Source organism: Callospermophilus lateralis, unplaced genomic scaffold, assembly GCF_048772815.1.
Source record: "Callospermophilus lateralis isolate mCalLat2 unplaced genomic scaffold, mCalLat2.hap1 Scaffold_82, whole genome shotgun sequence".
NCBI classification, from domain to species: Eukaryota; Metazoa; Chordata; class Mammalia; order Rodentia; family Sciuridae; genus Callospermophilus; species Callospermophilus lateralis.
This window is the reverse complement of record NW_027516260.1, coordinates 6,640,426-6,784,604: the sequence shown is the minus strand read 5'-3', so window position 1 is coordinate 6,784,604 and position 144,179 is coordinate 6,640,426. Positions and strand designations below refer to the sequence as shown.

The window sequence follows — 144,179 nt, the reverse complement described above, 5'->3', positions numbered from 1 at the left end:
ATTTAATCCAGGGGTGCTCTGCCACCAAACTATGTCCCCAATCTTTTTTTGTTTGTTTTGAGGCAGGATCTCACTAAGTTGTTCAGGCTGGACTTGTGATCCTCCTGTCTCTCAGCCTCCCAAGTTGCTGGGGTAACAGGCATGGTTCCGACACCCCAGATAGAAATGTGGATGACTTGTGATCATTTAGTTATTAACAGGGAATTCTAGCCAGCTCTTTGTGTCCCTGGGCTGGGGCTACAGCTTGGTGAAAGGGGCTTGTGTGCCATGCATAGAACTCTGGGTTCAATCCCAGAACCCTTCCCACATGCAAATTTAAGGACAGTCTTTCCCAGCTTGTTAGCCAGCTTTCCATTACTGTGAAAGAACACCTGGAAAAAATCAATTTAGAGGAGAAAAGTTTCTTGGGACTGATTGGTTCAGAGGTCTCAGTCTGGGATCACTGGGGCCTGTTACTTTGGCAAAGTAGAACATCACAGAGGGAGGGTGGTGGAGCCCTCAGCTCATGGCAGGAAGCAGGGAGGACCGGGCGGGGTCAAGGTGTAACTCCCAAGGACTTGTGCTCTCAAGTAGATCCCACTTCCTATTTCACCACCTCTCAATAGTCCACTGAACTATGGGTCCATCAATGGATTAATCCACTGATGAGGTCAGAGCCCTCTTGATCTGATCCCTTTCCCAAACCCCACCCAGGACTTTGCTACATGGCGACCAAACCTTCAACACATGAGCCTTTGGAGCACCCTCCAGATCCAAAACATAGCACCTGGTGACTTTCAGAGTGTGAAGTTTCACATAAATCAAGTATAAAACTTGGAAGGATCTAATAGAATTTAAGATGAAAGGCTCTTTCGAGTTTAACGTCAACTTTTAAGTTATCAGTTATTTTATTATAAAAGACTTGATGGGCCCCTTCAGCACTGTGAGGTGTCCTACTTTGAACGGGATTAGAATATTTATCAACCTTTATCAACACCTTAGTCGAAACCACAGAAGATGTCAAGACATCTAGAAGACCTAGGCTGGGCACCAGTACCTCAAACAAAAACTTCACCAAAGCACCCATGGTTGAGGCCCAGCATGGGTTGGACAGTCAAAGGCAGAGGCAACGTGGGTTTCTCTTTTGTGCAGTGCAGACTCAGCGTAGGCTGGCCACGCCACCAGGATCAACACTCGGAGGACACTCAGCAGCTCCAGGAACTGGGGCCAGGACTGCCACTAGGAAAATTCTGCACTGTCCCCTTTTCTTGGAACATAGATTACGAGTGTACTAATCCAAGGTAATCAGGTGAGGAGAGAGTGAAATTGAGTGAGGGACCAAGTTACAAAGTGGCTCACCACAGTCTTGATCTTCTAGATCCCTCACGGCTGGCCCCTGGCCTCTGGGTAGATGTTTTCTCATTTTCTCTTCTTCCCACTTGTACTTTGTCAGGGTGAGGGAATGGTTGATACCTCATGTTATGAGATCTCCAAGACAACACTTGGGGTGGAGCAGAGAGAGTCAAGAGCCAGAACCTAAAGGCGCCTGTCATCTCATGGGTCCTGTGCAGTCATCTCCCGAGTGTGCCGACCTGGGCTGGAGAGTCTGGGTGATTTGCACATGGTGACCCAGCTGGTGGCAGCAGAGTGGGGCCCCCAGGGTTGTTTTCACCCAGAGTGATGCTTAGTCACGTCTCCCTGTGCCTGGACTTGTGTGCATCCATGTGGCACAACTCCAAGTGCACCCAGAAGAGCAATGTCCCTCCCCTTGAAGAACACGAGTTACAACAGGGATTCCGGTTCTTCTTCCTGGGGTTCTTTTGTATTTTTAATACACTTGATGTAGCATATGCTAGGAGTCTGTGATACATTTTCAAATGTAAACTGTTGAATTATCTCAAGTACATGTATTGATTTGTGTTCAGAACAAATGTCATTTCTGTCCCTGTAAGTCTGCGAGGCTTGGGTGGGAGTTTAAGAGTTTGGTGCCCAGTATGTGGGTCCCTCTATTCAGAAATCTGTTGTGTGTGAAGTTAACAAAGGTTTAGGGGAAAACCCCTTACTGAAAGTTTGGTCAAGGTCCTAGGGTGCGTATGTGCCTTTGCCAAGCATTGGGGCTCTGTCGTGTGTCTCGAGTCCCTAGCCCCTCCCTGGCCTCCTTCAGCTGACCAGGCCAAAGGAAGAGAATTTCTTCTTGGCTACTGGGGATTTTAGTATGGCAAAATACTTTTTAATAATTTAAAGAGGTTACTGTAAAATGCATACAATCTAAAACCTGCAGTCATAACCATTTTTAACTGTATAAAATGCATTCAAGTCGCTGGGTTGCCGTCCCCCTCTGTCTCCCCATTTCTCTTCCTCTTATGAAACTGAAGCTCCACATGGTCAAATATTTCATACATAACATAAGTCTCTAAGGTGAGGATAGTAAAATTCTTATGGTAGAAGGTGTAATTGTGACTTATCTGTGGTTTATAGTCTCCATTTTTCAACATTTCAGCACCTTCAAGTACTGGAGATATGGTGCTTTATTGTAAATATTCTCATTTAATATTCAAAACTCATGTGAGGTAGGCACTGATATTCCCATTTGGTAAATAAAGAAATTGCAGTAGTAATAGAAGAAAGGTAGTGAAGGCGCCAGGGCCCCTGCTTAGTGCTGCCGAGTTTCAGTCATGTGTCCCTTATTCTGCATTTCAAAAGACTATGATGAATGTGTACTGGGTTGGTCTGTCTGTCTAATCCATTTTGTGGGCATGGGTATGTGTCAGGAGGGAGAATTTCTAGAGTTTTCTTGTAAATCATGGGTCTTGCCCTATCAATAGAGTCTTGCTCATTGCGGTAGCATCTCGTGGGATTGGGGATTATTGTGTTTTCCCGGAACACTTAGTGGATGCAGCAGATGTCTATTCAAATATTACTTTAAAAAATGCCTGGGATTGTATTTAAATTGCTTCAATTATTCACTAATTAAATTGCAGATCCTTTCTCCTAGGGATTTTGCACTCGGCTGAGCTTCTTTATTGTTTGTGTTGGACAATGATACAAAGAATCTTTGGCACTGTAGCATCCTGAAAAATCCTGTGAAATGGGATAAATAAGTCCACAGTAATCCCAAAACGCACTTAATTTTAATACTACCATTTTTTCCCTTTTTTTTTCATGCAAGACCAAACTTGGACAGATATTGGGCTTTTGTTTGTTTTCATTTCTGTATTTGATTCTGGCCAATGTGTTCTGTGGAAGGGATCAGCTCTTTGCTCTGCTTGGGTTTTACCATGAACAGCATAATGGAATTCAGGCATTTAAAACCACATGTGTCTCTCTCATGTGGCTGCCCCAACTGGAGCCTTTAATGGGTCCTTCCAAGAGGCTGGACCCTGTGGTGCCCCAGGAGGACTTCACCTAGAGTTCTTATCATTGCTGATAAGGACTTTACCAAACTTTTCTCCCACGTGCTATTTTCATTTACAGAGAGAGGGGAGGAGAAAACAAAACTGGGGAAAAGGAAAGAAGCCAGAAATTCAGTGTTTCTGCAGACCAAAGGCTTGTCACAATGGACTCTGGGTATTTTTAAACAGGGATGCTTGCTTGCTCTTAGGATGTAAATTATTTGTATCCCCCCAACTTGAGCTAATATTCACCCTTGTCCACAGTCATGAAGAAGTTTCTCAGAATAAGTAAATTCCTAACTCTTGAGAGCATGGCTTTGGGGCACCAGCCATCTGTGCTCAGCCTCTCCCGGGCCCCCTGGTGAGGAAGGAGTTCTCCCCACTTTGCAGACTGAATGGAAAGAGTGGTTGGGGAGGATAGGAGAGCTGCTCAGCTATCAGGTGTATCTTAAGTGGTAGGTCTAGGATTACATCCTTTCTGTGATATGAGTGCTCAGAATTTTCGAACAGCAATATTCCATTTTTTCAGGATTATTCCTGATATGGAAAATCTTTGGCCCAGGGGACTAATGTGGGAGGAGCCCAAGCGCATGGGTGTTAGAGATAGTCTCAGAGGAAATGGAAACACTGAGCTCCTGCCCCAGAATGCTAACATTGGCAGAACCCAAGGAAGAGGCCAGAGGAGGAGTAGCATCCTGGGTGGGAAGCTGAATGTGTTTGCAAATCAAGTGCCTCTGAGTGACCCTGTTGTGAGGAAGAGTTGTCAGGAAGTTGGATCATGGGAGGAAGCGTTAGGCAGGTTTGAAGCCACCAGGAGACTCCCACATGAAGCTGTGGAGGAGGTGTGGAGTGGGACGAGGTGAAGGTTGCTGGGCCCAGGGGAGAAGACGCGTAGCATGGACACTGTAGCCACAGAGCCTAACCAGAGACTCCCCTCGGCCTGCCTCTGTCTGGGTGCCAGCAGAGAAGGATGTCACTCACCTGATGGCGAAAGCAAACACACCGCCAGGGGTGGCATCAGGTAGATTGCAGCACAAGTCACATGTGGGCTCTGCACATGCAAATCCCTGTGGTGACAGCCCCGAACCACAGAAAGGACATAGGTCGAGGCCCATTTTAGTCTTATGTGTCCAGTGCAGCCAAGTCAGCCTCCTCCCACCCAGGAGTCCAAGTGCTTCTCTACCGGACTTCCCTTTGCTGGGAGGCACAGATTCTCTCTTTAATCTTGGACAGAGGGTGGCTTCCTTCCTCCTGTGGTTGCCCCGTGTGGGTTTTAGCAGCTGGTGGGGAGGGAGCCCCTGGGGTTCTCTGTAGCCCTGGGGTGATGCTAAGGTTTTCAGTGACCTTCTGTAAGATGGTGACGAAACTCGAGCCTGGAAGGTGATTTCTAGGTCAGTAGGAATAAAACCTTGCTGCTTATTTGTAAAGGTCGAGTCACAGTGGCCTAGTTTTTTTTTTCCTTCTTCGTGATCCAAGCTTTACAGGCAATAATTATCTGGAGGCCTTTTCTCTTTTTTCTTGCTGCTGCTTCTGCTGGAGTCTTTGGGTTCTGACTCTGGCCTGGTGGGTAATGTGCATCTTGTGGTCATACTTAAGTTAAAAACATTTGCCTCGTTTGACTGGACAAATGAAAATGGTGTCACATTGATATAGCAAGGGGTTTCCCTCACTGGAATTAGTGGAGGGTTTCATTTGGAGGTATGAGAGAGGCTGAGGGGCCCTCTTGAGGATTTCTTGAAAGCATAGAGTCTTGCCTCAAGGGAAAAAAATCCATATAATTACATACACACAAGATTTTTTTCCCTGTAATTCCAAATTATAAATCCCTTGTTTGAAATATCATTGGTCAGTTTGGATTATGGCTGTTCATGTGGTCCCCAAGAGGTGGACATTTGAAGTCCTGTGACTTCATGGATGGTGTCTTGACTTCTGTGTGAGCTGCAGGAGCCATCGCTGGCCTAACGGAGGGAGACACATTGAGTTTGAGAGAATGCATTGTGGGGACGTTGGATTGGTAAAAAAATGAAGCTAAATAAATGATAAAAGACAACAAAAGGCTGTTGTGTTTGACTGTTTTTTTTTTTTAATTTGGAAACTACACACAACCTGAAAACGTGCATTCAATGCAATGAAGACAAATAAAAGTAAATATTCACAGCTATGTTAGACCTTGAGAATGAGAGGGGTGGCCCTGGATGCCGCAGCCACCTCCTGGTGATGTGTGTTCAGGGAACTCCTCAATGTGAGCAAATAATGGGCTCAGGGTGCAGGAGGCCAGTCTTGCTCAGTGGCTCCCACAAGCAGGTGACTTTGGGGCCTGAGCTGCAACTGGAAATTATCATGTGGCCCATGGCATCTGGGCGCTGGGCCTCCCAGCCAGAGAGGAAGCCCGAGGAGTCCCAAGGCCCCGGGGCTCCTCCTGCAGGCAGAGGCACCTCAGCCCTCCACTGCCCTGGTCACCACCTGAGCCACAGCCAGGCTGTCCTGTACAGGAGCACATGCCCCTCTCATCATGCCAGCAATATGTAGAGAGAACCGTGGCCTCAGCCTCTTAGGTCTCCATGATCTGCGTCTTCCACTCACGTGACATCCATAAGTAATGGCGTGGGCGGGCTTCATTCTTTCTCTGCACTGAAGACAATGATGTCAAGGCCGGGGGTCTTCTCCAGAATGAGCTGGAAGTCCTCTTACTATAGACATGCTGTGGCTTAACTATGGCAACCCAATGTTATGTGCTGGGAACTCAATCCCCAAATTCATATGCACTGGGAGGTAATCGGAAATAGATGACATCATGAGAGTGAAGTCCTCATGAGGGCATCGGTGGCTTTATTAAGTGAGGAAACGAGACTGACTCTTGGGCTCTGCCTTGCTATGCGGTGCCCCTCACCACACTCTGGTGGCCAGCACATGCCAGCAGCATGTCCCTGAACTCCTGCCTCTAGAACCACAAGCTAAATGAACCTCCACTCCTTACAGATACCCAGCCTGTGGTATTCAGTTACTGCACACCAAGACTCGAGGCCAGCCATGCAGGGTGCTGGTATTCAGCAAATACTCACTGAGCAAATGTTAAAAAGGCCAGAGAGCCAGAGTTACTTAAAATCTCTAAACTGCCTCTTTTGGATTATTTCCAACTCCAGAGCAAGTTGGAGCAACAGCTCAAGGTTAGGTTGCCAGAGTCTGAATCATTTGCTTATCATTATAACAACTGGTTTTGTAACTTACCCTCAGACTAGATAGCAAGTTAATTATAGTACTTGGGTCTTTGGTTTTCTGTTTTGATTTTTAATGCTCTATAGAATAAAGATAAGAAGAGTTTTAGTCTCATTTGGATCATTTCTATGTCTGGCCTTCATTGGGTACAGCGATGGTTATTCATTAAATAACCATTCATTGATTACCATGTTGTGGGGATGATTTTGTGCACTGAGGAAATATGGGTATGATATGTGCTTGTAAGAGCTCTCAGCCTGGTGGGAGGTGGATACAAGAGCAGTAGTTGGAACCTCTAATGTGTTGAGGAGCCTGAGACTTCAAAAAAAGGCAGGTCAAGGGAGGGACTAATGTATTCTGCTTGGAGGTGGGGAAGGCCCTAAGGTCCAGACAGAGGGTGCTGGGCACCAGACAGGGTGAGGAATGAGACTGGAGAGGTGGCATTCCAAGCAGAGGGAGGAGCCTGTAGGAAGCAGAGAAAGGCTGGGAGCCTTCTGAGCACAAGGCCCTGATCCTTGCCCAGGGCACAGGGGCCAGGGAGCAGGCGGAGGTGAGGGTGGAGAGCTGCGGGGACACGATCATTGGATTCTCTCTCCTGGTGTTGCGTGCACTTGAAGGGGTAAAAGCAAGTTTTGACTCCTGCTTGTTTTATAGTAAATATCTAAACCCAGATCTCAGGTCTTGCTGAGGCAGGAGCCTGGGGTAAATGATAAACAGAGACTATAATTGGCCAGAGGAACTATTTCATCACCCTTATTCTTCAAGTTATCAAGGAAGCTTAAACATGCAAAATTCACTGTAGGGCAGGGGTGACTTCAGATGAGCACAGAATCGCCACAGTGCAACGTGGCAAGATCTTCTTGGATTGATTTGAGAGAAATGGGAGAAGTTGGTTTCTCTCATTTTACTGTTTTGGCCTGAGAATCTGTAGAACTAATGGTGCCGTCAGAGCTGTCCTCTCTGAATTGGCTTTGTGTGGGCTATTGTCTGGAGTAGTGGCTGGTAATATAAATAACAGAGGAGCAACAGCAGAAATGATCCAAACACCGGATCTAGGCCACTGTGCACTTGGTGAGGGAGGTCTAGTCAGGACCCAGCACTCACTTGACCTGCAGGACTGGATTTCCATCCTGTTCAGCATCCAGCAAGGGGATTTAATTCGAAAAATTACACTCTTTAATGTACATTGGATTTGTCACCCTGGTTATTCCTTTATGTGATAATAAATATTTATTGAGCACCTATGTGTTGCTCTTATAGGTTAAATTTTTGGAAGCCTTTTTTAAAAAAATTTTTTCTCTGAAGTGACCCTTTTCCAGCTCATTAAAAACAAAAACAGAAATAAACAAACAAACAAACAAACAAAAAACCCACTTCTGTGGAGACTTTAGGGACTGTTTAAGTGAAAACTTTATAATTAATTAGATTTTTGAAATAATTCAATAGATATTTATTTTGAACAATTGATGAGGGGCCAGACACCAGCATGAGGCATTTCAGGCTAACACTTACAGATGGGCCCTGGTCTTCATGAAGACTCCGTTCTAGGAGAACATAAAAAATTAATAATGGCTTTGGAGTGTAACTTGATGAGTGCTTGGAAGGTATAAGTTCAGGGCACCCTGGGGGAGAGAGTGTGTGTGGGGGTTATCTAACCCAGACTTAGAGGGAGAACTGGGAGAAAGTGGCATCTCAGCAGAGACTTGAGGAGTTAGGGAAAGTCCAAAGAAGAGGTGAGGGGACTAGCCCAGGGTGGCTGTCACCCGTGTCACAGGGTGTGTGTGTGTGTGTGTGTGTGTGTGTGTTAGAAGCAGCTAGCCTGGCTGTGGTGTGGGGCTTGGGCAGAAGCGGGAAGTTGGCTGGAATGCTGTGTAGATCCTGGTCCTACTGTAGTGCCATTCAGGTGTTCAGAGCTGATCCTGATGCACAGGGTGTGGTGGTGCACACCTGTGGTCCCAGTGATTAGGGAGGCTGAGACAGGAGGATTGCGTTTGAGTCCAGCCTTGGCAACATAGTGAGACCTTGTCTTAAAAATAACAAGGGCCTGGCATTGTAGTTGAGTGCTAAAGCATTCCTGGGTTCAGTCCTGTGTGTGTGTGTGTGTGTGTGTGTGTGTGTGTAGATATTTATAAATCCTGATGCTTCCCAGAAGGATCAGTGTCCCCACGATGGGAAGAAGGAAGCAGGAAGACTGGTGAGGAGGTTTCTGTCCTACCTGTGTGGGAGATGGCACTATCCCCATCAGGGGACTGGCCACGGGGGGCTGACTAGAGCTGGGGGTCTGGGGAGTGGTAAGAAGGAGATTCCAATCCTTGCGCTGACAGATGCAGTACTTCTTTATGGCGTCAGACATTGTTTGATCTAAGAAACCTGGAAATCCCTGCTAGCCCCTCATTATACAGGAGCACTGGAGAGGGAGGAGGAATCGATTGGTAAGGTGAATGCGCTCCTGGTTTGATTCTTCTGTCTTCTGACTTTCAAGGCCCCTTCCTGTGGCTCATTAACTGGAAGGAGACCTTGATCCTATAATCTTTTCATTTTCAGAGAATGAGGGAGATGTTGGGCTTTCTTGGAGCAGGTGGCTTTCAGCCTTTGGACAGAAGAACTTGAGGGTCCACCCTGAGCTGATCAGTGTTGTCGGATAGCCACCAGATGCCACCTAAGAGTCTTAGGTGCAGGCCACCAGCACTTAGATTTTTACGCCTGTCATTTAGAGCCAAGTAATCTCCAGTGGTCCCCAACTGCTAGGATCTCAAGCCCCTATCCTCTTGGGTTTCCAATTTTTTAAAATCAAAAACAAAATCTCTTATAGAAAAATTCATTTGATTTGTTGCTGAATTCCTAAATTTTTTTCATGTCATCTAGATCATTAGTGGAAAAAATGCAGTCCAAGATACCACAGGGCTTGGGCCTTTTAATTTTAATGTTTTAAATATAAAATAACAAAATTGTCTGCACTTCATTAAAAAGAATGTAGAGGAATTTTAATTTGATTATCATTCCCAGTTTTCCCAGGCTTTCATAGGCCAGGACTTTGTTTGAACAGCTGTACTCTGGTAAATCTCAGTAACAAATGAATCAGGAGTGATTTTGTGTAGCAAGTCAGATGAAAGGGACTTCCTTAGAAAGAAAGAAAAACTAGCAACACTTTTAGACATTTAACCACAAGTTTTCTAAAAATAGAGCAATAGCTCCAAGAATTCTTTTCTAACAATCTTATAATATGCTGTCATTAATAATAAAAATATATCTTGTATCTCTTGATATTTTTATACAGAGAAAAAAATTGCAATAAAAGTCAATAGGGAAAGGAAAACTGCTAAAAATTAGGAAGCATAAAAAATGGAAACAGAGCAGGGTGGTCAATTTCCTGTCCTTTGTAGGTGAGTTACCCATGTGCTCAGGGGGGTAGGGAGGGGCTTGAGGTGTCTGCCATCAATCACAAAAGATCAGATCAACCCTGGGAAAAGAGATTCTCAGGAGCTGAGGGGAAGAAGGGCTGTTAGCGCTCACCATCTCACCTGGATAAGTTGGCAAGTGTACAGTGAAGCTGAACTCAGTTCAGGGAAGCATTGATTCACCCAACTGAATAAACAACAACTGCATTGGCTAATCTAATTAATCAAACTCTACTTCTGTTTTCCAAAGGAGATTCACAGGCAGTAAAGTAAATTAAATGAACATTTCTCCCCCCCACCCCCACTTACTAAAAATGAGCTTTATTTCCTTGGGTAAATCAGTCATTTAAATTTCCAAGGTTGTCCTCCAGTAGTGGGCTGGCTGGAAGCAATTGTATGGATGTAAAATTGTGTGTAGATTGCATACGAGTTCTGAACATCATGTCTTGTCTCTACCACTGAAACCAATATGAATAAAATAGATAGTTAACAAGTTATTCTTAGAAATAGTGGCTTGTAGGTATCCATGTGCAGATCAGGGAACCTATGTTCGAATGAATTTCTTATGGATCCAAACTATGTTTACGGAAAGAAATAATGACTTTGGGCAAACATCCTGGAAAATTAAGGATACTTAAAGTTTGGAAGTGATTGTAATTGTGGAAATGTAGATGCAGGAGTAGTAAGATTCCAGTTTGGTAGTCTGCAGAGCTGGTACTCAATGTTGGGTTTTCCCTAATGCTAGATCACTAGAATGAGATTCAGTTTCAGATGGCACCTCTATGACATATAAGAAGAATTTCACGTACACACCTTCACAGAAATACCACGTCTGAGGAGCAGTGAAGGTCAGAGTAAACGGGGATGACATCCAATCAGAAGATCACAAAGCGGAGATTGACAGGCTTCCTATGAGTAAGGAAAAAAACAGGGAACGTCCTGGGTGGCATGCTCCGGGAATCGGGGCTGTTCCCCCAGGGCTGCCGCCTCTTTAGAAGCATGGTAAGGTCGTGGTCAGAGGCAGCCTGCTAACAGGCCCTGAGAGCTCACCAGTTCTCAGTTCTGCTGGGTTCCTGTGCTCTTCACTGTGTCACCAAAGGGCACACTTCCTAGGGAGGATCCTCAGAGAGGCTCTTTCCAGCAGATTCTTGGTGCTTTTCCTGGAGACCCAGGGTCTCCAGGGTCCCCAGGATTTCCTCTCCTCACTTCTCTTTTGTGGGGCTTCCTGCCACTCTTTTGGCCTTGATCACCTTTGAATATTATGCTCAAGATTCATTTAATCTTCATTCAAATGGAAAGGAAGATCTGGGCCTGGTCACATTGCATCCTGAATGATCCTGGATGGTGGGCAGCGGTTTGGTGGATGAAGTGGTTCTTGGAGTGGCTCCTCTTTCCTGAGGACAAGCCTGACTGCCGCTGTCATTTCTCCATGGTTACCTCTGGTTCACTTCCAAGCCAGGGCCAGCGTGTAGACTGGCTCTGTGTCCTAGGCCTGTCTCTGCCATCTGGTCGATGCTGCATTCCTGGTGGGCTGGCTGGGAGTGTTTGTGATCATGGCTTGTCCTCGGTGGGCTGTGGAACCTCCTGTTGTCACGACTGCTCCTTGGTGAGGGCGGTGGGTTTCCAGGTAGATGGGGAGGGGCTGAACTTAGGCAAATCTTTATAGTTTCCTTCTGAGCCCTGAGTCCTCAATTGACTCAGTTGGGCATGGTAGGGCAGCCATCTCAAGTGGAGGAAAGAAAAGCAGTTTCTTTTTGATATATTATCTCTTCATTTTATTTTTTTTTTTTTGTGGCGCTGGGGGTTCAACCCAGGGCCAGTTGAATGCAGCGCGAGCACTCTCCCAGCTGAGCCATATCCCCAGCCCTCTTTTTGATATTTTAAACCCACTACTTCTAGACTGTTCTGTGATCAAATATGCTCAAGACCGAAAGAAAGCTTTTGACCAAGTTTATCACGGATGCCATCGCACAGTCAGCCACACTGGTTTCTAGGACTTCATTTTGTGATGTATTGAATTATCCTTAATATTCCTTAATATTCAGGTTCAGGAGTTATTTCAGGAGATGCAGGTGAAGACAGCAGATGTCCCCTCTAGCCATGTGGTGGCAGAGCATGCCCTGAGTCATTCTTAAGAGCTTACCACTCGGCCCGTGACATCCTCCGCGGCCTCCCTCTCTGCTGCCAAGTGGTTAGCATGAGTGAGCAGTGCAGGGGAGTCCCGAGCACAGTGTCCAGGCCCGTGTCATGTGATGCCTTACATTACACCCTCTGTGCTCTTTTCTGGTGACTTGTGTGTCATATGTGTGTTCTGTCAGCTATCGGCTGCCCTTCGATCCTGTGGATCTAGATGGTGTGAGGTCTGCAGATTCCTGGGTATTTTATGGATTTGGGCAACCTGCTGTAAGTTTATTTTCCTAAGATTATGGATCAAGGAAGGGCAGCCCAAAGGTGTCCACGCAGGTTTCCTCAGTGCAGATCTGCTGTTTCCACCCATAGATCATTACAGCCAGAGGGCTACTGGGGGAGTCCAAGGGCCTGCTGTGCTCCTCTGTGGAACCACTGAGACCTGCTGGGAATGTCAGGACTGTCTTTACATGTTTGAAAGCCTACCCTGCAATGAAGTATTGGTCCTGCTCTGAAACTTCTTAGGTAAGACTTCAAGTGTGTTGCTTACATCTACTTTTATTTTGGCTTAATAAGGCGATTTCTTTTCATGCCACGCAGGACCGGTCGTGGAGCATGTCCAGCCCTGCCTTCTGTGCTGGCCTCTGCCCACTGGTTTGGCTGATTTTATCAGCTTCTTCTCCATCTGTGCCTCTTGCCATGCTAACTCTGGTTGGTTGTTTCTACCACAGGGCCTTTTCCTAGAATACCATCCCATTTCCCCAAAGCTTTGCTTGGTTGCATCTTATGCGTCTTGGAGGACTCTTCTAAAGAGAATGAGTGTCATGAAATGAGTGTTGGCCCTGCGGTCCCTGGTTGCAAGCAGCAGAAACAGACTGATTAAGCCAAGATGGAGTCTGTTGAGAGGCCATCGAGAAGGTCATGGTCTCTCTGAGAACCACAGCTGTGGTAGGAAACTGCCACCTCCCATGGTACCCTGGTGAGCGATGGTGGCTGTGGTTTGTGCTGCTGCCAGGAAATCCTCTTTCTTGAGACTGCTCCAGCCCCAGCACCATTCTGCTCTGGGAATGCAGCCTTGCGGCCACCATTGGGCCCCCAAACTGGACATCTAAGCTGCGTCCTTCCAGGAGAGTCAGATCCATACTGTGTCCTTCTGTAAACTGCCCTTGTGCTGGTGAAGGTTGTGCCAGGCTACCCTGATCGGGGATGCCACCATCACCCTTGGGGCAAGGCGGCCTGCAGAAGTATTTTCTAAGTTCTATGCTGAGAAAAGAGATCCATTCACTGAGATTTACCCACCTCCATCAAGATGTTCAGAGAGTGCTGGTCAGCAGGGGACACGGCCCACCTCGCCTGCCCTGAGCCACCTCACATGGTGCCCTGAGGATGAATTAAGGCAGTTTATGGTACACTGCTCAGTACATGGTCCAGAGATGTAGGTGTGAACTAATATTATTCTTCTTTGATTCGAGTCTTTGGCCAAAGCATAAAATACAATGCTCAACAGGTTGGCCCGTCTCCAACTCCCTCAGCCTGCTTTTATAATATGAAGGCTATTCTGCTCACTCCTGAAAGGAAAGTGACCACAACACTCAGAGCAACCAAAAGATATTTATTGCAGCAGTGCAACAAAGAGAAAAGAAAGAAGGAGAGAGAGAGAGAGAGAGAGAGAGAGAGAGAGAGAGAGAGAGAGAGAGAAAGGAGAGAAGAGATGAACAGGGAGAGAGCAAGAGCAAGAGAGAGACAGAGAGCGCGTGCAAGAAAGATAAAGAGCAAGAGAGAGAGAGCGAGAGAGGGAGCAAGAGAGAGAGAACAAGAGAGAGAGCAAGAGAGAGGCGGGCCTGTCAGGAGGGAGTTTTTATAGCCCAAATCTAATGGGGCCTCTGGGTCTGCAAGCTGCCTTGTTGGCCCAGGGGGGTTGAGTGCTCAGCCTTGAGCGAGACTTGACACAAACAGGTGATAAAGAACCAGATAGAGGGGGTTTTGAGTGTGTGGGCTATCTTGTAGCCAACATCTGTTCAGCCTGCCCTGAAGACAAGACAGTTCAGCCTGCTCTGCACCCAACAACTCCCCACGGAGGCATTATGACAACTCAGAAGGAACAGGCAGAGAAAGCGCTCAGATACCTGCTACCCTCATGAATTTCTATCATCCCCACATTTTTATTCTGTAATAGAAACTCCCAAAATGATGCCAAGAAATCATAGGTTTAAAAATCTGAGTGGGATTTCGGCTCCTTCTGGTTGGTTTCTGAGTTTCAAGGCTTTGTCCTAATCTGCGTTTCACTCTGGCCCCATGAATACAGCCCTCTTGTTCAGGAGCAGACAATGGGCTCATTCAGCTCTTGGAGTCCTCTGCGTGGTTGCTCTGCCGTGGCCAGTGGCGGCTTTCCCAGAAGTGTTGTTATCTTGGGGAAAAACATTAGAGGTGACAATTGAATTTGAGCGGGAGGACAATGTGGTGTGGAAGGTGCTGGTATCGATGTGTAAGACACACAGTGCAAGTCACTCACCCACTCCATGACTGAGGTCCACCCTCAGTGCCAGCCTTCCTCCATGGAAGGGGAGAGGTCAACCTCTCTGTATTATCAGAGGAGCAATGGTCGTGTGAGGCCTTTTTCCTTTTGACAAATGTTTCCCTGTATAATGGATCTGAATTTTAAGTGATGCTTAACTTGCATGCTTCTTGTTCAATCCCCCTGCCCCCCACCCTGGTTTTTTGGTAAATATCAAATTAAAATGACACATTGCTAGTGAAAGTAAAGCATGACCCAGCACTGTAGTTTGAGCTATAATTCTCTGACTTCCATCTCTACCATTTGAAACCGTGTCTTATTCAAGAATGTGGAGAATTCTACTGCATGCGTTTGCAGATGCTTTATTGCTTAACAGATACTTCAGACCAGATTCCACCGACCTGTATTTCCAAAAGGCTCGTGTTGAGTTTGAAGGAATTTCCCCTCAATACCCTCTGATGCTTCTTCAGCATCTTTTCAACCTTTTAAAATTTCCTGTGTACACACGTGGGCACCCACATTTCCTCATTTACACTTAACCTAGATAGGGTGATTATTTCAGGATGTTGGTTGTCTCGAGTCTACATTGTGGCTTGCTGAGGGCTGAGTCTAGAAGCAGAGTAGATTAAAATGAGCCTGTAGTAAACAGAGCTTATTTGGGGTAAACAGAGCACCATAGGAAGTAGTGTCATTTGGTGATTCAAAATTTAAGTTGATTATCTGAAATGTTTAAGTCTGTGTATGACCTGTAGACGTTTTTCCAACTGCAAAAATTCCAGTTTCGACTTCCCCAATACACAGCCACACCCTGCACCTCTTAAACAGGAGCTGTGTGTTGTGGGAGGGGCTGAGGGATGCTGAGGGGCACACGGAGAAGTCAGGGCTGGAGCTGTTGCTTTAATTGGCCATGTTGCAAGGAACTGGAAGCTTCGCCTTGGTCCTCAAGGGAGTTCTAGGTGACTCGGGGGGGGGGGTGCCTCGTGATGGCCTTTAATTTTATTGACTCACTAAATTCATAGATTACTCTCAACCATTTGATATTGACAAACCATAAAATTCTTATGGAACCTGCTTGGTAGTGTCTTATAAAGAATTATCTTATTAATAAGCTCAGCATCATTTGGAATTCAAGTTTAATTAAAATGGAAAAGTAAATGGTGATGTAAAGATTTTTCCTCATTTACATTTTACATCCTTGTATTAATGTGTCTTAGCCTCTTTTCTATATTCAAAGACGGGTTTTATTTTAAACCCGTTTTTTTGCGAGGTGAATGTTTACAGAATCTGTTGTAATGTGTCCACTGCTATTAGCTTTTGCTTGAAATAATATATTTTTTTTAACTGGAGAGATTGAGAGGGAATTCTTAGGCAGATTCTGAGGGAGGCCAAAGTGAGAAATCTATGTTATGAAGGGACTTCAGATTTTAGGATCCTGTTTAAAGATAATGATTGTTTATGGATGCTTTAAAGACTTCTCATAAGGGTTGCCTGATAACAGATTAGTTATCAGAGGGGGGTTTGAAAGGCCCTTTGAAATCGCCTGGGTGACAATCCTACCTCATGGTACTAGACAGCTCCTTTGAGGGTGGCTTTTCCTATTGGAAAACCAGAAGAGGTTTTTCTTTTATTAAACGGAAAGCAATATGTACACAGAGAGCTAATCAAATTCAATAGAAGAAATACACGGGTTATATTTGTGATGGAATCCAAGTTTTCATCTTTCAGCCTTTGTGGGTTTCAGGGTTTTTCTGAAGTAAGATTTGTAAGATGCAGAGTGGCACTCTGCCGCTCCTACAGAGTTACCAAGTGCACCCAGTTGGACCTCAATTTGGGGGCCTTCTTCTCTTCTCTCTTTGCTCTCCGATACTCCGGTGCAAAGCTTAATGTCGCCATGCTTGGTCGTTAAGAGAACTTTGGATTGAAATAGATGTTGTAGGGCATGTGTCATTCCTGCAAAACCTTTGTTATACACAGTCAACCCTAAAAGAACACGGCAAAAGCAGGGGATTGTTCGGGGTCAAGGCTGGAAACTCAGAGGCAGATATTGCTGTCTGGGTGAGCAGGAGTTTACGGCTGCCCTCTCCAGTCCAAGCCCCCTGGGCTCACACAGGAGATTCACGCTCAGTTGCTTTACAAAAGCTATTCAGGCAGGCACTTCTTTTTCCCCCCAACTAGCTTTTAAGTGTTCCTGGGGCCCTTGGGCCTATTCACAGAGGCCTCTTAGATTATGAATGCATAAGCCTTAATGATTTTGGAGTTCTGAAGGAGGATGTACTAACCAGTGCATCATCAAAACACAATTCTGCTAATAGAATGCACAAATACATTTTAGGGTATCACAGATTCACCCACTTCTAGTAGTGAGGAGAAGTTTTGCAACACTTGAGAAGCACTTATTTTGTCCTAGCATGGATAGGGTGGTTGGTATTGATTTTAAATTTGCATTCAAATAGTGGAAGCAACTGTGTGGTGCATGTAACTTCTGAGAACAGCAGAAATGATTTTAGTTCTTAATGGTTTGACAAAATATACAAGACATTTGATAAATATGCAAGTTGGTCATTTCAAGCCTTAGAGAGCTTCAGTTCTCAGATTCAGCAGTTGTGTGGATCATGCAGTTTGTTTCCCTTTTCCATTACAGTCTGTCTTTTAAAATAAGAAATTGTTATTGTGATTGTTGTAAGCACACCGAGTCTCTTAATATAGTTTAAATACTTGAGTTGTTTCCTGCCGCAGTCCGGCTTCTGCGCCCTAGGGGGCCCCTCTCATCCCTCTGCAGAAAGCTGAGCTGCCAGTGCACAGTGCAAAAGGCCGCACGTGGCCTTGGGAGCAGCTCTGCCCAGGGGCTCTGGGGAGCTGGGGTGTACATGCCTGGCTCCTCCGACCCTGCAGTGCCATAGCTTCTCCCGCGATGCCACTCCAGCCACCACACGGGGTTGCCTAATAGTGCATCCCTGATGGCTGCCTCCCCCTCCCCTTCCGGCGTTCCTGGTCACTATTAGCTTAGGGCCTGTCTGCTTGGGAGTGGAGATAAACCAAGTCAGGCTGTTAACAGTTTGAACCATTTCAAAGGCTGCTCCGGTGGACAGTCGTAGATCCTGGTGCTGCGGGTGAGTGTATCTCTGGGGTACAGGCTAGGTGGAAGGCCTGGGTTGTGGAACACGCACACATTCAACTTTATTCGACAATACTGGCTTGTTTTCCAAAGTGCTTGGATCAAATGTTCATGCACAGTGAATAAATATTCCCATTATTTAATATCCTTGCTAATTTACCTTCGGTGTTGTGGCAAGCATAGAGTTTCTCAGAGATCTCATCTGTACTCCTGGGTAATTAATGAGATTGAGTATCTTTACATATTTTATTTGATATACTTGTTTTTCTTCTGTGAAACACATTTGCACTTTCATTATTTCCTCTGTACTTTGTTTTTTGTACAAACTCTTTATTCTAGTCTTAGTATTTTATATGCTCTGTAGATATTTCTTTCCTCCAACACACCATGGATCGAACCCAGGGGTTCTTAGCCACTGAGCCACATCCCCAGCCCTTTTTATTTTAAATTTAGAGACAGGGTCTCACTAAGTTGCTTGGGGCCTCACTAGTTGATGAGGCTGACTTGAACTTGCAGTCCTCCTGCCTCAGCCTCCTGAGCCACTGACATTGCAGGCATGTGCCACCATATCTGGCCCCAACAAACACTTTAGAAGAACAAGCATTAGTGCTGGGGATGTGGCTCAAGTGGTAGCACACTCACCTGGCATGCGTGCCGCCCGGGTTCAATCCTCAGCACCACGTACTGTAAGGGTAAAATTTCTAAGCTGTTTCTAAGCCGCAAAGCCTGAGTTAAAGTGTAAAATCCCCGGTATTGTAAAGTTTCTAAGCTACAAGGCCTGAGTTAAAAAGTAAAAGACCAGGTATTGTTAAGTTGCTCTGCTATCCCCCAAAACCTGAAATTCCTGTAGCTGTTAGGACAATACCCGAACTGTCCAGTAAATATTCTCACTGACTCCCTGGTTGTCTAATAACCTTGGACCCTGTGTAGCTTGTCACAAAGGTATTCAGGCCCCAAAACCAATCAGTTTGAATGTGTACCCCGCTTAGGAGTGGCCAATCACCCCCGCCCAATCTGTTCCCGCCAATGAATGTACTAATCAAGTCTAAGAATTGTTGTTCAATTTTCCCACACCCCATGATGACTTGTTCTGATGTATGCAAAGCCCCTGCCCTCCCCAAAAAGTGTACTTAAGCATTACTTGACCTCTGCTCTGGGCTCTGGGCTGCTCTCCCTTCTTGAGTGAGCCTGGAGCCTCAGCGTGCTGAATTGGATCCTCAGTAAATCCCCTTCTGCCAATTGCATGAGTCAGTCTCTTGGTGGACTCTTCCTCCAACGTTCGCCGGACCCTTACAGTACAAACAAAAATGTTGTATCCACCGAAAACTAAAAAAAAAAAAAAAAAAAAAAAAAAAAAAATGTTAAAATTCTTTCTCTCTCTTTCTTAAAAAAAAGAACAAGCATTATTATTATTTTTTTTTTGAGATGGGGGTATAGTATATTGCCCAGGTTGGTGTTAAGCTCCCAGGCTCAAGGGATCCTCCTCTCTCACCCTCTTGAGTGGCTGGGACTACAGTGCAGGCCATGGTGCCCAGCTTCATGACAAACATTAATTTAAAATAGGTGAGTTCAAATAGGAGCATTCATAGTTTCATGATAAAGTCTGACATTCCCTGTAGGTTTGTCTTGTTTGCCATTTTAACTGGAATGCTTAGGTCATTTGCGTTTCCTGCAGCTTTTCGTATGGTTGGGTTTAAAGTCTGCCATCTCATTGTTTATTTTCTCCTCCTTCCCTCCCATCCCCTGTCTCCTCCTCCTCCTGATGCATTTAATACTATGTACACAGAAGCAAAAATCCAGTGCATTAATCCAGTTTGTCGTGTTTTTATCACGTAGACAGTGGAGGATTCCTTCCTGGGCTGGAATCGCCAGATGTGCCGTGGATAACTGGAATACAGGGTTCCTGACAATATGAGTGTGGGCATGACTTCTATGGTGGTGAGTCTGGGAGGGTGGGTTTGAAATACAGAGCCACTTTCAGCTTGTGACCCTGTTTGCGAATAAGGTGGTTCTTGAAAAGCCACATAACCAGCCTAGCATGTTTCAAAGTCCCAAACCTTTTCATGTGATACCTTCCTTTGAAGATGAGGTGAGAGGAGTGATGGCAGTCTTTTCATCCATCAGTCCATCAGAACTTCTGTGGATGCAGCTCAGGCCTGCGATACCCCTGTTGTCACCCAGGGTGCCCCATGTGCGAGGCCCAGGCCCTGCTCACTCAGTTTCAGCAAACAGGGAGAGGCTCTGCTCAACTCCCCTGGATTAATTTCTCTACATGTTCAGCAAACTTCACTTTGGTTTTTTGAAAATGTAATTGAAATTACACAAGAAAAGCTTTATCAGTTGACCTAAGTCTTGCTTTCAGAGCTCAGTGTAGAAAGAGTTTTCCTGGTGTTTATAGGATGAGATGGTGTGAGGTCATTAGAATGCTGTTTGCTTTTCTTGAGCTGTTTCTGTGGCAGTTAATGTACTACTGGCTGAGCTTTGTTTGGGGTGTGCAATACCGTAAGTGTGCACTTCCTGGTCTGTGCCTCTTGAGCCCTATGTTATTCCAGATGTAGATAGTGTAGTGTAGAATAGTTCTTGTGCCTTTAATGAAAGAATTTTAATATGTGAGACCCCCAAAATGGGTGTTAGACACCATCCATAGCTGCCTCAGCATGATGGAACTCAGTGCAATCTCACCAGCTCGGCCAGCCTGCTAGGTCACATAAAATGGAGAGCCACTCACAGAGTAGCAGGATCATCTGCATGATAAGGTCGGGCTGTTTGAGAACAATGCCTGTTTCCTTGGGGGTTGGGGAGACTGAGATGGTGGAAAAGAGTCAAGGACCATAAATCCAAGTTTACAGGGTCATAGCCAATCTCATTGTGTGTTGAAGGTCAAGTCTCAGTTCTGTCTTTATGCAACCCCCTGCCAGAGACTTCACTTAAGAAAGACCAAATGCTTAGAAATTGTTAGAATGGTAAATTTTACACCATCTGTATTTTGCTACAATACAAAATCATTTGCGAATAAAAGAGGTGGCTGTGGGTTTGCACTGTTTTTTCTAATTCTTTGGGGAAAGGGCAGGTAGGAACTGAGGGCCACGCAGGGTTCAGTGAACTGTGTAGCATTATCACAGCCCTGTGCTGGGGGGAGGGTTATCCCCAGTCCCTACACAAGAAAAGTCAAATTAAGAGAGGTCGGGCATGCGCTACACACACACACGCACACACACACACACACACACACACACACAGAGCAATTCACAGTGAGAACTGAAGCCCACGTCTCTGCTTTTGCAAGTCAGTCCTCACCTCTCCACCCTAACAGAGCTAATTGCCTCAGATGTTTATTCAACCCAGTTGAAGTAGACCAAGAATTTAGTACCTGAGACTTGGCACATAGTTTTGCAGGGGAAGTGAGAGTAAGAGGATTTCATCTGTCATGGAATATTTCACTCATTCATTAGACTTTTAATAGGAATCGGTGTGCCAGGCCTTGTTCTAGATACGGGTGATCCCCAGCCCTGAACAATACAGATGCAGTGTCTGCCCCCTGGGAATGACCAATTATGAAATTGCTGTGTAAACTCACTTCATCCGTATGCAAGCATTTATTGGAAATAAAATGGAACTTTTAACCATTTCTGTTACTTACTGCTACCACCAGCTTTCACAGGAGCAAAATAGATAAATCCAGGAAAAGGTCTTTCTTTGCAAATCTGTAAACATGCAGATAATGAAAATAAAATGCAGTGGAATCTCATTATTCTAATAGTTGTATAAAGTCCCTGTGAACACGGAGTTAGTGAAACTGCTCCTCAGGGAATCCAGGCTTGGATTTCTCTGAAACTCTAGCTGCAAGTTTGTTTTTGGTACTGGGAGTGAACCCAGAGGCACTTATTTTTCTTTTAAATTTTGAGACAAGGTCTCATAAAGTTGCTTAGGAGGCTGGCCTCAAACTTTTGATCCTCCTGCCTCAGTCTCCCAGATCTTGGGGATTACAGGTGTGCATCACCACCACACTCATCTTGGCCGCAAGAATTTTGTCTACTGATCAACATAAAACCTAGTTTTATGTATATTTTTTTAAAATAAGGTTTACATTTAATATTTTAATATACATTTAAGATACATATGTTTTATTTAATATACATCATGAATTCATTAACATTGAATTTGTGGCCAGTGGCACTGTAACTAAGGCCTAAAAATTTATCTAACACAGGTATTTCTCTGTAAGGAATACCCATGTTCCTGCACTCAGGGACATTAGACAGCTTCAGCACTACATGTGAGCCATTTAAAGAGTGAAATCACCAACAAAAAGCACCAAAATGTAAAATAGCACTAAAAAAAAAAAAAATTCACTAGGCGGACCACAGGAAGGACAGTGTCAGAGCTGAAATAAGGCCAGGCTGTCTCCTGTTCCATCTCTGCTGGGAATGTGTAGGGGGGAACTCAAAAATGTCATCGCTCTGAGTGTGTGTGAAGTTTTGCAAGAGCACTGTGCATGTAGATTGGGGTTAGAGATTAGTCCTAGGCAGGTGCATCTGCAGTACAAAATCTGTGTATGATGGAGACTGCACTAAGCAACAGCAACAATTTCAGTAAAAAGTGGAATTACCAAGAAAAATATTGAATACTGTTCTGCAGGGTGGAGGTGGGTGCTGGGAAGGTGCCAGGTGGGTGCTGGGAAGGTGCCCGGTGGGTGCTGCTGATTGGGTGAGGCAGGGTGTCTGGGAAGAGGCCTCCTTGGAGCCCGGCTCTGAATCACAAGGCATCTGTCCTGTGAGCTCCAGGGGCAGGGCGTCTGAAGTGGGAACCCACAGGGAAAAGGCCCCGAGGCAGGTCACGTGGATGCCTGGGATGGGGAGGGGGTGCAGGCTGGTCACTGGGGCCTCATAGGCAGGGCAAGGGCTTATTCTAAGTGAGCTGGGGACATGGATGACCACAATGTGAGTGTGGCCTGTGGCTGGCTTTGGGAACAGGAAGTCCGGTTTTCTTCACTTCTGCCCTTGCACAAGGGTCCCCCGCAGCCCCCCACCATTGCCCTTCCTTGTTTTCCCAGCAAATCCCCCGGGGTCCTTCCCTAGGTGAAGCTCTGCACACTGACCACTGCCTAGCAGGTCGTCCCCACGTGTGGACGCTGCCTGGCTTGTGTTGGTGGTGCCTCTTGGTGTACGTGTCTGTCAGTGTCACGCCATGAAACCCGTTTCCTCGCCATCCTCGCTGGGTGGAAGGTGGCTTATGACTCCTCTCAGTGTCCTGGATATAGTGGCCCCATGATGGGTGGGGGACACGAAGCTTCTCCTTGCTGGAAGGATCTTATCAGCCTGGGACCCGCATTGAAGGAGGATGGACTGTGAGCAGATGCCATTGGTCTGGGGACACCTGCAGGCTGGGGAGGGCAGAGAAGGCTCCGCCTGCATGTTTTCTAATGAGGAGTAGCAGGACAGTCTGAGCACCCCTTATCTGAAATGCCTGGCCTATCTATAAGAAGATATCTTGGGGGTGGAAGACAAGTCTCAATGTGAAATTCATTTGTTTCGTGAACACTTACCCACACAGCCTTCGGGTCATTTCTACGGTATTGACAGTGCACCTGAGGTCAGCTGTGGACCTTCCCACTTGTGACTTCATGTCCGTGTTTAAATTCACATGTTGGAGCATTTTGGCTTCTGTATTTTTGAATTGGGATGGCTCAACCTGCACCTGCCAGAAGATAAAGGACGCAGCCAGAGGAGCTTTTACAGTCCTTGGTGACTCTTAGTGTCTACGGTTTCATGGAGCTGTGTCGGCAGCTCGAACCCTGCAGGATGGGGCAAGGTGAACAGAAAGGCAGTGGACTTGACCACCTGGTGGCCCGTCGGTCACCCAGCACTGCTGCTGTATGCCAGCCATGCCTCATTAACCAGAAGTTTGCTTCCCTCCCTTCTATTTCTTTTAATTCTGGTCAAGGCCAAGGGTTGGGCATGGGCTTCATTCCACCTCCTGCTTTGGTTAAGAAACAGACTGCAGAAGAGTTTTTTTTATTTCATAGAACACCATTTTTGTGTTGTATTTGTTAAATGTCCTTCAGCCAGTTGGGTGGAGGTGGGAAAGTTAAATGTGCCTTTTCCAATATCCTCTGGATTTTTAATGAGCTGCGATGTATCTTGTCACTTTTTCTGCCCATAGCTATTGTTTCGAGTCACTGTGTTCTAGAATTCTTTTCTTTTCTGCAGAAAAGTGATTTATTTCTTTTACTTTTCAAGATGGCTTCCGTTTGTCTGAATTCATGATCCAGATTTAGTATAATACAGGGTTTATGAGACACCTTTTCTTTTTTAAATTGAAAAGCCATGGAATCAATATATCCAGTGATATAGCTGTGACACATTTCTCTGAGAATGAACATGTTACCACAAAGACTGGGCTTCTTTCCTTTGAGGGAAGTTTTCAAATGTATCAGTATTTTAAAAATTGTCTTTGTGTTATCCAAATGTGTGGGAAAATGATTTTTTTAAGGAGAAAAAAACGTGTTCTAAATCAATCTTAGCCAATTTTTTTAATAGTAAATTTCATATTATGAGTCTTTTTATTTTTTAACAAGCTGAATGTTTTTACTAAATACTGTAAAAACACAATCATAAGCTACTGTGTCAAGAAATAGGAGTTCTAAGAACAGTGAATTGTTTCATAGCTCTGTGAGAGCAGTAAGTCTGCATGCTAACAGTCCTTTAAACATAATGAAGGACAGAAGTGGAGATTTTAACTCTTTGATTGCCAGCTTTTGACACCATACAACTGTAGTTGAATTTAGTGGGATCAGATAATTGACTAATTTTGCAAAATATCTTTAAAAATATGAGACAATAGCTGACTCTAGTTAAACTTCTCCTTTTATACAAACACTATAGTTCAGTTGTGGCAAGCACCTTGATGGATTTGTACCCTGGTTTTTCAACCCTGGACAGTAGAGTCCAGACCTCCTGAAACAGCAGAGCCAGTTGAAGAGCCGGTGTCTGAGGATAGCTCTGCTCTACCGGACGTTTGAAAAAACCATGGGTGTGGGGTGGTGGCAGCTCCAGACCATGGACTAGATGGGAAACTGTGGCCCTGTCCTCACCCAGCTATCCTCCACATGCCACCCATCACAAAGTCATAGCACAAAGTCATGTCATTTTGAGGACCAGGGGAGCATCTCAGAATATGCAGGATACTAAGAGTAATTGCGTCACTCCATGACAAGTTCAGATCCATACATAATCTGTTAGAGAGCTTCTGCTGTCAACTTGATGATTTTATGAACACGTTGTGTCTTTACCCACAAAAGACCATAGACCTTTGTTGCTATGGCAGAAGACGGGCAAACCCTATCGTTCTTTTTTTTTTTTTTTTTAAATGGTGCTGGGGATTGGACTTAGGCCTCGTGCATGCTAAGAAGGTCCTCTTCCAGTATGTTACACCCCTTGTCCCTGTTTCTTTTTTTAAATAAAATGCAATGTCTGGGTTGGGATCTGGGTGATGTGTGACTTTACAGAAAACACATAAAAAAGGTCACATCTGGCCTTGAGGGTTTCAATTTGAGAATCTAAGGGAGGCTGCTTAAAAGATTGTGTGGAGTGAAATGGATCCTTATCTTTGCGATGTGCCACCCATGGTCACGGCAGGAGTGTGTCTCTCACACATGCACATGGACACCCTCTGTGTATGGCGCTGTGCAGGCCAGGATGGAGCCATTGACCTTCTTCTTGAGATGCAGATGAGGTTTCCTCATATCATCCTTTCATAGATTTCTGGAAGGCTCAAGCCTGCTTCCTCCCAACCCATGTCAAGAGGTCATTGACTGTCTAGCAGTCTTCTGGACACCTGTTGCCTTGCCTCCGTCTCCCACGAAACCTGTCACCTCCTGCCCGCTGGGCCTTCTTCGTTATCTTCTGCTCTGTTTAAACATAAACCTTAGCCTCCTTCTCATGGTTTTTACAGAATAAAATCAAATCACACAAGAATGGGTTTTGCAGAGGTTTGGCCAGAGTGAGGGCCTTAGGACCACAGTGACCCCGCTGATTGACAGATGCAGGCTGAACGTCCCTGTGTCTTGGTCTTAAGGCTGTCTTTTCTCCTAGACTTGGCTTTGCTAATTTCCTGGGTTTTCCCTCTGTCCTCTTTATCTCTCCCTCTTGCCCCTTTGTTCTCAAATTTCCACACCATTTTGCAGAGAGGTTCAGCCACAGAGTTTGTTGGCTTTCTCTCCTGCCTCCCCTTGCCCTCAAGTGGCTCATAAAGATATTTTCCTAAATAATGTCAGCTCTCTCCCCAAAAGCAACTCTGAGATCAGCTATAATGATACTTATTTTCCCCACAATAAATAAACTGGACGTGCAGAATACTCTCTAGTTTTAAGCCTATTAGCTCTCCTTCTCTCTCTCGGAGTGTATCTGTTGGTTGATTTTTTTTTTTGGTTTTATATTAAAGCAGGCTTTGATGACTTTGACCATCCGTGCATGGGAGAGGAGGGTATTGGTGCTCACTGACCCAGCTGCAAAGTGGGAGAGTCGTTCTGGCTACTTCTCATGCTTTTCCACATTATGGCACACATCAAATGTTTGTAAGAGACACTTGCAAGGGTGAATGGATAAGGTTGCTAGTGGCCAAAGATGGCTGGCCCAGGGATTCCCTCCAGCTCTGGCCACTCTGACTCTATCCAGCCAGTGCAGGACCAAGGGGGTAAATATGGAAGTGCACCTGGAACCATTGAATAGCCACCTGTTGGGATGCTTTGGATTACAGTAGCCCCGTGCAAGCCAAGGTAAACCAAAGCAGCTCCCCATCTGCTGGGCCCTATTATTTCCAACTGTGGAACTCTACAATTCACAAAGCCAAAGCCCTGTTTTATAATATTAAAATTACTAGATTTTATTTGATCGTGATAGTTCTAAAAGACCATATTATGACTGCAGCCTCTGAGTGCACTTGGGTGTTGCTATTTTAACCCTGCACTCATGGCTTATTTTAATGAGCTGGATAATTCAAGGGGGTTTTGGAACATCTGCGGGAAAAGTCACCTGAGCACGTGGATGGTTAATGCCCAAGCTCACTTTCAATGGTGTGGTGTGCAGTCATTTGTATGTTTCATTCACTTGTCCATTCTAGAAGTTTGGGCTGAGTTTCTGGTATATGGTAAGGAGAAAAAAATAAAAAGTAAGTCATAGTTGTCCTTCTGGGAACCTAAAACTCAAACCTGGTCTCAAACCTGGCCTCAAACGGGGAGACACTTTCTGGATATTTGAAGCACTGATGTTAGGGATGACAAAGTTCATGGTTGATTGTTGAAGTAATAGCTTATAGCAGCGGTTCCTCACACAGGTGCTCAGGGTGAGGGGGCACAATTAGCTAGTGAAGCATGACTTGAGCCCATCTTCCAAAGATGTGTAGGACTTGGAATAGCTAGAAGTACCCCAGGTGTGGCTTCTGGCAGAGCATGGTTTAGTATGAGAAAGAGCTTGTTTGAGGATTGATTATCTTCCTGTGGGAAACAGGAGGACAAAGACTTTTTTCCTAGGTAAAATTTTATTTTTAATTTTGGAAGTGCTGGGGATTAAAACCCAGGGTGCTCTAACTCTGAGCTCTATTCCAAACCCTTTTTATTTTATTTTGAGAAGGGCCTTGCTAAGTTGCTAAGGCTGACCTACACTTGCAATCCTCCTGCCTCAGCCTTCTTAGTCACTTGGATTATGAGCGTGCGCCACTGCACCCAGCAAAATTATATATATTTTTAGTAAAAAGAGAATAGGGAAGAGATGATCAACCAATGCTGGCATAATTCTAGTATAAAGCATTCCAGCATAATTTACTCACTAAATATTGGCAAAGGGTTGCATTTTAGCTGTTCAGATGGGTGGTTATTGTTCTAATAATGAAGAGCAAGTGTCTCTAAATTGTTATCTACTGAGAGAACAAAAATAAGAGCAAATATGCATTTTTAAGTTCCTGTAAATATTTTATTTGTTCACAGCCAGTACCTCTATTGAAAGGAAACTCTTTAGCTACTTCTGGGATGTTTTATCTTGTTAGATGTGCTGCAAGTTCTGATTGGTGACACCAGAACTAAGTCGTCCCTTCCATCCTAATCCCAACCTGGAGCAACTGGTGCACAGGTTATTTGTTTTCTTTTGTTCTCAGAATTACTTTCAGGTCTGCCCTAGAAATGACCTGAAACTGAGTTTTGGATTCCCCTGGGCTCAGGGGCCCAGACTCTTTTAAATCCCTAGAAAGAAATGCCTAAATTCGGGTTGGTTCTTTCTTGAATATGCTAGTCAGAATAAATTCATGAGTTTTGAAAATTATTTTACTTGGGAAAATTGTTCAAGAGTTACATTGTGTACATGGCAGTGAGGGTGGGTAGGGAACAAAAAAGGAAAATCTCTTATATTTTTATGTTTTTAATCAGTAGGAAAGTTAAAAATGGGGGAGAATCTTTTACCAATTTAAAGGAAAGGGACTCATACCCATTAAGCAGGTCGAACTTGCTTCAGAAGGGTTGCAGTGTGTTTTGTAGCCATAAATCATTTCTTGTACTATTGGCCAGTTCCAAAAATCCAAATCAGTCACACAAAAGCCAGTTATTCAGTTTATTATCCATTGTTCACCACATTGGCTACTCATTCATTATTCACTCAATCTGGTTGCTCTTTCGGTGGTCCACGCCTGCTAACTGACTGGGTAGGGCAGCTTGAGAGGGCGAGGCTCTAGTATGGAAAGGAGGCATTTCCATGAACAAATGGGTCCATATTTTTTAGTTCTTCTGTTAGCTGCTTGGGTTTGCTTGGCAGATAAGTGTGTGGTGTGATGCTCCCTTCACTTCTTTCTGTTGTCACTGGCAATAGATTGTTGTCTGTGTCCTTCTGTTAGAACTTCCTTTCTCGATTGTATAGACACTGACTTATTCAACCACACTGGTGACCGAGTACTGAGTAACCTGTCTTCCTGCTGTGTGCCGGATCCCACATGTCCATGATCTGTGATCATCTGGCTCCTCCTCATTCTTAGACATTGTATTTGGTGGAATGCTGTGGATGTTTCATCATGTGTTTAAGGAGTTTCCTTTAAAAAGTGCAGCAAGACTGAGCCAGGCACAGTGGTACACGCCTGAAATCCCAGTGGCCTGGGGAGCTGAGGCAGTTTGAGGCCAGCCTCAGCAACTTTGCAAACCCTGTCTCAAAAAAAAAAAAAAAAAGAGCTAAGAGCTGAGGATGTGGCTCAGTGTTAAAGTGCCCCAGGTTCAATCCCCAGGACCAAATAAATAAATGAATGAATAAATAAAGCAGCAAAACTGATCAGTTCTTATAACTGAATTAAACTTAGAGAAGGCATTTAGTGTTTGATTTATTTGAATAATTCCACAATCTCACGAAGGGGTCTCAGGTTTGCAAATGCGGTAATACGGGACATTTTTTACATTGAACATCTGAAGCGAGCATCACATAAAGCTGTGACCAGAGAGGCTGTACAGTGGCTGTATGAAGGCTGAGGCAGCTTGGGCTTGCGGTCATCCTTATGGGTACCCCATGGAGGAAACTGGCATCCGTTGCCTCTGTCCTGTGTGCCTTCAGCACCGAGTGTGCTCCATGGTCAAGGACCACTTCCCTGCTGCTTGCATTCCAGAGCACCCTGCAGGTGTGGTGGTGTCCAGGGACCAGAGGAAGCTACCCACCTGGGCATCTTTTATTTAGGAAATATCATGGTGAGTAGACTGGAGCCACTCTTCCTTGCTTCCAAGACCTCAGCCCTGGTTTTCTTCCAGAAACCAATGACCTTGACCTCTAGGTCTGCCTACTTATAGTCAAGTGTGGATTAATGATGTGATGGGCTGTGTGAAACACATCCTTGGGCAATTCTGTCACGTGAACCTCATGGAGTGCAGTTATGTAAAGTCAGGTCTGTCCTGGATTGGAAGCTGTAGTGTGGTGCATGATTGTAGAAAGGTTTGATTCTTAAAAATAATATTGATCTGGATGAGAAATTTCAAACTTATCTGTTCAAATTTACATAAGCATCATTATGTAAAATAACTGGAAGATGAATTTTTGTGCAATGAGAATAATATATATATATATATATATATATATATATATATATATATATATATATATTTATTTTGGTCTCTAAGATGAGTGAGAACTGTTGTAACAAAATAGATTTATTAGAAAATCAAATTGCCAAGAAGAAAATGTAGTGTGTATTATCCAGTTAGGAGTTTATGAAAAGTCAGTCCCTTTTGTAATCTAAGAAATAAAGCCTCCTCCAGACGCAGACTTCCTCTTAGCTCGGGAATTACGCAGTGGGAGAGGATGCTTTTTGTTCAAGGTTTACAGCGGAGCCTGCTCCTTTGCTCTGAGTCCACCTGGCTGGGATTTGTGTGACAGCATTGGTGGGCACTATGTGACCTTGTAGGGTGTGACTCCTATTCCTTTCAAAGGGAAGGAAAGTGGGTCAGTGGGAAGATAAAAGTTTAATTTCTCTGAAGTAGAGGAACTTGAGAAAACTATAAAGTACCTACCTGAACTTGGATGTTTCCCCTGGATTTGTAGCTAAGTAATTTAAAACAGAAGGGCTTATTTTGAAGTATAGAATATCAGCACTAAGATAAATTTGTAAAATAGGAAGCCTCCTGAAGAGAATGGAGAATTTTACACCATGCCCCCAGGCAATCGTCAGCCCAAACAATCTGTGGAAAGAGAGGAAAGTGGAGCTAGCTCGGATCCAGTCGGAGAGGAGAAAATTTGAGAATTATGTACACTTGGTACGATTCTCTGTGGACCGCATGGTAGACTAAGGCAGTGTGGCTGAAAGCACTTCCACGACTGTCTTAGTGCACTTATCTCCACCTGCAGGAAGCCCAGAACTCCCTGTCACAGTGAGGCTTCCCCCTGATTTTGGCCTGGTTCCCACAATGTCCTGTTGTCTTTCTGAGCCAGATTCATTTCCTGGGGAAGACACAGCTCATTGAAGACTTGGTTAATTCAAGAGAGAAATGGCAGAAATATTGCACCTCATCAAATGTTTTTGTTTTAGACTCATTTCTTCCCATTATGGTTTTGTGGGAGGCATATGCAGCAATACCATTTTGACTTCTCTTTCCTGCATTCCTTACAAAGAAAAAGGCCACCTTCAATTTATTGTCTTTGTCTAGTTAATTCTGGTGTGCTTAAGAATTCCGTCATTTGTTCAATGATAATCTATGATGCACCTTCTAAGTGCCCAGCACATTATTATGGATTAATCTGACATCGTTTTCAATCCTTTCCAATCATTTATTTGATTTACTTATATTTATTTATTTATTTATTTATTTTCAGTCCTGAGAATCAAACCCAGGGCCTCCGGCATGCTAGGCAAAAGCTCCATCCCCAACCTCATTTGTTTTTTAAAGATGCTTATTAATAGAATTTTAGGGTGGAGTTTTTCCTTTACCAGTTGCTTGTTTATTTTAAGGGGAGTTATATAGTTTCCTTGTCCCCATGCCACCCACCCTTAACACTGTTAAAGGCGCTGCTATGGAATTTAAATGGATGGCCCTCCTGGTTCTGGCCAAACCCTAGCCCAGTGGCTCTCTGATAATATTGGCTTCTAATGAACAGAATAAATCTACGTGAAAGTGCTTGTTTCAGGGAGAGAAACAGAGTCGGAATTTATTTTTCAGGAGATCTGCTTGGAGAATGTGCTCCAGGCCTGCTGTGTCCCTATGTGGGGGCCTCCCCAGAATCATCCCTCTTTCCTGTTTGATTTTCCCAAAGGTAGGAAGGGTGGACTTGGGTAGACTTGGAATGTTTTGTGATAATGAAAAAAATAATTCACAAAATTATTATTATCATTTACCTGCTGCATGTGATCACCTGTCTGACTCCAGCCACTTTGCACCGATAGACCAGGCAGAGTCTTGCTCTTGGTTAGGGTAAATTGAGGCAGCCCTGAAGTCCTGGGCCTGCCCTTTGCTACAAGGCATTGTCTGCATGAAAATGAGTTCATATTAAGCAGCTCAGCTTTTGAATGTTAATGGAGGAGCCCATCTTGACTTCCAGCAGTAGTGTACGTCACTGCAGTTTGTGCGATGCACCCTGTCCTAATATTTCCTCCTCCTGGCTTCTCCCCTCCCAGTGATCGCCTTTTCTGCCTGTGTCCAACTTCCTCCTCTCTGCTCATATTTCATTCTTCCAGGATCTGTAGAGTGTCCAAGTTCTCACAGCTCACTTAGAAATGTACTGAGTCCAGAGGGGCCCGTGCTGACTTTTCCTTAGTCAAATGAATTTCAAATTTACAGACTCTCACCGGGAGAGGAGGGAGAGGGGGAGAAAGAGGAAGGGCCCACCTCCAGCAGAGGAAGGGGCTGCTGCTTTTTCTGCAGGAGGTTGTCACCTTCAGGCTCTCTGTCACTGTCTGGAGGTGAACTCTGAGCTGAGTGGTGCAGAGATAAATCAGCTTGAATCCGGCTCAGTGAGACAGGAGTTTGGCCAGCACTCTGTGACAGCTTGTGGCCAAGGGAAAATACATAAATTCACCGAATTCCCAGGCATTTCAGCCCTAGAAGAGCAGGATTGGGGCATCCAAGAGTCTTGACCTTCCCTTGAGGCTGAATCACAGCTAGTGCTTGTTTTCACCAACACAGTTTGAGTCTCATACTTGGAAATAATGCTGAAATTAAAAACAACAACAACAACAACAAAAAAAAAAAAACCTCTCCACTCTTACCATATTCTGATGGGAAATTTGTGGAAGGCTAAATTCTAATCTGAAAGCAAACAATGCTTTAAATAAATCTGTGCAGCGTCATTTAATAGTGTTTATAACTCGAGTATCCAGGGTCTGGTCCTAATAACCCACAGGGGAAGGCGTCCCGAGGCCTCCCTTCCAATCTGGCTCTGACTCAGAGTTTATCTGTACTAAGTTTTCCGTCTAAAAGTCGGTGGCATTGTTTACACTCGGTGTGAATAAACACAGCCATAAACTTCCCCTTCAGGTGAGGCTTGCGTCTTAATCTGGATGGTGGCCTGTCCCCCAAGGGGTCACAGAATTCCATTTTGCAGTGTCTTCTAGAGGCCCTACTGTGTGTTCAGTCTCACTGTGTTCTTTTAAGGAGAATGATAATAATAAAGAAAACATAGGCCCAGACAGAGTTGTAGCCCTTTATGGGAAGTGAGTCAGGTACACATAAATTAAGACACTCATTGAAGAAAATCTTATACATCTATGGTAGAATGTCATGATGTCACATGTCAAATTCAGCTCAAGCCAATATATGTGCTTTGTGGTCAAGAAGAAGAAAAATAAACCTGGGCTTTAGTTGTTATGGGAAGGATTGATGGAATAAATTGGACCTAGATGGTCCTTGCAGAATGTGTTCCCTCTTGGGTTGCAGGTTTGAAGAGGGGAACCAAGAAAATTTGCAGGGAGCTTCTCATTCAGGGATTTGCATGACTATAGGGGTGCTAGATCCATCCCGGCCACCCTAGGCTGGATCCTGGGTATGGAGTCCCCAAGTTGGGCAGCTCCGCCTCAAACTCTGATCTGTTTCTCCAATAGGATATACAAATTTCATTATTTTTTTTCTTTGTGTGCATGACATGAATAATAATTAGATAGCACTCAGATTTTATTTGGAAGGTGAGGGGTCTAAAAGCAGGGTCCCCAAGAGAAGTCATTGAGAGGTCTTGGTGTGTGAGCTTCCAGAAGAGAGGATTAAGGACAAATGCGATAGATGTTTTTAAACCTTGAAAAGACATTTTTTTAAATTTTTTTTTAGTTGCCAATGGGTTTTTTTACTTTATTTTTTAATCTATATGTTGTGCTAAGGATGGAACCCAGGGCCTCACACATGCCAGGCAAGCAGGCGCTCTCCCACTGAGCCACAACCCCAGTCCAACTTTTTTTTAAATAGAAAAGAATTATTGTAGACCAACCTGAGACACAGAATTGAGCCTGTTGAGTCACCATGTAGGAATTCAGATCAAATAGAGCTTTCTGACCATTAAACTGCTCAACAGCTCTGCTTTTCAGAGGAGTGAGTCCTGCTTCCCCGGAGGCACTCAAGAGAAGACGGACGTCTGGAGGGCCAGCTGGGGTGGCAGGGTCAGACCGAGGAGGCACATAGGTTCTTTTCCACTTGAGGCATCTTGGTCACTGAGTCTGTGTCCAGGGAATCCAGGCAAGCAGAAATTAGCGACTTCTAGGAGGAGGAAGTTATGTGTGAACAAACTTGGCACGGGAGCTGTGAGCTGGAGGTGTGTGTTTCAGGACTGTGAGCGGGGTGGGGAAGAGCACGAGGTGTGACAGAGACCTGGAATGTTCTGTGGGACAGTAGGGACCATCCTGCTTCCCGTCCTGGAGAAGGGCCCTGGAAGCCAGTGCTTGAGGAAGCTGCACTTTCTGTATTTTGCCAGAAGATGCAGGAGGGGGAGATTCCAGGCCCTTGAGGACCTTTGTTCTTCTGGGAAACAGAAGGAAAGAGCAAAGCCAGAATTGAAGGGAAGAATCACTCTGGGTTTCCTCCATATCGGCCCTGAGATAGAATCCTCCCAATCATTAATGCACGGGTCGGTTCAATTAGCAGACCAGAATCAAGAATTTACACCTGGGTCTTTCACTTCAGCTGACCAGTGGTCTGAGAAGAGTCATTGGCATTCCTTATATGCTAATTCTCCTGCAGGATTAGTCCCCTTTGGGAAAATGTTTACAAAACAGTCTGACTGCCCACCGCCCCACGCAGGCTGCCTTGTGATCACACCACACTATAATTATTCTTATTCTTGAGGTTAGTGTTCTCCATTGTGAGGTGCATGCAGTTTAGTGTTTCCTACCTTAAGGATATTTTTTGTCTTACAGCAGGATTCTGAAAGTGGCTTTCTTTCTTGGGAGATGTTCTTTGAAAGATTGGCAAACCATTCAAGAATTTGTTTTAATATCACTCCACCAAGGGAAGGTGAAAAATAAATAATATTCAGGATTATCATTCCTATTTCCTAGCCTGATCTAATATCTGAAATATATTGAAAACACTTTGGCCTCTTCTATTTATAAAGGACCATAATGGTTTTAGATTGGTGCCGTCCTGAGGTACTGGTTTTTCTTTTTTTTTTTCCTATGGAATTCTCTGAACAGGGCTTTCCTGAAAAGAATACATTAAGACTGTCAGAATGATTCTTTTCAGCAGATTAAGCCTTGCAGATGTCCTTTGTTGAGAGGGAAAATGCATTATTCTGAAAGTCCTTCTGATCTTCAGGAAGACTGAAGATTTCAAATGCTCTTCCACCATTTGAACTTCCCTACAAGAAAATCCCAGATATCTTTATTTTTTTGGGTTATAATAATTCAGGCCTTATTGTATTTCAAAATGTGAAAAGATGTGTCTTAAGGAAAAATTAACTTTTTATGTATTCTTGAAAGATGACTCCCCCCCCCGCCGCTACTCTTGAAAAGCAAAAATCAGAGCGGCCCATTTCTGTTTTTCAGTGAGCTCTCTTTTGTACCTGGACAGTCCCTTGGATGAAGTGATGTGCACGTAGGGCAAAACTGTCCTGGATTATCATCGCTTACTGTGTGTCAGTGACATGGTTCGGGTATTCGGGGAGCTCTGGTCGGCAGTGTCCTAAATGGGACCCCACTATCTCAGGGACAAAAGCAGCTTCCATGCATTACAGGAGGAAGAGGGGGACATTCCTCAGAAGGGGCTGCTTTCACACGTTTGGAGATCCCTGCCTTGCCCACTGGCTGACGGTGCCTGAGAGGACTCTTTGATTTATAGGAGCTTATAACATATGCTGCACTTTGTCCCCAAAGCCACAGACCTGCTGTTAACAGGGCATGCACCCTGAGTTTTTCTGGTGGTCAAATTTATAAAAACCAAACACTAATCTCTTTTAGGAGGCTTCTCAAAGACGGAGTCTGTTAACTCTGTTCGGACAATGTCTAGCGGAGGGCCACATGTTGACAAGCCTCATAAATGTCTTTGTTGCTGTTGGTGAATGAAGGATGGTTACTGGAAGAGCCTGGGGAGCTGCGGGTTTGTTTTCATGATAGGTAGGAGGAGAGCTCACAGATGGGGAGGGGAAAGATAGGCGGGTGGGTCAGGGACGAGTTTTGGCAGATGCTACTGTTACTCATTATGAAAAAGAGAAAAAAAATAGCTCCAATTCTTTGCAGTGGTGTCCTAGCCCTCTGCTGGGAGACGCATTCATGACTGGAGGTGTTCAGGACTTCACTGTGAAGAGGGCGCGTTCTTGGTGGCTGGGCATTCTGAGCCTGGCTGTCGCCCCCCCATCTGTTCAGTCCCTCCCCTTCCTCTCCCTCCCCACTCCTTCCCCCCCCTCTTCCTTCCTTCCTCAATACTATTCAGTGCCGGCTTCTCTTCCAGGCTGGACAGAACTCATTCTTTTCCTTCCTGTAGCTGGAAGCCGTTCAGGGCAGGTGGAAAATCATCCCATTTCCATTAGGAACCAAGTTGATTCTTGAGTGGACAGGCTACAGAAAGTAGTTTCTAATGTGCATTTTTCATATTTTAAGTAGTATCAGATACTGAGAACATCTTGTCTAAAGAAGGAGGAGTTTTATTAATGTAGTTTTTACTGTATTAAAACATATATATATATATATATATATATATATATATATATATATATATATATATATAATTTTTTTTTTGGTTGGGAAGATGTCTCAATTTGGGCAGGAAAATATGGAGCATGGATTCCAGAATGCATCAGTGATATTGTTAGATAATCCTTGAAGTTGCAAGAAAAGTGAAGTACCTCTCTCACATGGTTCTTTGCAACTGAACTAAAACTCTATTCTGCACAAATGTACCTTTGAAAACTTAATTAAGGACTGAGAGGTCTTTTGTTGCTGGTCAGTGGTTAACCTGATTCTGGTTTTTGTAGAAAAAAGATGGCTTCCAATTGAAGAAAGAAAAGACAGACTTTGTTATGGTTTTAGAAAAGATTTTGCTTGCAAAAATCATTAGATTTTAATGTCCTTATTGCTATAGTTTGAATATGTTCCCCCAAAGTTCATGTGTGGGAAATGAATCCCCAAATTGATATATTTTTGGTATTTGGAGGTGAAGTCTGGTGGAGGTAATTGAGATGGGAAGTCACGAGGTGTGGCCCCCCACCATGCCATTAGGGGCTTTTTAAGGAGCGGAGGAGACCCAAGCTGGCATACTTGCTACCTCGCCATGTGCTGCCCTCTGCCACGGGATGCAGCATGAGGCCCTCATCAGACGCTTAGAGACACCAACACTGTGCTCCTGGAGCCTCCAGAACCATGAGCCAAATAAACCTCCCTTCTTTAAAACTTACCCAGTCTGTGGTATTCAGTCATAGCAACAGAAAACAGACTGAGGCACTTGTTTTAAAAATGCTGTTCTTTGTCATGTGCTTCCCAGAGCTGTGGTGAGTGGGCACTCTCTGTGTGGAGCAGCATGTACACTGTCCAGCGCATCTTCTTGTAATGTGAAGCCTCTTGCCTGAACTCTGTCCGTCTCCAATGCAGTGCTTCTTAGGGCAGTTTTTAACTCTGTCCCACACACTGGGTGGCATTGGGGCCCTCAGAGTCACAGGTGGAGACTGTCACCTGCAGCTGCCCTCCCTGGTGAGGCGACCTCCTTCAGTTCCAGGCCCACTTTTTCCCAGCGTTGGCTTGTGCCCTTGGCCTCTGAAGTTGTCCAGTGACCATCATCAACATGTCCCCCCTTGAACCTGGCTTTTCTTTCTGACTAATGTGACTCCATACTCCCTCTGGACAGCTGGGCCTGCAGGACCATCCAGGGAACCCCCTTCCTTTCCCTCCGGGTCTGATCCTGAGTTCCCGCAGGCATCAGAGGCGAGGCTAGGCTCTGCTCTGCTGTCACTTTAAGTACAGTTCAGAGGGCCGTCTTATCCCTGGGTTCCACATTCACGGACTCCACAATCACACATGGAAAATATTAATAAGAGTTGCAAATGTATTGAAGAGTACAGACATTTCTCTTATCATTACCCTTGAAACAATACAATATAGCTGTTAAAACTCTTGATATAACATCTGCATTGTATCAAGTATTTTAAGTCTCTAGAGCTGATTTAAGTATACAGCAGGGTGTGTGTAGATGCTCAGATAGGATGTCAATATAAGGAACCCGGAACAATCCCCTGAAGATCCCAGGGACACCTGTGTGGCTGCTCTGGGGAAGAGAAGCCATTGTCTTTAGAAACCTGGTATAGAGGGTCTGCAGGAAGAGGCCGCTGACCCGGGCAGTGTTCTCTGCTATTCATCTAATAGTGGATCATTCACTACCTAGTTTGTGTTGTGTGTAGTTCTAGGTGCCAGGAACACAGAGGTGATGGGAACAGTCACTGCCCTAAAGAAGCCTATGTTTGGCCAGAGAGACTGGCAATAATGATAATAATAAAAATACCATTTGTTATCAGGTAATAATATATGCTATGAAGAAATACAGCAGCTGAGCATGGAGATCGAACTGTTACTGGAGTGCTGTTTCAGATGGGGTGGCCGAGGTGACTTCCAAAGGGACATTTAAGCTGCCATCCTATTCAGAAAGATCCTGTGCAGGCAAGGCCCCCTCACTTGCCCTCTGATGGTCATGGAGTATCGTGACACAGGTGAAAAGTTTGTAACCTGGGGGGCAGTGCAGTGGTCCTCCAATCACATGGGACATGTTCCAAGACCCCAGAGAATCCTGAACTCCATAACCCTGTATTTTTCCTGGACATCCGTATCCATCGCAAAATTTGACTTGTAAGTTAGCCACAGTGCAGGACTAACAGTAACAAATTCTAATAAATCAGAACATTTATGAGAATGGACTGTAATGAAAGTTACGTGAAAGGGGTGTCTCTTGAAATGGGAAAGACAGATGCTGATGTGTTCAGGCTGCAGAGGATAAGATCTTGATTTTTTGAATTTGTTAAACTTTGAATTGTGGCCTAATATATGGTGTATACAAGAGAATGTCCCATACACTGATGAAAAGAATGCATATCCTGCAACTTTTGGATTAATATTCTGTAAATGTCTGTTAAATCCACTTGATCTATAGTATTGCTCACCTCTGAAGTTTATTTGTTTATTATTTCTTGGATGAACTGTATTTGAAATCCCTCACTATTACTGTATTGGAACCTATCTCTCCCTGTTAGTCTAACAATGTTTGCTTTGTAAAACTGGGTGCTCCAACATTAGATACAAATAGACATGTAATCATTATAGCTTCTTGTTGAATTAATCCCTTGGTAAACATATTGTTATTGCGAAATTGCAATAAATCACTCAGTAAGTCTTGGAGCAGAAGACAGAAACTTTATTCACCAGTTGGCAGTCGGGATCCTTCAACTTGCAGGCCAAGGGTTAGGCTGCAAGTCTACACCCTTCAACTCTCTCCCAGGGTTTGAGTACACCTATTATAGTTCAAAACCATATTAATCATAAGTGGCTGTTGCTATGATTCACTACATTCATAAAGAAATATCATGAGATCTAAAATCATAAGCAGAAGGGGGAGTGGGTCAAAATGTCCCTAGCTGAGTACAAGTTAAAGAATAGTTACATCTAGACAATCAGGATACATGGTCAAGAAAAATAGGAACCAAAGAGAGAACAATTTTACATTGTATAAGATTGCCATTTTGTGTTGCCAAACATGCTATGCTAAGCAACTATTGTTGGGTACAGAGGTGGGGCTTTCCCATGGGAGAAGCATTTTTTACATGACATGGAGTCTCAGGGTAAAATGGAGTCTATTTGGTCATTGCCCATCTAGCCTGGCCCATAACAATATAGTGACCTTCCTGTGTCTTCTTAAAGTTCTTGTATTAAAGTTTAGATATAAGAATAGCTACTCCTGCTTGCTTTAGGTTTCCATTTACTTCTAGTATAATTTTTCACCCTTTACCTTTCAGTCTGTTTGAGGATGTGTATCTTTACTAGTCAAGTAAGTTTATTGTACTCAGCCTATTGTTGGATTATCTTCTCTTTTTCGTTTTCATTTTTTTTCATCCAACCAACAAGTCTGTATCTTTTAATTGGAGAATATAGTCTGTTTACATTCAAGGTTAATGGTTGATAGGTGAGGGCATTTTGCTGAATTTTTTTCCTAATTGTTTCAAATATTCTTTATTCTTTTCTTTTTCTCTTGTTCATTTTGTGATTTAATACTGATAATGTTTCATTATTTTCTATTTCTCTTTTTTATGCCCATTCTTCTAGTGGCATTTATACTTCCACAGGTTTTCACGATGGCACTTATCTTTCTTTCACTTCTGGATGTGGGATTCCTTTTAAGGCTGGTCTGGTGATTACACATCCCCTTGGTTTTTGCTTAGCTTGAAAATATTTTATTTCTTCTTCATTTCTGGAGGATTTCTTTGATGGTATAGTATTCTTTATAAAAATTTTTATTAGTGATCTGTATTTATACATACTATTGGGGTTTATTTTTACATAATTAGACAAACATGAAATATAATTTGCTCCAATTAGGTCCCCAGAATTTCCCCTTCCCTTCTCCTCTTCTCTCCCCCTGTTCCCTTTCCTCTATCTATTGGCCTTTCTTCTATTTCTATATAGTGCATTATAGATATACCTAAAGGTGAAATTCACTGTTGTATAATCATATACTACATAAGATAGTAGGTTTATTCCACACACTTCCTCTCTTTTTCTCCTCCACTTCCATCCCCTTCCTCTACTTCATTGATCTCTTTTCTATTTTCATGGAATTTCTCCCTCCCCATTAGAATGCTTATTTGGCAATTATTTCATTTCAGGACTTGTAGTACCTCATTTCCATCCCTTTGGGCCTATAGGTTTTCTGTTATTAGGCAATAGGTACTGCTCCTAAACAAACCTTGGCAAGTTTCTTTTGCATATTTTTAAATTCTTGTTTTGTCTTTTACTCTTAACAGTTTGACTATAATATGTTGTGGTAAACATCTTTTCTAGTCATGTCTACTTGGCATTCCATATGACTCCTGTACATAGATACATCCATGTTTTCACAAGATTAGGGAAATGTGTGGGGTATACGCTATATGGATACTCATACGATGGAACTAGTGGTCTTTATTGGTCAATGGGGGTTTCCTCAGGTACTTTTGATGTTGGCTCTATTACACGTAAGTCTCTGGCACAGGATGCACCAGTGGTGGTTCAGGGCTTGAAACACTTTTTCTCTGATGAAACAGAGGTACTGACCCAATGCTTCCAAGGGAGAGTGGTGGCAGGAACTACAGAAACCCTTCTGTGGCATTCACCTAACAGCAAGGACTGGTCAGACAAGCTACTGGGTTGGTTGGCTGTGAGAGAGAGGCAGGTCTGGTATCCATACGAATTGTGACTTTTCTCTCAACTACTACTGAGGGTGTGCCTACTCAGGAGCAGGACCTTGGCTCCCCTACCCTTGTGTGCCAATGAGTGGGTCAATAGCCAGGACTTTTCTTCTATAAATTCCTTCAGCTAAAGGTGCTGGCCTGGGATTGACTGGGAGAGGAACAGGGCCAGAGCTGGGCAAAGTTCCTCTCCAGGACTCTTTTGCCCTTTCATCCAGAGGTAGAGAGACACCGGTGCTGAGATGTTGCTGGAGGCTCCCTCTGACACTCCCACAGTCAGGTCAGCATCAGAACTACAGTGTTCTTTCCACACCTGTCAGTAGCAGGCCCCATGCATGGCACAGGAAGAGGGGGTGGTGGGAACCACATGGACAATTGCCTCCAATTCTGGCCCTGATGCAAATCTGCACATGTCCTTGGTTCAAGAGAGCAAGCTCCCCAATCTCCTGATTCCCAACACCCATCCCCTATAGTGCAGAACACCTAGCAGGCTTAGGTAACAGTCACCTTGTTGGCCACGTTGGATTACAAAAGAAGCTACTTCCTTTTAAACCAGTGAAATGAAATGTCTATAGTTTCAGAGATAGGAATATGCAATAATTTCTTATCCCTACCAAACTACTGAGTTTAGCAGTCCAAACTCAGATAATAGCTCAATTGTCAAAATGGTTCCTCCCTGTAGAACACTGGGGGTTGGCTGGAGATGATGAAATCCTTTTCCAAAGTAGGCTACTATAAAGATTTCAGGTTACTTTTTCTTTCTTTCTTTCTTTCTTTCTTTCTTTCTTTCTTTCTTTCTTTCTTTCTTTCTTTCTTTCTGTGGAGGGCTTGAACCCAGAGGCATTTAACCATTGAACCACATCCCCAGCCCTTTTTATTTTTTATTTTGAGACAGGGTCTCACTAAGTTGTTTAGGGTTCTGCTAAGTTGCTGAGGCTGGCCTAGAACCTGCAATCCTCCAGCCTCAGCCTCCTGAGCCACTGGGATAACCATCATGCCCAGCAGATTTCAGGTTACCTGTTAAGTGGGTTACAAGCCCATGAGGATTGTGAGACTTTCCACTGGAAAGTCTATCAGCTAGGATTGCTGATAGTTTGCTGGGACTCTCTCATTCACCCTTATTCCTCCAAAGGAGAGACTTACCCTACTACCACTGTGGAGCCAGGGTAGCAGATGTTGGAATATTTCTATGCTATTGTCTCAAGTGTCTGAATCTTAGAAGATTCCAGTCTTTCTCTGGCTGATTTCCAGTGCTTTTCATAGTTATTCACTGCAAGATGCAGTTATGCACCTATTCCTCTGGTCCTCTATAGAGGAGGTAAGCATGGCAGCTCCATTTAACCATCTTAAACTCCCCCTTCTATTTCCCTTGTATTTGATAATTGTATATGCCCAGTAATTTTATTTTATTTATTTATTTATTTTACGATGCTGGGGATGGAACACAGGGCTCTACCTATTTGAGGCAAGTGCTCTACCACTGAGCTATGACATACCTCCCTATACCCTGTAAGTTAATTCACTTCTTCTAGCTTTCCTAATTTATTGGCATATAATTGTTCATAATAATTTCTTATGACCCTTTGTATTTCTTTGCTATCAATTAAAATGTCCTCTATTTTCATCTCTGATTTTATTTCCTTAAGAATTCTCTTTTTCCTTAAGAGTTCTCTTTTTCCTAAGGACTCAACAATAAAACAAAACTACAGGCCAATATTCCTGATAAACACAGATGCAAAATCCTGAAAAAATATTGGTAAATCAAATTCAACAGCACATTAAAAAGGTCATTCACGGGGCTGGGGCTGGGGCTTAGTGGTAGAGTGCTCACCTAGCATGTGCGAGGTGCTGAGTTTGATCTTCGGCACCACATAAAAATAGATAAATAAGATAAAGATATTTTTTTAAAAAGTCATTCACTTTTATCAATTGGAATTCACTCCCAGTTGCAAGATTGGTTCAATGTACATATTTCAATAAGTGTGTTATATCACATTAACAAAATCAAGCACAGAAACCATATTATCATTTCAACAGACAGAAAAATCATTTGATAAAATTCAGCACCCCTTTATAATAAAAATGTTCAACATACTAGGAATATAAATATTATACCTTAACACAATAAAGGCTGTATGTTACAAATCCATAGCTAATACATACTGAAGATGGAAAATTTGAAAGTTTTCCCTCCAAGATCTGGAAGGAGACGAGGATGCTGATGTTCATCACTTTTATTTAACATGGTACCAGAAGTCCGGGCCATAGTAATCAGACAAGAGAAATAAATAAAGCTCATTCAACTGGAAAGGAGCAAGGCAAACAGTCCTTGTTTGCAGATGACATGACCTGGTATATAGAAAATCTTAAGACTCTACTAAAAAAACACTGGAACCAATATTTTAAAAAAGCAATGAAGTTTCAAGATATAAGATCAACACACAAAGACTGCTATTATTTCTATATACTAATAGCTATCTGAAAAAATATATCAAGAGAATAATCCCATTTATAATGCCTACAAAAATAAAACACCTAGGAATAAATTTAGCCAAAGTGGTAAAGTAAAATAATATAAATACCCAAAACAAATAATAAAAACCACCAAAACTCGATGAAATAAAGAAAAAAACACATGTTTGTGAATTGAAAAAATTAGTATTGTTAAAATGCCCACATTATCCAAAACAATCCACAGATTCAATGTAAGCCCTATCAAAAATGTCAGTGCAATTCGTCACAGAATCAGAGAAAAATAATTTTTAAATTTGTATTGAAATACAAAAGAATACAAGCAGCCAAATGATCCTGGACAAAGAGAACAACCTGGAGGCAAAGCTGTGATAAAAGGCACCGCATAGTATAAAAATGGACACACAGAAAAGTGGGACAGAAAAGAGACACACATTACAGCCAAGAATTTGCAATGGGGAAAGGACAGTCTCTTCAATAAATGGTGCTGGGGAAGTTAGGTAGCCACATGCAGAAGGTGAAACAAGATGCTCATTTCTCACCAGCTACAAATATCAAGTCAAAACGGATTGAAGGTTTAAATGTAAGGCCCAAAGCTATGGAAATACTAGAAGAAAATATAGGAGAAACACTTCAGATCCTTGGTCTGGGCAATGTATTTGGTTTGTTTGTTTGTTTATTTTTGGATATGATCCAATATGCACAGGTAACAAAAATTGACAACTGGGACTTCATCAAACTTCAAAGCTTCTGTGTAGGAAAGGAAACAACCAACAAAAGTAAAGAGAAAACCTATCCAATGGAAGGGGAAAATCGCAAACTATTTATCTGGCATGGGGTTAAAATCCAGAAGATAGGAGAAACTCAACTACATAGCAGAAAACCAAATAATCCAATTTAAAAGTGGGCTAAGGATCTGAAAAATGCAAATGGCCATCCAGCATATGGAATAATGTTCAATGTCATTAATCAGTAGGAAAATTCAAATCAAAACCAAAATGAGATACCATCTCACTCCCATGAGAGTAGCTATTATCAAAAAGATAAGAAACAAGAAATACTGACCAGAATGTGGAGAAAGAAGAATACATGTGCACTATTGGTAGAAATGTAGTTTAGTACAGCCTTTATAGAGAATATTGTAGAAGTTCCTTAAGATACTAAAAATGTAAAAATCATCTGATCCAGCAATCCTACTTGTGTGTATACCCCTGGGAAAAATAACATCAGTCTGTCAAAGAGACATCCGCGCTCCCATGTTTATTGCAGCAATACAAAAGCCAGGATATGGAATCCACCTTAATGTCCACAAATTACAAATAGATAAAGAAAATGAATTTATATATATAATACATACACACACACACACACACACACACACACACGGAATACTATTCAGCCATGTAAAAGCATGAAGTCCTGCCATTGGTGTATAGAAAATCTGCAAACCATCTGCAAACAATGTAAATGGACATTATTGTAAATGAAATAAGCCAAGCACAAACAGACAAGCACTTTATTATCTCATTCATAAGTGGTTTCTAAAAAGTTGATCCCTCATAAGTTGAGAGCAGAATAATAGAAGAAATTAGAGAGAACAGGGGAGGAGCAGAAGGGGAGATTGCAACCAATGAGTAAAATGAGTACAATCATATTATTAGAGGAGCAAGTTCTGGTGTTCTATGGCACAGCATGAATAGAATTAACAACAATGCATCATACATCTCAAAATAGTTAGAAGAGATGAATTTGAGTACACTCTCCATAAAATAATGACAAAAGTTTAAGGCAATGGGCATACTAATGACCCTTCGTTGTCACAAACTGGTGGCATACACCTATAATCACAGCTACTCAACTACTCAGGAGACTGAGGCAGGAGGATCACAAGTTTGAGGCCGGCATTGGCAAATTAGTGAGACCCTGTTTCAAAATAAGAATACAAAGGACTAGAAATGTAGCTCAATAGTAGACTGCCCCTGTGTTCAATCCCCTGTACCAGAAGAAAAAGAAAAATTACCCTGAGTTGAATACTATCAAATGTAAGCATGAATCAAAACATCAAAATGTACCTCATAAATTTTACAAATATCATGTGTCAATCAAAAATAAATAAATTAATTAATATAAAAGCCCTTTTATCCATTGGGTATTTGGGTTTTTTTGGTTTGTTTTCTTTTTTGCAGAGAGAAAGAGAGATGTTCTGGAGATACAGTGAACTCTGAGGCTCATTTCAATTTTTCCCTGAATGTGTCATGCTGTCACATACCTCCCTTCTTTTCCAAGCCTGTCCCCTCTGTCCTGAGTGCCCAGCACTTCCTCCTAATAAGAAGGACAAGGTCTGATGTGACCACCATAAGGAAACCATCTTAAGTACTGCTTAAATTCACCCATGACATTGGCAGTGATCCAAGTCCATAAGAACTGGCTAAAATGGTCCATGACATTAGGTACTAGTTAAGTTGATCCATGACATTGACCCATACACAGGTCTAGTCTAGCTATTCTCTAGTTGTTTTATTAGGGAAGTCCCTGTGGTTAGGCTTTTTCCTTCTGAGCAGAAGGCAGGTTACACTTAGCCTGAGTTTTTGTTAGGATTAAACACAATGAATTCAACCACCTAGCACAAGATCACATTTTGTCCATGAGAAACAAATGCTTTCATACATTTCGACATCCTGATTAAGTCACACAGCTCACAAGGAGCATGGCTAAAACTGAGCTTGCACAGTCACACTGGGCTTTTGGGGAGTGCTGGTCAGGCACTCCTGTGGGTGTTCACCCAAGTCCTTTACTCCCAACCTGTGGTGGGTATCAGAGAACTGAGGCTGCAGATCAGTGAAGGGAACTTTCCCATGCCCTCAGTCACACAAAGCACAACATATTTTTTATCTAATTCTGGTAGAATCCCATGTTTACCTGGAATATAGAATGGATGTTTCCTTTTTTTAACTACTGATATCTCATAAATTATGAATCAATTGATATGTTACCAGGTTGATATATTTAGGAAACCTAGACACTTTTAATCATTGCTATTATTTGTTCTGTGACAAGGACAAATTTTTTGGTATCAAAAATTTCCATTGATTTGGGAAGATGATGCAGAAGGAGCACACATCTAAGGCCCCCTCAGCAATTCCGTGAGACCGTGTCTTAAAATTAGAAAAGGTCTGGGGATATAACTCAGAGGTTGAATGCTTCTGGGTCAATCCCAAGCAACAAACAAAAAGAATAGCAGTAATCTCAATAAAAGAAACTCCTTAAGCTTTATTCATTGGTTTGAAAATTTTGATAACATGAATGTATGGTTTAACAATGAAAGGTCTCACAAACCCACACAGATACAGTTATCTTATCCTTGACCAAGGTACTAAAAGCATACACTGGAGAAAAGACAGCCTTTTTTAAAAAAAAAAGGTGCTGGAAAAAAAACTGGTTATTCATATGTAGAAGAACGAGACTAAATCCTTATTCTGCATAAAAGTCAACTCAATAGGGATCAAAGATTTGGAAATTAGACAAGAAACTATGCAACTCTTGGAAGAAAATATAGGGTCAACACCTTCCTCTAGCCTTCCTATTTTGTTGTTGTTGTTATTTGGTGCTGGAGGTGGAACCCTGGGCCTCCTGCATGCTGGGTAAGTGATCTGAGCCACATCCCCAGCCCCTACAGACTTATACACTTCTATTTCCCCTGCCTTAACAACTGCAGAAAATCTCCCCTCGGTGGGCTTTAGAAATGCTGCTCTCTCAGTGATGGAACCCAGTGGCAGACTGTTACTAGCAGGCCAAAAGCCATGGGTTCAATCCCCAGTACCAAAAAATAAAATGAAATTAACAAAATGTTGCCCTCTTCTAATATCAGTTTTCCTTTTTGTTGCTTTTTTTTAAAAAAAATTTTTTTTAAATTTTTTTTATTGGTTGTTCAAAACATTACAAAGCTCATGATATATCATCTTTCATACATTTGACTCAATTGGGTTATGAACTCCCATTTTTACCCCAAATACATATTGCAGAATCGGTTGCTTTTACAAAAAATAAAAATAATAAGAGGCCTGCACTGAGCTGTCTTGTAGGCTGACTTACTCGTACAGATGACAGCTGAGGTCTACACAATCTGTGAAAATGAAAAGTTTCACATCTGTCTCGTCATAGCAACCGGGAGGAGAGCATGAATCCCTCCTAAGAAACAATGAGAGACGTCATGAACTAAAAGGATGAAGAAATTGGGTGAGGTTCATTACAAGCTCTTTAAATGTCTTTCAAGATGTGTGTGTTTTACTTTTCTTATCTGCCCCACATTCCAGTCTCCTTACAAGTGTCAAAATGAACCCCAAGCTCTTTCCTGACAGGAGGAAGACCGACATCAGGAGAGAGTTGGTGGGAAAAAATGTGACTTTTGTCACCAGCATGATCTTTCTCATTTGTGACTCAGTGGTCCTAATTTTATCCAAAGTTGGGCAAAACTACTATAGGGAATCTCAAAAATTCAGTGACATTCTAGAGTCAAGCAAACATGCAAACATGTATTAGTAAATTGGTTTGTCTTAAGCTTATGGTGTAGCTCAGTGGTGAGCACCTGCCTACCATGCACAAGGCCCTGGGTTTGGTCCCCAGCACCAACAAAATAAAAATAAATAAATAAATAAATAGAATTTTAAAAACCCACACAACTGAATTGTCAGAATATAAATTAGGTGCAGGAAGCTGAGGGGCCTGAGTCTCTGAAATCCAGCGCGAACCTCTCTACGCACTTTGCAAGCCTCCAGCAGCACCGTAGCCTCGCGAGACTTCCAGGAGCCCGTGAGGAGTCCGGGCTCTGCGTCTCGCTGCGTGGTGCGTAGGCAGGAGGGGCGCGGAGAGCCGGGATACGCCCCGCCCACATCCGTCCACGGCTTCCTATTCGCTGCCGGCCCTCGTGCGTCGTGACATCACAGCGTACACCTTCCCGGAAGTGCGTGTGGCGGGGAGGGGCGGGCCGGTAAGCGCAAGGGCGCTGGTTCGGTGGAGTGTTGCACCGCTGCCGCGGAAGCGCGGTGAGGCGAGAGGTCGCTCCCTGCGCAGGGCTGCAAGGCCGCAGCGTGGAGGTCGCGTCCCGGCCGCGTCCCGGAGGTGTTTCTCGACCCTTCCCGCCCCGGGTGGTGGGGTCCTAGGACCAGGGGTCACGGCCAGGGTCCCCGGGGGTTTCCTGAGGCGGAAGTGCAGGACGCCGAATGTGGCCCGGCGAGGGGAGCTTGCCCCCATGGGAAACGCCGCTCCTGGGTCCCTGCTTTCCTAGGAACTGCGCGGTCCCCTTGCAGTCACTGAGGTCGGGGTCACGTGGGGGCCCGGCAGCGGTGGCCTGGCTCAGGGGCGGGGGGGGGGAGGACAGAGGGGACAGGGGGGCCGTGGAAGCCGAGCAGAGGGCACGCCGGGGAGGAGACGGGTGAGAAAAGCAGCTAATTTTCACTTCCGAGGAACCACCCCTGAGTCATAAAGTTTCAGGTGCCACTCGGGGTGACCGTGAACCGTTGGGGGAGGCCTGCCGTTCTTGCAAGTCTTCCAGTTAAGTTTTCTGGAAGTCTGCCCTAGGTCCTGAACCTGGAGCCCGCTTCTCAGGAGACAGGACATCAGTGAGCCTCATGGGGCTTTGGGCTACAGAAGTGTACAGCCACCAGCTTAGAGGTGGGGTCCTTCCGGGGGTCGCATGGCCCTCCTTTCATTTGGATAGGAGGGGAGTTGCTCTTTGTCCCATGTTTGAAGTTCCTTGGTGTGCATGTGCTTGCAGGTGGGTGCTTGGGCACCATCTCTCCATGCTCAGGCACCTGTGTCTGCAGCACCGGCCCATCCTGAGCTGAAGCTGGAGTAGGCTGTGCCTTCTGAAGTGGCGGCTCTTCACCATGAAGGTACAGTCTCCAGAGTTCCAGTCCCTTTTCACGGAAGGATTGAAGAGCCTGACAGGTGAGAGGTCCCTTTCTTGCTTTGGAAGCCTGTGTCAAGGGAGAGGCACGGGTTGACCAGCTCGTGTAGCCAAAAGGTACTTTTGTCATTGTTGAGTTAATGAGAAAAGAGAAAGGGGAAAAAATAAAAGACTTTCTTATGGGTAATGGAGAACTACAGTCGGTTCATTAGAAGAGAGGAGATGTTGACCCCATTAAAAGGCCTGACTTAACTGAATGATTCCAAGTCCCATACCTGATGGGATCAGTCCAAATGTGTAGGTACATTTTCTTTTCACCTGGAGGAGGTCACGTTCCTAGGAATGGGAAGTGCTTTATCCTTATTATTAACTGGAGGGCTGGATATTAACCTGGGCCATCCGATGTCAGAGCCCCATGTGTAAACACTGAAGCTCTGTTAAATTGCCTTCTGAGAGAACTGAAGGAAGAAGCAAATAGACATTCCTTTCACTTGTGCACATACAAAATCAATCTAGGAGGGACACTAGATTGATTAGTTATGTGCCCAAATCCTCACTGGCCAGTCTTACAAGTGCAGGATCCAGGAAGCAACCAGTACCTCTATTTTATACTATTTAGGTTCTACTATTTTATACTATTTAGATTGGCTTAGCTCAGTGTCTGATGATGGCAGCATCTCTTTGATGTCGCCACTGTTTTATCAGTGTTGGTCCTTCACATCACCTACTGATGGTGTCTAAGCAGCCTGATGGCTGCATTTCAAAGTCTGGGAGGTTTAGTGGTGCCCTTGTGGGTGCGTTGAGTTTTATGTATGTAGAAGTGAGCTGGAGGGTGCTTTTCAGGCCCAGCTGCTGGTGAGATTTAAAATATGTGGATGATGGGGTTCCACCCCCAGCTTTCCCTCCAGCTCAACCCTTCCAAGGAGGAGCACCTGTGGGGGTTTTTTTGTTTGTTTTTGTATTTTAAACTCCACACATTAATTCTGGTGAACAGAAGATAGAAGAACCATTACTTTAAAACTATCATTCCTATTCCCAAGTTTACGTTCTTATTTTTGAGATTGGATGGTTTCTTTTTAGGCACATTTGAGAGGTAAATGGTCCAGAATTTTTTGTTTTTTTTATGTTCTTCAAGTAGTCTTTTTTTTAATATTTATTTTTTAGTTTTAGGTGGACACAATATCTTTTTTAAAAATTTCTATGTGGTGCTGAGGATCGAACCCAGTGCCTCACACATGCCAGGCGAGCACTACCACTTGAGCCACATCCCCTGCCCCTCTTCAGGTCATCTTGAAGTAGAGGGCTTAAATTTAAGTTTAGTTATGCCCATGGCTTCAGTGTGATTTAATTAGGTTGAATGAAAAATGAGAGAGACTCTTGGACCAGTGGAAGTGTATGACCTATACTTTCTGTAAGCTTTCCTATTAACCCTATTGAAAGGCATAAAGAAAATAATTTTAATAATTATTTTCAGTACATCATATTTTATCCACTGTAGGTGAAATTCTATCATTTCAATATGAAATTTTATACAAATTAGTGAGATATTGTGTATTCTTCTAAGACTTCCAAATTGTCCTATCTTTAACACACAGCACCATCTCAAAATCAGACTCATCACATTTCAGATGCTCAACCACCACAAGTACCTAGCAGTTGCTGTTTGAACAGCACTGACCTAAAAGGTCCAATTTTGGGTTCACTGAAAATTGTCTTTTTATGCAATTCCAGCTACCAGGTTTTTCATTCTCAGTTGCAGAAATTCTCTCAGTGGCCCATCCCTACTCATAGTGCACTTTTTTTTGAGATAAGGTTTTATATATTGATTGCTATAATTTTTTGAACATCTTCTGAGAGTTACATTTGAGTTTCTAAATGCGAGTTTAACTTGTGAATTTTTTTCCCACTAATACATGAAGTCCTAAGGGAGTTAGAACCTTAATAGTATAAAATAGAGGTACTGGTTGCTTCCAGGATCCTGCACTTGAAACACAGGCCAGTGAGGATTTGGGCATGTTGTAGGCTGTGGCAAGAATGCAGTCTTTCCATGCACTGTTACACAGATAGCAAATTGATCACTTTATTTCTTCCTTGCTTCTTTGTAGAGACTTGGGTGCCATGGTAAAATGCAGTGTCCAAAGCCTCCTGATTGGTGCAGTTTAAATGCTCTTGTAACAGTTCTTAAATCCTGATGTTGCCTTGTGTAAAATCAGTTTTTGCAAGAATTCTGGAGGCTAGAATAGTGTGTTATGGTCATGTAAAATAGGTTTGTTGGGTCATTTCATAGGTTTAAGTTTTCCTTGTGTTTTAGTACAACCATGTAGTCTAATGATGTTGAAGGTTATTTCCCCATGCTAGAGCTGAGGCTGAGTTGTGAATTATCGGTGAGTTTTGCCCGAGCTTCATGGCTAGTGTGCTCACCAGGATTGCCTCAGTCACTGAGGTTCCTAGTCCTTGCTGGGTGATGTCAGAAATCCTGTATTTGGGACAGTAGGAGCAGTGAATGCTCTTCAAGTGTGTAGGCTGTTGGAACAGACAGTGTTTCTGGTAGTGATGGTCCTGCCATGCAGGGCTCTTTCCAATTGTCCTTCTGGCTTATCATCCCCCACCTGACGCCGGCACTCAGAATCCAAAATCAAAGGAAGTAGTTCCTGAAAATTTGATTGGAAATTAAAATTAAAAATAGGCAATAATTACAAGAGTTCTGACACTGTATGGTCTTGAGTCAACGTTGTGAACAAGAATGATTAACAATCACTATCAAGGTGTGGTAGTTGGAGCAAATGAGCACAATGGAAGGTATACGTCACAATTAAATACAGTTGTATCAGATGTCATCTTTGTTGAGTGTGTGTGTAGCTTACAGAGGAATGTTGTGTGTGTCCCTGTGTCTGTAGGATGGAGGGTGGAAGGAATCTGTAAGTCTGATAGCGCCTACTCCTTTAGGTTAATGTAGAGTCATTCCTTTGCTATAATTTTTATGACTGCTGTTCCACAAACAAATGTGCTTTTCTCAATTGTATTATTTTTTTTCCTTTTTTATTGGATCTTTATTAGTTATATAGAAAATTGGGATTGAGTTTGACATAATTACAAAGGCATAGAATAGAATTTGCTCTAATTCAGTTCCCAGTGTGGTTCCCTGCCCTCCCCTCTTCCCTCCCCATTCCCTTCTCCCTGACCTGGTCTTCCTGTGTTTACTTTTTCTTTCTTCCTTTCAGGCAGTGTCTTGTGTGCACAGGTGGTGAGGGTCACTGTGGGGTGTTCACGTACAGGGAGGTCACATCCTCCATTGTTCTCGCCTATCCTGGCCCTCTCCTCCCCCTCGAGCCCCTTCCTCTAGTACACTCATCTTTTTTGTTTTGATGGAATCCCTCCTTTTCCATTTCTTTCTCTTTATTCTCCCCCTTATGTTGGACTGGCTTCCACATGTCAGAGAAAAGTGGTATTTTTAAAATCCAGAATTGTGAAGTTTTTAGAAATGGTTTAATATAATCAAAATGACGAATGGATTTCTTTGGGTTCTGTATCTATCTTTCTGAAATGCAGTTTATTGAGTGACCTTGAATTTAAGTTTTCATTTCAGTGAAGCCAGCTGGAGAACCTTAAAAATATCCGCTGTCTGTATAAATTTAATTCTGACCATTTTATCAATTAAACTAGACTCTAATGAATGGAATATTTGTTTTGTATTCTCCTATAGATTCTTTGATAGTGTTTTGCTTTGAAACATGAAAACTTAAGAAAACAGTAGACTTTCCAACAAGACACTCTTTCTAATCGTTACACTGTTGCAGTTCAGTTTATCTGGAGCCCAGGGAAGAATGCTAGGTTTGTTATCCTGAGAAATGGGGAGAGGAGACCATTTTATGTAAGTTGTGTGTATGTCCAAATGTAGTCTGTCTTGGTGGCTTTGACTGAATGCAGTCAACGGAAGATGGGGCTGAAAGTCTTGGGAAGAGTAGGTGGAAGAGGGTGTGGGGTGACAGAACAGAGGGTGGGGTGGGGCTGCATGTTGAGTTGTGGTTGGGCTGCTGGACCTCTGATGAGGGTTGGATGTGGTTGGATACTGCAGTGACCCCTAGCCAGCACCCCGGGGACACACCAGGTGTCCTGGAGCACTTTGGAAAGAGGGTCTTGGGAGTTCTTGAGGATGTGGGTTGCAGAGGTTCTGTAGATGGTTCAGGGAGTGGGGCTTTGCCTTGAACTCATTGCTCTCCAGGTGCAGAAGTGACTTTTGGATGACTTGGTTCTTGCCTAGAAGGTGAGAACATTGAGACTATGTCTTGTCCGTCAGTCAGGAGCAGTCCTCAGTCCTTCTAGGGTGTGTCCTGGACAGAGTTCCCATTTTGTCTGTGTTCAGACATTTTAGAGAGTTGTCTTAACTGTTCTGGGTCCAACGTGGGCAGAAATTGCTTTTGTGTTGTGCAGTGAAACTCTTAGGGTGGCTTGGAGCTGCATCACCCGCAGTGTCGGGCCATAGTGGATGTCTTTTTTGGAGGGTTTCATATGGTGTCATTGTCATGGTAGGGGTTTAGTTATAGCCGCTCTGCCTCGTCCTGTATAGCTGAGTACAGGGATTCCAGCATTCATGTGGTTCTGCGTGGAACATAGAATGGGTTTCAAACAGTAGGCGCAGATTGTTTCTTGAAGGCTGTGGCTATAACATGTACGTTGAGTGGTGGGCTGGTATTTGTAGTGTCATGCACGAACATACCAACTCTCCACGTATTTAGAAAGAGAATTGCCAGAACACTCAAGAGTTTCTGAAGTATGCACGTAAACTCCAAGAAAGAAAGCTTCTTTCTTGGTAATATTCTGGATTGATGTCGAGGCCTTGGGCATTGTGGAATTGGGGTTATTTTCTGTGTTGGCAGAGAAGTCTGCCTGGTCTCTGCCCCCCCAGGTCTCAGAGGCATGCTGCTGCAGGCAGGCCATCGCCCCTTCTGTGGGCCTTGTTCTCATTTTCATGTGGAAGGGCTCACTTTTGTGATCTCTGCTGTCTCTAGTAGGTGGAAAACCTTGTTCCTCTGGTTGTCAGAAAAAGCATATAGAAATAAACATCTTCTGCCATTCCAGAGTTATTTGTCAGAGAGAATCACGAGCTGAGAATAGCAGGAGGAGTGGTAAGGGATCTGCTGAATGGGGTCAAGCCTCAGGATGTGGGTTTTGCCACCACGGCCACCCCCATCGCAGAAGAAGGAGATGTTCCAGGCAGCCGGCATCCGGATGATAAACAACAAGGGGGAGAAGCACGGGACCATCACCGCCCGGGTGAGTGCAGGAGCTGGCGACACATCGCATGAGGCTTTTGTCATTTTAAGAAGTATGATGATGTTTTTGTTGAAAAAGCAAGTAACAAAAAACCTAATAATAGTATCTACCGAGGGTTTGGTCAGAGGCTGTGTCCTGCCGTGTTAATAGCCATGATGTTTAACTGAGCTTGATCCTTAGCTCTTACCTCCAGCCCCGGCCCCCTCTTTTTTTTTTTTAATATAATTTAAAGGAATGCAGTCTAACTGTAAAAAGTATTGGTAGTTTGTTTAAAAAAGAAAAACAAGTCCATATGGTGCAGTTTTTGTTCTTAATTTTGCTTTTGAAGATGCTGCCCTTCCTCCTCTGTGGCTCTTGTCAACAGCAGGCGTGTGGCTCTCCTCCCACCTTCCCAGTGTGTCCCTGTCAGTGTTGGTCAGCCCCGTGTGGTGGGTTGCACTGTGAGGGTGCTCCTGGGTGTGTGGTCCTTCCTGCTGTCCTCTGCGTAGCTCTCCCTGGGCCACGTGCTCGGTGCCACTCTGCAGAGCTGTAAAGTTCTTACCCCAGTGAAGCACACCATGTTTCAGGAACCTCTTCCTTGTTATACCTCCCTTTTTCTGGGTCCCATGTGGGGATCTCTCTTGGTTCTTCCTCTCCTTTGAGTAGGTGAAGCCTGAGCAAGCCCCACATGAATGAAAATGTTTTTATTTAACCCTGAACTGGCTTGGCCCCACTATTATTCCATCTGGGAATAGTTTTCTGTCAGAAAATTTGAGACTTTGTTTTTCAGTTTCTGCTATTGCCACTGAGGAGTGGATCCCATTAGATTTCTCCTTTGCTGGAAATCTGGTGGTTTTATTTTTTCCATTTTGAAGCCTTTGGGTCCTCCCATTGTGGTGTTTTTAATTCCAAGGAGACATCTCTGGGTTTGGGTTTTGTCCTTGTTATGCAGGGCACCACTGGCCTGCCTTATTCCCTTGTTAAGGGCCTTTTCCTCCGGAAGTGTCTTCCTGTGGACCTGGGGGAGGTGCCCGTCTTCTGAGAAGGTCCTATCTTCTCTTTCTCTGTCCTTACGTCTTGTATTTTTCACTTTTGTGGGAACATCTTCACTTGATCTCTCGACCTTTGAATCACATTTGCAACTTTTGTGGCCTTTGTTTTTAAGGGTCTTTCCTGGTGGACAGTCATGCAGTGCTTAATAGGAATACGTGCTGAGAAATCTGATGCTAGGCAGTTCTGTTAATTCTGTGACCCTTGTAGTAGCAAGTACACAAGTACTATAAAAATACCTTGTTTACATTCTATTCTACAAGTTTTTTCTATTAGAAATTCTTTTTTTTTTTTTTGGTTAAACTTCCTTAACTGTTTTTGTTATATACACATTAGCTGAGGCTTCTGCAGGGTCAGGATGATCATTGTCACTGTCTTGGTCCTCTGGGGTAGTAACACATGGAGCTTCCACCTTCTGTGATAATCAGGCCTTCTGAAGTGTCTACTGGTATCTGTTTTATAGCTAACTTTTTTTTTTTTCCGGTACCAGGAATTGAACCCAGGGGTGCTTGACCACCGAGCCACATTCCCAGTTCTTTTTTAATATTTGATTTTGAGACAGGAGCTTGCTAAGTTGCAAAGGGTCTCAGTAAGTTGAGAGGCTGGCTTTGAACTTACCATCCTCCTGCCTCAGCCTCCTGAGCCCCTGATTGTTACCATTTTGAAAACCAGTGGAGCAAGGAGAGGGGCCGTGTATCTTTTCACTTATTCTTGTTTTTAGGTGTAGGTTCACTAGTGGGCTTGAAAAAGACATGAGATCAAATGTCTAGGATCACAGTTCCATGAGTTGATGAAAAGAAAAACTTCTCCCCGTCTGTCTAGTGGTACTGAATATTGATTTTTCTAAAACAATGTATTGCAGCTTCATGAAGAAAATTTTGAAATCACTACACTACGTATCGATGTCGTCACTGATGGAAGACACGCCGAGGTGGAGTTCACAACCGACTGGCAGAAAGATGCTGAGCGCAGAGATCTCATTATAAATTCTGTGTTTCTAGGTAATGTGTGGAGATGAGATGTTTTCGTCCAGTCTGTGGGAGTGCCTCTTAAAGCCTGCGTACTGGAATGTGCTTCACTTCAGGCGCTGTGTCCGGTGTGGCTGAGGGTGTCATTGGCCACAGTCACAGTCCCTGGCTGAGGCTCTGTCTGCGTGGGTCGCTGGCTGGGAACTGGAGATGCCCATGCTGTTGCTTGTCGTGAACATTGGGCGATCTATTAGCTGTGAATGGTTGGAACGGTGCCTGGCCCCTCCTGGCCTGTGGCTTCCTAGTTGCATCTGCACAGTGGGAGCTGACGTGTCCCACCTGGGTCTCTTCTGCCTCGTGCACATGCCTCCTCTCTGTCCTGTCCCTGTTCTTGTGCGGTGGCATACCACGGGGATGACTTTAGTTCTGTTTTGTTGTTGTGCCTCCACAGAGACTTAGATGGCTTCTTAGTATTGCATCTTAGGAATCACCAGTCATCAGGGGTAGTGTGTGGGGTGAGACCTGTGTGTGGTCTTCCGTGTCAACAGAAGTGATGTGAGTTAGGCCAGTGTTTTGAACCATTATCGATACATCATTTTTTGAATTCTAAGTAAGATTTGTGTCACGGGTCGGGAAGGACAGTTGTAGGCTGAGTGTGGGATCCCTTGCTAACTACCTGATGACAGATGCCATTTCTAGTCCCCTTGGGGTCTGGGCACACCCATGGGTACCTGATGTGCTTTTCTGTTATTTAACTCAGAAAAGCCTCATTTAGTGGGTTTCCCATTTGACAAGTGAAGAAAGTGTCAGAAGTTCAATACAAAGTTCAGGTCGGAGAGCCAAGATGGGGCTCGCATTTGTACAACTTGGATTTATGACCAGGGCGCCCAGCGAGTGCACATTTTCTCTTCTTACAGTGAAGGCTTCGCACGTGGGCTTGTTTCTTCCTTCATCATTCATGCTGTGACTGCACCGAGTGATGCAGTGTGCATGGTTTCACCTAGCTGACCTCTTGTAAGCATAGTTAAAGGGAAAGTGCATATTGTTTTTTGAGATATTTTACAAAACAAAAGCCGTTCTGGGTGCCGTGGCTTTATAGCATTGCTGAACCCTTACAGTGTGCCAGGCGCTGCTGAGAGCACATTACCTGCCTTCAGTGACCCTGGCAGCTCTGTGAGGAAAATCTCGGTGTTGAACCCAGGGTGCTTGGCCAAGGTGCACATCTTCTAAGTGACAGGATCTGGATCCTGACTGAAGCCGCAGGGCTGTTCAGGGGATACTGTTGACCAGGGCGTCTTTATTTATAGGAGATGGAGAACAAACAGAACCTCTACATTCTCTTTGTATTATAAAACCAAAAAGAAATTCTGAAAGAGTTGTTTTGTTTTCATAATAATCTCTCCTCCCCACTCTGCTCAAATATAGTATGCTCTGTCTCAATCTTATTGAAGAATTGCTCATGTATATTGCTTTAAGAAACAGAACCAAAATTATTTCCTCCCCTTAAACTGTATATTGGAAAAACTTGAGTTGCTGGGAGTTAAATTTTCATTTCTCTGATAGTGTCAATCTTTTACTCCCTGGTCAGATTTCATCTTTTTTCATCATTAATGTGCATTAAACCAGATCATATCTACCAATCTTGCTTTATTATATAATCATCTTGTTCCCTCAGTGAGTCCAAGAAGGTCACAGTGGGGATCTCTATGCTACATGTTTGTCAGTGATTAATGGAAATTTCCTGTGATAAGCAGCACAGGATAACCATGGGATTATCAAGATTCTTTGTAATTGGCTTTAATTATATTGGTCCAGTGTGGCAATCTGTTGTCTGTTGAGGGGATGGATAAAGAAAGAAGAAGAAATAAAAATACCACACTGATAGTTACTTCAAGCAGAGTTGGGTGCGTTTTGTTGCAGCCTGTGGCATGATAAGCAGGTGCAGAGGCAGAGGAAGAGTGGGAGGATAGAGTTGTAAAGTTCTAATATTTCGTGTGCAGTGATATAGTATTGTTTAGCTGTAGACTTGATGAATTTTGTATTATATATTCTATGCCAACAACTAAAAAATTAAAAAGAAGTATAAATTAACCAAGAACACAGATAAAATTGAATTACAAAAATAAGTTAAGAGCAGATACAAAAAGAGGAAAACAAAGAGCAGAGAGCAAATTAAATAACAGACAACTAGCAAGGTGGTAGATTTAAATCTGATCATATTAATATGTTAATTTGATATCAATAGTGTTGCAACATTAATATATTTAATTTTTAAGGGAAAATCTGTTAGGAATGTAAAATGATACAGTCACGTAGGAAACAGTTCAGCAGTTCCTCAAAAAGATACCATATAACCCAGCTATTCTACTTCTAGATATATGCTGAAGAAAATTGAAAATACATGCTCACACAAAAAGTTGCATGTGAACATTCATAGCAGCACTATTCACAATAGCCATAAAGTGAAAACATCCAAAATTCCTATCAATTAAACAACTGGATAGATAAAATGTAGTCTATCCATACAATGGAATGTTATTCAGTCATAAAAAGAATGAAGTGTTACTACATGGTATAACATGAATAAGCCCTCTAAATATTATAAGTGAAACAAGATAGATACAATAGACAAGATATTATATGTGCATTTATATGAGATACCCAGAATAGTCAATTCTATAAGGACAAAAAGTAGGTTTTAAGGGAATGGACAGAGAAGATCATTGGGATTGACTACTAATAGGTATGAGTTTTGTGGGGGGAAGGCAATGAAAATATTTTGGGAGTAAATTGTGATGATAGTTGTGCAACATTGTAAACAGTCTAAAAATCACTAAACTCTATACTTTTAAATGATTGAAATGGTGAATTTTTTTGTGAATTTTATTTCAATTTAAGAGACTTGCTTATATCCTGTCCATGAGAAACTTACTTTAATGAAAAGACATTAATTGTCAAAGTGAAGAGTAGAAAATTGTATCTCAAAACACTAGACAAAGGAAAGTTGGAGTGGCAATTTTAATATCAGAAAACTGGAGTTCAGAACAGGAATATTTCCTGGGATTAAACAAAAGAAAAGTAAATAACAATGAAGAGATCTACATACACACAAATGCTAAGATTATGGGTACCCAGCAAAATATCTTCAGAACACAGGAAGAAAAATCTAATATAATTGAAAAAGATATATAAAAATCCAATTATGTTTGGTAATTTGAACACTTTTGTCTTTGTAATCAATCATTAAAGCAATTGGAACAAAAATCCATAAAGAATTAGAAGACCTATACGATACCAACAACAACCTTAACCTAATTGATATTCATAGAACACTTCTTCCATGCAGCAAAGTATTCATTCTTTTCAAAAAAATGGCAAACATTCTCCAAAATAGGTGATATTCTGGGCCATAAAATGAACAACAGAATTAAAAGAATTAAATGTGTATGTTTCCTGATCAAAACAGAATTAAAGTACAAATAAACATTTCTCAAAAAATGTTTGGAAAAAAAATAAAACTCTTCTAAATAGTCAATGAGTCAAATTTACAAAGAAAATAAAAATATTTTGAATTGAATGTAAGAGAAAATCCAATATATCAGAACTACTGGGATACAGATAGGGCTGCCTTTGAGGGAAATTTTAGCATTAATTTTATATTAGAAAATTAGAATTTGATTAGAAATTAAAGATCTGGTCTTTTATTTTAATTAAGAATAAATTTCATGTGGAAAGGAAAAGTAGCTAGTATCACAAAAGCAAAAATGAAAAGAACAAAGTTGAAAAACTCTTGCTACAAGATTTTGAGAGTACTATAAATACTCAGGTAATCAAGATAGTATATTATTGCTTGAAATATAGATATATACATCAATGGAATCAACAGTAAAAAAAAATCCTTGGATAACACAGTCCACTTATTTTCAATAATAATAGAAAAGCAATTCAACAGACAAAAGAGTCATCATTTTTTCAACAAATAATGTGGAAAAGCTGCAGATACATTTCAAAATCAAAACAAAATCTCAACCTATACTTCACACCATAAACAAAAATATTTGGTCAAAATGGATAATAAATACAAATGAAAAATCTAAATCTATAAAGATACTGTTTTGTGACTTTAGTTTATGCAAGTATCTCATAGTCAGATATCTTCATCAATAATTTCATGTACCATAAGAGAAAAAATTGACAAAAATTTTTCATCAAATTAAAAATAAATTAAACTTCAACATTTCAAAAGACTAAGGTGAGAACATTAAAAAACAACAAATAAGCAATAGACTGGGAGAAAGTATTTGAAAGTTATATATTATTAAAAAGATCTCATGTTCTGAATATGTAAAGAATTCTAAAAACTCAATAAGAAGAAACAAACAACCCAGAAAAAAAAGTTTTGTGAAAGATGTGAATATGTTTTACATATAAAAAAGGACACATGTATAATAAATAGACACATAAAAAGATGTTCTACATCAGTAGTGCTAAGATAAATTCAAATTAAAACATAACATGATTCTACTACACAACTATTAGAATGACCAAAAAAGAAACCCCCTCAAAACAAACAAAACTAGTTTATAACAATGCCTGTGATGATATGAAGCAAAGTGGAATCCTTATGCATTATTGGTAAGAATTTGAAAATGGTATGCATTTTGAAAATGAATTCTCAATTTTTAATTCAAATTCAAATTTAAATAAGCATATTATATGGCACAGCAATTCAATTTCTAGATATTTACCCAAGAAAAAGCAAAATATGTTTCCACATAAAAACCTGACCATGCATATAGGGTAATAATATTCATCTCATTCCACTATCCTTCCCTATATACATGTATGATTACACTACTGGTTTGACTCTGCACCATATTCAGCCAGAGGAAGAAGTTGTGCTCCATTTGTGTACAATGTGTCAAAATGCATTCTACTCTCATGTATAACTAATTAAAACAATGTTTTAAAAATCTCACCATGATTATTTTTACAGCCCGTCTATTCAAGATCACCAAAAACTCGTAGTAAGTCAAATGTATTATCATGGTAGCAAAAAGTGAATCCAATTCATATGGCTTTCAACTGGTGAATGAATAAGTAACTCATAATTTATGCGATGATTCAATACTCAGCAGTAAAAAAGCACAAATGAATGATAAGTGACTAAAATGCATAATGCTAAATAAAAGAATCTAAGCACACGACTCTGTATACTATGTAATTTCACTGACATTATATGACATTTTTTAAAAGGCAAAACTAGAGGGACAGAAAAAAAGATCTGTAGTTGCCAGGGTCTGAGGGGATGGAAAAGGGTGGATCACTCAGGGGGATTTACAAATTTGGAGGAATAATAGAACTGCTCTATATCTTGATCATAGTGGTAGTTTGTAATTTTATGAAGTTGGCAAAACTCACAACTATATAGTTAAAATGGCAAATCTTCAACTGTAGAGATTATTTATTGAGATCATATCTCAATAAACCTGGATTTAAGAAAAACTAATGGAAGAATTAATATGGAATAATTAAACAATCTCCCCCAAACAGGAAAAAAAGGGGGGCAGATAAGATAAATCAAAAATAAAATAAGCATGATGGTAAAGTCAATTACATGAGTAATTACATGAAATGCAAATATACTGGATTCCCCATCTAAAAGGCCATGATTACTAGACCAATTTTTTTTTTAAAAAACAACCCAAGTGTATTCTCTTATGCTTTAAAAATAAATACATAAAGTGATTGAAATCCTAAGAATGAAAAAAAAAATATTATCATGAAAACACTAACTTAAAGTAATTCTATGTGACCATATTAATATCAAAGAAAGTAAACTTAAAGGCAGGAAACATACTAGAGATAAATAGTGGCATTTCATAAAGATAAAGAGGCCAATTCACCAGGAAATTACACCAGTCTTAAATTTTTATATCTGTAATAACAGTTTCGAATAATATGGGCAAACATTGATAGAAGTAAATCAGAAATTGACAAATCTCCAATGGTAGTTTAATACACCTAAGTCTGATACTAGACACATGAGAAAAAACTCGATAACAAACATGAAAAATTGTACAGAATATTTGAGCAAAATGACTAACCAAATGTATTTACTTGAGATATTTGTAGAACACTGCATCCAATAACTTCAGAATGAATTTTTTTCAAGTGCACATGAAATGTTTTCAAAATAGACAATACATAACACAACATAACATAACACAAGCCTAAACAAACTTCAAAAACTTGAAACCATAAAAGGATATATTCTCATACTATGGTGGAATTAGAGTAGAAATTAATTAATAGAAAGATAACTAGAAAATCTGAAAATGCTTGGAAATTAATCAATGCTTTTCCAAATGACCTAATAGTCAAGAAATCACAATGAAAATTGATAACAAAAATGCAACACATCTGGGGCTGGGGTTACTCACCCAGCATGTGTGAGGTACTGGGTTCAATCCTCAGCACAACATAAAAAAATAAATAAACAAAGGTATTGTGTCCATCTACAACTAAAAAAAAAAATTTTTTAATGCAACACATCTAAATTTATGTGAGCAAAACAATGTAGGCTGAAGAGTGATTTATTCCCTTTCTAAGCTCCAAATTTCTCTGCCTGCCTATTCTGAAAATGGAATTGGGCCCTTTAAATATTTTTCTTTGCCAACTGGAGCTTTGTCATTAGAGAGCACTAGAAGTACCTTGTAGGAAGAAAGTATTTTGCTTCCTGGTTTGGGTGTGTGTGTTAGGCAAGCTTCTCCAGCGCTTGTTTGTTTTTGTTTGTTTGTTTTTTCCTTCAGGACCAAATTTCTACAGTGAACAGAGGCACTTTCCCTTGGCACCGGCCTCAGGTAGTTGTATAGCAGTGCCCCCAGTAAAACACCTCCCCACTAACATCTTTTGCTGTCACTCCAGAGGGTATCAAGGGCCCCCTCCCGGCCCCCTGCGCCATGCCCCTCACACACTAGTCCACGCCCCCCCCCACCCAGCGGTAGATGTAGTGCAGTCTGCGAGGGGCCGCAGTGCTGCTGCGTGCACTGGGCTGCTTCGGGGCTGGCAGGGCGGCGGCAGCAGCGGCGGGGTGGCGGCAGCAGCGGCGGCGCGGCGGCGGCGGTGGCGGCGGCGGCGGCGGCGGCGGCGGCGGCGAGTAGCGAGTGGCGAGTGGGGAGTGGGGAGGAGTGGGGAGTGGGGCGGAGCCTGGGGCTGCAGCAGCGTGGGGACCTCGGAGTAGAAAGCCCTGGGGACAAGGAAGGAAGGAAGGCCGGGCCGCCAAGTCTCCCAGCAGCCTTCTCCTCGGATCTGGGGGGAGCCTGCCCCAACACCTCGTCTTCAGACGTCCCCCTCCTCACCCCCCAGCCCCGGCCGCTGACGGGAGGAGTCGGCGGCGGGGGGCGGGGGGGCTGAGGGGTGCCGCCATGCCTCTGCCGCGGTGAAGCGCCGGGCCGTGAGGAGCCACTCGGTCTCCCTGGTGATGTCCCCCAGGCGGCAGGCGAAAGCGAGTTACTCGAGCCCTGGGGTATAGGCCTAGCTTATCCAGCTTCCTTCCTCCTCCTCCTCCACCCTTCTCCTCCCCTTCCCCTCCCCTTCCCGTCTCTTCCCTCACCCTTCCCCGCGCCGCCATCTTCCCTCCCTCCCTCTCCCCACCCCTCCAGCTGTGATGGCAGAGGAACAACAACAGCCGCCACCACAGAAGCCTGATGCCCATCAGCAGCTTCCCCCCAGCGCCCCCAACTCGGGGGTGGCTCTGCCAGCCCTTGTGCCTGGGCTGCCAGGGACAGAGGCCAACGCGCTGCCACACAAGATCAAGAACTCCATCTGGTAAGAGGATCCTCCATAGGTGGGGTGAAAAAGCCCAGGCACATTTCTGCTGCAAAGGGGCTGGGGGGGCTGCGGATGAGGAGGCTGATGCATTCATTGAATGTGGGTTTCCCGACTTGGGTGCAAATTTGTAGGACCTCTGGTGGTGTGAGGAGTTTGTGTCAACCCCTGGTCTCCTTAGCCAAAATATGCTTTTACCCAGTCCTCCATTGTGAATGCAGATAAACAAGTTATTTGTGTTTTTCACTCAGTATAGAGTAATATGGGTCAAAATTAAGTAATTATTGCATGATGATAACATGAATTTGTAACTGGGAATGTGAAATGTGTTTACTCCTTTTTGTAGTCATAGAGGGAGGAAGAAGTGCATTGTGAATTTTCACCAAACAGACATTGTGGGCAAGAATATTAATATGCAGCACAAAACCTAATGTGTCTCTTCCTTTTAGTTGGTTTAGCTGGTGTTTCTGGATGTTTTTGCCTCCTTTATTCTCACATTGAATTTCCCTTCTAGGGAGCTTATAATTTACATCGATTGTAAATAAATGCTTCTTTAATATGAAATATTTTAAAGTAGTAGTTTACACTGTAAAGTGAATTTTTAATTTATAAAGTGGGAAATCAAATAAATGTCTTGCCATTTTGTGTAATTAAAATAAAGAAAAAAGATAGAAACTACAGATGAAACATTCTTGCTGTTCCTGTGTTTTCCTGTATGAGAATTTCCAATATTTGAGCATTAGATTGAGCTCTTACAGACTGGTAGCAGTCTTAATAATTAAATACATTAAATTAAGTTCATCTTCTGTTAGAGCTATTGCAAATATTCTTTGAACCTGAACTTGCATTGTTTTGTAGGATTTTTTTCATTAACTGACACTTTTTTTAAAAGCATAGCACTATTTTTTAAATGGAAAGCAATATTTGGAATTTGGTCTAAGAGATTGCTTTTAATAGAAATTTAAAATAGAATTAAATGTCATGTTTAAAAAAAGGCTTAACTTTGAAAATGAACCTTGCAGGCCCATCATTTGAATATCACTACTAAAATAATGAAAACCGCTTAATTTTATATTGCATTTTAAAAACAAACAGAGCAACTGGCATTGCACTTACAGTATTTACACATTTAAGAACAGTGAATTTTTAAATATAAAATTAAGGTTTGTGTTTTAGAAATTTTCATTATTTTCTTGGCATGCATCCATGTTGTCATGATGCTAGTATGAAGTAGGTCAGTGCAGGCTTTACTAGTTTCATACTATGCAGTAGTTGGCAGTTGAATATCTTAAATTCAGTTTTAATTTTAAAATGAAGTGTAAATATTTTAAAAGATTTTTTTTGGCTTGCCATATTGTGGCAACTTGAATAGATCAGATATATACTTCTCTGTTGGGAGGAAGCAGAGAAAGCAGGCTTTATTTTTCAGTGGACACACTCACTCCTTTTTAAAAAATGAATTACCTCCTGTCAAATGAAGAGATGGTTCTTTTCCTGCTTATCGTCTGTATTTCCACAAAACCATGTTGTTTTGTACCACTATATGATGTGACTTAGTGTCCCTGAAATCTGTAAATTGAATGAAATACCTTGGTAAAAATTTGGATAGGGACATCCAAGTTAAAGTACTTAAGTCTTTTAAGAAAGGCAGATTTTTTAAAGTTGAATTGGTAAGATATATTTTAATATATTGTGTGTACTTATGAGGAAAGAATCTTTATACTTTTAAAATAATTGAATTGTATAGGCATTTAGTAAAATGTTTGTGTAATGAAATGATGATAGTAGAGTGCTTTTTAAAAGTAAATAATGCAATTTAATTATCATTTTATAGATAACAGGACATGTGCACATCCCAATTATGCTGACTTTAACATGAGAAACACTTCTGAAGTAGAGTGCACTTCAGTTTTTGGTACTTGCTGTGAAAAACTAAATGGCAACAAACATCTTAATCCCCATATATACCATTTTGTATCTTTATTTTAAAATCATAATGACTAGCATTATTAGCATTTAATTGTCAATTTCAAAAATTATTTTTACAAAAATTATTTCCTTGTATTTAAAACTGAAATAATATTAATCATAAACATTATTGAATATACTTAATACATAGTGTCATACAACTGGATTTTTATCATTGGCCAAATAAGTGTATAAAATAAAGGTGTTAAAAAATGAAAGGTCCTTCACTACCATCTTGTAAGAAATATGTACATTCTCAATATTTGAAAAATTTATCTATTTAAGTATATGTGTGTTAAATTTAAATCATTTTTAGTAGATATGACTGCATGTCATTAGGTATCTTATTTCACATTTTTGAGACAAGTCTTTTTTACCAGTTTTTTTGATCACCTGATAATGTTCTGAGGCATTATTAGTTTTCTATTATATCCTTTATCATTCTTTGGTACCATTAATATTAAGGATTAAAATTAGATTCAAAATACATGTGGCATTTAAAAATCATCAAATGAGTTTTTCATTTAGGTTGATCAGTTTTTAAATTACTGAGCTTGCAGGTCACAAACAAGTCTGTACTTGTCCTCCTACTCTATAAATATAAATATAGTTTGTGATGTAGGCCTTCAGTTGTACAATGAGTTATTTATTGTTGTCAAATGTTGTTTTGAGGTTTACCATAAGTAATCAGGTATTTGTGTGGATCTTCCTATGGTGCACATTATTTCCAGACACTTCTACTTGATATATATTTGGCATTTATACAGTACTATTTGTCAGATCTTATTTTTTTCTGCAGCATATTTTGAATTGGTGAGAAAATTATTTCTTCAAATTAATATTCTCATTAAGATGGATTAAAAAAAATTCTGCTAAGCATAAGAATTTGGAAGCTAGAATAGCTTTTATTAAAAAAACTCTTAAGAGTAATTAATAGTTTTAAAATGACAAGTTATCAGAATCACAAAGAGGCAACAAATTATAATGTGTTCTAGAATTAGTTGCCTGAATTTGCCACCCATGTAATCTAACCTTTTGAAACTGTTTCCTTTTTCAATAAAATAGAAATAGTAATAGTGCTTACCTTGTAGAGTTACAGTGAAGATTAAAAGAGGTAATTCAAATAGAACACTTACTGTAGAGTCTGGCACATGGTAGTACTTGATAAATGTTGGATGTTTGTTTTTTAACCACAACAAAATTTAAAGAACCATTTCACTTTAATACACCATCTATAAATACGAGGTTATGTCATTTGTTCCTTATTATTATATTACTGTATTTCTTTATTGTGGTGGAAATAACCCTGATGATAGGTTAAGGAAGTGTTTTCCAGGCAATGGAAATATTACAGTCATCCCTTGGTAGTCCTGGGAGTTTGGTTCCAGCACCACCTCACCCCTTCAGATATAAAAACTGCAGGTGCTCAAGTCCCTCATAATAAAATGGCATAGTTTTTTTATATAACCTACATATATCCTCCCATCTGCTGGAAGTAATTTCTGAATTATATATAATAACTAATACAATGTAAATGCTATACAAATAGTTGTTATATGTTTAGAGAATAATGACAAGAAATAATGTTTGCACATTTCAACAGACACAATTTTTAAAAATATTTTTGATCTGTGTTTGGTTGTACAAATGCATGTAGGACCTACAGATATGGAGGGCAAAGGCTGCATGCAGAGAGACTAAGTAGCAAAAGTGCAGTAAGTATAGTAGAATATAACAGAAGAGGTTAGAGGTAAAGGCGAGGTAGATTTGTATAGGATTTTGCAGTTATTATAAGCACTTAGACTTATGCTTTTACTCTGATCAAGATGGACATTATCATTGGAACACTCTGCAAAAGAGTGATGAGGTGACTGATCCTTTAAAGGCTCACTCAGTTGCTGAGTTGAGAAGGGTAGACTGTGGAACAAGAGCAGTAACAGAGAGGCCAGACTGGGCTGGATTACTAAAATTTTACACTAGGTATGTATATAAAAGATGAAATAAATACATCAAAATACTAATAAGGACTGAACTTAGGATATCCTAGTTATCTATGTGTGGCCTTATTTATACTTTTCTGTTTTCCAAAATTAGTCTTTTTGATTAGAGGGATGAACTTGAATATATTAATTACAGTATTATATGTACTGTTACTAAATTTGAAACACTCGCCATCAATAAGACTAAATGTTCATAATCTGTCTACAGGAGTACAGTGAAACATCAGTAATTTTGAATAAATGATCTAAATAAATAAGGGAGAAGTGAGAATTAGGGAACAAACATTTTATACATAGATCAGTTATTTTAAATTTCATATAATGGAATTAAAATAGGATATATTAATGGTAGAGGTCCTATTTTAAAGAAGATGCAAACAATTATGATAATATGACAGCCTTACTAATTACCCTGGTTTCCTCTTGCAGTAGAATTTTATAAATTACTATTTTGAAATCTCATATTCTTATTTAGGTGATTGCATTTAGATAGTGGTTTTAAATAGACCACTTCTAATTGAATTTATTCCTTCCTTTCTTTACCTGTTGTCTTTTTGCCTGGTCTACTCTCTCCCAACCCTAGCTCCTTCTTCTAATCTTTCAGAGTTCAGCTCATTTTGCTACAAAAGGGACCTTTCCTGAGTCTGTTAAATCCTATCACTCTCATCCCCTCAGTTCTAATTCTTGTTACTATTACATTGCAGTGGTAATGAAATCGTTATTTGTATAATTGTGTGGTTTCCTTTGTTAGAATATTAGCACCATAAAGATGGGTTTGTATTTCTCCTACTTACAGATGTTTCCTCATTGAATAATGAATACATAGGGGAACAGATAATTAAACTTACTGTTACACTTGTTTTAGAGTTTAGTTGAGGGTCTGGTGCAGTTTTTCTAATATTCCTCCTCCCACAGTCTACCCCCCATGTAGTTTTTTATGTTATAAGTAAGTGTATTTAAATTTTTAAATGAAAACAACAAATTTAGTATTTTTGCTTAATGTTCAGTGCTTTTAATAAAAATATATTGAATTTCTTTATGATTTCTCATTGGGAATGAAAAAGAAAAAAAATCAACTTTGGTAGCACTGCTACACTTTTAAAACTTTTTTAACCTCTGGACTTGTCAGATTAGTATAGCCTGACTTTTGTTGAAAACAAAGTAAGGAAAGTCTGGTATATTGATAGTTACAACATTTAACTGTGATCCTAAAGGCTTATTCTGGAAGAGTACAGTTTCTTTCTAGAAGACCATTTCCCAAGAGTTTAATTAGCTCAGCATTTATGTTTTTAAAATTTAATTGTATTTTAATTGATAAATAATAATCACATATGTTTATGAGGAGCTTTATGATATTTCAGTACGTGTATACAATGCGGCATGGGCAAATCAGTTTAATTAACATATCCATTACCTTACATATTTACTGTTTGAGGAAGAGAACATTTAAAATCTGCTCTTCTGGCAATTTTGAAATATACGTCATCTTTGACTGTAATCACCTTGCTGTGCAGAAGATCACCAGAACCACTGTTATCTAACTGAATACCCTTTTTTCTAATACCTCCCTTTTCTTCTTCCAACACCTCTCTAGGACTTATGTCTTTCTCAATTCTTTAAATAATGTTTCTGATTACATTTACTTATTTATAGCATACTGATGTTTTTATTCGATATTTCTTTCTCCCAAGGGGTTTTTAGAGTTTAAAAAAAAAAAAACTCAATAGAACACCGATGAATTTCTTATATCCAAAAAAGATCAGAGGAATCTCCAGTCAAAAAAGAAATAGTTTGTACCCCCACTCACATCCCGGTGTTGGGTGCCATTCTTTGGGGCTATGGTTTCGTTTTTATGTTCTTCCTTTGTGAAGGGTTTCATATAGTATATGTATAACTATTTATAATTTTAATTCCGTGTGATAAAAACAAATGTTCAGGTACCAATTTGAATACTAGTGGGTAATTTCTATCAACGTCATATGATTGTTTTGTTAAATAACAGAGCTTAGTTTTTTGTTATTGTTGTTTCTTTGTTTTTTCCATACAGGAAATTGAACACAGGGCCTTGCCATGATAGTCCTGCGTAGGACTTAATGTAATACTTAAGTTTATTTTATATAGTTTTCTACATATCTATTTTCTTGTTGCACTTTGATTCTACCCCCCATTTAAATCTGGGTTTTTTTTCTCAGTTCTTATCATCAATGTTTTTTTGTTTTTGTTTTTGTTGTTTTCTTCTCTCCTTCAGTTCTGTCCTGAAATTGAGGACCCAGTCTTGAGCTTCTTAAAAATAATGATCAGGGTTTCTTACTCAGCAGTCTCCCTGAGGTGATCTTCCTTAGTGCATTACCCTTCCCAAAGTTATTCCTAGCTTTTAGTACTATTGGGTGACTTCCCTCTTGGTAATGAATGTACTACACTTGAAAGTTTACACCTGTACTTCCTCTCAGTCTTCATTCATCACATCTCCTCGTCACTACTATAGGTAGAATCTACTTTAGGTGTCCCAAATATCTGCATTAATCTATTATATCTGCTTACTTAAAATGTGTATTGTATAAATATGGCTCACCTTTCCACATAGCCTAAAACTAGTCATGAGATAATATCTTATAAATTATGTAAAGAAATACTTCCTCAAACACTTGGATTAATATTTGTAATGAAAAATTCAGGACCTCCTCGTGTGTGCCACTGCACCCAGCACATAAATTCTTTTGATAGAATATTAGTGATGTGAAAAAAAAATGCAGTACTCATATTCACAACTAGACACAGGCATGCACATACACATGAAACCCCAGTCTTAGGAAAATAATGGAAGCAGAATATGCCAAAATGTTGCTTTTTAATAATGTAGGGAGTAGTGCTATGGTTGATTTTCAAAAAATTTTTCTTTTCTTTTTTATTTGCATTTTATTTTATTATATTTATTTTATTTTATTTGCATTTTTATATGTATTTTGAGCATTTCTTAAATGAGCAGTTACTTTAAGAAACTTTATTTGTAAATTGCTTACAGAATCGATTCCAAATACCTCCAAATTTCTTTCCATCTTGACTTTTCTCTTTATCTTCTCTGTCTTACTTTCTTCCACTCACATTATCTCAGTTCATTCTTCAAAACTTTAAAAATTTTGATGGGAAGGCCTGCAGCTTCTTCATTTCACGGCATGACCCACCATATTTCACTTGTATTAGATCCAGCTGCATCATACATTTAGATTATTTGCATACATCTGAAGGATATTCTTAGACTTCAAACCCTTGCCTAATAGGTAGGGAGTAATTTGGACTACATGCTCTTCTCTTAAAACTCTTGTCATTATTCTTCCATATCTTTTCTTTGGCTTTGGCTCTACCTGTAGCAATAATTTTTCCTTTGTATTAAAAGATAGCTTTTATAAGATCATAAGCAAGCCCATCCCAGTTTATTTCATACTTTCCAGTTTTCTTCACCTATTTTATCATGTACTTTCAGTGAAGCATTTATCACAGTTTGCATGCACTGTATTTTTAAAAATGTTATTGCATTTTTTAATACTTCTACTTTATTTATTTATTAATTTATTTTTATGTGGTGCTGAGGATCTAATCCAGTGCTTCACACGTACTAGCCAAGTGCTCTACCACTGAGTTACAACCCCAGCCCCACATGAACTGTGTTTTTAAATTGTGTATATCTTTTTGTCCCACTAGATGTTGAACTCTCATGGGCAGCAACTGTATGTTATTCATCTTGTATATCTCACAGTGCTATGTTAGCAAACATTTATGGTCTTAAGTTGATATAATTCATGATTTAGCACAATTTAAGTCATTAATCAGAATGATGTTTTACTTCATTTTCACCTACATACACTTCTCCTTTTTTGATATGTAATTTTAATTCATCATCTTTTTCAAAAGAACATTTATTTTGTACTAAAGCAAAAGCACATTAACTGTAGAAAACTTTAAAATACAAAATTATTTCAACCACAGCATATTTCTGTTTCTTTTTTTAATACACTTTTGTTTTAGTCTAGTCTAAATCATGTTGCATAATATATCCTTCTCTAATAGTTGTGTAATCATTCAACAAATATTAATTAAGCACCTACTATCAGGAAGGTATTCTAAGATTATACCAATAAACAATGTAATGGTAATACCAATAAACAAAGTAGTCAAAATTACTTGCTTTCATAAAGCTTATATTGTAGTGGAGGGAGACATAGTATACAATAAAAATATACATACTAAGTGATAGGATGATAAATTCTTTGAAGAAAAATGAAACAGTTGAATAGGAAGTATATGTCAGGAAGAGAATTACAGTTTTAAATAGATCAGTTGGTACAGGAATTTTCATCAAAATAACTTGTAAACAAAGACCTAAATTTTTAAGAGAACTATGTGTTGTCCGAGGACAAAGCATTTATTTATAGTGGTGGAACATAAATGTCCACAAAAAGAAAGCTTATTATTTTAAAATTATCTAAATTTTAATATATAGCCATACAGATCCTATTATCATTTAATTATTACTTGAGGAATTGTGTTAAATAAAACTAATTTCATCCTAATCTTAAAAAATATTTGATATACATGTATATGGATATATATAAATATATATGTGTAAATAGAATACATCAGAAATTAGCACCATTTTATTTATGGTTTACAATTTTTTAAATGTGTGTGTTTTTAGGTTTTCTTAATGAATATGTATTAAGATTATAAAAAGTACTAGAAATTAATTTTAGTACATACTAACTTCAGGTTCCTGTTAATGGAATAATGGGTATTTAACTACGCTCTCTCCAGAATCAACTGTAAAGCATGAAACACTTGGTTTTATTTAGCATCTAATTAGCAAAGCACAGTGCTTAGATACTTAAAAGAAGGGAAACCCAAGAAGTGAGCTCATCCTAGTATCCATACTAAGTTCAGGGAAGCAAAGCCCAAATACAACTAGCAGGATGGAAGAAACAGTAATTAGTGTACTGCTAAAGTGGTTGGAATTTGTGAGTCTAGGTATTGGAAAGAAGGAAACTTCTTACAGAGTTTCAATAATCTTTATAGGGGGTCTCTCTGATTTTTTTGCCTAAATATTGAACTCCATGTGTGCAGGACCACTCTCTTAAGAATGGGTACTAGGACTTCAAAGGAGATTCTGGAGATCACACAGTGCTGAGAAACTTTTTCAACCAGCCAGATTCAAAATCCTTGCTTACCACCCTGGGTATTAGTTGTAGATGCAAATAATATAAGAAAAAAAATGAGACATAACAATGGATGCAGGAGAGATTTAGGGAATATTATAGACAACTTGATGCCAATAAATTTTAAATATTGAATGCAGTGGATAAATATCAAGAACATTTTAGGTTACTTCAGCAATAGAAACCTGATGGCCTTTTAATCATTAAAGAAATGAAATCAGTTCTTCAAAAGCTGACTATAAAGAAAATATCAACTCTTGTAAACTTATTTCTAAACTACCATAGAAAATCCCCTGTCTTCTAAGTTTTGAACCTGTGTAAACTGGAATTTTCTATTCCTTTAATGTTTGGTAGAACTCACTTATAAAACCATCAAGAGTTGATTTTTTATTTTACAATAATTTAAAATAAAATAGTTGATTTTATTTTTAAAAAAATGCAATCCTGAAAATATAAGATCAATCAAAAAGAAGGCAAGAAAGAAGGAACAATGGAATAAAGAATAGGATGATAGATTGAAAAGCACACATGATGGGAAAGTTAAAACCAACAATATTAACAATTAACTTAAAGAAAAATGGACTAAACATTGCAATTATAAGGCAGAGATTTTCAGACTGTTACATTTTTTGTCTACAACAGTCACTCTGCTTCTTTTTTCCCTATGATATTCCCTTTTTTGAAGAGCCAGGACAACTACTTAAGATACTTAAGATATAGGTGAAGTTTATTTGATTATAGCTTTTATTTGATAAAATTTTAATTCTCTCTTTTTTTTCTTTTTTGTGGTGCCAGAGATTGAACACAGGGTCTTTTGCATACCAGGCAAGCACTCTACCAACTGAACTATATTCCCAGCTTGATACAATTTTAATACAATGAATAACTGCTATTTTGTAGCAACATATTTAGGCATGAATGCTAAATAGCTCACATAAATGACAGTAATTCCTCTTATTTTACTTAACCAATTTGATTTGTCATGATTTAAGACCCATTTATATGCTGTTTACAGGAGATAAACTGTAAATATAAAGATACAGAATAAATGTAAAAGGAAGGAGAAAAGATATTCTAAGCAAAAAAACTAATCATTAGAAATCTTGAGTGACTCTAATAATATCAGACAAAGTAATCTTCAGGACAAAGAGTCTTCAGCACCAATACTGATGATAAAAATACTAGTTCATAAAAAGACATAAAAACTGAATTATCTATTTATAACTAATAATGGAGATATTATGATCCAGAAACTTAATTCATCTTATAGTCTTGCCATTTAATAATAGAGGACTTATTACATTTAAACTTCTTATAATAAACAATAGAGGGGTATTTTTCTTTTGGTGCATCCTGTTTAGTAATTCTTTTACTCATTTACATTTTTTTTATTCACTTGTTTTAGTACCCATTTATTCTCTGTGCAATTAAATCTTCTGTTCTCTGATATGGATAAATAGTGGAATGTAGGTTTGTAGTAATACTGTCTAGATTTGAGTTCTGGATCCTCTTCTAGATTTATATTTCTTCATACCTCACTTTGTAAGCAGTGTAATAAAACACTGCATTGACATTTAGTACATAATAGCATTAGGTTTTTTGTTTGTTTGTTTTGTTATTTTTAGTATTTTTTATGGTTTTTTTGGGTTGGATGGTGGTGATTAGAGCCTTCTTGTTGCTCACTAAACACATGCTGTTAAAGTTGTTTCTCACTTCTTCCTCAGTAAAGAAATACTTTACTTTGTTGTTTGTCCTTATTCTAGAGGCCCAGATGCCATACATTCATACATCTGTTCACTGTCTTTAGTCTTCCAAGTCATCAGACTGCCATTGACCATCATTGATATTGGTACTGGTTATTATTTGAGAACTAATAAAAAAGAAAGATAAATCATGACAAATCAAATTGGTTAAGTAAAAGAATAGTAATTACTGTCATTTATGTGAGCTATTTCGCATTCATGCCTAAATATGTTACTACAAAATGGCAGCTATTCATCTTATTAAAATTGTATCAAAGCTATAATTAAAGAAACTTTACCTATATTTTAAGTGTCTTAAGTAGCTGGCCTGGCTCTTCAAAAAAAAGGTAATATCATAGGGGAAAAAAGAAGTAGAGTGACTTGTTGACAAAACACGTTAACAACCACTTATACTGCATAAACCTAGATTCGATCTGGTTCTGGGGGTAAAAGCTCTATAAAAACTCTTGAGATAATTAGGAAAAATGTGAATGTGGACCATATGGTATATTATGTTGTGGAATTGTTAATTTTCTTAGGTGACATGATGGAATTGTGGTTATTTATGAGATTTTTGCTTCTTATTAGGATATTCATGTTGTCCCCTTATTCTTAGGAGATGTCATGCTTTTCAATGGTAGAACAGATGCATGTATTACATATGTGTTTATATGTAGAAGAAGAAAATAAATTTGGCAAATATTGTTGAATCTGGGTGAAGTGTATATGGATTTTTGTTGTGCTGTTTTCATTTTTTTTGTTGTTTTAACCACTTTTATAATGAAAAGTTGAATACCTGCACAAATGTAGCAATTTTAAAATATCTCCAGAAAAAGAAATCATGATGAAAATTAGAAAATACTAAGAATTAGACGCTAATGAAGATTCCATATTTGAACTTTAGATATGGCTAATTAATACTTACAGAAAATTTGTGATGTAGCTTTAGAAAATATGTGTTATGCTTTAGAAAATTAGTGAGACAAGCTTTAAATTTCAGATGAAAAATGAGTTATAGAAGTAACTAAAAAAATAGGTGAGAGTAGAAATCAATTAAGTACAAAATTAAAACATGGTAGGATCAATAGCTTCTGAGTTGGTTTCTTTACAAACTCCCATTAGGTGTTTAAGACTCAGAATGATGAATCAAGAAAAATAATAAAAGAAATAAAAAATGAGACATAACAATGGATGCAGGAGAGATTTAGGGAATATTATAGACAACTTGATGCCAATAAATTTTAAACATTGAATGCAATGGATACATATCAAGAACACTTTAGTTTGCTTCAACAATAGAAACCTGATGGCCTTTTAATCATTAAAGAAATGAAATCAGTTCTTCAAAAGCTGACTACAAAGGAAATATTAACTCTTTATGGTTTTAAAAGTGAGTTCTACCAAACTTTAAAGGAACAGAAAATTCCAGTTTTACACAGACTAATTTTACAAAAATTAGAAGATAGGGAATTTTTTATAGTAGTTTAGAAATAAGTTTACAAAGTCTTCCTTTATGAGACATTCACTCCATGCTTTATTGTGAGATGGACCTATTAATGCAGCAGAAACAGGAAAAAAGCAGAAGTGATGCAAGAGAGATTTGAGGGAATGGTTTATGAGGCACAACAGCTTCTTTCTTTCTCTCTCTTGGATTGTTTGTTCTGGGAGAAGGAGCTACATCATGAGGACATACAAAGGCCTATGGAAAGACCTCTGTGATGAAGAACTAAGGCCTTCTGCCAAGCGTCATGTGAGTAAGCCATCTTGAAAGTGGATACTACAGCCCTGCTGACATCCTGAATGACACTTCATGTGAACCCTGCTAGCTAAGCCATTCCCAAATTCCTGACACACACAGAAACAATGTTGGCTGGTTTAAACCTTTAAGTTTTGGGGTAATTTATTACACAGCCATACATAGATAACTTATGTACTAGTATTCATTTGTGAAATTAAGATAATCTCGGCACCCAAATAGGCCATAAAAATGGCCTTTAGATTTACTATCCTACTCATAAACAGGAATAGATAATTTAAAACAAAAATTAGCAAACTGAAGCAAAACATGTCTAAAAAAACATGGTAACTAATTTGAATTCATTACAGAAGTGCAAACTTGGCTCATTAGAAAATCTGTTCATTTAATTTACTACCTTAACATGTGAGGGAAGATAAACTGATTATCTGAAGTGATGCAGGAAAAGAATTAATATATTGTATAACATTCTATCTTTCTTTCTTTGGTACCCAGGATTGAACCCAGGGCACTTAACCATTTTTGAGCCACATCCCCAACCCTTTTTTGTTTTTAGAGACAGGGTCTCCCTGAGTTGTTGAGGACCTCACTAAGTTGCTGAGGCTGGCTTTGAACTTGACAATCCTCCTGCCTCAGCATCCTGAGCCACTGGGATTACAGGTGTGTTCCACCATGCCCAGTTTACAAAGAAACATCAAAAAAATACTCATTAGTGAAAAATATTTAAAATACTCCCTTTAAAATGAATAAACAATAAATGTTCAGAGTTCATAGTACATTTAGATGGAAAGAAAAAAATAAAATGAATAAAACAGAAATAGTTAGAAAGAAGAAATTTAACATAGGTTAACCAATATAGAAAATTCAATCAACATAAAAATTATTGACTTTATTAAGATAGTCAATAAAAATATTTAAAATGTAACTGGAAAATTTCTTGGCGATAGCTCTAATTTTAGATGTTTAAGACTTTATTATATATTTAAAAGCCTTATTGAAAGATATAATTTAGGACTGAATAAATGGAGGTATATACCATGTTTGTTTTAATAAAGACTACAATAAACATTTTTTTATTTCTCACCAAATATGTTTCATATGTATTCATTGTAATTTTAATCCAAATAGTATTTTTTTAAAAATATCTGATTTAGGACTGGAGTTGTAGCTCAGTGGTAGAGCACTTGCCTCGCAAGTGTGAGGCACTGGGTTTGATCCTAGTACCACATAAAAACAAATAAAGGTATTGAATCCATATACAACTAAAAAAAAATAGAAAAAAAATCTGATTTAGGCTTTTTTTATGGAACAGGAAAAGATCTAGAATAGGCAAAATGCACCTAAGAGAGGGAAGTCATAGGTTAAGAAATTGCTGTACCAAATGCCAAGACTAGTGATGATTACAGTATTTATGATAGTTTGGTATTAACATACAGATAAATAACTGGAGGAAAAGAATTGAACGTAGAAAAGACTCATATATATTCTGACACTTGTTACAGGATAGAGGTGATCTTTCAAACAATGAGAAGAATGGTCTGTTAATAAATGCTGGTAGAATAACTGAATATAGAAGAAAAATGAAATGGGTCCCTTTTTCACCTTGATACAAAGTCAATTAAACTTTTTTTGTTTTGAGATAACTGTTGATTCACATGTGATTCTAAGAAATTGATTCTGTATATCCTATTACACATTTTGCTCCAATGGTAACATCTTAAAATTTGTAGTAAAATATTACATTGAAGATATTGATGTAGATACAGTCAAGACTGAGTATTTCTATCACCACACAGATCCCAATAGGACCCTTTTACAACCACACCCACTTCCTTCTCACCCTTCACTCTCTCCTTAACTCTTAGCAATCACTAACCTGTTTTTCATTCTAAAAGTTTTGCCATTTCAAGAATGTTGTCCTACTAGGTTTATATAGTAAGTAATCTTTTGGCTTTTTTCACTTGACATAAATCTTTGAATATTTGTTCAGGTTGTCCCAGTTATTAATAATAATGTGTTCCTCTTTATTGCTGAATAGTATTCCCTGGCATGAATGTACCACAGTTTGTTTTACCCATACCTAAATAATAATGAAATAATCCTAATTCTCACCTCAGTTTCTTTGTATCATTATTGTAATTCTGTTTACTTTATGGAAACATACACAGAGTATATGTATATAAAATCATACATAATTGAATACATTATTCCTGTTATTATTTTGACCAAACTGTTATCTGTAAGATCATTACATTTTATCTTCACATTTCCCTTCTCTAATGTTCTTTGCTTCTTAATGTAGATTTGAGTTCTGTACTTTATCATTTTTTTTTTTTTGCTTTCTTTTTTGGGGGGAATGGGATATTGGGGATTGAACTCAGGGGCACTCAGTCCACTGAGCCACATCCCCTTCCTCATTTTTTATTTTATTTAGAGACAAGGTCTCTCTTGAGTTGCTTAGCTAAGGCTGGCTTTGAACCTGTGATCCTCGTGCCCCAGCCTCCTGAGCCAATAGTATAACAGGCATGCACCACCATGCCTGGCTGTTTTTCTTCTTTCAAAAAAATTTTTTTTTCGACAGTTTTTGAAAGGCATGTCTACTGCCAACAAATTTTTTGGTGAGATAGTCCTCCTTCAGTATTGAAGGGTATTTTTTTTTTCTGTTTTAGTATTTTCTCAACAGTTTAAGTATTTTACTCCACTATGCTCCTGCTTATGTCATTTCTTAGGATTGGTCACATGTTAATTGTCATCTTGTTTATGCATGTGTAGCTAAAGTGTCCCCCTCACCCTTGACTTCTTCTAGGATTTTTTCCCCTTTATTTTCTGTAGTTTGAGAATGATATGGTTAGGTATAGTATTTGTTTGTTTGTTGGCATTTGTCCTGGTGCGTGTTCTGTCAGCTTCTTGGATCTGGGGTTTGATGTCTGACATTAATTTGGCGAAATTCCTTGTCATTATTGTTTGAAAAACTTTCTTTGTTCCTTCCTTTCCTCTCTTTCTTGAATTTCTCTTACACACTTTACATCTTTTGTAGCTTTTCTACAGTTGGATATTCCAGGGGTCTAAAGTCTTTTTCTTGTTTTCAATTTCTGTAGTTTCTATTGAGATATCCTCAAGCTTAGATTCTTTGCGCATGTGTGTTCAGTCTACCAAAGCCTATCTGAGTTGAAATACTTCATTTCTGTTAACTAATCCGTAGCTTTTCTTTTTAGTTCTTATAATTTTCATCTCTTCTTCTTATATTATCATCAGTCCTTGCAGGCTGTCAACTTTAGCATCTTAATTATAGTTATTTTAAGTTCCTGACCTTAGAATTTCAACATCTTTGCCATATCAAAGTCTGATTCTATTGCTAGCTGTGCTCATGAAACCAGATATGATATGCTGGGTAAAAGGAACTGCTGTATATAGCCTTTAGTAATGTGGTGGTAAGGTTTGGGGGAGGGAACATTCTGTAATTCTATAAATTTCACACTTTTAGTAAACCTGAACTGGAATCTGGACTATAAATTATACTTCATGAGTATTTTTTGATTTCCCCCCCCCCCAACTCTCAATGAGTCAGAATGATTAAAGGTGGCTAAAGTTGGAAAATTCCCTTCTTTCAGGTCATTTGGTCAGACGAGGCTATGTTTGAACTAGTTTATCTTGAGGGTTGAACTTGTTAATAAGAATAGAATGCTTTGGTATATTTCAAAATGGTTCCTTTGTCTCTTCTACCTGAATTACATGGGAATTTTTCCCCACCATTGACTGAGAATATCTGCTTGAGGTAAAATTCAGAAAAGTTGAAGAACCTCCGGTGATTGGTTCCTCTTGGAGTTTTTCTCTCTCAGACTTGTCCACACTGAGCCTCCAACAACTCATTAGTTATAGTACAAGTTTCCCTGCTTTGATACTGATTCCCACAGAGGTTTTGCTGTTTTGCTCCACCCTGTGAATCTAAGAAATTTCTCATTTTCTAGTTTTTTTAGCCTTTTTCCTTGTTATAGATCTTATTGGAGATTTCGGCTTCTTGCATGCAGAATCAAAAAATCTAGCTTTTTTAAAAAAATTTTTTTTAAACCTTCTAACAGAGTCTTTTCCAAAACTGGCATCCAGTTTATCAGTTTTCTCTATTATGGATAATGCTTTTGATGGCACATCCACCTTGCCCTAGATATGAGAGATTTTCTCTCTAAAAATTTTGTAGTTTTGTTTTAAATTTAAGTTCATGATAGATCTTGAGTTAATTTCTGAGACTTATCTTTTTGGAGGATGGGGGGAGATAACAGTTATTGAACCCAAGGATGCTTTTTCCTTTTAAGACAGAGTCTTACTGAATTGCTCAGGCTGATCTTAAACTTGGGATTCTCCTGCCTCATCCTCCCAAGTTGCTGGGATTACAGGTGTGCACCACAGTGCCCACTGAGACTTATCCTGAAGTTCATGTTTTAAACTTTATTTTAATTGTGACAAATACACATAACACAAAATTTGCCATCTTCACCATTTTTAAGAATATAGTTCAGTGGTATTAGGTATGTTCACATAGTTAGGGGGGCATTAACACCTTCCATCTGTACTCAGTAAACAATAATACACTAGTCCCCCTCCTACCACACCTTGACACCCAAAGTTCTTTTTTTCTCTGAGTTTAGCTAATTCAACTAAGTACCTCATAAGTAGAATCATTCAGTATCATTTTTCATTTTGTGACTGGCTTATTTCACTCAGCACATCTTTAGGCTTCACCTATGTTGTAGCATGTATTCATATATATATATATATTTAAGGCTAAATGATCTGTTGTATGTATATATCTTTTTTTGGTCCATTTGTTTATTGGTAGATACTTGAGTTGCTTCCACCTTATTCTATTATGAACAATGCTGCTCTGAACATGGGTGTACAAATATCTCTTTGAGCCATTCCATCAGTTCTTTTATGTATATATACAGAATTGGAACTAGTGAGTTCTGTTGTAATTTTATTTTTGATGCTCTGAGGACCACTGTACTATTTCCCATCACAGATGCATCTCCACAAGCACTGGCACTTACATTCTGGTTTGGGGGGTTGGTTTGTTTATTTTTCTAATAGTTGACATCTTACTGAGTATGAAGTGGTATCTATAATATATGGAAGGCCCATTGCTACAATACCATTATTTGAAAAAGCTTTTTCCTCCATTTAATTGTGTTTGCACTTGAGCATATTTGAGTACTTTTATTTCCAGATTTTCTTTTCTGTTCAATTGGTGTGTGTTTCTGTCACCTATCAATACAATGGTAATACTAGCTTCATAAAATGAATTTGGAAGTTTTCCCTGTTCTGTTTTCTGGAAACAAATGTATAGAATTGGTGATAGTTCTTAAACATTTGTAGAGTTCTCTAGTGAAAACATATGGACATTTACATTCAAGTTTAAAGTTTTGGTAATCATGTCAGAGTATGAAGGGATAAATCACTAACTAACTAGTTGAAGTACAACTGAAAGATTAGTATTTAAAATATTTAAAGACATTCTTCAGTTTACTAAGGTACACATAAGCAAATAGACATTTGGGCAAAGTTACTTCTTCTTTGATCCTATATAAAGAACATTGAATCTAAACTAAGGATTTGGAGAGACCAAATAATATTTTTTGGAGTGTATACTTTGTTTACACTTGAGACACCTTCCACAAACCATAGAAAAATCTTGCTCCTAAGAGGAAGTAACTCTCGTTTTGTCTTTATTGTTTTAATTGACTCTTATAGGTTATTTCAGTTCCCTTTTGGTTCTAGACAGTATTTTAAATATTTTTGTGTGCATTACTTATTCTGGTTGGCTGATGACTTTTTAAAACTTTGTCCTGTGAAGCTCACAGTGCTTTTAAGCATGCCTTTTTTTCAGCGGTAGCAGTTTTAAAGTCAGGTGAGTTTGTTATCCTCATTCTCATTTGTTTTCAAAAAGTTCTCTCTCTCTCTCTCTCTCTCTCTCTCTCTCTTTTTGGTTTACAGGAATACAGGAACACAAACTAAAATAAGATTATTTTAAGTAGGATTTTAATTAAAATCATCCTGTATTCCACAGTCATTACGACTTGAATGTGTGCAAGTTTTTTTTTTTGTTTTTTTTTGGTAAGGGTTTATGAGTTTTATTTCTTTTTTAAAAAAATCAAGCTTTTGTTTTGTCAATTTTTAATTTTTACTTAACCACTGAGCTGCATCCATTTTTATTTTTTATTTTGAGACAGGATCTTGCTAAGTTGCAGAGGCTGGCTTTGAACTTGGGATCTTCCTACCTCAGCCTCCTGAATCTATGGGATTATAGGTGTGCACCACACTCAGCTCACCTTTTGGTCTTGATTAAATAAAAAGGTATTCCTGATAATTTAGTTGTTAGAGTTTATATATAAATATTTGTAGGAACTAAACCTTCAGAGTGTTAGCCCATGATATCCTTTTTCTTAAAATCCATCCTTACTAAGAGTTTAGCATTAGATTTTCCCTATAGTTTGAAGCACATACTAACAACCTATGCTTCTAAATCAACATTTCCCCATTTGCAATACTAATTCTATGAAAATAAAAGCTTTTGATTAAATTAATTTGGGAAATGTTGTGTAGGATAACTCTGTAACCCACTCTCAAATGGTCAAAGTGCATGGTAGAATATTAAGATTCATAAGGAATCCTCTTTTATAAGGATGGGGAACGTAATCCTCCTTAAAATCCTATGTTAAATAAAATTAGAATCCTATCTAACTTTGTCGAACTCACACTTGCTAAGTTTTCTTGAACATCAGCCATTTTTTGCATGGGTTGTCTGTGTATTGGGAGAACAGTCCTCACAAAATGCACTTAGAAAATATTGCTAATAAATCACTAATCTGTATCAACTTTGTAGTTCTCTTCATCTTCAGGTTGTAATTTGACTGGCTACTAGTATTTTTATACTCTTTTATATTTAACAACTGTCTTCTACCTATGTTATGTCATAATTTCTTACTGACTACAACATAAATGCTTTATACCTGTGCTGTGATTCTTGCTTTAAAGCAATGAACAGTAGGATATTAGCTTAGTGATTTTGGGCAGCCAGGGGGAACAGATACTATAATATCAATTATTTTACTGTCCTAGTAAAACCTAGAAGGGAATTATTCTGCATGTATTGTGGTCACTGGCGGTCTATAGAGGAGTATTGGAAGTTAAGTTTAAGCCTTAAAATAACAGATGACCTCTTTTTGTCTCAGCTTGCTTACTTCTAAAGCAATCTTCAAACTTTTTAACATTCTTTATAGTTCATAAGACATGCTCTTTCATGGATCTGTGCTGTCCATTTCACTAGCGAGTAGTAACATATGGTCATTGAGCACTTGAAACATGGCTAGATCAAATTGAGATGTGTTGTAACTGAAAATAACACTGGATTTCAAAGATTTAGCATCAAAAAGGATAAAATGTTTCAAAATTTTTATATTGATTATGTATTTAAATGGTAATATTTTGATAACTCAGCCTCCTGTTGTGCCTTTAAAATATATGTCTTGGTTTCTTCCTCTCTAAAAGCATCATTTATTTAAACATTGAGAAGATGAGCTTACAACTCATTGATTTCATTAAATAGCCTCTTCTTTATAAATTAAAACACATTTACTCCTTTGTGGGAGAGAATTTTAGTGTTAACTATATAATTGATTTTTGTATTATTTTTATCTTTTATTATGAGAAAAGTAAAGTGATTCTGTGGTTTAAGTGAAAGGCAATTAGACATTAAATTTGGTGACTGTTGTTTTTTGAATCAAATACTTAGGTTCTGAACCCTTTACTACTGTAGTAAACTCTAGAAAGAAGTAATAAGTCATGTCTCATAAGCATACCAAAGGACCATCCCAACTGCAATTTTCATAAACTTTCTGGTATTCATTTATATGAGACATTGGCATTGTCTAATATTCACTTCAAACATCATTATCTGCCATCTTATAGGAAAACTCATTCTAACTTTGATTTCTCTTATAATCTGGGTTAAGTATCTAAAAATGATTTAATGCTTTTTTAGTTGAAAAAGAATCGCATATACCTAGTGCCTCACCTATTAGTGATACCTAATATATATTTAAAGAAAATTATGTCATTTATCTTTATTCCCGTGTGTGTGTGCGTGTGTGTGCGCATGCTCATACACACACACACCCACCTCTTATCTCTAACCCAGTTTTTTCATTATGTAACATAAAATGGTGCTAAGTTATATGGCTATAAAACCTTTTTTCTGAAATAGTACAGTGTCAGAAAAAAAGAGCTATTTTCCCCATTGGGCTATCCAACAACATTATCCTGCTCCCTGTTTTAGTTTGCTTTTAAGTATTTTTATGTGTTTATTATAAAATATAAGTAGTGACAAGAGCTTTCTAAAATTTTGAGAAGAAAATGAAGCCTCAAAAATCTCATTTTTCAAAGAAAACAGAGTTATCCTTACAGATGGGTCTCAATGTACATGCACCTGCCTCCTGGCTCCTTTTATTATTTTTATGGGCCTTCTTACCTATATCCTATAGACCAACTAAATTTTCCTGTATTTGCAATCTGCAGCTACTTCTGCAGAATCAGCACTAGAGGGCATTGAAGTTTAGCAAAGGCTAAGCCTTCCTATAACTCACTTCTGGCAATAGATAATTGTTGTTAGGGAGAAGAAATTTCCCAAAATTGTGAGACTAGAGCCCACAATTTTCTTGATTAAAATTTTATTTCTGCTATATATATCACAATATTTCTCATTAGATAATTCATTTGAAGATTTAATTTTTGAAAGTATGTTATAAATGAGTAAATGCTTTCCTAAGACAAAATTGACTATCCACTATATACTTGAAGCCTGTTGTCTCTGTGAACTTTTGTTATCAACTTGAAAATCTGTTTGTTTTTGGGGGGAAAAAAGGAGAGAAACATGGATTGAGACTAAAGAAGCAGCAAACTTTGTTCAGAATACTGCCTGCTTAAAAACACAGATTTTTTTTATAATCCTTTTAGTGCATGTTATATCCTCTTAGTGCTATTCGTAAATATTATAATGGAAAATTTCAGGATTTGGAACAATCAGCTGTCATTTAATGAAAGACGCCTATATATGGAAGAACAGCAGAAAAGAGAAAATAACTCACTAGAAAGTGAAAATTCGTCATATAACCTATAAGCTTTCAAATACTACCAACATACACTTTCAGTATTACTCCATGACTGCTTAATAAACATCAAGTAACAGTGGCCCAGTAGTCATTGACTGTAGTGACTCAATCTGCTATTCTTAGTTTTCTGTGTTGTCTATTTTAATGTTTGTTTCATAGTTTGAATCAACATCAGAAGGTTTTGGGGTCTTAAACTAGTCTCAGCTATAGAACATACATGATTGTTGTGCTTTTCTTTTACAAGGATCTGCTAAGCATTTTCCCCTTAAATTTTTCATTGTGAAAAATTTCAGATATGTTACAAAAAGATAAAAAAACTATGAACCTCATATCTTTATTGTTCAGCTTTGACATTGTTAATAACCTTCCCATAACCCCCATTGGTTATTTTGAAAGGAATCCTCACATTTATGATTTCAACTATAAATAAATATAATTGTGATTGACACTAAAAGAGTAGTTTGTTAATAGCAGCAAACATAATCAATACTCAGATATCTAAGTGCATCTCATTTTGGGAGGAGAGGTTACAGTTTGTTTCAATCAGTAATATTATAGTACCATTGGTTAATATCTCTTAATCTATAGATTCCCTTTAAATTTTTTTTCTTAACAGTTTTTTATTTGTTAAGCAACCCTTCATCTGAATTTTGCTGATATCATCTCCTTGGTGCTATTTAGTATATTCCTTTTCTCCTCTATTTCTAAAAATTAGAAGTTAGATGTGATGTGATATTTGGGCAAGTAGTGGTGTGTACTTTCATCAAGTATTAAGAATTACTTTTATGACTATACTGAACTAGATATAATATTGATCTAGGAATATTAGAGTTTTATATTTGTTTTGTTTTGTTAAGGACCACTGAGGCATGTCTTTGACCTCATTCTTCTTTTTATTTTCTATTGCCTTCCCTCACACATACACTTGAACTTCAGGTTAGGAATTGTTGGGAAGACACTATTACTTACTTGTTGTATGTTCCTGCATTATTTACTTTTAAATATAGGACCCAATGACTATTCTGAATGGAAGTAATACATTATATCTTTAATCATTTTTTCCCATCTCTAGGTTTCCTATGATGTTTATCACCACCTTCCCTATAGGAATTGTTCAGCTAGAATGGCTGTATCAGGTTTTCAATATGTCATTGCCTTTCTATACCTAGATTTCCCTGAACATTCTACAAAGACATTAATAAATGGTTTTACTAGCATATCAGGTTTTTAAAAATTTTTTATTTTGAATTAATTTGGCACTAAGATAAGCAGAATATTCTCATCTTGAAGAAGAAAGAGCAGAGTCAGTGTCCAGTTACACATAAGCAGTATTTTTGCTTCTAGCATTCCAGAGTCTATTTTAATACCCTTTGACTTTTATGTTGTGATACTTGGTTTGTATCAAGGAGCAATATCTAGATATTTTTTCTATATTTTATCTTCCCCTTGCCTCCCTTTCTCTCTCTTCTCTCCATTTCTTCTTTTGAATATACATTTAGAGTTGCCTAATGTGTATCAAAGTGCTAGGCTTAATGAAACACATTAACAAAACATAGTTTTTATCTACAAGGGAAATGATGGCCCATTGGGACCTATAGTCTATTTATATGGAGTGAGGAGAGTCATATTACACATAGAATCCAGAAAAACTGAACCCCCAAATTTAAAAAGCAGACTTTTAGGAGAAAATAAATCTCTTTGTGGAGCTGGGATTGTGGCTTAGTGGTGGAGCGCTTGCCTAGCATATGTGACACACTGGGTTCGATTCTCAGCACCACATACAAATAAATAATAAAATAAAAATTTCTTCAACAGTGTTTTAGCATTCTTCCTGGATAATGGGGACAAATAAAAATCAATGTGTGAACTTACATAAATCATTTAACTTCTTTTCTGTTTTAGAAGTCAGTAAAGTAACCCCTGTCTTCATTAAACCTTTTTTTTTTTTTTTTTTTTTTGTGTGTGTGTGTGTGAACCCAGGGCCTTGTGCATGTGAGGCAAACACTCTACCAACTGAGCTATATCCCCAGCCCTCATTATACTTTTTTAATCCTCAATTTCCTTAACTGGAAGTGTCAGGGTTAGTCTAGTGTCATGTAACAATAGAACCTATTACATGCTTATTATTGTATTATGGCCTTTATATAAATCGTCTTTTTACCAAAACCTCTGGAGGAGTATAAAAATGGTGCATCAAAGTTAAAAGCATATAACTAGTAGTTGCAGAATTCTTCCTTATAAAGACCATAAAAATAAAAATTTCTTCAACAACTAATAAAAATATTTTTAAAATAAATAATGTCTTTGTGACCTGATAAGGAAAAAAAAATTTAAACACAACACCAGAATCATTTTTCATATAGAAAAACACGTTCAAGTGCCACATAATGATGTTTCAATCAACAGTGGACCATGTGAGCCTGTAAAGAGAATGAAGCTGAAAAATTCTTATTTTCACATAGTCATTGGCTATTGTGATAGCTCAATACATTATTCACATGTTGGTGAGGATAATGGTATAAACACACTTACTGTGCTTCTAGTCATGTACTAGTATAGAGCATAACATTTATATGCAGTTCACAATATTTGATAATAAACAACTATGTTACTGGAGTATGTATTTGCTATACGTTTTTGTCAGTAGAGAGTTAATCCCCCACTTATGAAAAAGAATTTACTGTAAAAACAGTACACCTTGTTTTGCCAGCAGCTGACTGATCAAAAGGCCATGATCAACAAAATTGCAATATTTTATTTATAGATATATTTAACATTTGTAATAAAATACACAAATTCATGAGAATGATAACTTTCAGACAATGGTCACTGCTGAGGAAGGAACGGTAGAATCAGTTTTATCTAAAGTTTTCATCCTTAATTAAAAATGAAAAGCAAAGTATTTATATTTATTCAATGGGTACCAGGTACTTTACTTGGCAATAAAGTTTATTCTTTTGTTAGAATTTTTTTATGCTCAGTACCACAAAATTGGCTTTATGGTAAAATTAATAAACGTTTAATAAGCATTCCGTGTCAAAAGCAAAGTTTGCTTTTCATACCTAAATAGAACTTTTGAAGTGACTCATTTGTTAATCACTAAGTTTACATATTATGGAATTTTATGCATGCCTCAGCACTTGTGAAATTATTTTGCTTTTTATACTCTAGAGATATGGCTCTTAATTAGGAACAAATGGAAATATGGGAGCAGCTGTGGTTGTCACTATCTGGGCATTTAGTGGGCCCAGATTTAGTGCTACTGATGGCATTTAGTGGGTCCCATCCAGTGATGATAGACATCCTACAATGAGTAGGACAAGCCAATAAAATGAACAGGGATGCCATTCATAATGTCAGTACCACATTGAGAAACATTGGTCTATAGGTTAATTTCATTTCAAAGTACAGTATAGTACAAATGTTGAGGAATATTTCATTAGTTTTGTCACACAAACAGCAAAGAATATATTTAACTAAAGGCTGCTATGATGTCAGTAGGTGATGTTATCTTATAGGACCATCATCATTTAAGCAGTCCATTGTTGACAAAAATATACTTTTGTGACATACCACTGCAGATCCCCTGAAGGTTCATAAGAGTGAGCAAGAACCAATGAACTATGATTATTTTAAAAGCAGTTTGAATTTAAAAACAGAATTGATACTTTGGATTTTGTTTCTTGATTAGGTACTAGAAGTATCCAAATGAGGTTTTTCTTAGTCTTATAGTTCTAATTATTTATTTTTATTGAGGTAAAATCTATAATTTAAACATAAATTTAACCTTTTAGGGTATGCTCTTACATGGTGTTTAGTACATTTATAGTGTGTAAACATCACCTCCATCTAGTTATAAAACCTATCACTCCCCATTTTTCCCCATCCCCACAATGCCCTGGTAACTACCAGTCACTCTGCATTCTGTCTTTGTATGTAACTATTCTGGATACTTCATATACATACATTAATGTGATCTTTTTTATTATTTTTTTAAAATTTATATATGACAGTGAGAGCATTACGATTCATATTACACATATAGAGCAAAAAGCTAAATACCAAAAAACCAAATAACCCAATCAAAAAATGGGCCAATGAACTGAACAAACACTTCTCAGAAGATGATATACAGTCAGTCAACAAATATATGAAAAAATGTTCATTATTGCTAGCAATTAGAGAAATGCAAATCAAAACTATTCTAAGATTTCATCTCACTCCAGTCAGAATGGCAGCTATTATGAATACAAACCATAATAAGTGTTGGCAAGGATGTGGAGGAAAAGGTACACTGATACACTGTTGGTGGAACTGCAAATTGGTGCAGCTAATATGGAAAGCAGTATGGAGGGAGATTCCTTGGAAAATTGAGAATGGAACCACCATTTGACCCAGCTGTTCCTCTCATCAGTCTATTTACATAGGACTTAAAAACAGCATACTACAGGGACACAGCCACATCAATGTGTATAGCAGCACAATTCACAGTAGCTAAATTGTGGAACCAACCTAGATGCCCTCAGTAGATGAATGGATAGAATGCGATCTTTTATGTCTACCTTCTTTAGTATAAAGTTTCTTTAATATAAAGACTTTAATATAAAGTCTGTCAATGTCAGTAAGGTTAAGGTGGTTGATAGTTTTGTTCAGACTCTTGTGTATCATTAGTGATTTTTTATAGTGTTACTATCAGTTATTAAAAGGGTGTTAAAAATTCAAAGTATGGATTTGTCTCTTCAGTTTTGTCAGCTTTTATATATTTGGAGCATAAATGGTTGTATGATGTTATGGTCCTGTGTTCTTAAAAAACACATTATGGTATTATGAAATGTCTTTCTTATCTCTTATAAAACTCTTTATCTTGAATTTAAATTCATCTGATGTTAGTATAGCCTCTGCATTCTTCTTGGCTTACTATTCATGATGTATTTTTATCTATTATCTATTTCTTGTTTTCGTTCTATTCCTATTTTTATTTAATGTAATTAAATAAAATTACATTAAATAAAAATTAAATTTTATTTAATTTATCATTAGCTTTTAGCTGTATTGCTATGTATTATTGTTTTAGCAATGTTTCCAGGAATTATGAAATGCATTCTTTAATTTATAACAGTTTTAAGAGTTTAAATTGTGATACTTTCTCACATCTCCCCAAGTCTTTTGTGCTTTGTCTTCATACATATTACAGCTGTATACATTCTGTTTTTTACCTTAGTCATGTTTCCAAGAAATTAAAAGAATAAATATGTATACATATTGCCTTTTATATTTACCTACATTTTACTATTTCTAGTACTTTTCATTTCTGTTTATGGTGCATTGTCTTTAAAAATATCTAGCCCAAATTCTTCACATTCCTGTATCATGTTGCTTCTCTCATTATGAAGTAATATCTATTTTCCACCCTCTGAGTCTGGGCTGGTCTTTTGCCTTGTTTTAATGAACAAAATATATTTTCAGTGAAAGTGATGCCATGCCAATCCTAACCTAACACCTTGGGAAGGTGTATACCTTCTACTTTTATCCTCTAGTTATCTAATCAACAAATAAAAAATTTTAGAATGACTGAATGACTAAAAGCATTTGAGGAGATAAGGCTGACCCAACCAGTTGAGCTAGCAGACATGTAAAGGAAGCTATTTTATCAGTTCTACCTTTGGTTAAACAATCCCTGCTAAAGGAAACCACATAAGCAGTAATAAATACCTAGAGCAAAGGACCCATCAGGTTATGTAAAACCAAATCACAGAATAAGGAGAAATAACAAAGAATTTTTATTTTAAACCATTAAGTTTGTTACACACAGTGCATCTGTTTCTACCTGGTGGATCATCTCCTTTTATCCTGAAGAGGTTCTTTTAGCATTGTTCATAGTAGAGATCTATTGGTATTGAATTTTCTTACTTTTTATTTATTTGAAAATGTCTATTCTGCTTTCAATTTTGAAGAGTATTTATCCTGGATTAGCGGTGTTTGTCTTCTAGCACCTTAAACCTTTCCATTAACTTTAACCTCTCATTTCTGATAAGAAGTCAGCTATCATTTTAGTCATTTTTACCAATGCATCACACACCACTTTTTTTCTAATTGCCTTCAAGACCTTTTTTCCTCCCAATTGATTATTTACAGTTGACTCTGATGCATCTAGATGTGATTTGCTTTGTAACTAACCTTAGTATTCACTGAGTTTCCTAAATCTGTTAACATCTTTTTTGTTAATTTGGGATAATTTTAGCCATCATTGTCTTAAATATTTTTTTCTGTACAATTTATGCCTCTATTCTTCTAGAAATCTAATTATATGTATGTTAGGTCACTTTGTACTGATAGTAACCAAGTATCTATTTTTTTCTTTCTGATTTTTAGACCAGATAATTTTTATTGGTCTATCTCCAGGTTAACTTTTTGGTGTTTTTGCACTATACAAACTGATAATAGATTTGTTTCATGAATTTTTTTATTTCAAATACTATACTTTTTATTTCTTTTAAAAGAAATTTTTCATTTATATGTTGACACCCATATCTACTTATTCATTATGATTAAGCTTTTCTTTAACTCCTTGAAATTAGTTATAAAAACTATTTAAATTTTTTTTCTGCTAATCCTAACATATGGGTCAGCTCATGGAACTTTTTTTATATGTGATATTTTTCTCTTGTGGTTCTCATTTTTCGATCTACTTTGCATTCTGGCAAAATTTAATGATATTCTACATGCCTATAATCCCAGCAACTCAGGAGGCTAAGGCAGGAGGATCAAGAGTTCAAAGCTATTCTCCGCAACTAAGGGATGCACTTAGCAACTCAATGAGACCCTGTATCTAAATAAAATGCAAAAAAGGGCTGAGGTTCTGGCTCAATGGTTAAGCACCCCTGGGTTCAATCCCTGATAGCAAAAAAAAAAAAAATTTTTAATTATATTCTGGTCATTTATAGATGATACATCATAGGAAGTCTGGATTATGTTGTCTTCCTATAAAGGATATTCTGTTTTATGTGTCATGCAGGCTAATTACTGGTGAATTGTTTTGATCATATTAGATTTGGTATTATTATTATTATTATTATTATTATTATTATTATTATTATTATTATTATTTGGTACCAGAGATTGAACTCAGGGTACTCAATAACTGAGCCACATCCCCAGACCTATTTTGTATTTTGAGAGACAGGGTCTTGCTGAGCTGCTTTAGCACCTCGATTTACTAAGGCTGGCTTTTAGCTCATGATCCTCTTGCTTCAACCACCTGAGTCACTGGGATTATAGGCATATTCCACCGCGCCCGGCTTGGTTTGGTATTTTTCTTTTTTTTTTATATTTCATGGTGCATTATACTTGTACATAATGGTGGGATTTGTTGTTATGTTTTCATACATATGTACAATATAGTGATAAAACTTAGCCAATATCATTCTCGAGTATTTCTCTTTTACCTGCTTTCCTCTCTCCCCTGATCCCGTTCCTCTATTCTACTGATCTCCCTTTGATTATTGTGAGATTCCTTTCACACACACACACCTTTCTTTTCCTTTTTCCTTTCTGGCTGCCTCTTACATGTTTAGCATGAATCAATTTTGGTTTCAAATGTAGGTCAACCATTTTCCCTTTACTCTTTTGTGTGTGGTTCTTTTTGCTAAGGCTTATTTCTGAACTCTTAATTAATTGCCTGATATATTAGTGAATCTGCTGCAACCTGACTCTGCTGGAAACCTAATTTCTTCCAACATTGCCATTTAGCATCATCTTCAGTCTTTATAGCAGTCAAACTCTGTTAAGCCTTAAAGAGTCTCATCTGGTACATTCATATCAAAAATTAATTTCCTCCAGGCTTTTAGTATTGTCTCTCTAACATACACACATAATCACATTGCACCCACCATACATAACTCAGACATTCTTGTCCACAAAATTCCAACCACTATGATAATCTTGCACTTTGATAATTTTCTCCTTAACTCAGTATGACCACCATCTTACTTGAGCTTCATCTCCCTGTATAAGTGTGTTTTGTGCACCAGGCCTACAGTCACGTCTGAAATTAATACCCAAAAATGTTTAGTTTTTCTAGTTTTATACTCTTTTGTGTCAGGAAAACAAATCCAGTACAGTAGATCTATAACAGTTTAAAGTAAAAGTACTAAATTACTTATATCCTTGCCCATCAATAGTGGTAGAGGCACTTAGGTGAACTTACATAGAAACTGCAACATCTTACATACTCAACAACAATTTCATTGCCCATGGAACCCAAAATTAATTGAAAGAGTAAATCCCAAAATGGATATCTGAAAAATAAACTGGTCAAAATTAGTAAGGCAGTCAGACTTAAGTAATCATATATTTTACCAATAGCAGTAGCTTAAAAGTATGGGTCTACATTAACTAGAAAAATACAAGTTAATGTCTAGAGTCATAAAAGTTTCTATTACAATCCAATAGGCAGTCTCCTATGATGCTTTAATATTATATGATAGTTGTGAAATGATTACAAACTAATAATGAACATAATCTATTTGCAGATTAAAATGTTCTTCCCTGTATTATCTACAAAGTTTAGATACACCTCAAAATGTCCTGGAAAAGAAATTTCTTAACTCTCATCAAAATGAACTGCCAGGTTTTTTCCTACATTTGACATGACACAGTGTCAAGATTTCTAGCCCTGAATACACACTTTCTATAGGGAAGAGACATTTATCTTGGCAATTAACAGATCATTTATTTCATTTCATACCACCAATTTTCATCGTAAGAATTGAAATGTTTATGTATTTATTCTGCTGACTTTAATCTATAATCTAATCAGGGATCAACAAATTTTCCCTGAAAAGAGACTGATAATAAATATATTAGACTTTGTAGGCAAGTCTTCATTGCTACTCAAGTGCCAGTGTAGCACAAAAATAGCCTAGACTGTGGGTAAATAATATAAGCTTCTGTGTTCTAATAAAACTTTGTTTACAAAAGCAAGTGTTATTATTGGACACCGTGGTGTGCTCCAACAGTCGCAACTACTCAGAAAGCTGAGGCAGGAAGATTACTTGAGCCTAGGAGTTCAGGCCAGCCTGGGAAATATGAAAGAAAGAGAGAGAGAGAGAGAGGGAGGGAGGGCGGGAGGGTGAGAGAGAAGAATGAAAAAAAAGAAAGAGAAAAAAGGAACAAAGAGAACAATTTAAAAAAAACAGTGTCAGGCTGACAGCTATGATTTGCTCATCACTGTTCCAGAGTATTAATTAATGTTTATGCTCACAACAAATGTTTGGCTAAGCTGTGCATATACATACATGAAAGCAATTTTGTTCTTTTGGTTTGCTTTCTTTTATTTTTTTCCATTTTTTTTGGTGATACTTTATAGTCATAAATCATGGCAGTATTTGTCGTTACATATTTCCACATGCACAATATAACATTACAGTTTGGCCAATATCATTCCCCATTATTTTCCCTTCACTCCTCCCTCTCCTGGTCCCTTTCCTACACTCTACTGATCTCCTTTTGATTTTCACTTTTCTTTTCCTTTTTTCTCTCTTGCTTCCACATACGAGAGAAAACATATGCTCCCTTGACCTTATGAGTTTAGCTTATTTTGTGTAACAGAATGTTCTCAAGTTTCATCCGTTTTCCAGCAAATGACACAATTCACCTTTATGGCTGAGTAAAGCTCCATTGTGTGTATATGCCACATTTTCTTTATTTATTCATCCTTGATAAGCATCTAGTTTGATTCCATAGTTTGGCAACTGTGAACTGTGCTGCTATAAACATGGGTATGCATGTACTACTCTAGTATTATGACTTTAATTCTTTAGGATAAACATTGAGTAGTTGTATAGCTGGGTTATATGGTGGTTTCCTGCCTAGTCTTTTGAGGAACCTCCATACTGATTTCAATAGTGGTTATATTCATTTACAATCCCATCAACAGAGATAAAAGTGTCCCTTCTTCTCCACATTCTCTCTAGCATTTTTTATTGTTCATATTCTTTTTTTTTAAGTAGTTGGACACAATACCTTTATTTTTATTTATTTATTTTTAATGTGGTGCTGAGGATTGAACCCAGGGCCTCGCACGTGCTAGACAAGCGATCTGCTGCTGAGCCACAACCCCAGCCCCATATCGTTCACATTCTTGATGGCTGCTATTCTGACTAGAGTGAGACGAAAGCTCACTGTAGTTTTGATTTGCATTTCCCTAATTGCAAATGATGTTGAACATTTTCATAGATTTGTTGCCCATTTTTATTTCTTCTTTTGAGAAGTATCTGTTTAATTCATTTGCCCAATTAAGCTAGGTTATTTGAGGTTTTGATGTTAAGTTTTTTAAAGTTTCTTATATAGTCTGGATATTAATCGTATGTCAAAAGAGTAGTTAGCAGGGCTGGGGCTGTGGCTCAAGTGGTAGCGTGCTTGCCTGGCATGCATGCAGTCCAGGTTCGATCCTCAGCACCACATACAAAGATGTTGTGTCTGCCAAAAACTAAAAAATAAATATTAAAAAATTCTCTCTCTCTCTTTAAAAAAAAGAGTAGTTAGCAAATATTTTCTCCCATTCTGTAGGTTCTTTCTTCATGTTACTAATTGTTTCCTTTGCTGTGCAGAAGCTTTTTAATTTGAAGCCATTCTGTTTATTAACTTTTGTCATTATTTTCTGAGCTTTAGGAGTTCTAATAAGAAAGTCATTGCCTGTACCTATATGCTGGAGTCTCAAACCTATATTTTCTTCCAAGGATTTGCATAGTTTCTGGTCTAATTCTTGGGCTTTTGATCTCTTTCAAGTTTGTACAGGGTCTAGTCTTTTTTGTCTATATATGGATAACCAATTTTCCTGGCACCATTTGTTTAAAAGCCTGTCTTTTCTCCCAATATGTTTTGGCACCTTTGACAAGGATCAGATGACTATGAACTGTGTTGGATCTTTTTCTGTGTCTTCTCTTCTCTCCCATTGGTCTATGTATCTGGTTTTATGTCGGAGCCATGCAATGGTTATTTGAATAGCTTTGTAGTATAATTTGAAGTCAGGTATTGTGATGATGCCTCTAGCTTGCTTTATTGACTTAGAATCGTTTTGGCCATTCTGAATATTTTATTATTCCAAATGGATTTCAGGACTGTTTTTTCTAGTTCTGGAAAAATGACATTTATTATTATTATTATTATTATTATTATTATTATTATTATTATTATTATTATTTTAAATATATGTATGACAACATAATGCATTACAATTCATATTACATATATAGAGCACAGTTTTTCATATCTCTGGTTGTATACAAAGTATGTTCACACCAATTCGTGGGTATTTTTGATGGGAATTGCATCAAATCTGTATGTTGCTCATAAAACCAATTTCAAACATATACAATCATATTAGTAGTGATTTTAGTGTCCAAAAAGAGATCTACTAAACAATAATTACTGGGCTGGTTTGGTGACTTGTAGTCCTAACTACTCAGAAGGCCAAGCCAGGAGGATTGCTTGAGTCCAGGAGTTGGAGATCAGGTTAGGCAACATAGCAAAACCCCCATCTTAAAAATAATAATAATTACTGATGTCAAAACACATCTCAATCATTATGATAGTCACTAACTCTTCAGTGTTTTCCTTGAAACTCTAATATACAATTAGTGAATGTCAATTTAGGACTACTTGTGCTGTTTTTGAGAGGAGAAAGTTGATTATAATGGTAAATGAAATCAGCTATCATGAACTGATTTGTGTTTATTTAATTACAATTATCATGTTGATGACTCTACATATTAAGTCTCCACCTATAGTCCCCTAGGTGCTAATTTTAAAAACGTGAGTTTTCATTAAAAATAAGAAAATAAACCCCTCCATATGCATTTCAATAATTCAAATTGTATCATAATTTGACTATTAACACAAAGGAAAATCAATGCAACTAATTTACATTTAAATTTAAGATTACACAGTGCAAAAGAGGGAATAGTCTTGGAAAGGGAAGTAGAAAAATGTAAGATCCCTCTTAGATGTCAGAAAAAATAAATTCAAAAATGTGATTTTTTTTAAAGGTAGTGTTAACTTGAAGTGGAAAACAAAAAGCAAAAAACCTTTGAAGCAAAGTCAGTTGTGTCTACAAGGGCCTTTGGGTTTCTTTGATGTTTTAGTGCTTCTGGTTTTTAAAATGTTGATTTGTGGAGGATGGGCACAGGGGATTAAATCTAGGTGCTTAACCACTGATCCACATCACCAGCCCTTTTTTACATTTTTTTATTTTGAGATAGGGAATCCATAATTACTAAAGGCCTTGCTAAATTGCTGAGGGGGACTTTGAACTCAAGATCCTCCTGCCTCAGCCTCCAGAGCCACTGGGATTACAGTGTGCATCATGAAGCCCAGCCTTAAATGTTGAAGCTGTGCATACTGATGCTCTGTTCAGTTCAGTCTCTTTCTCTGTGTTTCATTTTGGAGAGTCTTTATCACTGCATATTCAGTTTGCTGATATTGACTTCTTCAATGTAGAATTTGCTGTTAATCTCATTCAGTGTAATTTTCACCTTAGCCATTGTTTTATCTGAGTTTGAATTAGATCATTTTTATATCTTCTTTTTTCTCCTTTACATGCTTATGCTTTTCCATAGCATCTTGAACATATGGTATACAACTGTATTAATGACCTTGTATAATAACTCTATCACAGTGTAATTAATGATCATTTCTATTAATTTTCTTTTCAACATGGGTTATATTTTCCTACCTCTTTGTATGCCTCATACATTTTTATTGGATTCCAAACATTGTGAACTTACCTTGTTGAGTATTGGATATTTTGTATTCTTTTAAATATTCTTGAGCTGTGTACAGCTTTTTCTGAACTATCTTGGAAACATTTTTATCTTTTTAAGATTCTGCTAGACAGGAGTTACCTTCAATTTTCGGCTAATTTTTGCCTTTTACTGACTATGTTACTTGATGCCCTTTTATTATAGATTTTCCATTCCAGTTGGTGATTACAAAAATTGATCTCCATGCCAACAATCACCACCACCTTCCATCCTGTTCCTTTCTGAAGATTCTTTCTCTGGCCTTACATGTGTGCCCATTGTTACTTAACCACAGACTTCAGGGGAACCCTCCATAGATGTCTAGAGAGCTAGTACATGTACACACTCTCTCTCCCTCTGCAGTTCTCTACTCTCTCCTTTACTCTGATCTGTGACTTCTAGCTGCATCGGTCTCTTCAGACTTTTAAAATCCATCTCTTCAACTCAGGAGATTTTCTATTTGAGTTTGCCTTCTCTGAATGTGGCCTGAAAAATTCTTTCCAGGGAGTAAATTGGGATAATCCTAGCACTCATCTCTCATGCTTAACTTTATCTTAGAGGTCACTCTTATGCTGCTTATTATCTAATATCTGAGAACTGTTGTTGTTTGTATTTTGTCCACTTTTTTCCAATGTTTCATATGCGAGGGTAAATCTGTTGCCCCTCTTGGAGAGATTTAGTCCTCCATAATGTTTAACACTATTCTCTGGCACATCATTTACAATAGATGAGGTTCTTCCTGGTAACGGCAGCGTTAGGCCTTCTGAATGCTCCTAGGCAAGTGCCTTCACAAGTTTCCAATGGTATATGTTATTATGCTGCCAATTATTTGTTTCAGACATGTTTTTCTTGTCTCATTTAGATTGTACTCTGACATTAGGAACCCTTCATACTTAGAATTTTATGTCCCCTCCACCCAAACTGGATACATTTATTTTTAACAATTACTCAACCCTTACCCCGTAAGAATTCCCTTTGAGGTATTAAAAAATAATGCACTTGAGATTATTTATCTCCATGCTAACAATCACCACCACATTCTATCCTGTTACTTTTCTGAAGGTTTTTAACATAACCTTATATTAAACATCAATGCCACATATTTAAATGCTATGAGTAAAAGTGAATGCTGATTCATCCACTAATTGTATGTATCCTGGTAGAAAGAGCTACCACTACCTTATTGTGGCCAGTTGAGAAATTTTCTTCTCATTATCCACTAGACTAGTTAATATGTCTTTAAGGCAATAAGTTTAAAAAATAATACTGATAAATCAAAATATTGAAAACTCTACAAACTAAGCAGCTAGTTCTTCAGTAACTGGAAGCACTAACTATGCATATAAAATTATATCTGATTATGAGTCAAAGTAAATATCAAGAAGATAATATGCAATTAGATCATTTTGCTATTCTGATTTTTCCACCAATGAATTATCATTAATCTCTATAATAAGAAAAATTCTACAACGTACCATATTCTATAATAAGAAAAATAAGAAAAAATTAAAACTAGTTTTTAAAGATCTGCTTAAATATTCCAGTATCATGTAACCAAACAACTACTCTCCACAACAACTATGTTTTTATTCAACACAAACATTCAGGGGTACATTCCTGGAGTTGAGGATGCATGCTGCTGAGAGGTGGACCTTTAATGCCTTGTTCTCATAGCTTATTTCCTCTCAGTACTATTTATATATGGGCGCTTAATAGTTAATATATGTGTTTAGGTTAATAGTATAGTATATTTATAATATCATTGGAACCATGAGTTTATCCAACAAATCATTTGTTAACTCTCTCATACATTCTAGGCATTTCCCTAGTCACTGATGTAACAGTCGTGAACAAAACAACTAATTTTCTGCTCGTGTTGGAAATTGTGTTTGAGGTTGGGTTGGAGCAGTCAAGTAGATAAACAAATGTAAGGAAAGTAGTAAAAGTGGTGTAAGGCAGGTCTGAAGAGAAAGAAAGGCAGGGTGATGGGCTTGATAGTCATGGCAAGAGGCTCTATTTTGTGTAGGGTGGCCAGGGAAGGCCTTTATCACATGAAATGTCACTGTTACAAAGACATGATAAAGTGAGGGGGTAGTTAGCTAGTCAGATGATTTGGGGAGTTAAGGTTGAGGCAAAGTTGCAAGTGTAAATGCTCTGAAGCAGGGATGGGCTTGGTGTATTTAAATGGAACTAAAAGAGCAAGAGAAGAATGTTAGGAAATGGGGGGAAAAGGATGAGGGGAGTCACATTGATTAAGAGCAGTCCATAATAAGGCAGGGCAGTCCATAATAAAGTCATGGCTTTTTTTCCTTTTTTTTTTTCCTGATACCAGAGATTGAACCTCCAGGGGCACTTAAACACTAAGCAACACCCACAGTCCTTTTTAAAATATTTTATTTAGAGATAGGATCTCACTGAGTTGCTTAGGGACTCACTACATTTCTGAGGCTGGCTTTGAACTCAGGATCCTCCTGACAGCCTCCTGAGCTTCTGGGATTACAGATGAGTACAACCAGGCCTGGCTAAAGTCATTGCCTTTTATTTGGAAATGGGAAGCTATAGGAAGATTTTGAACAGAGAGACACAATCAAATTTATATTTAAAAATATCACTCTAGTTGCCATCAGGACAATAGATATTGGGGAAAATGAGGGCAGAAGCAAGGACGGAAGAAGGCTATGGAAATCATTCAGGTGACTTATGATGTGGGTTTGGCCTATATTGGCTTAGCAGATGCAGAGGAGTGGTCAGATTCTGGGCATGTTTCAAATGCTTACTTGGAAAGAAGGAAGTCAGAAACATAAATAAATAAAATGCTGTATAATTTATATCAAATTCTAGAAAATGCAAAACAATCTATAATGACAGGAGATGTTTGGAGACAGCCAGAAAAGGAGAGGGGAGGGCTTACAAAGAAGGATGAAAGACTCTTTTGATTTTGGTGATAGTCTCATTGGTATATTCATGTCAAAACTTATCAAATTTTACACCTTAAACATTTGCAATTTATTGTAGGTCAACTATATCTCAATAAAATTATAAAAAATAAAGACATAATATTGTCTAATGGACTGGAGTTGGAATGTGAGAGAAAAGAGATCAATGTTGGTTTGTAAGTTTTGGGCTTTGAGCACCTGGATAATGGGAATTAAATTGTCATTCTTATTTCTGAGATAGGGAAGACTGAAAGGAGCAGATTTTGAGAGAAAAATGAATTCAGTTTTCAACATGTTGTTAGAGATGCCTACTAGATACATTTTATAACATAATAAATACATGGTAGAAAAGAAATGAAGAATGACTCAGACAGTTTCTCTCTATGATCCACTGGTTCTCCAGAAAGCGCAGAAGTACACTGGACCAACGGGGACCTCTCATGGCCCCTGTAGACAAATGTTTGTGCACACCTTTTTTCCATTGTTTTCTTTATTTAACATTATGAACATGGTGGACTACATTCTTTTCTCTAAGTTCTAAAGATTCACTTAATTTGGGGAAACAACTGATGGGTTCATTGTTGGAGGTTGATGAATAACTTTAGCAGAGACTATAGTAACAAGCCCTTGGTCACAGACAAATGAGAATGGTTCCACCAAGGATGGGAGCATTGCAGACACTCTTCCTTGGGCTGCCTAGCTTGTGCCTTTCCCCCACTTAACTGTACATATCAGTAATTCAGCTATATTATGATTTAAATCAGATTTTGCTCCTCTTGTCAGAAAGTACAACATTTGCTTGTTAGTTGATGGGTTGTGATGAAAAGGAGTCTACTCCTTGGGTTTGAAACTTAGCTCCATTGCTCACTGGATGTGTGACTGCCTCAATTTACTCTAAAATAAGGACTGGAATAGGACCTACTACTACTGTAAGGTACTATTGTTATGAAGATTAAATGAATTGATATATATAAAACCTTTAGAATAACAACTGGACATAAAGAAAGTGTTCAAGAAATGTTAGCTAATAGCTTTCTTCTCTGACAATCGGTTTTGACAGTTGGTTCCCACTAAGTTGTGGACTTTTTCGGACCAGGACCAGATATCTTGTCTTTTGATTTTCATCCACTCCCACACCATGCTAGGGCTTTGTCCAACGTCTGGCATGAATGGTAGCACAAAATGAAAGTTAAAAATATGCTGTTGAATTAAATGATTTCTTCCCTTATGGATAAAGATAAGAATCTCAAGATCTTAGCCCAAAGACTACTGTCCATCTCTCTGCCCTCACTTGTCCCTGCCTTAAAAAAAGCAGGTCACAGTCTCCAGTTTACACCCTCAATCACAGTTCCATTCACTTTCCCACTTTCCCCTTTCCTAATCAGAGGGATCTTGGGGTGGGGCTTCAAGGAACCTCTAGGAGTTTGAAGGGGAGGGAGCTTGGAACCATAGACTAGCTGTGACAAGTCATGGGTGGGATTTGGTAGTTCAGAAAAGGAGGTACCAGACCAGGAATGGGGGATGGGAGTGAATGGTGAAGTGGAGTAGGCTAGTTCAGGATGAACCAGAAATGAGACATTGGGGAAAGCCAGAAAGGACGGGTTGGCGGAGTGGCGGGGGATGGGTGGGTGAGGAATGGAATCACACGGAGGGTCGCTTGTGAGGTCACCGAAGCAAAGGCAGGTGATTGGACAAGAAAGAGAGTCCTAGTTGCCACGGCAGCGACTAGAGGAGAAGGTCTTCAGTTGAGGAGCAGGTCTCCACTAGAGAAGGACGGGGAGCTCTGGCTCCCTGCGTTCCCCAGTAGAGCCAGTGCATCGACCCCAATATATCCCTGCTGACGTGTTATCCGGGAAAGGCTTAAGCCTTCCTGGGCGCCGCGCCTCGCTACCCACCCGCCCCCTGAGCCCCAGCTCCGGGGCCACCCGCCGACGCCCGCCGCAGCCTACTCCACTGTGTCACCGGCTCCCCGAGGTGACCACAACATGGCTGCGGCACTGGGGCTTCTCTTCTGGCTGTTCGTGCTCTGTCCGACCTGGCGAGTGCTGGGCCAACTGGACCTGAGCACCGGCCGACGCTTCTGGAAGCACAAACTCTGTGCAGACGACGAATGCAGCAGTGAGTAGGCGGGCAGGCGGCCTGGGTCTACGCTGTGGCTCTTCTGGGCTGCATGGGGCTCCGATCCCCCAGTCCCCAGCCCCGCGGACTGGGCTAGGGGGTCGCAGGATGACGGGTGGGGCGCAGGAGTGACAAGAGCCTCAGGACCCTGCGTGTGTCCCCTCCGGCTCTGCCGGCGCCCCAGCCAGCCCGCTGGGGGGGGGGGGGCTTCGACTCTCACTTGTTGCCAGCGTTTTATTTTTCTCTACTGACTGAGGTGGGGGTTGGGAAACAGGATTCCCCAGGGACAGCTCTCAGTTTATTCCCTTCCAGGATTCACCTAGGATCTCAGTGGGTGATGAGGTTGCACGCCACGCATCCGGGGCTCCCCACGCTGTAGCAGAGCGCTTTTTTGCCCCCGCCACAGGGACCTGGGCAGGTGCAGTATCAGGGCAGATGCTCTCCAGGGCTCGGTGGCCCTAATCCCAGCGGCAGGTTGATGATGGGGCTCCTTGTGAACGGCTCACTGGCCCCTTCGTCCTTTTGCTGCACTGGGGATTGGGCTGGTTTTGCCTTTTAACAGGGACTAGAGTTTAGGCTTGGGAAGAGCACCGAGTCCAGGCATGCAATGTGTTCCAAGGTCTCGGCCCGACTCTGCTTCAATCCTGTCATTTCTGTGCATAGAAGCCTCCCTTCATATTTGAGGTAGGGTAGCAGGTGAGCCAGTAATCTTTTGCTTTTGAAAGAGGCCAAGGATCTGTACTGGCCACCTGGGAACTGCAGCCTCTTCTGTGCTCAGGAAGTGGACAGAATTGCTTCCCAGTCCTGGATTAGAGGTGGGTGGTGGGGAGGATGTAGCCATTCAGATTCAGATGAAGAGGTTTGTTGCAATAACAATAATAAATACTCCAAAATTTTTATAAGCCAATTCAGTTTTAGACTCAATTCAGTTTTAGACTCAGTTTTAGGATTATTATCCCCCTGAAGAGCTAGTGGAGGATGAAAATGCTGTAAGTGCAAAACAGTCAAAAGAAAAACATTCTGGGATTCAGAATGTTAACCAACACGTTCTTGAGAAAGCAATGAGTATAATTTGGGAGATTTTTAAGAAAAGTGAAACCACAGCTAAAAGGATAGACATGATGGACAAGGAACGAGGTGATATGGAAATGGGAAAGGAGGAAAGTCCTCTGGCAGATGAGGAAGCCCAGGGACTCTTTGACGGAAGTGATGAGGAAAACACTCAGACTTCAGGGATAAGTGAAGTATTTCAGGATAAAGATTCTGACGATCTTGAAAAAGACAACCCTAAGGAACATCTGAACACTTCAGGGTCTACAGAAAAGGCTACTGGAAAAGAAATCTCAAAAGAGGACCTTGAGGACATAGGGCATATCACGGATGCAGGAAGCCAGGGTCCTGCTTCTGCAGACCTTGAAGATGATATACTCCCACAGAGTCCACATATAGCCCTAAAGCCAGAGGTTAGTGATCAGAAGGAAGACTTGCCCATTATCCGCAGCTTCTTTACAGAACAAAAGTCCTTGCAACGCTTCCTGAAGTACTTTGATGTCCAAGAACTGGAAGCCATGTTGCAGGAAATGTCATTAAAGCTGAAGTCGGCACAGCAGGAGAGCCTGCCCTATAATGTGGAAAAAGTTCTAGATAAGGTTCTAGATAAGGTCTTCCGTGCCTCTGAGTCACACATTTTGAGCGTAGCAGAGCAAATGCTTGATAATCGTGTGAATGATGTTAGAGACATAGGAATAAAGGAAAGTAACATATTTGAAGAGGCTGCCGTGCTTGATGATATCCAATACTTGATCTATTTTGTGAGGTACAAGCACTCCACAGTGGAGGAGACTGCTCCATTTGTAACAGCGCCTCCTCTAGAGGAAATCTGGGCTAAAGCTGAAGGTAAATACCTGCCTGCGGCTTGAGCTGGAGAGAAGGAGTTGTTCCATCCAGGTGTTTTTGTGTATTATTGTAAAGTTCTATTCAGTTTCCATGTGCCTAAAGGAGAAAGAAGGCTGACTCAGGAGCCCCATATGTTCCTTTATTCATTCTTTGGGGCTAGAGCATGAAAGGACATTGCTTATTCTTTTTTTCCTTTAGGACAGTTGGGATTGGTTAGCATGTTCAAAGAGAAATTTTATAAAAAGCTAAAGAGAAAGATATAAATGAGAAACTAATGCACAAAAGTAGACCTGTTAACAGTACAGATTTTATGTTAAAATTATAAAAGGGCTTTATTAAACATAATTTCTTAATCATAAAATATCTGTACTAGATCATGTGGGTGTGGAGTGACTAGCATAACTTTTTTGTTTTTTTAGAATTTAATCTCTTCTTATGTGGTGCTGAGGATCGAAACCAGTGCCTCACTTGCACTAGGCAAGTGCTCTGTCACTCAACCCTAGCCCTAGAATAACTTTTAATGGATAGCTTGCCTGAATTCCCCTCCCCAGCATTTATCTTTTGTGGATACCATGCTATCTCTAGTCTCTTGGGGGAGAGGTCACTTATTCTGGTTTTACTCCACTGGGTTCTAAGGTCCTTGCATTCATATTAATCAAGGATGGAACCAGGATGACAAGCCTTATAATGTAGTGCTTGACACATAGAAGCCTTTCAATTAAATATTCGTCAAACTGACAATGAGCCAATATCCTGAAAAAAGCTTTCTGTTTTCTGGTTTCATATTTGATCATCTCTATCCATTGTTTTTCAAAATGAAATATTTCAACTGAGAGTATATGATAAGAATTCCAGAAGAACATAAAGCCATTGGAAAAATTTACTTCCCAAGAATGCTAATTTTACCTGATAATTTGGGGAAGGAAACAGTTGTACATTTAATCAAAGCAGATATATTTTGGATAAGAATGCAAAGTACAAGTGAATGTTCAGGGTAGAATATGAAGCTGTAAAGAGATAATCTTTGCTCTGGATCCTATTGGTCTATGTCCTGAGCTCAGGAAGGAGATAGGTTCACCTTTTGGCTCCTAGGTTACTTTGAACATATTTGAAAGGCACATTAGCAAGCTAGACATACGGAATTCCCTTCTCTATACTGGCTCGGTGAGACCAGCACACTTGTAGATGAAAGAGTTCCTGTTATTTCTGAGCAGAATAGACATTTCACATTTTTGTTCTGGACCAGAATTCTCTTCTGCACATTTATTCATGTGGGTGTATGTTGGTTTGCCAAGGGAAGGTAAGTTATTGAAGCCTCTATCATAAATGTATTTGTTTATGAAATACTTTGGATTAAAGGCTTCTTTATAAATTTGGCTGTATAGTTCAGTCATCCTTTAAATGGGATGAAAACAATTAACCGTCCCGTATCCTTGCCCAGTTGTTCTCATGGGTGCATGCCAGGCCATGGAGGGCAGTGTTGAGGTATCTGGAGCTGTGTGCTGAGGGGGAGTGCTGATCATTGGGCTTAAGTGGGGGTAGATAGTGTCATCCAGCTGGCTCAATGCATTCTTCTCCCCTGTAGAGATGCAGCCACCCCATGAAGATGATTTTCCTAAAGAGAACACAAATCATCTTAATAGAAATCTTCATGAAGAGCCTCGCCTCCTGAGTCATCATTTAAATATGAACCATCCTGAAGAGCCCAGCCTCTTGAGTCAACCTGTGACTGAGGACATGGGTGTCTTAGAAGTGTCTCAGATCCCAAATACTGAGAAAGTAGACCCAGGTAAAGCTTGCCAATTTTTCTCTACAAAGTAGAGGCATTATCATAATGAAGGCTTTCAAGGATATTTGTTGCCAAAGGTACAATTAGAGCAGAGAGTGATATAGGTACATGTGAGTTCAGAAAAAAATCTCTTAAGTGAGAGAAAATCAAGAATAAAGATGACTAGAAATCAAAAATAGGCCAGAGACTGTAACTCACTTAAAAGCAAATGTTTAGCTATGACTAGCTTGTGTAAACCATTTACAACTAAAATATTATTCTTCAAAGGCCTTATGCTCTAAAACTGTAATTTTCAACCAGACCAACAGCACCAGAAACTCTGGGGGTGGGACCCACAATCTGTGTTTAGCAGGCCTTCCAGGAAAGTCTGGCCTGGTACAAGTTAGCTTGAGAATCACTGTTCATAGTCTCATAAATTCTGTGTTTTTTCCCTTTTCTTCTATATGGAATGTAATATAGCTCAAGTCCTGTTTTGACTTGCTTCCTGGACATGGTAATTAAACTTTTTCAAATGCAGTCAATGGTCCAGATCTTTATACTATATACTTACAGGAAACAGTACAGAACTGCAATCAATTTTTGACTGACACTTATGAATACTTCATCATAGTTCACAGTATCCAGTGGTAGATGAGAAACAATTTTTCAAAAAAATCCCCAATAATGGCATCAACAGCATTCTACTTTTGTGTTGCTCACTCTCATTTTATTAGTAAATTAGATGATGACTAATTGTTTTATTTTATCCATCCAGTATGGTGCTATGAAGCCATAATTACTGTATTTTGTGTTTTTAAACGTTCTGGTCTGTAAGCATAGCTATAGCATTATCCTGCACCAGTGCAGGGCTTAGCAGCACTGAACCTGACCCCCCCCATCTGCACACACAGAGTGTAGGAGAACTCATAGGAGGGGGGGATTCAGTTAATTTGAGAAGGAATGACATATCAGTTCTCCCATTTTCCAGAAGACATTGCATCCATATATGAACACTACTGACTTCTGAACTGTCTTTAACTCCATAAGGTTCTGAAAATGAATCACGCACCATTAAGATTTGTTATTTTCATGCTGCAAAACTTTCAAGATTAGGGAAAACTTGGCTTACAAAATTAAGCATGAATTATTTCCCTGGCCTTTTAGGTTCCACCACAAAATGATGTCAATCACCTTTATAGGTAAAATCTTCCCAAATGTCATTTAATGTGTCTCAGGTGCTGAGATGCTGAGCCAATGGGCAGACTTCACCAGCAGTCAAATTCATAGACCAATAATGAATGGAGGGCCTGGGGTTGTATCTCAGTGGTAGAGTGCTTGTCTAACATGTGAGGCACTGGGTTTGATTCTCAGCACTGCATACAAATAAATAAAATAAAGGTCCATCAAAAACTAAAAAAAAAAAATTAAAAATTAGCCAAAAGCTTAAAAAAAATAGTAGTGAATGGAATCTCAGGGTTGAGAAAGACCTTAGAGGCAACTGGTCCAACTTCCTTTTTTTTTTAGAGAGAGGGAGAGGGAGAGAGAGAGAGAGTGTGAGTGAGTTAGTTAGTTAGTTTTAATATTTATTTTTTAGTTATCGGCGGACACCACATTTTTTTTTTTTTAATGTGGTGCTGAGGATCAAACCCTGGCCGCACGGCCAGATGAGCGCACTACCGCTTGAGCCACATCCCCAGCCCAACTGGTCCAACTTCTTAATAACTGCATGTTGGACTCCTAGCTGTTTAATCAAAAGTACCCCAGGCTCATGTAGCTCATACTGAAATTCCACCCCTACAAGCTCTCTGGTCTAACTGGAATTCTACCTCATTCACAGAGCCTCAATGAGGTTTGTACCCAATTCCCTTTAGTCTCTCTTGGTATTACTGTGTTCTTTTTAAATAGCTGTCATCTGTCCACTCAATAAATAGTTGTTGAGTATCTCTGCCAGTTGCCAGATGCTGTGTTAAGCCTTGGCTCATTCCACCTGTAAATCTGCAAACCAAGACTCCCTCTCTTTCAGCTTTCCTAAAATTTTTAACACAAAGTTTCACCAGCACTAAATCTATGTTTGTTGAATGTGACCCTGTCTATATATCTCTGGTTTTTAAAATTTTCCTTTAGTAAATATTGGTCTGATAGCAGTTGTATGGCCATGGAAGTAGTGGAGAGTAGACTGGAGATTGTTCATTTTATAATTGAAGGGTCTGACAGCTCTAATTAGGATTTTGAAGTTTTCTTCTCTGTGTTAATTGTCTTTAGGAGAGCCACATATTCCAGGCACTGTGACTCATATATTTAGTGAAACACTCGATGAATATTGAAACTGAAGAGAGACATTTCTTATTCTATAGCATAAAATAAAATAGCCATTTCCCCTTACAATTTTAGAGCTACTTATAACAGAAGGTACTCCTGTTGATGATGCTGATACAGAAAACCAAGTAGAGGAGATAAAGGTGGAAGAGCCAGCAGATGCCACCCTTTTGGACAACATGCTTTCCTTGTTATATTCATTCTTGCTTTATTTCACTAAGATGGTAAGTTTGACATAGTTTCTTCAATTAGAATGTTGATTATTTATTAGTTTTTAAGTGGCTTCTGGTCATGAAGTGAAGAACTTAAAATGTCTTTATGAAAATGACTCCTGACCCTTTGAGTAGATAGCTCCTAAAACAAAAGCCATAGGGGTGTGGCTTAATGGCTACTTAGTTTAGCATATGAGGAAGATTTGCTGTCTACCAAGGCTGGACATTTGTACACCTGTAAAAACTTGGTTCTTCCCCTCAGAACCTTTCATTCTGGCAGGGAGATAATAGCATTCACTTGAAACACAGTAAGATAATGGCAGAAAGAGAGGTATTTATTTGATGGTAGAACATTATTGTCCATAAATGCATTTATTATGGTTGGAAGGGTGATCAATAAGGTCAGAAAGTAGTTGAGATGTGTTTGAAGCACAGGCAAAGGGCAAACAGGAGTGTGACATGTGGTTTCTTGTTGATTAGACAGGCTGGGGTGGAGGATGGTGGCGGAAGCTGGCAGTCAGAAGAAATGTGTTCAGAGAAATGGAAACATGAAGAAAAGGATATTTGGGGAGGCCAGGAGAATGTGAATAGTTGGTGTTGTATAAAGTGTGAAGTTGGAGGGGGATGGTCTGTTGGAGAGGCCAGCAAATCTTAAAGGAAGTCATGAGCCAAAGTAGCATTAGACCATTAATAGTGGGGATCCTTAGAAAGTTTTAAGAATGAAAGGAATTAGGTTAGATCTGTTTCTTAGAAAGAGTCACTTAAGGCTGACCTTTCTAAAGAAAATCATGATCCAAACAAGACATTTAATCTGTCTAGAAGCTTATCTAAGCATTTTAGGACTTACCTCCCCCTCATGGTATTTGTTGATATTGGACTTTTAGAGTTTAATTATAGGAATGAGAAAGCTTTTAGAGATTGGAGGATAAGATGATCCTAGGGCCATTGTGACAGTAATCCTTCTCAACTGAAGTTGTTTCCTGTAGGTTGTGTTATTTCAAGACTTGTGTAAGAAAAGTGATGTTGTTGTTTTCCTTGGAAAATGTATAGATTTTGAAGCCAGGTAGATCTGGTTTCAAATCCCAACTTTATCATTTAGAAGTTTGGGCAAATAACTAAACTTTTGAATATCAGATTCCCCATCTAAAAAATGTAGATCATGCTTACTCCAATCATAAGAATTAAATTATTTGACAAGGTAAAGTGTCTGGTGAGGTGTCTGGCATTTTGTAGGGTTTTACCCCCACGCACCCCCTAATTTTCATGTAGGCAGTCAGAGGTGGTATAAAGACAATGAATACCTGGGGAGGAAGACCACCAGGGTGGAAAAGATGTGATGGGGAGAAATGAATCATTTTTCAGTTGGCTCCATGTTTGTTCATGGTGGTGGCAGCCACCTGGGTAAGGAGTATGTACAAGCCAGGCAGTTAGAATAATATTTCCAGTGATTAAAGCCCAGTCTTCCACAGTCATAATTTGATTATCAGAATGAATCAACATCACTTGGAAAGTTTACAGCCTCACGATATGGGAAGGATTTCTTTATTCATATTTTTAGGTATGCACAGAGCCCTCCTCTAGGTCTAGGTCGAGGTACACGAATGTGGTGCAGGTATGGTCAGTGATTTTGCGGTGACAGGTAAGACATTGACGTGAGTGGCAAAGAAGAGGCACAATGTTATGAGACTGATTTGAAAGGAGCCTTCAAAAAGGCATTTTGATGGCCCAGAACGTACAGGACATTGTGCGAGGACTAAAAGAGTCTAACAGGTGTAAGGCATGATTGTGATTATTGAAAGCCTTAAGAAAAGGACTTAACAAATATATGCAAAAATTATGAACAAGTCAATGTAAAATCTTAAACAAGTAGTATGATATCTGATAGGACTGGAGAGTAATAGGCTCTGATGTGTTTGGGAGATGTGCACCAATCAGATTCATTGATCAATGGAATCTTAGTAGAATCTTAGTGTTAGAAGAAACCTTGGGAGGCTGTTAGTCTAGTTTCTCACTCATTGCTGTAATTTTCTTTACTGTGGCCCTGACGAGTAGTTATGAGGCCTGTACACCAGTATTTCCTAGCATGAGTCACTCTCTTACAAGGCTATTTGTTCTTCTGTTGTCTAGTTCATCCTTGTATTGACTCCAAATTTTCCTCCACATGATTTCCTCTATAAAATTGAATTCTTTTCTACATAGAAATCCTTTAAATATTTGAAGTTATATCTTAAGTTAAAATTTATTTTTAGTATTTTTATCATGGAAACTTTCAAATAAGTGCAGAGAGAATAGTAGGGGACTATAGATAACCATAACATACTGTACATTTCAGAGTACTAGAAGAAAAGATTGTGAAAGTTTTACCATAAATGATGTTTGAGGAGGTAGATATATTTAACCTGATTTAAATGTTACATAGTATATACATGCATCAACTGTCCTACAAAGCAATAGTAACAAAAACAGCATGATACTGGTACCAAAACAGGCAGGTGGACCAATGGTATAGAATAGAGGACACAGAAACCAATCCACAAAATTACAATTATCTTATATTCGATAAAGGGGCTAAAAACATGCAATGGAGGAAGGATAGCATCTTCAACAAATGGTGCAGGGAAAACTGGAAATCCATATGCAACAAAATGAAACTGAATCCCCTCCTCTCGCCATGCACAAAAGTTAACTCAAAATGGATCAAGGAGCTTAATATCAAATCAGAGACTCTGCGTCTGATAGAAGAAAAAGTTGGCTCCGATCTACATATTGTGGGGTCGGGCTCCAAATTCCTTAATAGGACACCCATAGCACAAGAGTTAAAAACAAGAATCAACAAATGGGACTTACTTAAACTAAAAAGTTTTTTCTCAGCAAGAGAAACAATAAGAGAGGTAAACAGGGAGCCTACATCATGGGAACAAATTTTTACTCCTCACACTTCAGATAGAGCCCTAATATCCAGAGTATACAAAGAACTCAAAAAATTAAACAATAAGAAAACAAATAACCCAATCAACAAATGGGCCAAAGACCTAAACAGACACTTCTCAGAAGAGGATATACAATCAATCAACAAGTACATGGAAAAATGCTCACCATCTCTAGCAGTCAGAGAAATGCAAATCAAAACCACCCTAAGATACCATCTCACTCCAATAAGATTGGCAGCCATTATGAAGTCAAACAATAACAAGTGCTGGCGAGGATGTGGGGAAAAGGGTACTCTTGTACATTGCTGGTGGGACTGCAAATTGGTGCGGCCAATATGGAAAGCAGTATGGAGATTCCTGGGAAAGCTGGGAATGGAACCACCATTTGACCCAGCTATTGCCCTTCTCGGACTATTCCCTGAAGACCTTAAAAGAGCGTACTACAGGGATACTGCCACATCGATGTTCATAGCAGCACAATTCACAATAGCTAGATTGTGGAACCAACTTAGATGCCCTTAAATAAATGAATGGATAAAAAAAAATGTGGCATTTATACACAATGGAGTACTACACAGCACTAAGAAATGACAAAAATCATTGAATTTGCAGGGAAATGGATGGCATTAGAGCAGATAATGCTAAGTGAAGCTAGCCAATCCCTAAAAAATAAATGCCAAATGTCTTCTTTGATATAATGAGAGCAACTAAGAACATAGCAGGGAGGAAGAACAGGAGGAAAAGATTAACATTAAACAGAGTCATGAGGTTGGAGGGAAAGGGAGAGAAAAGGGAAATTGCATGGAAATGGAAGGAGACCCTCATTGTTATACAAAATTACATATAAGAGGTTGTGAGGGGAATGGGAAAAAATAAGGAGAGAAATGAATTACAGTAGATGGGGTAGAGAGAGAAAATGGCAGGGGAGGGGAGGGGAGATAGTAGAGGATAGGAAATGTAGCAGAATACAACAGTTACTATTATGGCATTATGTAAAAATGTGAATGTGTAACCGATGTGATTCTGCAATCTTTGTAATGTTTTGAATAACCAATAAAAAAATAAAAAAACCTGTAAATCTGCAGATCCAAGATATTAAATGGAACTAGAGTACAAAAAGCATGAATAAAGCTATATCAAGGTATATTATATCATAAATAAATTGCTCAAAACCAGTGATAAAGAGCAATCTTAGCAGTTAGAGAAGACTTTTATGTAGAGAAGAACTAAGGATGACATCAGATTTCTTGTCAGAAATTAGGCATAAGAGAATATAGTGGAGTGATACCTTTAATATATTTGAAGAGCAATAATGTTGGCCAATAATATCATGCCCAGTGAAATATCTTTCTAAAATGAAGACTTGTACTGACATACAAGCTGAAAGAATTCACTCTACACTTGCACCAAGACAGCATATGGAAATAATGGAAAAAGGAATAAAGAACACTGAAAATGGTGACTGTGCGCATAAATATTCAAAATAATTTTTCTTATTTGAACATTTTAAAAAGTCATTGACTGTTTAAAGACAAATATCAGTGTAGTATGGGACTTAGAAAACATGTAAAGTAAAATACATGACAACAGTATAAATCTCAGAAGCGTAGTAACTATTGTAACGTTCTTATTGAATATGTGAAGTACTATAGTATCATCTGAAGGTAGATTGTGACAAATTAAAGATGTATATTCTAAACCCTGAAGCACTAAGATTAGAAAACAGAGTTATAGCTTAATAAGCCAATAGAGGAGTCACTAAAAATACCTATAGTGGTATTTCTGCAAAAGAAGTCAGAAAGAAAAGAAAAAGAACAAAGAACAGAAGGAACAAATAGAAGATTATATTAAGCTTACACATATGCACAGCAGTAATCCTATTAAGTGGAAAGTATCTAAATACATCAGTTAAAAACAGAGATTGTCATATTGCCTAAAGAAGCAAGACCCAAATAGAGGTCTATGGGAATAACACTGTAAATAGAAAGATACCAAGAAGTCAAAATTAAAATGATTGAAAAAGGTATCTCATGTTAAACACTAGTCAAGGAAATCTGGAGTAGCTACATTAAACCAAATGAGGTTGTGGGGCAAAATATATCATCAGGACTAAAGAAAGTTATTTCCTAATGATAAAGGAGTCAGTCAAGATTATATAATAAACCTAAATGCTTGTACTTTTAATATTAGACCTTCAAAATACATGAAGTATAAAAATCGATAGAATTAAGAGGAAAATGATGAATATAGGATTACATTTAGAGATTTCAATATCCTCTCCTCAGCAATTGGCAGAAAATGAAAAATAAAAGTAAGGTTGTAGAAAGTATGAATGACGTAATCAATCCATCCATTTGAAATTAATTGACATTTATAGAAAACCCCCAAAGAGCTGAATACCTATTCTTCTTAGTGCACGTGTAACATTTACCAAGATAAACCATATTCTGGATCTTTTTTTTAAAGAGAGAGTGAGAGAGAGGGAGAGAGAGAGAGAGAGAGAATTTTAATATTTATTTTTTAGTATTTGGCGGACACAACATCTTTGTTTGTATGTGGTGCTGAGGATCGAACCCGGGCCGCACGCATGCCAGGCAAGCGCGCTACCGCTTGAGCCACATCCCCAGCCCCCATATTGTGGATCTTAAAAAAAAATTATCAGTAAATATAAAAGTATTCAAAGACAGGCAAAGCTTATTCTCTGAACACAATAAAATGAGAAATCAATAATGGAAAATTCCCAAATATTTGGAAACTTAAGTGCCAGGCTGCTAAATATATATATATATAAAATATATATATTTTATATATATATTTTGGTAGATGAACACACAGTACATTTATTTTCATGTGGTGCTGGGGATCGAATCCAGTGCCTCACACATGTGAGGCAAGCACTTTACCACTGAGCTACAACCTTAGCCCCCACTGCTAAATAATTTTTGAGTCAAATAAATCAGAGAAGAAATTCATATTTTGAGTTGAATAAAACTGAAAACAACATATCCATTTGTGCAATGTCACTAAAGTGTTATTGGAAAATTTATAGCACTACCAGGCCCAAATAGCTTTATTAAAAAAGAAGTCTCCAGTCATTAACTTTAGTTTCTACTATGAGAAATTTCAAAAGGAAAAATAAGTTAATCTCTAAGTAAGCAAGAAAAAAGATATAATAAAGACCATAAGTCAGTGAAATTTTAAAAAAGGAAAATAAGAGAAAATCCATGAAACCCAAAGCTAGTTCTTTAAGATGAATAAAATGGATCAACATCTAGCGAGGGAAATAAAAGAGGAGACACAGATTACCAAAATCCAAAATCAGAAAAGGGATATAACTACAGATTCCACAGATACTAGACTGATAATAGGGATATTATGAACAGTTTATGTTAATTAACTTGACAATTTAGTTGAAATGAAGAAATTCCATTTAAGCCACAAATTGCAAAAGTTCACTCAAGAAAAACAGACATCTTCATAAACCTTGTTGACTATTAAAGAAATTGAAGGTATAGGTAAAAACTTTTCTACTCAGAAAAAAAAATATAAGACCCAGATAGCTTTATTGGTGATCCAATTAAACCTGTAAGGAAGAAATGATACTAATTCCTATTAGTAATACTAAACCCTTGTAGAATATTAAAGCAAGGAAATATTTCTCCTATGAAGCCAGTGTTATCACTACACTAAACCAAGACAAAGATATAACAAGAAAAGAAAACCAGAGACCTCTCATGGGATCTCCAATGAACCTGTACAGTAATTCTAAACAAAAATTTAAGTCAAATACAACAATATGTAAAAGGAAAATACATCATAAAAAACTAGACTGATGATGGGGATTTATGTCAAGAATCCAAAATTTATTTAACATTTGAAAATCAATGAAATTTACCACATTGATGTACCTAAAAGCACAGTCTTTGTGTTCAGCTCAAGAGATACAAAACAAGCATTTAAAAAATATAGCAGAGGTGGAAAATGTTGAGGAGTAATATTGGCCAAATTATATTGTTATTTTGTGTGCATGTACAAGTAAGTGACAATAAATCCCATCGACATGTAAAAAAAAAATCAGCCCTGATTATTATTTAAAAAAATTTTTTTTAGATGTTGATTGATTTTATTTTATTTACTTATTTATATGCGGTGCTGAGAATCGAACCCATTGCCTCACACATGCTAGGCAAGTGCTCTACTACTGAGTATCAACCCCAGCCCCTCAGCATTGATTATTGATGTAGAAAAAAACAAACAACAAACTAGGAATAGAAGGGAGCTTAAAACATCCTCTGAAAAAAATTCAGCTAACCTCATACTTAATGGTTGATAATTGAATACTTTTCCCCAAGATCAGAAACCAAACAGAGATGTCTACTCACATTACATCTATTCAGCATTGTACTGGGGTGCAGTAAGGAAATAGCTAGTATACTAAGGCAAGAAAAAGAAATAAAATGCACTCAGATTGGAAGGGAAGAAATAAAATTATCTTTATTTTCAGATAACATGAACATATATAGATAAAATCTGGTATGATCTAGAAAAAAGCTATTGTAAAATTTACATCTAAAAGCAATTATATTTTCTATATATTAACAATGAATAGTTAGAAATTGAAATTTTAAAGATTTCCATGTACAATAGAATAAAAATATGAAGTATTTAAACATAAACATGGCAAAAACTAAAATGTATATATTAAAAACTATAAAATATTGCTGATAGAAATTAAAGAGAACCTAAATGGAGAGATATACCTAATTTATGAGTCAGAAGACTAAGGTGTCCATTCATCCCAGTTTAATCACCAGAGTCAACATTATTCCAATCAAAATCCTAGCAGAGTTTTGTAGAAAATGACAAGCTGATTGCAATAGACCTAGAATACGTGGCTTCAAGACTTAAGCTAGGGCTGGGGATGTAGCTCAGTGGTAGAGCACTTGCCTAGCATATGCAAGGTCCTGTGTTCAATCCCTAGTACCATATGAAGAGGAAAAAAAAATTATTCTAAAGCTACAGTAATTAGGATCGCAGACAAAACATTGGAACAGAGGCAAGAATTCAGAGATAGATACACATATATATGGCAACAGTCATTGACAAAGATGGAAAGACAAGTAGAGAATGGAAAGTTTTTCCAGCAAATGGTACTGAAATTACTGCATATTTATATGCAAAATATTGATCCATGCCTTGCATTAGACACCTGAATTAACTCACAGACTTAAATATTAAACTCAAAACTACAAAACCTCTAGGAAAAAAATAAGAGAAAATTTTTTGTTGAACTTAGGTTCGGCAAAGATTTCTTAAATTTGACAACAAAATCATTAAAAAGGATTTGACAATTTGGGATTCATCAATCTAAAACCTCTGTAATTCAAAATACACTTTGAAGTGAATGAAATACACAAAACACAAGCTGGGAGGAAATTAGTGTAAAGCATTTATCTGATAAAAGACTTGCATCAAGAATATATGAAGAACTCTTAGAACTCATTAGAAAGAAAAAATATAGTCCTGTAAAATAACACTTAATCAAAGAAGATAAACATATAGTAAATAAAGACATTAAAAATGCTTGACATAATTATCAGGGAAATGCAATTTTAAAGCACAAGAGTTACCACTACACACTTATTAAATAGCTAATATTAAAGATAATTGTGCTGAGTGGTTGGAGAAGAGATGGAGGAACTGGATGGGTACACAGCTGGTGGGGATATAAAGTGGTAGAATCACCTTCTTAAAAAGGTAAACATACACCAGTCATATCCAACCATTCTTTTCCAAAGAAAAGATAAGTTATATAGTAATAGAAGGAATTTTATTTCAGTGTTCTTGGCTATTTTAGTTGTAAAAGCCCCAAACTGGAAAAAAATCCAAATGTCTATCAATAGATGATAGACAAATTGTGGTACATACATATAATGAAATGCTACTTAGCAATAAAAATAGATGATAGATAAACTGATGTAGACGAATCTCAAATTATGCTGAATAAGAGAAGCCATAGAAAATACAATATATTATCCCATACACATAAAACTTGAGGAATACAAACCAATCTATTAAGATAGACATTTTGCTGGAGGAGTGGGAAAGTGGGGGGCAAGAAAGAAGGGTGACAAAGGGCAGAATTACCTAGAGAATGATAATATTTTTGGTAGTAAAGGATGTGTATATTATCTTGATTATAATGGTGATTTCATAATTTCATGTTAAAATTTATCAAATTACACACTTTAAATACACGCAATTTATTGCATGTCAATTTTACCTCAAAGCTATAAGAAATATATTCATCTTTTTTCACTTTCTAAGATACAAATAGTGTTCTATAAGTACTTTTCTCTACTTCATTTTTTAAAAATGTATTCTGGAAACCAGCTCTTAGCAGTATTTAAAATTATTTTCTTTCTTCTTTGGTTTATTCAACAACTTTTATTGATGACGGTTGTTTCAGCCTTTTGTGACTATCTTGTGTTATTATAATTAATGCTTGAATAACATAGTTTTGTAAATACAAGTTTTAAACATTTGTTGTTGTATTCCCAGTATATTTAGAAGTTAGGGCTGGGGGACTATAGCTCAGCAGTAGAGCACTTGCCCTAGGTACCCTTCCCAGCACTGAAAAAGTGAAAAAAAAAGTGGGATTGTTGAGTTAATAGGTAAATATATAAGCAGTTTGGGGAGATGTTGCCAAATCTCATCCATAAGGGTTGTATCATTTTGTATACTTATCAGCAGTGTCTGAGAATTTGTATTCCCCCACATTCTCTCACCTACTGAGTATGTTGTCAAACGTTTGGATCTTGCCAATGCAAGTGAGAAATGGTATCTTGGTGTGGTTTAATTTGTATTTTGTTCATTATGAGCTAAGCAGAACATGTTTCCATATGTTATAGCTATTTGCATTTCTTTTCCTGAGATCTGTTTATTTCTTCAGCCCATTTTTGTATAGGTTTGCTGGCCATTTTATTCATAATGTTCTTTATATTTCAGGAACATGATTCTTTGGACAATAATATGTTGCAAATATTTTTTCTCAGCTTGTCACTGTCAAACTGCATGGGTGTGTGTGTGTGTGTGTGTGTGTGTGTGTGTGTGTGTAGCGGGTTTATATACAGCCAGGAAAGATTTTTTCAATGAGGCAGGTTTTGCCCACTCATAATACATAGAAAATTTCACCAAATATTTTCTAGTACTTGTTTATTTTCTATTTTTACATTCAGGTTTCTTATCCATTTGTAGTTTATCTTTTGAATAATTAGAGAAAAATCCAATTTTATAATTTTCCATGTGGTATTTGCAAACGCTACTTATTAGAAAGTCTATTTTCCCCAGACTAACTTTTATTGTACCCCAAATGTCCAGTGCAGTTGGTTCTGTTTCTGGAGTCTCTATTCTGTCCCATAAACTCTATGTATTCTTGGGCTTGGACGAGGGTACATGATTTGATTATATAGTCTGCCCTCCCTGTACCCTTCATTGCTCTTCTTTTTCAGTGCTTTCCTGCTTATTCTTGTTCTTTTGAATTGACCATATTCAACTTGAGGACAGATTTTTAAAGATCCACATATGTTCATTCCCTCCCCAAGTTAAGCGTCCCCAGTTTCTTCAATTTTTAGCACGTGCTTTTTGGGCTATTCATGATTCTGTTCTTTCCCACAAGTCATGCAACCTTAAAATGTGGCATCCAGAAATGAAGCCACCGGCGTGGGGTGTTAATGACATGATTCCTTAGGGTAAGGCTTTTTAAAAAGAGTGTCATCCACAAGTGGATAAAGTCACATAGGACTGGAGTGAGTAGGGAAGGAAAGCCCAGTCCCAGCAGTAGTCCTTTTGAAGGCAGCAGGAGAAGCATCTCCTCTTCTGTCTGCACTTTTGGGTCAGGTACCTGGTGTCTCCACACGTTGAAAAAAGGGTTTTGTTCTGGGAGGGGCTGGGAGGCCTTTCTCCTTTTTCCTAGTCTCTGCCTATAATCCCCTTCTGCTAGTTCCCTGGCTTCCTCCAGGGCCTTCTAAATCGCGGGTCCTCTTCCTAGTTCCTGGGGCAGGTGAGCCTCTTTCCTCCTGGAATTCTTTCATTGCTCAGCTCTCCTCACGCTGTCCCCCGCCGGGCTCCACAGTTGGTTCTTCCCGCTCCCTCCCGCCCCTTGGCATCCTAGGTCTGCAGACTGCAGTCCGCCCAGCGGCTTCATCTGATGATGCGTTTTACCTGCGTTGGGCCGAAAGCGCCTGTGGTGGAGGAAGGCAAAGTTCACTCCCACTACCCGCCCCCTGCGCTGGGTCCTCCCAAAGTAGGAAATGTTGAAAGAGAGGGTCCTGTGCTGTTCTGCAGGGAAGAGTCGCTTCCGCTCAGCTGTCCCTACACCATGGACTCAGTACCTGCCACTGTGCCTTCTGTCACTGCTTCCCCGGGGGATCCGGAGCTCCTGGGACCCCTGTCGGTGCTCTACGCAGCCCTCATAGCCAAGCTACTGGAGGTGACGGTCCCATTCCCAGGGAGGGACCCCAATTCTGGCAGGCGGGTGGCTGAGTTCTGGCGGAGTGGGTGCACTGACTGTCGTGGCGACGGAGAAATGGAGTGTGTCAGGCCCAAGGCAGGCAGAATATGACTGTATTGTTAAGCGAGGACAGTGAGAGTGTACTTGAGCTTTCCCCACTTGCACTGTTTTTTTTGATGGAATAGAGGTGACAACCTCATGTTATGTTTCGAAATGCAGCCAACAATTGAAACAGCTAAGGTTACTACAGGTCTTTTCCCTACAGAGACTGCTGGGGAATTGGGCCCAAATGACAGTTATCTCGAATTACGTATAGAGTGTGGTGAAAACAGGGAAGGTAGGCAGGTGTTTAATGCACTGCCTTTGAGCAACCGTTTAAAATCAGGCTTTGAATTTTATAGAAGGATGTTAAATTCAGAGAAGTTTATCTAAGCCAGTTCTCAAGAGTTGTCTGAAATTACATGTCACTTATCTGTTTATATAAGAGTGGAATGGAAGTAAGATTTAAAATCTTATACGTATATCATCATTGTTTTTATTTGTTGCCATAAAATTAATTAGTTCTTTCATATATTTAAGTTTTTGCCTTAAATGAATTTTTTAAATTATAAAAACCAGGTTGTCTAAGAGAAAAGAATGATCCAGAGGGATTCTAGCCAGGTGTTAGACAATGTGATGATATAGGGCCTGTTACAAACTGGAAATGTATGCTCAATTTAAAGTATTTAGATTCAGGCTGGGGTTGTGGTTCAGTGGTAGAGCGCTTGCCTAGAATGCATGAGGCACAGGGTTAGGGTTAGGGTTAGGTTTAGGGTTATGGTCAGGGTTAGGGTTAAGGTTAGGGGTTCGATCCTTAGCACCATATAAAAACAAAATAATGTGTCCACCTGAAACTAAAGATACATAAATAAATTTTTAAAAAAGTTTTTAGATTCATTATACTTGAAAACACTGCAAGTGAACAAAAAATATGAGACTGTCAGTATCCTCTCTCTTGAAGAAGCTATTGGAAAATATTGAGGAGGTGGATTTCTGATGAGGAGGTTGGTTTAGAATTGCCATGATTCTTTGTGACTGTTTTGTTATAAATTTAAGGTTTCCCATTTCTTCTAATTTTTCTGTTTCAGCTGTTTACTCCATTGCCTGATGAGTATCAACCTGGACCTGATTTTTATGGACTACCATGGGAGCCTGTAGTTTTCACTGTTTTCTTTGGATTGGTATCCTTTGTCATTTTCTTTTGGAGAACTGTTCTTGTTGTGAGTAAATTAACTTACTTGTACCTTAGCACATAAGCACAAGGATTATTTTATATAGTCACTGCCCCCCCCCTTTTTTTCCTTTTCAGTTGCTAAAACACAAATTACTGGTTTAAGTCAAACTAACCTTATAAAATAATTTAGTGTGGTTGCAGTTGGTAAAACTGGTAATTCTTACAGCCATCCTGACCAGTAGTTTCATACGTATCAGAAGTCTTAAAAGTGGAATAAAAGGTGGGATAGGTTAGATAAATATCCTTTTATGTAGCATATATGTCTAGTAATCTATATTAAAGAAATAACTATGCTTTGAAGATTTCGGTAATGTTTTTCAGTGGAACAGTGCGTTAGATTGAAGACTTAGCACAACATAATTCATTTAGGGGTTATTGTATGTTCGCTTAATGGAATAGTAGGCAGATTTATCTATTTCAAAGCTTTGAGGTACAGAAAATGCTCACAATTAAATGTGAAGTGGAAAAAGAAAGCAAAAACTAAGATTTAAATGTTGATGAACTGCGTGTTAATATAAACACATATAAACAGGGGGAAATGCTACAAAGAAATACAGTAAAATGAGAAAAAGGAGATGAGATAATTTTTCCAGTCTTTCATATATATTTTTCCCAGATTTTATGATTTGATCATATGTTCAGAAAATACCTTTTTATTTGGAAGTATAGATTATGTGTTGTCCAAAAATTCATTAAATGTTTTGTTCATTAAGTCTTTTTTTTCTGAGCAGAATTAGTCTATCTCTGTGTATGTGTGTACATATATGTATAAGCGTATATATATATATATACGCTTATACATACTTATGTTTGTACTGTAGGTCATTCTGTTTCATAGTTATTTAACATAATTGGAAGAAAATTATTTTAGGTAAATGGACTTTGCATATGAAAAGCCTAATAGTTAAAGAGGCCAAAAGCATTGGATACAAATCTTTTCAAATCTGAGTGTTCTTTTTCTGATTTCTTAATTATGTTAAGATAAGTTTCCTCTCCTTGTACAATTGAGTGTAAAATCTCTTAAAAAGTATTCCCTTCTTAAATAGAAGAATCGTTTGCCTGTGAGGAATTTTCTAATCTCATTGAACTTTTTCTCAGCTAAAAGGAAAAAGGAAATAGAAGGATAAAGAGAAGGGAAAAACATGAAAACACTTTATTTTTCTCTCTTGTTTCTTTCATTTCAAGAACCCCGGTACCTGTTTCTCTTTTCACTAGGTTATGTGGGATCTGGTTCCTAGCTTTTGCTCCTCAGTTTCAGCATTTGACTTTGGAGCTTTAGTCTCTTCCTTAGATGACTGCTTTTATGCTACTTCCCATTTTCCTCTGTTGTCATTTTGAGTAAAATGTTAGCAAGGCTATGACATTAAAAAAATGCCATTTCTTTCTGTATTGGAGTTTTCTGAATGCAATTTCCTATTACGAAGATCCCATGGATGATCCATGGACACATCTGAGTATCCCATCACCATTTATAACATTTGAAAGGACAAGTATATGCTAAGTTACAAAGAAATTTAGTGATGTTTTTTAACAATTTCTGCTTAGGTTTTATTATCAGGCAGTTTATTGCTGTCTTTAGGAAATGATTGGTTTTGTCCTTTCCAGAATATGTTAATTGTCATTTCTCTTGTTGCTTGTGCATTTTCTTCTAGCAGTCTTCCCTTTCAGATTTCTTGCTATATATTTAGTGGTGTGTAGAAATAAGATGATGTAGCCTCTTAGTTTCTAAATTCAGCCAATAGCCAAATTTAAATTGGAGTTCTAAGATGTTTTCTGGTGAGTGAAAGTGGCATATCTTAGTACAAAGATTATGCCTTTAATATTGTTTCCTCAGATTCCTTTTGAATAGTCATTGTTTCTAGACTTTATCCTGGTTATTTAGAATTCTCAAGTAAACGATTTTGAGTACACACACACACACACATACACACACATCTTTACTGTGAAATAAGGTACATATCTTAGTGTTTTTATGTCAGAGCCTATTTATGAAATATCACTACGAATTAAATTTAAAATGCTTGTTAACCTTTACTTATTTTTAATCCTATGAATTTATTATCCTGAACCAGAATGTTATTAAATTCTCACTTGGTTATGATTCTGACTGTTGTTTTAGGAATGCTGTTTCTATTGAGCAGATTTTTGACATCAAATTTAATCTTTTTTCCTCTCTTCTAGGTAAAAGATAGAGTATATCAAGGTAAATTTTTAGGTTTTTTAACTTGTATTGTATTGGTGTTTGATGTGTGTTTTATGTATGTTAGAAGTAGATACAGTGACTTTTAATGTCTATTACTTTTTTACCTCCTGAAAATTTTACTATTCCTAGGTTGCTAGCATGGATAATAGAGTAGATGATGATGGTTCCAACTCTGAGATAGGAGATAAAGAGGAGGAACAAATTGTGGATAGGGAGATGATAAGTTTTAATTTGGGGCAGATTAACTTTGAATATTGATGTAATGCAGATGTATTACATTTAAAGAGTATTTCTATGCTAATGATTTAATCATGCATTAAGTAATTGAGTAGATAATTTAAAGAATGGTAATGTGAATCAATATGCTTTCATTTCTGTTTTTCTTTGCAAAGAATTAAATGATTCCATTTTCTGAAAAGAAAGTGTTTTGAGAAGGGAGGAATATCAAGCTACAACACTTTACTGTATTTCCCATCTGTGAAATAAGCTTAAATTGAAATATCATTTTGGATGGGAGGGATACCTGGGATTGAACTCTGGGGCACTCTACTGAGCCACATCCCCAACCCCCTATATTTAGAGACCAAGTCTCACTTAGTTACTTAGTGTCTTGCTGTTGCTGAGGCTGGCTTTGAACTTGGGATCCTTCTAGCTCAGCCTCCTGAGCCACTGGGATTACAGGTGTGCACCACCGCGCCCAGCAAAATATCATTGTTCTTATATTTTTCTTAAATTTTAATAATTTTATACTCTTATTGCTAATAAGCTTAGATTGCTTTTTAAAAGCATAATAGTTATGCTAAGAAGTATTTCCTCATAGTACCATATAACATGTCTTTGCTTTTAGTAGATTGAGTAATTGAATTTCATTTAGTGATTGTAATAATCTTGTGTATTTCACCCTTTTAGTCACTGAACAGCAAATTTCCCAAAAGATAATCAATTTCATGAAAGAAAATGAAGAACTGATAGAGAAAGTTTCAAAGTATGAAGAGAAGGTATAATTATTTTTTTGTTTCTTTCTCCCTTGGTTCTAGCTTGAATCATTTCTACCTGTTTTAATTTAAAAATTGTATTTTAAAATTTTTGTTTCATTATTTTCTACAAATCATCCAAATTCTAAGTAGTCATATGTATTAAGTACTGCTTTCTTCTGGAAAGGGTCACTTGTCTGGAAGTAACTTGTATAGTAGCACTATAATTTGTGTATCTTAATTCTGAATGCTTTATTTACATAGATGAAGGAATCAAAGAAACAGGTCCAAGAAACCATGAAACAAAATATGATTCTTTCTGATGAAGCAACTAAATATAAGGTAAAAATCCCTTCTTTGGGGGGAATTACATTCTAAACTCAAGTAAATGTAATGAGTAATCTTGACACCTTTTTTCCCAGGATAAAATAAAGCTTCTTGAAAAAGCTAAAGAATTTCTGGATGAGAGAGCTAAAAGTCTTCATGTTATGTTAGAATCTGAAAGAGAACAGAAAGCTAAGAATCACGACTTGGTAAGAGTTTTGCTGCTAAGTGTTGCTGTAATTTGGCTTTTGAAATATTTTGTAAAATTGGTTAAGTTGAACTTAGTCCAGCTGTTAACTAAAGTAAGATTAGGAGTCAAGGAAGTTGAACCCACTTCTGTGCCCATTTTGTGGAACTTTTAAGTACTGATACAACAAATTATTTTTATGAGCCTAGGAAATATTTTTATTCTCAACCTTGGATAATTTTTATATTGCTTTGCTCTGCCCTTGGAAACATGCAGATCAACTAAAAAACTATTGTCCAATTGAACAGTATTTGTTTACTTTTTACTTGAAAGAGTAATGAATTAATCAATTTTCTGTACTTAAAAAAATTTTACTTACATATTTCATTTTCAATTTTTATAAGTTTCTGTAATTACATAAAAGTTGCAAAAGATAGTAGAGAGTGTGTTCTGAAATATCCTACCCCCAAGTAAGCTTGATCACCTAGCTGAGGTAGTATTTATCAGATTTCTCCACTGTAAAAATTCTTTCCAATTCTTTTCATATTATATTCTTTGGAAATTACCATGCACAGCCCACAGTTAAAGTATGAAGAGTTACGAGCTCAGGATGCAGCTCATGGTAGAGCACTTGCCTAGCATGCATGAGTACCAGGATTCAATCCCAGGCATTGCAAACAAAGATTGCAGAGTTATGTCCACTTCCTTAAGGAGCAAATATATTTATAAATTTTTTGGAATTCTTCTGTATGTGAGATTAGTCTATTCTCCCTTAAATTTTATCATTTTTTACTTCAGATAAGAAAATTTTAAAAATGATCTTGGGAAATTTTTTTCTCTATCACTAGAAAAAAATTAGTAATTTGAACTGGTATATTTGAAACAGTAATTAATTAATTTTCTATGCTTTAAAACATTTTATTATTGCATTATGATTTTCTATACTTTGACCTTTTTTTCTGGTTATCTCATAAACAGTAAGGTTGTGGATGCCATGAAATATTTATGACTTCATTGACCTCATCTCTTTCAGTTCTTGATTTTTTGCTTAGTCCAAAGCTGGATCCCCTGCATTTACCTGAAATGTAATGGGATGGCTTGACAAATACTTTGATGTGTTTATCTTTTTTAGTATATATATGTGTGTACACACACACACACACACATATATCAGTATTTCTACTGAAATCCTAATGCATATTTTGTGTTCTGTTTTCACCTGGCAGATAATGGAAAATAAGAAATCTATAGAGAAGCTTAAAGATGTCATTTCAGTGAATACTTCTGAACTTTCAGAGGTAAAGCTGCCAACTCTTGCTAATGGGATATTAATACTACATCTTAGTTTTGTTGTGGACCAAAAATTTGAAGTGTGCTAAAATGTGCAAAAAATGAGAACTATATGATGTCTGGTTTGGGAAAGTATAACTTTGTTTTTTCTTTGGAATTAATTCACTAACTGTAGTGTTTTGAATTAGCTTCAAATTCTCCTTAATGAAGCTAAGCTTCGTGAAGAGAAGGTGAAGTTGAAATGCTGTCAGCTTCAGAAAGAAAATACCATGCTTAAGAAGACGAAAGAGCAGGTAAAGAAAATTTGATGTCATGCATAATGTAAACTAGAGAAGTGAATATCATTATCTTGTATCTTTCTTGGATCTGTTTCTGAGGTAAGGAATATTCATGTAGGACCTTTTCTAGATATGCAAACTTTAAACATGCTCCCTAAATTGAGTGCATATATATGTTCTCCATCTGTTTTGGATTTTTGGATTATTGCTTTTCTTATCAAATGTCAATCAGTTATTAACTTGCATAGCCTCAAAGAAACTTTTTAAACCAGAAAATTAAGTATGTTATGATCCTCTTTTGAGTAGTTACTGATTCACCGGCCAAGGGAAGATTGCATGATAAGGAGTGTAAATTTAGGAGACAGTCATATGTGCCCAGCCATTCCTGCTGGAAGTAAATTATTTGAATTGGCAGCAATTTTCTGGGGAATGCAATAAACAGGGTCAACTTCCTGAGAGCTCTGATGTTCTTACTGCAGCTGTGAGAGTTGGGGCCACTCTGCCCTCTTCCTTAACCAAGGTCTCAACCTCCTCGATTGAGGCAGGCCACCGAGGAGTATGGTTCTCTATTTCTTTGTCTAAGTCTTGTAGTCCTGATGTATCCAGTGCAGAAACCCCTCCCTAACCCATAGGAATTCATGTGTTTTGACTTTTCAGTTGCAGCAGGAAGTCAAAGACTGGAGTACATCACAAGCTGAGCTCAGTGAACAAATCAAATCATTTGAGAAGTCCCAGGAAGATTTACTTGTAGCTCATAATCCCAAAGATGATACTATTAATGTAAGTTTATACGCCAAATACATGTTTCATCTCATGAATTCTCCTGAAATCTTCTGAATTAAAATCGAGAGTCTTCCAACCTTTTGCTTCTTTTCTAGGCTTTGACTAATTATATCACACAGTTGAATCGGTTACAATGTGAATCTGAATCTGAGGATCAAAATAGAGAAGATGAGTCAGGTGAATTAACCAATGGAGAGGTAGCAGGTAATCAGTCTCAGGAAGGTTGAATCCTTTTTTTTTGCTTTCCTGTGTTTAATTAAGTATTTATACAGATGCCACTTTTCAGCTGGTTGATTTTCTTCTTAAGCTTCAGGGTTGTAGACACATATCACTGGATCTATAGATATGTCTATTGCATTGGCAGAGGTGGGTTGCTGGGGTATAATGTAGCAATAGGCATGTGAAGAACACTGACTTTTTCTATCCCATTGAAAACTAGTAAGTACACTGCAGCTACAATAGTCACATCCAATACCTCTGAGTATTGAACATTGTACAGTAAGAGAAATTTGTTTCTTAACTTATGCAGATGATAGTTGATTTTGATACTCATCATCTCTCTGGCTCTGTGGTTTTAAGGTCCACAGTCAGTCTTAAGAGTCCGGAGGTAGTTGGAACCATAAACTAAGGCTGTGAGAACAGAGGCTAGAGACTATCAGAAAGCTAGAGAGAGGGAGTGTAACAGTGTTTACTGATGAGGAAAATATTTCCAGATGTTTTCTCCCAAGTTGGATATTGCTTACATAGCAAGTATTTCAAACCACACCTGGTAGTAGATTCAGGGAGAAAATAGAGGATTTAATCTTTCTAAATAAGACACTTACTTGCCCAGGTGAAGATAGATCTGAGAGAGGAAGAAAAGCTTTTATCTTACAAGAATAGCATAGATAACATTTTAGTTGTGCAAACTAGAAATTCACCTTTTCTTTTGTTTTGTTTTTAAGACAGACACAGTACTTTTATTTATTTTTATGCTGAGGATCAAACTCAGTGCCTCACACATACTAGGTGAGCACTCTACCACTGAGCAACAACCCCAGCCTGAAATTCACCTCTCTCTCTTTTTTTTTTTTAAATTAAGCTTGCAATTCTCTTAAAAGTCATTAGTCTAATCAGTTTAGTTATTTAATTGATTTTTTTTTCTTCTGGTGTTTGAACACAATCATTATTTAGTTTGGGGAAGTTAGGAGAATATAGAGTTAAAAGTAAGGAAAGAAAAAGCTAAAATCTTTTGTTTTTTAGGTGATCGGAATGAGAAGATCAAAGATCAAATTAAGCAGATGATGGATCTCTCTCGGGTACAGTTCTTTGTAAGAGTCCCATAGTGCCTGTGAATTCTTCCTGTGCCTCACTTTTAAGAATACCTCTCTTTTCTGCAATTTTTAGACACAAACTACAATATCAGTAGTTGAAGAGGATCTAAAACTTTTACAACCTAAGCTAAGAGCCTCGATGTCCACAAAATGTAATCTAGAAGGTGGGTTCTTCTTGAGAAGAAATTGCCATGTTGGAAAGTCTTAAAATTTTATTGGAAAGATAAAGAATGGCTTCTTGCTTTTATGCTTCTTACTTTTCTTGGCACTACTCCCTCAAACAAGTTCTTAAGTCCTTGTAAACATATAGAGATAAGCTGTTTTATCCTTTACAGACCAAATAAAGAAATTAGAAGGTGACTGCAATTCACTACAGTCTTCTAAAGTTGTACTGGAAGAGGAATGCAAAACTCTAAGGCAGAAAGTGGAGATTTTAAAAGAACTCTACCAGAAAGATGTGATGGCACTACAAAAGTAAGATTTTCATTGTTTGTTATTGTTATCACTGTGTGAACTAATAGATAATTTTATCTTTTCTTAAGATTATTTACAATTTCTTCTAGTTGTAATAAGTAGAGACTTGTCTTTTTTCCTTTGTTTTTTGTTTCCTATAAGTTGCATTTTTCTTTCCATCGTCAGTCTTAAGAGTCCTTAGGTAGTTGGAACCATAAACTAAGGCTGTGAGGACATCGTAATCAATTGTCAAATTCATATGAAGGCAGGAAGTGGTAAAATGGTATTAACAGTCACTGATGTGGAAATACCTCTCAAAGTTCTAGACCCTTTCTATGATCCCCCTATTTATTTTAATTAACTTTCATTGTGATCAGTTATGTAATTCTAATGTTTTGAACTTGTATCTCTAACTCTGGACCTTTAAAAATACTGAGTGATTTGGAATGACATGTTTTAGTAGAATAAAAACTTCAAAAAGGAATAATATTTACTTATTGATGGTACAAGTTTTGGACTTGAATATCTCAGATGTTCACACAAAATGGAACTGTGGCAAGGACCTTAGGAGTTATGATTACAGAAGTACTTGTTTGTAGTATATATTTATATATTAATCTTCTTAGTGTGGAGCTAGTTATTTTTTGAAAGTTCATTTGAAGTTTTTAATCCACAAAAATACTTGAATTCTCTAGAAATAGGTTGTGTCAGATTTTATTTGTTTGCACCTGATTTTACTCTTTGGTATATATATATATCTTGTAAAGCAAAGACAGACCTTCTTACAGACCTAACTATTTTTAGGTATTTTGACTTCTGTTGCCTAATTAATGCATTAAATATTGAAACCTTTCCATTAACTTTTCTAAAATTCTGTGATCTCCAAGCGACCTTTTTCGAATCTCAAATTTTTGTTCAGGCAAGTTCTAAATTCCTGGCCTGTTTCAAATAAACATTTCTCATTTTATCATTTTTTTTTTTAAAGAACACTTGTTTTCTCTGTCCCTACTAGTAATCTGAATGACCTAAATGGCAACTAATTTTCTTTGTAATGCAGTTAAATTGTAGCACTATTTTTCTCAACTCCTCCAAAATTCATTCCGTCATCATCTGTGGTTTGTACTCTTTTTACTCATCCCTAGGTACTATGTTAGTTCATGCCTGTGTCATCTTTTCTGTTTCTAACCAGGATCATCTCTCTTCATTCTCCATTTTTTATATTTGTATATAACTTATTTCAAATTCTTAGTAGTTTTCTCTATAGCCGCTTGAGTGGACTTTCTAAAATATAAGTCTGTGCATGTCAATATGTGCCTGTGGTATATGAAGAATTTGCTTTCTATTTGATGACCTGTTCTTTTTTTCTTCCTTGTATCTTTTTAATAGTTTAAATATTTTTAATTATTTTCCTCATCCCCTGTATAAGCTTGTTGTAATCATAAATTATAATGGAATTATAATTATATAATTATTATTTTATTCATCTTCTCATAATTTAAAGGCCATGGTATATATTCTGGATTTAATAAAAACCTGACATAGATTAATAGGTTTATTATTTTTTTTATGGGCTTTAAGTAGCTCCTGAATCAGATAACTGTTGTGGCATTGTATGTTAGTACTTCTTATACTGTGAACTCCACAAGACATTCATTCAATTTATACACATATTTAAAGTTTCTATAGTTCTGCATTCTACACTGTTGGTTTCTTATTTGAAATTATTTTCATTCTATTTGAACATTGTCCTTAAATGATAGATTTGATTAGTGTATCAAAGGTAGTACAAGGATAAACAGAGAATAGTATTTTATCCACTAAATATTGCTACCTTTATAATCTGTATTAGGTTGACATGAACTTCATGATTAGAGTTAAAACCAGTTTCCATTTTTAAAGGATCTTTCTTTTGGCTACTGAATTTTGACTGTTACTTAGTTTTAGCAATTTAAAAATATCCAATTAATTACCATCTGTTTTAATTTTTTTCTTTAAGGGTCCATTATCATTGTTGTTTGGTCTTATCCCTCCCGTAGTTTCTGTAGTCCTTTCTCTGTTTTTATAACAGTTGTATTGGGAAGTGCCTATGTGTAGTTTCCCCACCCCACCCACTTTTCCTCTTGCAGTTATGTTGCTTGGGACCTTTAAACACTTCTTGAATTTTCGAGTCTTTTTCTAAATGTTGATTTTACCTCATTCTCTCTTCTGATTATAATAATGCATATTAGAATTTGATTTCCCCTGCCTCCTACATTCTGGATTTACTTCTTCTGGATATTTTCTTCTGACCTGTCTTAAAAGCGCTAGGATTTATTTTACTTCCCAAATCTGCTGCTAAAATCATTCATTGAGTTTAGGATTTTAAAAAATCCAGGGTTTAAAATATTATTTTAGTTGTAGATGGACACAATATTTTATTTTTTATAGGATTTTTTTAAGAGAGAGAGAAAGAGAATTTAAAATTTATTTTTTAGTTTTTCTCAGACACAACATCTTTGTTTGCATGGGGAGCTGAGGATTGAACCCGGGCCGCACGCATGCCAGGCGAGCACGCTACCGCTTGAGCCACATCCCCAGCCCGACACAATATTTTATTTATTTTATGTGGTGTTGAGGACTGATCCCAGTGCCCCACACATCTGGGGCTCGTGCTTCACCACTGAGCCACAACCCCAGTCCTATTTCAGTACTCCAGCTCAAACCCAGGACCTTGAGCCATGTGCTCTACTATTGAGCTACCTCCCCAGATGCCTTGCTCTTTCTCATAAGGGACTAGGGTCTTACTGCTTTCCAAGCTATCTTTAATCTCATAATTCTGCCTCTGCCTCCTGAGTATCTTTGACTGTAGGTAGGTCACCACACCCAACTATTTCTTGGTTTTATAGATTCTAATCCTTTGACAAAATTCATAATCTTTTTTTTTTTCCTCTTTTGTGGTGCTGGTGTTTGAACCCAGAGCCTTGTGAGTGCAAGGCAGCACTTCACCAACTAAACTATGTTCCCAGCTCTGAAATTCATAATCTTGACTTTACTTTTTTGACTATATAAAGCACAGTGATTTTAAAACATGTGCAGATAACCCCATTCGGTGGTTTCCGTTTCTGTGGGATTTTTTCTCACAGAATTTTGTCTTATGGAGTGCCTGGTCAGTTTTGATTGGCCAACATTGTTGTGATAATTATAGATGAAATTTGCGGACTAAGACGAAGTTATCTTCTTATAGAAAAGTGTTGAGGTTACTTGAGTAAGATTGTCACTTTAAACTTAGTCAGCAATTAAGATAATTCAAAAATGACTTGTCTTTTCAATGTTTCAGTATTGTTCCTTTTAGATTTTTTGCCTGTTCATCACTTAAGTGTGCAGTACTTTCTAATCTAAACTCAAAGGCTAGGGCTTTTATTAAGGGTCCCTTTATTGGTAGCCTCTTTTTTCCTCTAAGCCCAGGAATTTAATGAAGGCTTGGTTCAGACTCATATCTTTGTGTTATCTTCAATAGGAGAAAAGTACCTTAAAGTGCCAGCCTTGCTTGTAGTTCTGAGATTCCTTTTTCTAATGGATCTTGGCCACATACATATATCTTCACTTACTTTTTAGCTTGGATCCCTTCAAACACAATTTTATATTCTTATAAAGATGTTTTGATTGTTCTTAGTGCTCTCAGACTAACTCTTTGATAATTGGAAACAAAATTCTCTCTTTTCTTCAAGATTCAGTTTTCTCCATATTCCTTCTTAAGCCAGTGGGGAAAATTATTATATTCCTTTAGGCATCATTTATACCTGAAACAGTGAGCTCTTTTATTCTTTAGCATCTTACAAGGTAACTAGTGTATTATAGCCACTCATAAAATACTTGCTGAAGAATTAAATGAGAAGCTATATAAGAATATATAATCCCCTTTTTCTATTTGGTATCAGTAATCCTTTTTTACTGTAGTTCTTCTGATTTATGGAAAATTAAGTTTCAAGTTAATTATCTTTTGAATTGGAACTATGGCTAAAGTAGTACAAGGATAGCAGAAAATAGTATTTTTTAAAACATTAAATGTGGCTACCTTTGTGTCAGTAGATGAACATGTTGAGTTTCATGATCAGAGTTAAAACTTGTCAGTAGATAATACTCTGATAGTGGGTCAGTTTGGCTTCTTTTTCTGGTTGATAGACATTATCAAAACTCAGATTTGTCATTTTGCTTAATTTACAATTCTTTTGAAATAGATATCTAAAGTGTGAAAAATGTTCTGTGCTTAATTGCATAGCTAAAAGACATATTCTAGAAGATTTTTTCTTTGACTGACTATATCTTTATTATGGTACCAGTCTTGGATTGAGAAAAGAGTTCCTCCATGACAAAGATATACTTAGTGTCCTACCCATGGCAGAAACGAGAAAAGAATTATCCCTTGCTTTATCCTAATATGTTTAATTATGTTAGGTTGATCAGTCCTGATCTTCCACATTGAAGTAAATCCTGATCTTCCACATTGAAGTAAAGTGAGTTTTTATTATCTTACACACAGGAGACTTGCCCTTGGGGCACATGTTGTTTTCACATTTATTTTATTTACTGGTAAGTTGAGAATTAAGAGGAGAAGTTAGAAAATGTAAGTGATTTGCCAGAGTTTGATTTATGAAATTGCAGGTTTGAATTCCTATTTTATGTGCCTAAGCATTTTATAGAATTGTGGGAAGTGATATTCACAAAGAGAAACTTTTGATTTGATAACTGGCTTTATTTTAGGAAACTGATTCAAGAAGAATGTGAGAGACTAGAAAAAGAGCAGCAGCTGTCAGCTGCAGATGAAAAGGTGGTTTCCGCTGTACAGGAAGTTAAAAATTACAAGTGAGTTCAGTTTCTAAAGGAGGGTGTCAATGTCTAATGAATTAGTGTTAGCTTTCTTTTAATTTTTTTTTACATTATGTAGATAGAAGAAAATAGCATGGAAGTATAAATAACGAGAGGATATGAGCACATTCAATTCACACAGGAGAAAAAATAAATTTCAACTTAACAAATGAAAAATGTTAACAAAAATTTACTTGTACCCAATGGGCAAGACCATAGGGAACTTGGTCAATGCAAACAGTTCTGGGGGTTTTGTATGTTGTAGTAATTCTTTAAGAAATCAGTTTGCTGTGTGTTATATCAAGACCCACAAAAGTGTGGCATTTGATAGACCTTGGAAATCTTCTATGGATATAATTTGAAAAAAAGAAAAAAAGTTTTAAGGACAAAGATATTTCTAGCAGAATTACTTGAGAACACACTGATGAACAGTTAAGGAATTAAATGATAAAAAAGTTATTAGTATTAGGTTTTTATTTTATTTATTTATTTATTTATTTTTGGTGCTTTACTACTAAGCTACATCCTTAGACCTTTTTTTTACTTTGAGACAGGGTCTCAGTTGCATAGGTTCCCACTTAATTGCTGAGACTGACCTCGAACTTGTGATCCTCCTGTCTCAGCTTCCCAATCATTGGGATTACTGGCTTGTGGCATTGCACCTGGCCTGTAGTATTAGTTTTGATCACACTGGATTCATATAACTAGAGAAATGTTTTTCTTATGTATGATAAAAGTCTTTAAAAGTATAGCTGATGGAATAAAGGGAAAATGGTTAGAATGTTTCAAATTTTATTCAATTGTTGTAATTTTTAGGCGGAGAATTGAAGAGATGGAAGAAGAATTACAGAAAACCAAGTGCTCATTTAAAAACCAGGTAGTAATTAATACTGTCCTGTACTTGTAGAATTCTTTGATATCTAATACAGACAATTATAGGCTATTATAATGAGTCCCTAAAAACATTTTCTTAATGTGTTGTCTTTTTCAGATTGCTATGCATGAGAAGAAAGCTCATGATAATTGGGTAAGATTTTTTCCCCCTTTTCTTTATTTTTTGCATAGCCTACCGCAACTGAATTTGAATATTTTCTCTTTAATAGCTCAAAGCTCGTTCTGCAGAAAGAGCTATAGCTGAAGGGAAAAGGGAAGCTGCTAATTTGAGACAGAAGTATGTGATTTTTGTATCTTACTGTATGTTTTATAGTGTTTTAAGGTTATGCTAGGTATTATCTATGATTGCTGTTTCATAATTCAGCCCATTCTTTCTCAATATTCAAGACTACTGGAAATGACCCAAAAGATGGCAATGCGGCAAGATGAACCTGTGATTGTAAAACCAATGCCGGGGAGACCAAATTTACAAAATCCTCCTCAGAGAGGTAGGGGGCACTTTGTAAAATGAGCTATTTTATTTCTTGGTGCAGAATGTATGTAAATTACTTTTTATTTCTGTGTGTAATGGTTATGAAATAATCTAAATGATTTGCTAAAGCGGGAGGTGTGGGGGTTGGTGTCAGGGAGAAGGCTGCCTTAAAGTAGTAACACGGCATTGTTATCTTTAGGTCCACTGAGCCGTAATGGCTCTTTTGGTCCATGCCCCTTGAGTGGTGGAGAATGTTCCCCTCCACTGACAGCAGAGCCAGCTGGGAGACCTCCTTCTGCTACTCTTAATCAAAGAGATATGCCTAGAAATGGATTTGGTGAGCATTCACATGTTGCTTTATAGTAAACTGCTTCAAGGTTTTGGGTTTTTTTTCCCTTTTGAATATTCTAATGAAAACATAGAATTTGGGCCTGTACAATATATAGAAGATAATTTCTTACTTTATCTTAGTGAATGTTTTCTGTAAAATCTGTTCTAGAATAGAAAACATTTTTTTTTCCTGGAGGTCCCTGTATTGTTTTTTTCTTTTAAATTTTACACTGTGAAGTGTAAACCTTTATCTTTAAATTAAATCTCTATGGTGTTCCTTTCCCAAATATTATAAAAGTAGCCTTAAACTTTATGTGGCATACATATTTCCAATATGAAATGCTGAGTCTTATTTCCAATTCTAAATAGGACTGTAGTCTTGGTAAGATTGGAAGTCAGGTTATACAGACTAAAGAAAAGCCAACCTACACATACTTCAAGTCTATAGCTTAAAGTTTAGGACCAGTATGTATTAATTTGCTGTTCTATCAACCCAAGGCAGTTATTTATTTTACTTAAGTCTCTTTATAAATTGTGATTTACGTATTAGGCAACCCATTTTTTTAAAAAAATATTTTTAATTGTAGATGGTGTGGTGCTGAGAATCAAACCCAGTGCCTCACTCATGCTAGGCAAACACTCTACAACTGAGCTAAGACACCAACCCCTGGGCAACCCATTTTTAATGTTGCTTTCTAGTTATTGTTGAACCCTGACCTGTCCACCAGTGGTATATTTCTTCTGAAAAATACATACAAGGGCTCTGATCTTTCTTTCCCAAGGGTCAATGGATGGACCTTTACCTCGTACTCAATGGTCTTCTGAGGCATCTGGGAAACCCGTTGCCTCTGGTAAAGAGACCAAGTAATTTCAAAGAATCTGTAATTGTGGATGCAGGATTTTTATTCTTTTCATGTTAGAATAAGTCTGAATCCATTCTTTGATCTCTAACAGACCCAGGATGTGGTCCAGCTCACATGAACAGCAGCTCCAGAAGTTCTTCTCCAGCTAAGGTGACGGATGAGGGCAAGGTAAGTTCTGTAGTTACTGTGAATCACGTGGTCGTGCAGGAACATGTAGCTTTCCTACAGTTCTTGCTCTTTGCTTTATCCTTCTTTGTGTTCTATTTGTACTGTCCCATTTGTTTTTTAAAAAGCAAACTGTTCCCCAAGAACCTGAGACCCCCTCAGTTTCTACCATTACTTCTTTGACTGAGCATCCAGTTGGAGTAAGTACTTAGAGGTTGAGAACTGAATTGGGTTTTATTCTGTGCATTTCTGGGAAGGATATTCAGAGCATGACACTGATCTTGTTTGCTTTAAACTGCATGCAATAATGAGCTTACTTTTCTCCTTAACTTGGAAATGTGGCTTAAGTGTGTACAACTATAATGAACTACAGAATGTGAAAAGTTATCACTCTAACTTTATATGGTGTTTTGTGTTGAATGTTCTAAGGCAAAGTAAATTCATTATAAATTATATAATTCATCATTTTTATTTTTGTTTGGAAGAATGCTATTTAAGAATTCCTCCATTTGTGCAAACCCTACTTTGAGTGATTTGAATTAGATTGGTATCAGATTTTCTAAAAGTGAAATACTGTTTCATTGCAACAATGATAATCTGAAATGACCTCTTGAGCCAGTCCCAAGAAATGGTCTCATTTGTTCACATAAGTGCATTCTCTTGTAACTGTGTTGCTATTATATCTGGTAGGTCTTCTGCAGCTCTATAATAAAATAAATTTAAAATAAATTCTGCAGCTCTATAATAAAATAAATATCTCAAATGGTGTACAGTAAATGAAAGTAAATATTAAAGCCTTGTCTTCCTAATTTGTGTATATAGCATTGTGTTGGAGAATACTTCTCAAGTTCCAGTGTATACATATTCTAGGAATATACATCTCTGGAGCAATCTAAGGGCAGCTGAGATAAGACCCCCAAACCCCTTTGTAGTAGAAGATTTAAAAGAGAGCAAAGACCCGTTGTTAGAGAGGAGTAGAGGTGGGAAAAGCATGACTTGGAGGCAAACCTGGGATTGAGACCCTTTAATATGCAGTGTGGCCTTCAACAAATTATGATAATCCATTTGCTTTTGTTCCCTCTTATTTAAAACAAGGAGACAGTCTACTTAAAGATCTCAGAGGTTGAATAATATACGAAAGACTTACTGAAGATACTCTGAATAGTAGCTCTTATTACGTGGGTAGAGAATGGATTTTTCATTTTATTCTGTTCTTTCTTAATATGGAAGTAATGAGCTATTGTGATGAAAGGGAAGTGATGGGGGGGGGACTCCCTTTGAAATAGGTTGTAGTGAATACAGCATGACATACTGGTCAGAAATCACCTCTGTTAATAACCTCTGCCAGTCCTCTTGCCTTTCCCTTTCCTGAGCAGATATAATCAGTAACAAACTGCTCCCTCTTGTGGAATCCTTCTAACTTCTGGAAGCTGTCAGTGGGAATACACAGGAGGGGTGGGTAGAGTTTTGTTGCACTGATGGTGTTCTCTGGACAGGTGCCTGTTTTGGGTTTTAGCTTTTATCGGTGTTGGTACTTTGTCTTAATACATAGGAATTTTAAAACTTTTAACTTCTTTAAAATCTTAAATTGCAGGTTAATATGGCTATGAAAGGGCCCCCTCCTTTCTCAGGGGTACCCTTCATGGGCCCCCCTATGGGACCCCCGATGGGACGGCCTCCACCACCTCCCTTTTGGTATGGACCACCATTTCAGCTCGGTGGGCCTTTTGGGCCTCGGCCAATTCCTGCACCATTTGGTATGATGATCTGAACAGTAGTGATTGACTTATAAATCACATTCATCTTTCATTTCTATTGCTTGCTAAAACAGTTGGTTGCTATCTCAGGTCTTAACAATGAAAGGATACAGCTGAGTACATTTTAACTTTTCCTCCAGTTTTCTGGGACATATGGGACACTACATAATCTTATACTGAGATAGGCAATAGCTATCTCATAGACAAGGATAAGGGGCTATATAGAGAAAAGCCAGAAATATTACTTCTGCAGATGTTTGTTGAAAATATGTTGATATGCACTGCAATAGATGGAAAGGTGAATGAGACACATGCCGTAACTTAAAATTTTGTCACAGATATGAAAATCCTATAGCATAAAGTTTGTAATCACCCATAATGGATGCATAAGCAGTAGGTTATAGAATATAGAAAAGGAAAAGTCAAACCCTCCTTACCTTGAGAAAAGTCAGAAGGAAGTGTTAAAGAGGAGGATTTAACAGTGACCTAATAAATGTTGCTGATTTAATTAGGTGGCTGTGGAAGGCCTTTTCCAGGAGGGCATGCACCTTGATTCTGATGGCATGTGTAAAGTCCATGCTGAAATACTTCATGAATTTTTAATGGATACAGTAATAAATAGTAAGATTTCCTTTTATCAAAATTTCTTTGATGTAGTAAAGTTCTTATTTCATAATTATCATCTTGTCATGGTAATATAGTACTTCCAAATATAAATGGAGCTCTTGTGAGATAGAAATAATTCTGCAATTATATAGTAGGGAAAGAAAAAAGATAAGCCTGGAGCTAGGTAGAGCCATGTTTAAATCCTTAATATGTTGCTTCATGGCTGGTTGGCCAGGCTATAACCTAAACTTGTTCCATTTCAGTTTGCCTCATCTGGCAAGTCAGGATGTTCACCAGTTGATGTTCTAGGCTTGGGAGAAATTAAAGACTATATTAACATACTTGAAATCACCCAAGTTCAGAAATTTCTGGGTATTTACATAACTTCCTTTTTATTTTCCAGGTCCTGGTATGCATCCACCAATAGGCTTCAGAGAATATGCACCAGGTGTTCCACCTGGACAACGGGATTTGCCTTTTGACCCTCGTGATTTTTTTCCAGGACCTGCACCATTTAGACCTTTAGGCTCATTTGGCCCAAGAGAGTACTTCATTCCTGGTGCCCCATTACCACCTCCAACTCATGGTCCCCAAGACTATGGGCCACCACCTGCTGCAAAAGACTTAATGTCTTCAGGCTTTAAAGATGAACCTCCACCTACACCCGATTCTCAGAGTAGTGAGGGCTGTTCACAGGCCTTAAAACAGGGCCCATAAAATTAACCTCTGACACTTAGTCAGAAAGTGGACTATGAACTATTCATTGTGTTGAAGAATTATTGGCTTCAAAATATAAAAGTTTATTTTAAATGGTTTATGTTTTTAGAATGAAGCTGCCTTGGCGCAGTATACATTTGGAGCCAAAATATTTTCCCCCTAAATATCCCCCACTTAAACTAGAGTATCCTTCCAACTTTAAAATGTGCAATAAGGAATACCTTTGTTTTAGTTAATGTAGCATATACAATTGCTAAATGATTTAGAATGTCATAATTATGGACATTTCCTGTGGAAATGCTTTAAGAACATGTATTTCCATTATCCTATTTTTAGTGTATTCCAGTTGATAACAGAGAAATGGTGTTTTATAAGCTTGATTTTTCTCTTTAAATATCTGGTCACAGAGACTGTTACGCTAAAAATGTTTACTCAAAGATCATAAACTTCATTTTCCTTCTTGCTGAAGTTCTTTGTTGTAATAGTTCATAAAAAATTGTTTATTAATATTTCCCAAGTGTCTGTTGATTCATTGGATCGTCATGAGACTTTGTGCCTTTGGGGAAGCATGTAAACTCACTCTCAGAACTGAAGATGGTGACTTGGCAGCATATTTACTGTTGCTCACTGTTAAGGAGGCTGGACCTTGGTCAACTGTGGACTTACACAGAGGAATTTCTTTTACTTGTGAGAAGTCTTGTGGCTCTATTTTTGTAGCACATTCATGTACTTTTTTCTAACCACTGTCCATGTGAGAATGGTTTTCTGAGAATGAGATTACATTAGTAGCAAGAGTTGTTTGACCTGAAGTTCTACTGCTTTTGCCATTATTGCATTATAACGGTAAAATATAGGGTGGTATGTTGTGTCTATAAAAAATAAGGAAATTTCTTTTAAAAAATGTACACACACACACTCTTCTCTTACCCATACCTTGCCACTGATTTTCAAGAAATATGATAAGTATTCTCAAAATAGGGGCAAAAGCTTCAGTGTGAAACAAAATCTCTGTGAAACAAAATCTCTAAACTCAGAATCAAAAAGAATTTGAGTCCGTTAGGAAGAATTCAATCTACATACCCTCCATTTAATATCAGAAGCAGCAGCTATGTGTAAGAGGAAAACCATATAATACCTTATGCCATTTTTAACCATGTAAAATAAAATTTAAGTCACAAACACCAATTTTGTATGTATCTTTCAACCTCTACAGGACACAAGGCAATGCTGAAGTTACTATAACTTCTAATTTTAAAATAGCATTTAAATAAAGGTGATGTCAGCTAGGAAGATAGATTTTCAAGGAAAGGCAGATTTATTTTTTTATTCAAAGCAACAGTAGTTTTCCCTCTAAAGCCTTTTTTGTATTTATTCTATTAGTAAGCTATAATGCGTTCTACGTAGTTTATCTGAGCAGTTCTGAAGCCACCCATAGTTGCCTCTCCTTACATCCATCTGATTGTACCACTTCTGTAGCAAAGCCCAAGGTAGTTGCCCATATACCGGTTGTGAGAGAATACTGTCCCTTGATTCAATTATACTTTTGTATCTCAAAAAAGTTTTAGAAGTCCTCTCCAGCAAATTGTTTTTGAGTTTCTAATAATCAGGGCTGGGGTTGTGGCTCAGTGGTAGAGTGCTCGCCTAGCATGCACAAGGCACTGGGTTCGATCCTCAGCACCACATAAATGTAAAATAAAGATATTGTGTTTATCTAAAACTTAAGAATAAATATTTTAAAATAAATAAATAAATACTAATAATCAGAATAAAGGAGACTAAATTAAAATAATCCTGTTTTCAAAAATTAGGCAACAGATTGGGAGGAAATATTGTAAAAATAAAGAACTTTTATCTGTAGTACATAAAGAACACCTACAACTCAATAGGTAAGAGATAATTCAATTTAAAAATAGGTAAAAGATTTGAACAGACATTTCACAAACAAGATTTACAGAGGGAAAAATAAGCATATGAAAAGACATTCAACATTATTAGTCATTAGAAAAATGTAAATTAAACCTATAGTTAAGTATACTGATAATGGCTACAATCAAAAAGACAATAATAAATGCTGCTATACAGAGAAACAGAAAACCCCTTCATACTGCTGGTAGAGATATAAAATGGTACACCCAATTTGGAAAATTTGACAGCTACTGTAAAAAAGTTACCTACTTAACATATGACACAGCAATTCTACTTATAGGTATCTATTCAAGAGAAATGAAGAATATGTCCACATAAAATATCGCACATGATTGTTCAGTGCAGTTTTATTAATAATAACCAAAATTCAAATGTCAACCAAATAATGAGTGAATAGGCACATAAAACATGAGACAGCCATACAATGTAATACTGTAAATTCACCAATAAAAAGGAATAAAATCATAATACATGCTATGACAAGGAAATATGCTAACTGAAAGAAACTATATGCACAAAATCACATATTAGATGCTTCAAATCATGAAATGTCTAGAAAAAACAAATCTATAGAGAGAAAATATAGATAGTGGCAGTGGTTGCAAATGGGCACAAGGAATCTTTTGAATATTATAGAAAAAA

General features: G+C 38.3%; 1 protein-coding gene and 1 pseudogene across 1 annotated transcript; both read left to right on the top strand.

Moving 5' to 3' along the window:
• The first annotated feature begins 49,183 nt into the window (after positions 1–49,183).
• LOC143387450 (CCA tRNA nucleotidyltransferase 1, mitochondrial-like) lies at positions 49,184–64,148 on the top strand (annotated as a pseudogene).
• Positions 64,149–64,511: 363 nt separating this feature from the next.
• Positions 64,512–141,663, top strand: LOC143386514 (transport and Golgi organization protein 1 homolog). The gene is made up of 24 exons (XM_077108469.1): positions 64,512–64,562; positions 107,732–107,935; positions 110,306–110,454; positions 123,012–123,143; positions 125,339–125,360; positions 126,270–126,358; positions 126,599–126,676; positions 126,757–126,867; positions 128,072–128,143; positions 128,324–128,428; positions 129,071–129,193; positions 129,292–129,400; positions 130,439–130,494; positions 130,583–130,673; positions 130,845–130,983; positions 135,703–135,804; positions 136,624–136,684; positions 136,799–136,834; positions 136,911–136,978; positions 137,089–137,189; positions 137,373–137,510; positions 138,458–138,534; positions 140,126–140,288; positions 141,298–141,663. Exons 2-24 carry the CDS (start codon positions 107,734–107,736, stop codon positions 141,609–141,611), a joined length of 2,538 nt encoding a protein of 845 aa, XP_076964584.1. The 5' UTR covers positions 64,512–64,562; positions 107,732–107,733; the 3' UTR covers positions 141,612–141,663.
• Positions 141,664–144,179: the final 2,516 nt, after the last annotated feature.

Bases quoted from the DNA above. Each gene is read 5' to 3' on its own strand.
- LOC143386514 (XM_077108469.1), top strand. From the start codon at position 107,734: ATGCAGCCACCCCATGAAGATGATTTTCCTAAAGAGAACACAAATCAT. The intron at 129,194-129,291 runs GTAAGTTTATAC...CTTCTTTTCTAG, and splicing joins CCAAAGATGATACTATTAAT to GCTTTGACTAATTATATCAC. The intron at 136,835-136,910 runs GTAAGATTTTTT...TCTCTTTAATAG, and splicing joins AGAAAGCTCATGATAATTGG to CTCAAAGCTCGTTCTGCAGA.